This window comes from Platichthys flesus, chromosome 21, assembly GCF_949316205.1.
Source record: "Platichthys flesus chromosome 21, fPlaFle2.1, whole genome shotgun sequence".
Classification (NCBI taxonomy): domain Eukaryota; kingdom Metazoa; phylum Chordata; class Actinopteri; order Pleuronectiformes; family Pleuronectidae; genus Platichthys; species Platichthys flesus.
In genome coordinates, this window is record NC_084965.1 from 16,123,287 (window position 1) to 16,244,292 (window position 121,006).

The 121,006-nt window shown below is 42.6% G+C and overlaps 1 protein-coding gene across 3 annotated transcripts; it reads left to right on the forward strand.

The window, feature by feature from the left end:
* Positions 1-16,027: 16,027 nt before the first annotated feature.
* Positions 16,028-80,777, forward strand: svila (supervillin a). 3 transcript variants are annotated; one of them, XM_062379487.1, is made up of 43 exons: positions 16,028-16,088; positions 42,347-42,410; positions 43,508-43,599; positions 44,264-44,327; positions 44,420-44,559; positions 44,653-45,379; positions 49,587-50,378; positions 51,149-51,316; positions 51,948-51,982; positions 53,636-53,674; positions 54,302-54,366; positions 54,715-54,851; positions 55,495-55,590; positions 56,059-56,359; positions 56,970-57,035; positions 57,844-58,348; positions 59,404-59,569; positions 59,722-59,811; positions 62,365-62,497; positions 64,802-64,855; positions 66,964-67,020; positions 67,795-67,960; positions 68,658-68,741; positions 69,434-69,520; positions 70,426-70,603; positions 70,712-70,884; positions 72,016-72,171; positions 73,038-73,174; positions 73,654-73,801; positions 73,882-74,027; positions 74,178-74,353; positions 75,122-75,275; positions 75,379-75,658; positions 75,757-75,911; positions 76,004-76,109; positions 76,382-76,589; positions 76,724-76,857; positions 76,986-77,141; positions 77,677-77,820; positions 78,368-78,489; positions 78,692-78,847; positions 79,454-79,474; positions 79,898-80,777. In XM_062379487.1, exons 4-43 carry the CDS (start codon positions 44,320-44,322, stop codon positions 79,982-79,984), a joined length of 6,753 nt encoding a protein of 2,250 aa, XP_062235471.1. In that variant the 5' UTR covers positions 16,028-16,088; positions 42,347-42,410; positions 43,508-43,599; positions 44,264-44,319; the 3' UTR covers positions 79,985-80,777. The 3 variants fall into 3 exon arrangements, with proteins under 3 accessions (XP_062235471.1, XP_062235469.1, XP_062235470.1); XM_062379485.1 differs by lacking the exon at positions 16,028-16,088 and adding an exon at positions 36,384-36,896; XM_062379486.1 differs by lacking the exons at positions 16,028-16,088; positions 56,970-57,035 and adding an exon at positions 36,385-36,896.
* The last annotated feature ends 40,229 nt before the right edge of the window (positions 80,778-121,006 follow it).

The window sequence follows — 121,006 nt, forward strand, 5'->3', positions numbered from 1 at the left end:
ATAGTAGTGATGACACTCATTGATATAATTCAATCCCTAACCCCCAAAATGTCCACACAATGAGGGTAATTAACCAAAATGCAGCCCTATTAACTGTAGACTACACACACACACACACACACACACACACACACACACATGTACACATACCCACACATACAGACAGAGGAGACATTGAATGACTCACACTAAGCAACTGCTACACTAATAAACACAAAATCAGTTTCAAATCGATCCAAACAAACCTTCACATACTTGCAGAATAAGTTATTCATGCATGTACGACCTGAGTCTGGCTCCAGACCTTTTGAACTGCAGCCCACATCTTTGATTTGGTCAGTGATTTGAATAGGTATCCTGTTGTTTCTTTGGTCAGAAAAACACTTGAGCCAGTCACAGTTCCAGTACGCAAGATCCAGTTAATATTTTTATAGATTCAGCACTTTGTGTTACATACTGTCATGCACTCTCAAACTACACCGAGACATGTTAAATTTTATGATAAGTGCAGCTTTAAATTAACATCCCAGCATGCCAGGACTTACATTGTTTGCGTCTGATTGGGTTAGACCTAAATAAGAACTCCTCCCCAACAGCTAACATGAGCAGAATGTCAGAATGAATAACAGAAAGGATTGTCAGTCTGATACACACCCACTCGTTCTATTGTTGTATAACTCTTACCCCTGCATGCCCAAAAGTGAATTATCCTATCCCATGAAAATGTTACAAAAGAGAAAAGGCCTCACTTTACATGATTGTGTAATCTCAAGTTTGGTTCTCACAACTATAGGAACACCAGACAACCCACTTATACACACACTGATTGCATCATCGGCTCAGACAGCCGTCTCTCACTCGTGTTTCCACCCCTCTTTTCCTGTTCTAGTCCTGTTCCCCCCTCCATTCCTCCATGTTTTCTCTCATCCTCTGTCTCTTGCGTGCAAAGACTTCCATCAAACACAAGTCTGACTTGTGCCCAAAAAGCAGATTGTTTTCTCTTCTCTCCCTCTAATCTGCACAGCCCGCTGAGCTGCTGCATTATTTATATGGTTGTCATTATTCTTGTTTTGGGCTGCAGGAACTCGTGCTTTCCCAAATATTGTGCATTTCTCCATGTGACTTTGTGCTGGCAGGAGGAATCTGTGAGGTGTGGTTGGATGGATACTGATACACTGTGGCATGTCTGAAGTTCTGCAAAGGTTGTGTATGATGCAGAGTTAATTAATGCCATACACCCATTTGTATTAGATCAGACTTAGTCTATGTAGCTGCATCACATTAGGTCCCAAAAATGCTGTTAAAAGAAAAAAAGCAGCTCATTCTTTTGTTTGTTTGTTTGTTGTTTTCATCCACCCTGGTTTACTTGTGATTATATCTATTGTGGTTTTAAAATGTATTAACTGCTAAAAGATAAGGGTATGTTACCTGCAACAATCACTGCACAAAGGCCTATGATTAACCACGGTCCAAACTGTCTCATGTAATTGATGTTATTTTACAGTGATCAGCAGCAGATGTGAATATCTTATTATTTGGCCTCAGCACAGGTCCCGGTAATCTTAGTAAAACAACCTGGGGGGAAAAAACTGACATGTATTTTCTTTATTTCAATAGCACACGATGCTCTCACCTGTTTTCCATTTCTACACCCGCGAAAAGACAGCCGCCTTAGAACACCATGTGTGCGAGGTTACATGGTGTTGTTCATGACTATAGAACATTCTTCTGTTAGATAGATAGATAGATAGATAGATAGATAGATAGATAGATAGATAGATAGATAGATAGATAGATAGATAGATAGATAGATAGATAGATAGATAGATAGATAGATAGATAGATAGATAGATAGATAGATGTTTTGAATAAGCAAATAAATACGTTTAACAAAATATAGAGGCTCATTTATGCTCATGCTTGCAAATTGAAAAAGTGCTTAGGTCCAGCATAGACTTTGTCTTATCCTCTGCTGACACAATTAGCTTGAACTTTTTCCAGAGTGCACCACCCCCCACCGTCCCCCAGACAGACAGAGCTGTTACCCAAGGCTTCTGAAAGCATGCACTGGTAATTAGACAGGATTTTATATGTGGGAGAAATTTATGAGGTCAGTCTGGAATTAAATGTTACCAGCCAGGATCACATCCATTCTGTGATAGGTCAACACACTTACACGCGCACACAAACACACACACAGGCCCTTCCCCTTGAGCCACCCCTCAAAAAAAGCAATTGTCTTTACAACGTTCAAGAGGTCCGACATGTTTCAAATGATGTAGGACTTGTAATTCTTATTTATCTGATGCATATATGGCTTAATGCTTTAAGACTTTATTTATTCAGTTAACTACACATAGGGTACCTTTTTTAAGTACCAGAGGAGTTCCATATATCACCTCCATCACATGTTGTAATAGTTTAAAACACATTGATTTGACAAGAACTCAAATTATCTCATCAGCTTATCTCCAATAATTTCTTCTCGGGGTGCACAGACCCCCGGTGAGAGAATGGTAAATGACAGCTGTGGGAAAGTAATCTGAGAAAATGTAGTTTTCCTCTTCGCCTTCTAAAACCTCAGGCGGCCTTCACCCTGCGAGTGGGACAAAGTTCAGATCCGGGCAGAGTGCTGTGCAATCAAAGCGATTCTGATGTCCAAAATTATACTCATTAAAGTACCTTGTCGGCCCTGGATAACATCTAATTTAGTCATCTTGGCCCTCCACTGTAATTAAAACACAAGTAATAGATTGCAGTGGGTGAGGATTCTCAAGCACTTTAATGGTGCATTGTTGACAAGTCTGCAATTTTCTCTCATGTCTATTTCTCTCGGATGGCCATTATGAGCACTTACTGGCATGCACCGCATCATTCGCATCAACACAAACAAACAAGCTGCAACTCATAACTGCAAAATACAATTAAAGGTAAAGACAGGGAAAACATTTCCAGTCGTGCAGAAAAAAATTCAATTCAATCCTGTCTCGTCCAGCGATATACAGAACAATGGAATAAAAGAGGTCTTGTTAGTGGTGCCTTTGCTGCCAGAGTACACTGTTAGTTTGACCTCATTACTGGGGTTTCATACTCGCAACAGTCAACGAGGCGCACGGTTAAATGCCCTCTACAGTCACGACAACCCTGTACAAACAATGCACACTCATTTGCCAAGCAAAAATGAGACAGACCCCAAATGAGCTATTGCTCCCAAACATCGTTAAGTTCAAAATATCACTTCATTTGGGGAAGAAATAAAAAGTAGTGGGAGGAGTGTTGCATTTAAGAAAACTTTCATGCTGTAATCTTTACCTGCCACTTTGCTCCCCAGTATTGTTGTGTAGATAGATGATCATCCAGGCAAAGTTTTTACTTGATTGTTGTAACATTAGCAACAGGTAAAAATAACATTTGTGTTTTCAGGGTGAATTTCATATATATATATATAAATAGAGAGAGAGAGAGAGAGAGAGAGAGAGAGAGAGAGAGAGAGAGAGAGAGAGAGAGAGAGAGAGAGAGAGAGAGAGAGAGAGAGAGAGAGATTTACGAGATGTGTAGCTTTAAAAGAAAATAATAATAAACAAACACAGGCATGTTAAATGCATGGTCAAAAATGAAATGGGCAAAAACTATATTGGGCAGATTGCAGTTAAATTTAATGAGCTCAATTTTATGTTCATTGCATTCTATTTAGGAAACTTCATGAGCACTCCTCTAGCAAAAAAACTCACAGTATACACTATCACAAACACTATTTAGGCCCAAACAATGGCAAAATCTAGAAAAGTTCCCCTTCTCACTCAGGTTCTGTTCCAGGCTCTGGACATCTCACGCCTGGACTACTGCAACTCCCTCCTGGCTGGTCTACCTGCTAGTGTCATCCGACCTCCGCAGCTGATCCATAATGAAGCAGCTCGACTGGTCCTTAACCTACCTTAGTTCACTCACACATCTCCGCAGTTATGGTTACCAGTGGCTGCCCGCATCCATTTAAAAACATTAGTGCTTGCGTACCATGCTTCGAACGGATCGGGTTCAGTCTACATCCAGGACACAGTCAAACCTTACACCCCAGCCCGTCCACTCCGCTCTGCATCTGACAATCGGCTTGTTGCTCCCTCAGTGTGAGCTAAACACTCAGCAAAATCCCCACTGTGAGCTTTCCTGGCTCCTAAATGGTGGAACGAGCTCCCCAATGACATCAGGACAGCAGAAAGTCTACGCATTTTCCACCACCACTTATATAATGCTTACGTATAGCACTTTCTAGTTCCTATCCCAGGCTGTCGACTTCTAACTCTTCTGCTTTGACTCACTTGATGATGCTCTTCAGATGGCCTTCACTCAGCCTGTCTGTTTCACGTAATGTTCCAGAGCCTCTGGACTTGCCCCAGCTCCTCCATTAGATGTCAAACCCATGTGTGCAACGTCACAACCTCAAAGCCCGCTGCTGGAGCCAGATGTGCTTCTTGTGCATCCAGCTCCAAATGGAATTGTCATCAAGCCACTTCGGCAGCGCTGGAGAACCTGGTCCTGTTTAGAAAGCGCAGTGGACTGTATTTCTGTCAGAACGAAGGGGCGGCACTCAGAGAAACAACATGGATCTAATGATACGCTTTCCTAGAGACGAGAAAGTCTAATTAACATAACATTGGCTTTATGGTAATCAAAGAAACCATTATGGAATAGCTGACCAAATGTTGACAGTGTGGGTTAATGCATGCATATAGTGCAGTGCTCAGCACATACACACAAAGATCCAATGGCTTTAAATGTAATATGCCACAAGGGGAAAGAGAAGAAAAGTTAGTGTAATTGTATAAGAAGACTCCACAAGGTCCAGAACGTACTTGGACCATTTAGTCAAAGGGGGAAAGTGGAGGAGAGAGAAACTTAAAACTGCAATAATAATTGTTTGATATTAACAATAGATTCCTTAACTATGTGTAACGTGAAAGATGTAACATGAAACAATTCCGCTGTACCACTCAGCTCTAAGAAGGGTTCGTGTCTGTGAGCTCTGCAAAAAAGATTAACTCAACCCACTGGACATTATGCGTGCCCAGTAACAAACTACAGACAGACAAGGTTTGCTACGAGCTGGTGAACATAACATTTAACATTCAGCAACTGAGGAGCCAGATGTTTCCCTGAGGAGTCGACGCAGACTTGCATTCACATGGCCTGAGATGTCCAAGTTACTAAAGTCAAGGCTAATGCTGCTCCATCAGAGTCCTGCACGGGTCCATTTTTGCAAACCTGCACCCTCCTGCACCCGCACAGCTCAGAATTAGCGATGACACGTCAAAGGTGACTCCATAGGATTTCACAATGAAACCCATCCTTGCTGGTAACTAGGTTTCACTTAGGCTGATTTAGAGGATAAAAAAACAGTAAAATGACTCTAGTTCTCAGTCACTTCTCACCAGCATTTAGTCCATTTCTCCCATGCCCATGAATTTATATAAATGTATTATTTGCCCGTTACACAATGTGCTGGATGTTGGTGACAGAACCAACACTGACTGAGGGGAAGACAAAGATGTGGATCAGAAATATCTCAATGAAGCACAGACAGGAGGTAACTGATGCCAGGGGAGGTACTGCAGACAAGACGATGGCCCTCAATCAAGATTATGAGTAAAATGCAGGAATCGGTAAGCCTCAGCAGATGAATGTCTCCTCTCTTTCTTTCTTTCTTTCTTTCTTTCTTTCTTCCTCTGAGTGCAGCCTAATTTTTTTAATACTCTTTTAACAAACAACATTTTCATTACACAGAATGTGGAATATAACAAGCCGTCATGACAGGGTTCAACCCTGTTTCCTAGAATGTGTTTATTTTGCTTCTTTCCCAATTATAATTTGAAATGTCACATTCCTGGAGCCTCAAACGTATGGCAAACTATGACGGCATGGATTTCCTTCTCAAGGAAGGAAGTGGGTCATCAACTTACTGCGCTGCCCACAACATGTAAAGCGGTGGTTGGTTTGATGGTAGGCACAGAGCAGGATGTTCACATCAGAAATCAGAGTTTAACTCCTGCGTGTGGTAAGGTTTAGGTAATAAAAGCTCTTTGGTTAATGATTCAACGTTGTTTGTGTATAAAGTAAACATGTGTCTCGGGCTTTAAGTCATTGTTTAGAAACCGTTTCAATATTCAAAGACGATCAAAATGTTACTCTAACCTCAACCAAGTGCTGTGGGGCCCTGAGTTTAGATATAGCTTTAGTTATTATTTTGGTAGCTTTGAGCTGATACTGTATCAAAAGAAAATGATCATATGTTGCAAACTATTATATCTCATTATGTTGATTAAAATAATATTTCCTGATGCTATTTTCTGGGTGGCCCAGAAGTATGGTCTTTTTTTCCTATATTTACTCAAGAGCTTTGTCTTTCATTTTAATAGCAGGAAGTGATTGGTGTCACATTTAGATTTTGTAATGTTTTTACTCAAAACCATATGCTCCCACCCAAATATAACCCACTTTCCCTTATATTTATTCTGCTTGTGCTAAAACCATTCATGATTTTCACCCCTCCAGTGGACAATTTACTTTGGCACCACTACACCTCGCATTCTATTGGTTGGGGAAAAAGACAAAATGTGAAATCAATATGTCAAACTGAAATCGAACTGAAAGACCACTCTCTGGAACGAAGGAATATAAGAAAAAAATCGCCAAACGGTCAAACAGAAAGCAAAATTCACAAAACCAATGCTTTTGCATGCAGCTCTGAGCCACCATACATTGAGTGGAATACAGTTCTAATTTCTGGCAGATAAGGTTGTAAAGGTTGACCATTGCTGATGAAGCATAATCAAAACTCCACTTTGTGGAGATCAGTTTAAAATATATTGAGCCAGGTACAAGAAGACACAATAGATTCCTTGTTTCAAAGGGAACATACATTGATTTGTGACTAAAATAATGATGCAAAATTTGTATCTGATGTCTTACAGTTACGTGTCAGTCTGCACGGATACATTCAGTTCACTGATATAGCTGCTCAGTGTGGTGCTGTGTTTGTACTCATGTAAAAGTAAGAAATCACCTGATGTCAGCAGAAGCAGCAGAAGGTCACTTGGCCTGTCTGTGGTCTGCTTGTCTGCACTCCCTGTCTCTGATACACAACTTTCATATCTGAGCTATATACTGGCATTTATGGAACGTACTGTGTAGCAACACAACTGTCTTCCTCATTTGTAAACAAAGGCGGCTTTATCTTTCATGGTCAACATAGGATTGTGAAGAGTGGGAAACATTTGCAGCCAGAATGCTGCATAACTTAGAGCGTCATGACGGTGGAGGAAGGACGGAGTGAAACTTGTGGGCTCTGTTGCCGACCTACAGGTCCCCACTGCCCAAGTAAATCCTCCCTCTGTTTTCCATATGGGTGCTGCTGAGTTTCATGTTCACTACAGGCTCATCAGCCATTCCCTCTGTGGTTAGGGATCATTTGTTTGCCACTGGCCTCTTTCCCATGGCAACATGAAAACTCGCCACTGCAGAGACTATTCAAAGGAGCCAAAGTGAACAAAGAGAAGAGGTTACAGGTCCGTCAAACAGGCACATGGTTACCTTTCCTACGCAGCAACTCACATCTGATTGAAAGCTGCGCAAATGATGTATCCTCTTCTGTCTAAAGGGGTGTGACAGTGAGCGAGGCCGTACTGTTCACCACCAGTGTTTTGCATTTTACAAGCCAGTGAAGTGGCATTGGGAGCAGCTCCAACTGGGAATGTTTATATGGACTAGTTTTTAATGGACAGGATATGTGAGACTGGGAATTGATTGGCCATCGCTCTGAGGCTGCCCCATAAGTCACTGCAACAGAAACCCTTTGAATGTGTGTGTGTGTGTGTGTGTGTGTGTGTGTGTGTGTGTGTGTGTGTGTGTGTGTGTATCAGAGAGATGACTGTCAGGCTATAGAATAATAACAGACAGATGAGGAGAAAGTTGCTCTTTCCAAAAAGGGAAGAGGAAAGAGGACCATGCTATACACTTGGCTGATTTATTATAGAGATTAAATTACATGTTCATGTATTCTGAGCCTTTCGTCTGCCTACTGGTCAATACAATGTAGCTGACAGGAAAGTAATGAGTCCCAGAAGAGGAAAGAGCTGAGTCAAGCCAGACAAGATTTCATCAAGAATAGGAATATCAACGCTAACTTTAACGTGCCTTCAAAATAAAAGCCTGTAATAACTCACAGGAAAAAAAAACTAGGTGGAATCATTTGGACAACTGTGAATTGGTTCACTGTAAATCATACTCAAATACTATAAAATAAGGAAGTTAATTAAAGAAATTTAGGTTGAATCGAACATTATTTTCAACAATTTGGCCCCGCAGAAAAATAACAGCAAATATTAGCAATTAAAACCACAGTAAAGAACAGTAAATGCTCAATGTCCAATCTCTGACATGTAAATGCAGTTAAACAGACAAAAGTGGCATGAATAATATTAACCCATGCTTAACATGGAAAAATGTATTGTACTTGGGACAAAATGTTTATTGTACCCATTTAGAAACTTACATTTTGAGGAAAATACGTTTTTACGAAATTTGAATGATAATTCAGGCTCAGATAAGGGGTTCAAAAAGATTGTGGACCACTAATATGGACGAATTTGTAGAAATAGATAAGAACAACATCAAAACCACGAACTAGTTGACAAGCAGCTTTACAAACCTCGATGGACCAGCCCCTTTTACACCTTAGTGCTACTTCAACTAGACTTTTATTCTGAAAATCTCCAAAGCATATGTCATTGTTGTTGAGAGAAGTTGCATGAGGCTGTGTGGCATGCTTCAGCCGCTGCTTGAAAATTGATGCGCGTCTACATGAGATAGTACGGTACAAAGGCTTGCACATTAACAGGTATAAGGAAATTCAATGCAACATAGGATAAATGTGTTTTTAAGGGAATCAAATGTATAATCTGTTCCATTTCATTGATATGAAATATTATTAAAAGATCCCTAGGAAACTTTCTACAGTGAGATTTCTCACCTGAACAAGAGTTGAGTCTGTTACATTTTAAGGATTAAACAAAAATTTGATAGGAGCAAGCAATAAATGGCATAATGAAAACTTTGCTGACTTTTCCTTTACTATCCTCAACATTTATGCAATGAAATTACCTAAAAACTAAAAGACAGTGGGGTCATCCTGAGGGGCTGAAGTGGGACTGAAATTATTTTTGGGGCTGAAATTATTTGTCAGTAATATTTTGAAATTATTTTTTAAATAATATTTCATAAGAGCAAGATATGAATGTCATAATGAAAATGTAGCCTTGAATTTTCTTTAACACATATATTTGCCATTATACTTGTTAATGTGTTGTGTGGAAAGCGAAACCATTTTTACTTATTTTATAAATTTCAATAAAGAGGTGAAAATAAACTCTCAACCTTTTTTTTTCACTCCAAGCACATGTACCGTAACACCACAAATAGACACGTATCACTTTTTCAAGCTGCGGCTGGTGTGACGGGAGTTTTCTCAAACGAAAGACCACATGACCGCGGTGGGCTGCAGCGGGTCTTCGTGAATCGTGAGTAACAGTGCAGTTATGTGTGTCAGTGTGTGTGTCAGTGTCCGTGTGTACGCTGCGGGATCTTACAGGAGTGTGTTGGTTTAACAGCCATTAGGAGTCGTCTCCTGCAGAACAGCGTCGGTGAGTGAGTGCGACTGAATGTTTTTGTGCATGGAAAGTTAAGCCTCGCGCTGTTTTCCAACGTGCGGAGGACTTGCTACATTTTGTCAGTCTGGTGGATTTTGGTACCACTGCAGACAAAATAAGTTTGTATCAAGTTTGAAGACCGTGAATGCAACTTGCGACGTCTCAGTGGTGTTTACGGACGCTATATTTAAAACGGATTTGTTTTTTTAACGGAAAACTTTAGCCGGAGCCTGCGCGTCCAGGTGAGGACGTCATCCTTCGGCAGGTGGAGACTAATTCATCCGCTCCACACCGGCTCACATCACCTCAATTTCAGGAAAGTAAAGTAAGTGTGCAGCGATGAGTTTGCTTTTTTTTTTTAACTCGTGAAACCAAAGACTCGAGGCCACAATAGACTATTTTATTATCTCTCGGCGCCAGATATGTATAATTTACACGGTACATGACATCCAATACCACAGCAACGAGGACAGGGCAGTGGGCTGTCAGGGAGAGGACCCGCTGCCGAAGTTCTTTTAAATAATGTTATATTTGAGTGCCAAACTATTTAGGTGCAGATTGAATATCACCTATCTTTATACTTGTAATTCAATATGTTGTTTTTGACTTCCGCTTGTATCCCGCACACCATGCAGAGACTTTTATGATTGGTACTCATACCACACAGGGACTAGCGGTCATCCACTGCTGAGTAAATTATAAAGTTGATAGTATTTTTTTTCAATGTAGTGCCATAGTGGATTACTGGCCAGCCGAATTCACCAGAGGGTGCCGATGACTCCTGCATCATCTTAAGAGTCCCCGTTATATGTTCTCTAGCGGGGATAATTGGCAAAGCAACTTTTAAAAATGCGTTTTTTCTTAAGGGCTCTGGTGTGGTAGATTTAAAGGGGACATTATGAAAATTCCACTTTTGTAGTGCTTCTACACGTTAATTTGGGTATCTGGCATGTCTACTGTCCCCTAACCCTAACCCAACAACTCCCGTGATTTGTTGTGGTTCCTCTATGTCAGAAATGATAAACTAGAGTGCGTCGAATGGGATTACGGCCGTAATAAACGTCATAGTCACACCATGCCCAGGTAGGGAGTCTCGCTACACGGTCTTGGACGAGAGAGTTTACTTTAGCTGGGCTCCACCGGCCGATTAGCTCGTGAGCCGGGCTCGTGAGCCGGGCTCTCCCGGCTAGCTTTAACTCACGAGCTAACCGGGGCTCCCCCGCTAGCGTTAGCTCGCTGCTGCTACCCGTAGCTCTCTGGCTACTAGAGCTACCCGGCTCGTAGCCAGGCTCACCGGGGGTGAGGGGGGCGGGGCACTCAAAACAGGTCAATCTGAGGAGTGCTGTTGTAAATGATCCTTGTGGTATTTGACCAAAATATGTTACAGACATTTCATTAAAACCCCAATGAACCATATCAACTGTGGTAAAATGGGCATAATATGTCCCCTTTAAGAATACTGGCGCGATGCACGTTTAAAGATTGCGTTTCCTCATCTCTGAAAATCCCTTTATCTCACAATGATCTGCAGCAATGTATGAGTAGCACATCATTGCACTGCAAGTGTTTACAGTGCACCCAAAAATCTAGTGCATATTTAGTCCAATAATAGAAAATGGTTTATACAAACAACAACCCACATACAGAGTGCACTGCTCAAGTGTCGTCTCCTTCTTATTTGGCAGGTAGTCTGGGGTTTATGATAATCTGGTGTTTATGATCTGCCAAAATAAACAAGCCATGCTTAATTAATAATCCCTGGTTTCTCTCCACACTTGGAAGTGAACAAGGGAGCTAACTAGCAGCCCTTCCTCTCCACCAGGTTCAGGGACTGTGACATCACATCTGCTCTAGATCAATCAAGTCAGTTCACTTCACAATTTGTGCATTCCCACAGATTTTTGATTAAAACCTGTGACTCTTTACTGAATCAGGTCCGCAGGCCAACTTTTGTTACTGTTTACCAAAGTGTATCAGGTTGATAGAATCTGCGTTGGATAGACACTATTCAGATGTTCTCATGACTTTCGACAGGAATCTTTTCCCCCTTGTTCATGATGCTTTGCCGACTGTTGTCAAGCTACATCAACATCCGATCAAAATGTGGAGTTACTTTTAAGACTAACTGCAAATTTTTATTTATAATTTCCATTAATCCCTATTGATCCCTAAAGTGCATATTTTGTGCCATTTAAAGGAATAATTCACTGCTAGGATGATGCCCTTCTAATAACATTTAGGCGTCTTCAGACATGAACTACGGAGAATGTCCCCACATTTTGGTCCGGACCTTCTCTGGAGTTTCCCTTTCACACGTGAAAAGCACAGCTGGATATTCTCTACTCAGACAGAAATCCCTTATTTAGTTGAGGGTGGGAGCAGCATGCACGAGGCTTGACGTAATATTTTATCTCCACTGTGGAGATAACGTGTTTTTGTTTACAGCACATAGACACTAGCATTTGTCCTTATCACCAAAGGCTGTCTTAGCGTCTTGTACCTTGCATTTCGTTTTTCAATTTGTAGTCTGACGTGTGTTAGGGACATCTTAAACACGCTCACTCGCTCTCAGTGAATCTTTCCCAGCCCCTTCTGTATTCTCACATGGGCTCATTCGGGCATCCTCCACAGGGTTGGCTGGGGAAAGTCTGCAGCTTCTCACTTGTACATTTGCGTTCTCGCATTCAGCTGCTCTGGAAAACGTCAGGAGATTACCCAGAGTTCAGTGCATGTATAAAGCAACTCTTGAGCATTCATGCAGTAGAAAGGACTAGAAACACGACTGGAGAAAAAGGACCTGATCACAGTGAGAGACACCATTGATCGTCAATGTGAAGCTTTGCTGACCACGACAGTTTGCACTGTGCATCGTTAAGACTTAGCTATATTTGAAACCATGGCGAAAGCTTGGCATAGGCTATTTGACATATTTTTTCCAACTTTGACGTGTCTACACTTAAATATGATCCATCCACTATTCCATTGTATGTGTACCCAAGAGGAGTCCAGTGCAATTATTTGTTGTGAGTGTTCCCAGGGTCTCTTCCTTCTGTGTTTCAGAGGAAGAAACTGCCAGCAGAAGTTAGTTATATAAGCCTGTTGGGTGTTACATCATTGTTTTGGGGGCCCTGGTCCGGAGAGCTGGGGCTTGGTCTTCAGATGGGTCCAATGGGTCTACCTCCTCCCACAGACCCCCTCAGTGGACGAGGGAGGGGGGAGGTTAAGAAGCTATTGGAAGCAGATGCTCAGTAAATCTCTCCTGCTGGTGGTAATACGAAGCTTCACCTGAACATAGGTGGTGGTGGTGGTGGTGGGGGGAGAGCTCATGTCAGAGTTTTTGTGCTTTATGTCTATGATTGTTCAATGATTAGCTGACATATGATGGAAGTATGATTTGGGTGGGCTTGGTTGCCATGAGCTCAAACAAAAACATGCAAAACAGGGATGATTTATTGGTTTATAATCTTCAAAACAACCCCACCTCTTTTTGTTCCGGTAAGTCAATCCCCCAAAAACTTGTGGATCAGAGTTGATTTGTACATACAGACAGCATTGTTTGACAAACCAAAAACAAAATCCCCTAAATGTCACATGGAGAAGGATTTAGGAGTGGATGTTTTCTGCATTTTGGTATTTCTGTAACCTGTAACTTGAGAACAAAGGGCGCAGAAAAACATGAAGATATAAAGACCACTGGGGTGGAACAGCATGCGTTCGTTGAGATGTGCACCCACATAGGTTTGAGACCACAAGTTTTCTGAAGACAAGCTCTGAATTGTCCTTTGGTCTTCACGTCCACACATAGATCTGCAGACCTGCTCATTTAAAAGCATCTGTGAGACTCCTTGGTCTAAGGTGTGTTATCTTGTTAAACAACAGTCCCAAGCCAAATCTGCTGCATGTTCTTTGTTGGAACAGGTTGCACTTAATCTCACAATCTTGTTGGTTTCTCTTATTGTCTAATAAACTCACACAGAGGGGCTTGTTATCTAATCCCTTCATCAACCTCTATTGGCAGTAAGAAGTAACTGCAACAAGATGTGCAGTTTGCGTAACTCTTTTGTCTTATTGAGAAATGGTGACTTGTAAGAAACCAATGCAAAAGACATTGTTTCACAAAAGAGGAAAAGTCTGACTTTTTGTTTCTTGGATATCATTGAAAGGGCTGGGAAATAAAAATGAACAATAAAATCATGATATCCCAATATTTAATTTGATGTACAGCACTGTGTGCAAGTTTTAGGCAGTAAAGTTAATGTGAGGATCCTTTCAAAATTTCTACATTCAATATTTTTATGCAATAAACAAAGTGCAATAAACAGAAAACCCCACAATCAGATCTGTTTGCTGTGTCCGCCCTTTGCCTCAAAACTGGCACCAATTACAGAATGTCTTCCCAAAGTCTTACAGCACAGGCAAAGACACAACCGCTGCATCCAAGGCTTTGAAGGAGCAGAAATAAAGAAAGTCCACTGTGGCTTAAAAGTTGATAACCACCTCAACATTGAAATTATACATCACAGACATTTTAAGTAAATATGGGTCACCAGAAAAAAAAGGTTTTAAAATTAAACAAGAGGTGTTTCATCTGTAACTTCTGTTAATGGAAATATTGCCAGTTAAAGTCAGTGTTCCCCCAAAAGGATAGACATTGTTAGCCCGGATCCCTCTTAACTGCAAAACGAGACATGTGCAATATCAATTCCCTGTCTTATTTACTAAAGTCAGCATGCTTTCATTAAGACCTGTGACGGTGTGAGAAAGGGATATGATTTGACACAGAATGCCCCAATAGCCACTACACCCAGAAATATCGAACTGGATAGCTACTCTGGTATAGACTAGGGCTGAACGATTAATTGCATTTGCGATAAAATCGCGATTTGATAAAACGCGATTTTCTAATCGCAGCGTGCGCGATTAAAACGTGCGAAAGAGAGTAGGGCTCTGGGCTGCTGTCCGCACCCGCAGCAAGAGTGCCGCGGGACCACAAAACTCCTCTGATCCAGAAGATAGCGAAGCAAGCCTGCATCACCTACAGGGTTCTAAAGTCTTCGGCCGACGTGGCGGACTCATAGAGCGAGCTCATGCCGCTGCTGACCGCGGTCCGGGCGGCGGACCTGAAAATCACTCCGCGGAAAAGAAAGCCTTGAGGCGGGGCTCCAGAGCCCCCCGGTCACCTACATGCACATCTGCGAGACGGAGGTGTTCAGCATGGGGGTGTTCCTGCTGAGGCCCGGCGCCTCCATACCGCTGCACGACCACCCGGACATGAACGTGAATCTACGGAGCTGCTGATCCGCAGGCTGCCCTTCCAGCGCATCCAGCTGGCCCGCCGCATGCGCGGACACAGAGCTTAAACTGCTTCTGCTCCACTGACTATAACAACACCGCTTTCCAACACTTATAAAAATGAATTCAATGTGGAAGTAATCCAAGTATTCAGAATACGTTACTCAAATTGGTTGGGCATGTATTCTGTAACGGAATACGTTTTCAAAGTATCCTTCCAAACACTGGAAATGTTACTGACTTGGGAGCAGTAAGACACCTACAATAAAAAATTTTTTTCGCAATCCTTGTGTTTATACTTACAATGACTTTGATTAAATTACTTAAATGCACACTGATTTGTTTTTCTTGTTGCTGTAATGAGCAGTTAAATAAAAATGTGGGAAAGAATATTGTACAGTAAATGTATCTAATATTGTGTTGGTCATATTTAAATCATTCATTATGTTTTTTTGGGGAGAAAAAAATCGCATATTAGATTATTTCCCAAAATCGTTCAGCCCTAGGATAAACGGTGTTTAAACAGCAGAAATATGTGTAAATGTCAGGATATATATGGCCATATCACCTATCTCTAGTTCCTGAGGCCATTTGAGACACATTCTAGTCATTAATGAGCTGCAGAGCTACTGGGTTTTCTCACTGACCATAGTTATGTGTAGGCTGGGAAGGCCCATGTGGGTCACAGAAACAATGCTCTATTGTGGCAGATTAAGTGTTTTAGTTGCCTCACTTTGAATTGCTTAAATGGAATGTAATGAGCATCCAGCCCTGCAGTTTATATTTTGCATTAACCACATACTTTCACCTTTGATATTGGAAATAATTGAATATAGATTTATGTCAATTGCTGTCTAACAAACTCCTTGTTCAATGCAGGCAGTTCAATTATTGGTGATGTGTTAATTTCAAGCATTTAAGAAAATATACAAGTGGGCTGGTGTCAATTTAAGGAAAAGAAAACTAAAGCTGTGAATTATGTGAAACTTCCCAACACACTCTGGTGACTAAGTTAATGATTTGTTTTCAGGACCTGGTGAAGTTCAGGAGCTGGACACCGGAAGAAGAACGGACCTCTTCTGTTTCCATGGTCATTTTGTAAGTACATCATCTGAGTCAATTGGTTCCTCTGATAAACTCAGATTCCTCTGTTAGATTGTCCGAAGGTTTCACGAGACAGAAAGAATGACCCATCACCCGCAGCCAACATACTGTATGTCCTTGTGATCATAGGGGGAAAAGAGACACGTATACCTTGCATGGACGACGCACACACCCTATATCCTCCTTTCCTAGGGATGTGAGCTGGCCCTTCTCTGTTTTTCTTTGTCAATGACACTATGTGTAGCTATGATGAGGTGAATCAACAACAGACCCTGGCTCTGCAGAAAAAGCCAAACTTTACACTCATCACCATGGTAACCGCTTCTTGTTTGGTGTGTGTTAAAGACATTATAGTTTTACCTAGATTTTTATATGGCAACTTGACATTGATCTCTGTGTTTTTAATGGGTTTACAAGCCCAAAAGGTTGGGAACCACTAGTTTTTTGGGTTTTACAGGGATTATTTTCTACCCAGGGAACATAGATATGGGATATACATTTTTTTTTTCCCCATCAAACTCATGGTGAGAAAGCGCAACATTACGCAAGCTGCATCTCAACATCGTGGTTGCATATCTGTATTTCCACTGTTTTTCATGAACTGAAGGAAATGGACCCAGCAGCCTCTTTGTTTTTTATTGTTGGCTATTGGCTGGTCTCCTGTGTCCGTTTGTTCTCTCCCCACCTTACTTTGTGCTGAGGGGGAGCTCAGCCACACAAACAACCCTGCCCTCGGCCGAACTTGCATTCTTTCCTGTCTGCAGTGGTACCTGGGTGATGGAAAGCTCATTAGCCAGTTCAAATTTGTAATGGGACATCTGAGCCGGCAGCTGGTGCATCATAGGTAGAAGGAATATTTTTAAATGTATTGTATTTTGTAGATAATTCCTACTGATAACGCAAATTTATATTATTTATAATCAATCACCATCACTTGCATTTAAGGACAAACTTTCCTGTTTATGTTGTATGACTCAAGATGCTAGAAAGATTAGACCTCTGCAGCGGTTTTGCTGACACAATAGGCTGTGTGTTGCCAAGTACACACACACACACACGCCGACATCCACATGCACACAAACACACACACACACACACGCAAACAGGCTTGAGTGGCCTAATTGTGACAGCGATTGATTGAGAGTGCTTACATACAAACCCTAATGGACTTTGATCCACCCATTGACATATGTATTCCTACTTCACTAACTGCTACTCTTACAAATAGAAACAACATCATCAAACTAGATGATCAATACTTTTTTGCCTTTCTGTCCTGAGTTTGACTTTCAATTGCACTTGTAACAAATCCAACATCATAATTTGTATTAATATAGCCCCCTTTACATCCCAGTAGATCGATTAGGAAAACAAAGTAATCAATGTGATTCTGCTGTGTTTTGAAGTTATCTGTCAGTACAAGCAGTGTATAATAATATATAAAATCCAAATTTGAGTTGAGATACTTCTTCAAAATACCTTAGTGTAACCTTTTTCTTTGTAATAGTGATATATTATTTACCATTAATATAATAAAAAACATTGTCACTTTTGTTTGACTTCAGTTTGTCCCCCCTCTCCAATCTAAAACCTGTTTAAGTTAGTGAAACTTATCATAACTACGAAAGTTAATTCAGGAATTCTCTTTCAAGCTCTTTACACAATTAGCTGACATGTTTGTTACACGTTCTGATGGTTTGGTGAAACCATCATCATACTCCTTAACCCCCCTGACTCCATACATACTGTACACTGACACACCTCCAACAAAAATAAACACTGCGTCATCCAATCCACAGTGTGTTTCACTGACCCCTGCCTTGTTAGTGAGAGATTCATCGGGAGATATGAATGACTCATGTGGAAAACCGGTGACTCATAAAGACCGCAGCACTTACAGGCTGCATTTGTCAGTTGTTTCATTTCAGATATTTGAAATGCAAATCTCTCAGTCATGTCTGATTTGCAGTTTGATGCAGTTGGTCCTGTGTTAGAATCGGAAACGCTCTCATCTGGTTCTCCACATGGGCTTAATCATCCGATAAAAAAACGTTTGACCCATGTCTGATGGAACAGGAGAAGTTGATGTATCGGAGCGTGTGAGGTCACAATATTGGATGTTTTCAGATGATTCCAGGTTGTGTTTGTAAGCCCCGCTCGACAAGCCAGTTAGCACCGATCAGTCGTAGGTGATGACTTGAAGAGGAGTCATCATGAAGTGTTGAAGTTTGCCTGGCCGACGTGCTGAGGTGACTGACGAATGTGACATTCACCTGCACCTGGTGCTGCTCATCATAGTCTCTGGTCTATTGACACGTTGGAGCAGTTTGCCTTTTACAGGAAAGCATTTGCACAGGATGCCTGGGATGGGAGGAGGTTTGTACACATGTTTCTATGTGTACCTGTGTTAATCAACATTCATACATCATCACACAGCTTCTTAATACTCCTCATTACATCAGTGATACCAATTTTTCATCTTAATTAATCAGTTAAATATTTTCCTATCACAGGGACTCATAAAGCTGATAGTAAATAAATAGTTAAACTCTCCAAGCCAAAGAAAATGTATTTAAATGTGTTCTAATTAGTTGTTTTTCTTCGCGTTTATTGAGCCTGTTCCACATTGGCTTACCTCGAGTCTCTCCCCACTTGGGACCAGAGCTCAGCTTAATCTCGCTGAGGCTGTAAACTGCTCAGTTGCATTTTTTCCTTCACAATAAACACTTGACCTAAGTGCTCTAAACAGTTGGACTCATTTTGGTGTGTTTGGTTCCACATGTGGCCAGTAAGGGTTATTTAGGTTTCATATGTCATCCTGTGACTTTTTTTTACAGAGGATCACAAAGAAATCAGTGTAAGGGAAACACCTAACTAATGTTGGGTCATCTGACCAATCTTATTTAGTGGTCCCCAGCATGACTTTGCCTCCGTCCACCCCACGAAGATAAATATCACTGTTGGAGTACTGCAGCCTCGTAAAGACATCCAACAGTCTTATCAAGAATAGACCACATTTCACAAAAAAACATTATTTTTGTGGCATTAATTACATCCACAATCTCATGGACACAGCAATGGGGATTCCTACCCAGTTCATCTACTCTTGATATTTGGATAATATTTTAGATTAGTGTTAATGTGTTTTTCGTAAATTACTCCTCAATCTTTAAAAAGATGCAGTGAGTCGTGCTGCCTTCAGGAGCTACAAGTTTGAATTAGATTATTCAGCAGAGAGCTTCAGTTTCCTGGTGTCTAAATGCACTTTTATGAGTTCTCCCATGTTGATAAAACCCTGAACTCTGTTTAGTACAGAGGTTTAGCTTTCAAGATATTGATTACTGGCATAAAATCACCCTTCATATATGCATTTTAGTTGTAGTAAAGTTTAATACTTTACTGATTAATTTTCAAACATTTTTAAAGAAAGTCTTCTAATCATTGTACTTTCAAGTAAATTATGTCACAACACCAAATCAGTTAATGTAACATATGTCCTAATAATGCAAGGATTAGCTGCTGTTGTGAATGCTGATGTGCAGAACACCCCCGCTGCATTGCGCATGTTTTAAAGGCAAACTGAAAGGTCATGTCAGAAAACAGCTAAACTGTCAGAGACCGTGATGGAGGACACCGACTTATCTCCTGCAGGAACTGGAATCATGTTTGTCTCATTTGTTTTTGTCCGTTATGGCCGTTGGTCTTCAGCCATGTCCGAAAGATTTTTTTTCTGTTCTACTGTCCCTCTGTTCGACTCATCAGGGCCGCCGGAGGAAATAAAAAGGGATTCCTCCCATTTCTATCCCTGCTGGGTGACTCATTCCTCGCCGGACCTCATTAGGACAGCTTCCCATTTCTTTTCATCTCCATCACAATGTCCGTTGGTGCTGTCAGAAACAGTCCAGGTGCACGTCTGGTCTCTTGGCGACCCACTCCAACATGCCAAGCTGACTCTCTAACTGTGCCTGTTGCTGCCTCAATGGGCCAACACTGATGTTACCGCCAAGCCCACCCTGTGGTTTAGTGGCTAGTGATCCGTCAGTTGCTTAATGTGATAGTCCTTCCAAACCCTACCCTCTGGCAGTCTCACTCTTTCTGCCTGCTTCCTTGTTTTCTATGTCCATGCTATCTCTACTTTCTTCCTGCTTCTACTGGGGATAATCTGTTCTACAAATAACAACCGGAGTCAAGGGCGCAATGAAAGGTACAGACAACTGCTCACTTTAATTTTATTCCTTCATCTAATACTCAATCTCATTTGTCTTACTTCGGCTGTAGGGTTGCTCCCATTGCTGGACATATCTGCTCATTAATCCACTTTGAAAGCCGATCCATCTGCCGTGGGCCTGGGTGATTTGGTTAGAAAGGGGGTCTGCTTTGTGTAATGCCAATTTTCTTACGTTGAGTTGACATGTAGGTCATGGCAGGGGTTGGATGGTGGAGGGGGAATGGGATGGAGGGAGCAGAGAAGATGGAGCTGTCATCGCTGGGTGCTGTAAAGATAAGGTTCTTGCAATATAAGTGCAGCTTCAGTTTGGAGGAAGATGTATCTTTTGTCTTATTTCTTCTCATGTTCTCTCTTCACTCTTGATTTCTGAGACTGTGCTTTGATCACACTCATGCTCCGTTTGACCTCTGACCTCTTTCTTTGCCCGCTTTGAAGCTCTTATCTGCTCTTGCAGTGTCTATTTGTGGCAACTGACTGACACCTTGAAATCTTGTGCCGCTGCACTAAAAGGTTCTCATGGGCAAACTGTGCTGAGCTCCTGTCTCTTGTGTGTGTGGTCCAGATGTGCGCAGGATCAGAGGTGCACACCGGAGTTTGTAGAGCACTTAGCAAGAGGGAGTTTAGCTTTGATCAAAAGCAGTCTGCACATCTGGATGCTTACCCTGTAGTTGGCAGTAAACAGCTTGGTTGAATCAACTTTGGCACTGATGAGACTGAAAGAGTGGAAATAAGGTGAGGTTTTCACTTTTTGCTTCTTGATAATTGAATGAACACTTTATAGAGAGAAATTCCTAATTAGAAGGCCCACACAAATTTGAGGTTCTGGAACACAATTTAAAATACTAGTCCAGACTTGGTAGATATTAGTATGAAGCCAAACAAGTAGCTAAATACTTGGTTTTATTGCTTCTTATAAACAAAACATAGAGTTGTATTGTTTGACATTAATGAGCAGTTGACTTTTCACATCAGTGTCCATGTAATGAAGGTAAACACATTGCAAGTTGATGAAAACTAAGTTTCCTCATGTGGCAATGCGAAAATTGAGTGGCTACTATTCTACACTTTTACATTTTTTTTAAAAGCATGAAAAGCAACACAGCTTGAAGAATCTATTCCTGAGCACTAAGAAAACAAAATGGAACAGAAAGAACATAAAAGAGGGTATGCTCATAATTGATCAGCATTTTAGCTAAGTTGTTTAGCAGTTCTTTAATTTCCTATTGGGGGAAGTATAGATGATAGTAAATCTGCAATAGAAGATACTTTTTTAGTAATTTTCAGTGAGATTCAAGATTCAAGATTTTTATTGTCAAATGCACAACAATAACATTAAGCAGTCGCTGGCAGTGAAATGCTTGAGTCTCAGGCTCTCTTCTAGCAATGCTCAAGTAATTACAACCTATAAAATAAAATAGAAATAGTATAAAATAGAATATCAAAATTTAAAATAGAAAATAAAACAACAATAGTGCAATTATGCAAATATGTCACGGAGAGGGGTTTAAAGTCTTATGGCCTGGTGAGTCGGGTTGTACCAACCTGAATGAAACGCCCTCGGCTTGTTCCTCTGGATGCTTCCTTTTAAGGTGGTTGAATATGTTTGTTTTGTGACCTCTGAAAGTGTTAACTGTTGCCCGACTGAGAAATATCTTGTAGAAATATCGCAGCATGCATAGCCAAACCACTGCCACACTACTGACGTCCAGTTAGCCGCCATGCTGCCAGGGCACATTGGATTATTTTTATATTGGATAGACTGAGTATTAGTAGGTGGCAAAAAACATCACGATAAGTACGATTCATTTGAAAATCAGATTGTGGATGTTTTCAACACCCCTTTGTTTACTTATGGTGAATTGGATATTTTTCCAAAGCATAAACATTTGTATGAACATTATATACTTTAGTCGACTGTAACTATCAAACTTGTAAGACAACAATAGCAAAGATGACATGGATTTGTTTTAAATAAGCCATTCAGCCTGTTCTTTTTCCTTTTCCCTTGTGTAATCTCTTCTCACAGCATTTTAAATGTAGACTTTTCAACTTTTAAGACACTGACTTGTGTCTCACTTTAATTGGCAGTGGTGTTTCCTGATCTGTGTGAATGGTGTCCCATGCTGCTGGATGAGTTCAGGGCTGAACAGGCCCAGTCTGGCCCGGTCTGCCCTGCATGTGTCCGCAGTTACCCATGCATGTCTTTTTTGTTGTGGCCGCTCTGCATTGACAGAATACTCCTTTATCCAAAGCTGCTGACTGTGAGTTTGCCTGCACGTCTGACAATCTTCAAAGCGAGCCGGCCAAGGAGGGGGAGGGTTTTATAGTACACATATTTCCAGTTTTTCTGCATCCCAGGACATTGTTGTGGTCTCCCTGCAACTGTTTATGGAAAAACAGGAGGCAAGTTCTTTTGCCCTCAGTCGTCTGTGTTGTGCTGACGGTTCAGTGTGGTTGGGGCCTGCTGGCAATCAGCATTCAGCTCTTGCCTAACAAGGGGCTCAATTGAAATCACATTGGCTTTAAACAAAATTTCTGCTGGCCTTAGAATAACTAACCAACCTCTTCTCTTATTAGCTCTGGAATGGCTGAATTGCATCGTTTTCAATGCACAAAGTACAAAGCCCTGTTGAAGAGTCTCAAGGTTCGGCCTCAGACCCAGAGCTGCTTTCACATGCTGAAAAAAACCATCAGTCAGCTTTAGGGGTTCAGCTTTTCTTTCACTTTATTTTCCTCAAATCTGTCAAACACTGTGGTGATACCTTTTTGTCAACACTAGATGGTGCTCTTTGCCATGAAGCTCTAATGCAAAGTGAATGATAGTCCCTCATGATAGTAAGTACATGCTACAGTAGTTACTCCACGTATTCTGTAGCCCATAGATTCCATGTAGCCCATGGATTGCATAGATTCCATAGACCTGTCTTTAATGACTCCCCCACTCCCCTCTTTCATGAGACTGGCAGCGTCAGTGTGTCCTCTCCTTCGCCCAGTGTTTCCTTTCTTCATTGGCCAGCTGAATCAGAGCCCTGTCCTTATCGTTGGGTCTTTGTGTGTTAGATTCCCTTCCTTCCTCTCCATCTATCAAGTGTTGTCCGTCACTTTGCTTTTGAACCTCACATGTTGAATCAGCAGGATGAATAAGAGGTTTGTTTTGGCGTGAGAGGCTGAATGACGGTTTTACAACAGGTATGTTCACGTTATACCTGCTGAACTCTAACTCCAACCCCGACTCTGATAGCGAGATGATGCGTCGTTAGGATGGCGTCTTTGTCTGATGTCTGCGATGACATGGTACCCTCCTGCCACAGGCCTGACTGAGCCTGTCATCTGGTTTTCTTTTTCATGATGATGTCATTCGGTGGGTTGATCAGTCAGTCCACAAGGAAATGTCTCATCAACTGTTGTTGTGGATTGCCATGCAATTTTCTACAAGCATACATCGTGGGAAGAAGATGAAGTCTAATGACTCAAATGATGCCCCTCGCTTTTCTTGCTGTGCTGGGGGGGGGATTGGCCCCAGATGAAAATCTAATCTAACTTAATGCTTTTTAGGTTTCCATTTTTTTTATTTTGTAAGTACACAATTTGCTAGATAAAAGAACAGTTTTCAAGATAAATTAATTGATGTTGTGGCATTGCTTCAGGCTATAGAGTTAACAGTAATAACTTAAGTGTGCACCTTACGGAATTGTGCATAGATGTTAGACATATAACTGGCTCTTTTGTGTAATTTCTGGCCCCTTTATAGCCCCTGATATGAATAATATCCTGAATGTTTCATTGCTGTAGTGCCACCTGCATGTCAGAGTTGTCACTTATCCTGTGAAATAGTTCAACATCTAGTGGTTTGATTGACACAAAATAAGAAACCAAACAACTTTAATGCAAAGTTCTATCTCTGCAATTGGCTCAAAAGCTCTGTAGTTTTTGGAGGGATAATTGGCCTGACTGCTGATTTGAGACCAGACACCGGCAGAAATGATTTTTAAGGGAGATTCAGTGCTTTCAAAATCTTGTTGCCAGGATCCTTTAAAGGTTTCACCAGCTTGTCTCTTCAATGAAAAGCAGGTTGCATTTCAAGGATCCAGGTATGAACATACAATTGATTATCCTATCATCTGTGGGTCAACAGGAAGAAAAGCCTTTGTGACATTGCAAAACAGCAATGTCACAAAGGCATGCTTGGGCTTGGACGCTACAACTATTTAATGTAAAGCCTCTATTAACAGACCATGGGAATTAAGTTCGAATAATAAGGCCTTTAGGGTTTAAGTGTAATTAAATGTATTATTTTGTAAATGGGTAATTCTAAATCAATGTGACGCCTCTTAGTTTGGATGAATTTACAGTCAATGAAATTCAGCAAACACCTCTAATGTAGCATTTTTCTATATTTCTGGTCATTTAGGGCTCCAACTCATTTTCACAATTGCTATATCCCTAAATCCCCTTTTTTAGTTAATTGATGGATGATGGATTTTGAGATATAGTCAGAAGTAGTCTAGATTTTATCTGCAGTATGATTCATCACGTATATAATTTTTTTTATAAACTTTTCCAGTTTGGACAATATGTGTGTTTTAACTGTAACAATTGAATAAATATTAATTCACATCTGACCATATAATGCGAAAAGGCGCATGTGTTTTTCAATCAGAAGAATTTCTATGGCCCTATAGTTCAAATACAGTACTGCATTTTTGAGTGACTTTCTATAAATGTAACAATGTAATTATATGTTATGGTACATGTATCATAAACTCAGAATAACTTTTCCTGCTTCCATCTGGCCTCTTGACCCCCACTCATAACTTTTGTCATTTGATTGATCTTGCCTGGCGTTGACTGACTGGGAAAGCACCGTGCTAAATTTATCACCCACCCTTTTGGCTCATGCCTGCTGTGGATCTAGCCACAACATATGTGCTAAAGCGGGGTTGTAGATAGAAAGTGGGTGGGAGGTGTGGGGCCTGTGGACCCTGTCAGTCTCTAGTCTTTATGTCTCAGTAGTCATGTCCCACAACCCTCCAGAGCTCTGACCCTCTACAGGACTGTGGAACCAGCAGGGAACTTTTAACAAGCGCTCCACCTGGAAAACTTCAACCTAAAACTCATTGTCTCTCTGAGAAGATAACTTCCATTAGGAAGGTATGTGGCTTTTTGTTTTGGCTACCGACTACATATTTAGATATTGGGAAATGACTTTGGAGTTGGAATGTTGTTTTAACATTAACTTTATTATGGTTATATCAGTGAAATTAAATATTGGATGGTTTTCGATTGATGCCCATGGAATCCTAATGTTTTAAACACTTGAAGTATAAAATGTGCTTGTTGTATTTTGTTTCCGGATCCATTCATACCATTGTTATAAGGATTTCATTTCAGTCTGGTAAATTTTCTGCTGAGACTGTCCGGTCCAGGTTGGATTCTGACTTTTTTCCTAGAAGCAGCTCAGCGATAAATCCCAGCAAACTCACCTTGTGTCTGTAAATTATTGTATGATCAGTTGTTTGTTAAAGTTTGGTCCAATTCCATGACTGGCAGGGATTCACTTGATGTCCGTGCTTGTATTAGTATGTATTTATTTGTTTGTGTGTGAAATGAGGAAATGAATGGTCGAGGAGAGATTTGGATTTCGGTGCTGCTGAGCTCCTCCATGCGTGATTCATTCAGTGCTGAGTGACTGGCTGAGGAGACTACAGTTGTTCATTGTGCTGCACCTGCTCTCACTCTGTCAGGACACATAGACAGAAATAGAGCGCTGCCTAACAGGGCAACAACACACACAGTCCTGTCTCTATGACTTCAGAGGGCATTACATTGACCTCTCTTGGAGATGTGCTCTAATCTTAACCATGGTTACTACTTGTCGAACCTAAAAACATAATTAGAACTTAGCCTTTTGTCCCCATAAGGAAGAAAAGTCCCCATAATGTGACTTTGTAAACAATACAAGTAGTTCTTGAACCCCCCCTCCACACACACACACACACACACACACCAAAACAAGCCTTGTCTTTAATCTTAATGTCCATTATAGTTTTCACTCAAGAATTTAAATGCACATAATATTTTACCTGTCGTCTCCAGTTACTCCGATTTTTCCGATTTATTATTAAGACACAAATCGAATGTAATATTCATCTTGAAGAAGAGTTTAGAAAAGTGGGACTCCTGAGAGTTGTCTTTATTTTTACCCTCTGCTCCAAATATACTGTACACGAGCCCTAGTTCAGAGTTACCTAATTGGCTGAGGTCTGATCTGATTTCTTGTGTAGGACGAGGCTAAGTAGAGCGGGGATGTTGTGGCGCTCTTCTGTTACACACTGTTGGTGTCCGACTGCCACTCTGTGTGTCAATTTTCTCCCCTGCTCGTCCTGGTGTCACACTGCAGTGCGTCAGGGAAACGAACGCTGTGATTTGGTTGATTTAGATCCACAGCAACTAATCTCTTAGCAGGGTCGAGAGGAAGTGCACGGTGTATTGCCTTATTGATGCGTCTGTGTTGTGTCTGGGTCCAGCTAATCATTCAAAGAGCTTTGGTCGCTGTGTTTGATTTCCTTTCAGAGCTTTTCCTCTGGGGACTCATTCACCTGTAAAAACGGAGAGCAAGTACTTTTCAGGTGCTGCTGCTGAGGGAGACCCAGCTTGTCCGCAGCCCTCACAGCAAAAAAACATCACTTAAGCCTGTGTGTGGATTAAGGTCCCGCTGATAGAAGCACCTTGACTGAACATGTCTCATGCTTCTGTGCAACGCTTATTTTAGCCTGGACGTCCTATTGTCAACGCTCGGGTCGACCAAACACCAGGCCGACAAGTTAAATAGGGCTTACACTGACCTAAGACCTTTTATTTACTGTTCTGTTGCCATAGACGGGCATCCACAGCAACTCAGTTTCCCATTTGACTTTTGTTTAGGCCTCTAGGTTAAAGAGACAGTTTCATTGTTTCCCTTTAGGGACTGAGGTCCAAAGGGTATTGCCTGCATGGTAAGGAAAAGTGATAGATATTCTTCTTGCTTTATATCAATATATAGGCTTTGTCATTCATACCATGCATATCATGTTAACTTATTTGTGTCACTGTATTTCAGGTGATAGTGTGCTCACTGTGTCTGTTCCCATTCCTAAACACTGTTTTAAACTGTTTGGTCACTTGGGGGCCGCGGAACAATGTAAACACAATGTTGACCTGATATACATACAGGTTCAGTTGTTATGACTCAACCATAGACTGTATATAAAGAAGCATTACATGACTGCTACACAAAAGGGAAGCCAAAGCGTCTAGATCGCGATCTGGTGTCGAGCTGCAGAACAGCCACCTCCATGTTAGTGTCTCGTTTTAGCTCGGTTTTGTTCATTACCAACACCTGCGAGAAAGGTAAAGATATTCATATGCACACATAAAGGGAGTTAGGTGGAGGGAGACACAGGCTGAAACTTCATTGGGAATGTTGTCTGATGTCGTTTGCAAGGTATGATGGGATATCAGTAGGCAGCAGACAGATTATTCCATGTGCCCTTTGACCTTCTGAGAGAGGGTGTAGAAACTGCTAAATGCTCCATTTTATTCACTGGCATGTTGCTTAATGTACCTGCCTAATGTTTGGGGCTGGCACAGTGGGTTCGTCAGACCTTTTCATCTCAAACTATGTTGATAAGCGCTGTGGTTGAACAATATATAACAAATAATAAGAAGGGACCTGCTCCCGGCTTCATGGTCGCGCTCAAAGTCTTCCTGGAGGCTTATTCCTGATGGTCCGACGTGGTGGGTCTTAAGTGCATATTTACCCCTCCATGACAGCTTTTCCTTTATTTTAAACCCACTAGTCCCAGTTTAAAATCTAATTAGTGGTGATTAATGATGAGCCCCTAATGGCATGTAATACTTTGAGCTGGGGTCTCTGCCCTTGGCGTTGACCTCAGACTGGAGCTCTGACATGAGCTGCTGTGACTGAGATGCAGTGCAGTAGAACAGAAAGAGCAGCAAATGCGCCAATGGCACATATGCTTAAGGAAATGTTTCCAAATGCATATAAGCATTTGTTGTTATCTACTTAAAGACTGTTTATACCTTTACACTTAGATTAATATTTTTTTCCCAATGCCTTGGGTCTTTTGACTCATATGTGATGTACTTGCGCCATTATTACAATCAAAGTCTTCTCCAAACAGTGCTGGGGCTTTTAAAACCAGGATATAAAGTAACACGTCTTAGTTTTTGGATCTTCATTTAGATTTGTCTTTTTGTCTGGTTGGACTTTGAAGCCATTTTCTCTCAAGGACAGGTAATGAGAGAGGACAGACCAACTCTGGTGAGTGTGAGACTTTACTGACTGTTCACTGATGACTTGTTGACAGACTCTGGAGCAGCTATTACGATATTGAATGGGATGTTACTGTGGACAAAAGAAAATAGCATTTTTAATTGTCTTTTCCTTTGAGAGTCACAAGGGGTCTGGATCCAATCCCAGTTAATAATTGTTGTTGGTCACAAATTATTCTTTGCGGCAGTTGACAGTTATAATGGTGGCAGATGTAGCATTGAAATTCGTTGCACTCTCTCAATCAAGCTGCTAACCACTGCCTTTTCTAACTGCCAGATTTCATCATCAAACTAATTCAGCTAACCCGCAAGTTGGTTGAAGACGCCATTTCCATTCGACTTTTTAAAGATTCTAGCTGAGACACAGGCTAATGCTAAATGTTCCAGGGATCACCCACTCTACAAGTGGATGATTCGTGTAGCATTGTCTTTTGTTAGAGAGAGTTAATCCGATGAGTATCTATCATGAGTAAATTTAAGATGCAACATTTAATTGCTCTTTAACCCCATATGGTTTGGGATTCTTTTTATACAAGATTAACCAGAATTCAAGAAATTGAAAAGAAAATCCTGTTCCTAAACATTTGTCATCTCCGATCGTTTTGTAGCAATCCATTTTGTCACTTTTGCCAAATCCTGCTGACAAACAAACAAATTGACATGGTTGAAATCTTAACCATTGCAAGCAAATCTCAAGATTCAAGTATAAACATGCTATAGATAGACAGCCTACATTTTAGCCTCTATAAAAGTTTGTTATAAGCTTAACAAGCCTGCTGTGGTTGTGTAAAACAATTGCTGATATGGATGAATACATAACTTTTCCATTTTTTCTTTTAATGAGTTGTTTTCAACTCATTAAAAAGAAACATTGTATCAACTTTACCTGGTTCACTGTGTGCACTGCAGCCTGCTCAATCCTACCAGAATGCCCCCCCAATTGGGCTATGATGCTGTGAAAAATATACAGATGCTGCTTCTGAGTGTTATAAATTAGGTAGAAATCCTGATTGTAGCAGTAAATGTTGCTGTTGTTGGCAATTTAGCAAAAAGTCTTTCTCTTTATTCAAGTATTCAATTTCTCGGCTGGGTCAAATGATATTAACTTATCAACCATTGATAAGTGACTGTGTAATGAATTAATGAAGTAATGAATATCAGAGCTGCACTACGGATATCGTGTCTCACTCCCCAGCTCTTACTCTGGAAATAGGTGCATCCTGCCAGGCACTGATTATTGCATCTACATTTGGTTGAGCTCACCAATGGCAGCCTCCGCTCAGCTGGCTCCACTCACACTGCGTCTACTCCGGGAGGGAATGAGAGACACAAGCTTTCCACTCAGTGTCTCACCGGTAGTCCTGCAGGATGACAGTTGTTGGGAAAGTGTCCTGCTCCAGGGGATGGAGGCAAATACTCTGGCAAACGGGAGCCATGAAGAATGTTGGGTTGTGTAGCTTTCTCTACTGACCAGATGTGCTCTGTGTGTGTGTGCATCACACAGCTGTGGGCTCTATATGTGCGAATGTTAACTTAAGAATAGATCTTTCCCCCGGGTCCTTGTTTGAATCAGATAGTGTAGACGTGTTTCTGCATTTCAGGTGCATCACATGCCTCAAGGATCAGATCATCACAGAGGAACAGATGGTGCTATATTGGCTCATATGATTACAAATGAATCATGATTGCAGTTATGGTTTTGGAAAGTGTGCAGTCCACTTCCCATTCAGGGACTGGGAAAAAGAAAAGTCAGTGTGACAAATGGTTTCTGGCCTTGTATCCTGCATTTTTGGATCTGTTTTGTTGTTTGGTGTTCTTCTTATACCCATGGATAATGGGACAAAAGTGGACCGCGTGATTTCAGTTGTTCTCAGGAATTTTGAAGAGGTTTAACAGCAGAAAGAAAATGGTAATAGCAAGCAAATGTCAGCGCCAAGGTTTGTTTTTGTAGAGCCGCTATTTTTCACCATCCAGCATTTAAACAAGAACAAATGTGTTTTTAAGAACTGCCTCAGTAGAGGTTTTTTCTTTTTACACAAAGGATAGTGGCGATGATTGTTGATTAATCACCAGCTCTGTGATTGGCTGAGAGGCACACAGCGCTGAACCTCTTTGAGGAGTCCACTTGGAGTCTTTGAATCTCCTACTTAGCACCTTATCTGTTTTTGTTTTGGAAAACCACGCTGATCTGTGTACAAAGGCCAGAGAAGGTCAGCGTTGTCTTGCCGTGTCTATTTTCAGAGCGACTGGTACGTTCCAAAGACTTGAAGCAGCTACGGCAAGATGGTGATAATGAGGTTCAAATCTCTTGTGCAGGAGTGTGTGTGGAAGTTTGAGGTCTGTCATATCTGACCTAAGGGGCCCTGCAGGGATCAGGGGGCCACTGAAGGTAGATGCTCTGTGATATTTAGGTGTACACTTTATTGGAAGGAATATTGGCTCGAAGAAAATTGAAAATGGCCACTTGATATGTTTTGATTTAGCAAGCTTTATTCAATAAATTTCCACTTCTTATTTATATCCCTTCTCTTTTTCATTGGCAGTTGTAAGACAACAGAATATCCCGGAATTTGATACATTTGTTTGTCATTAAATCATTAAGCTGGACATAACTGTTGAAGCTGAAAAGAGTCATCCATGCTCCATAAATGCAGAGTATGGCTGTTATAGTAACAGTGAAGTCAGTTTTTTCCGAAGTTTCAAAGGGCACAGATGGGTTCTAGCTGCTAGCAGTTGTGTCAGAGCATTGTGTTATTCGAAACAATCACTATATATTCTCATTATTTAAATGGAAACAAATCTAAAATATCAGTAAAATAATATTCCTGGGTAAAGTTCAGAGAGAACACAGACATGAGTCAGTATCTGTCCTCTGTCCTCATCCCTCCCTCAATGCTGTGATTCACTGTCTGCAGGTGGAGAGGAGGAGGAGGGTGGAGATGGTCTGGTTGACTCATTAATTGGATAGTTTTGCGACTGACATGCATTATTCAAGATTCAATGTAAATATCATGGAATATAAGATTGTATGTTGAAATGGTGCATTCCCTTTAAACTGCTCATAAATGTGTAATATTAATGAATGGAATAGATAATCAAGTCATAAAAATAACAGCACTCCAGTGATGTATGGATGGCTGTGGGGAGATAAAACTCTCAAAGTTTACTGTCTCTCCTGTTAATATATCTTCTTTGGCAGTCGATTGTATAAGTCAAGGAAGTAGAGGAGGATAAAGACACCTACATGTCACTTAGTTAAGTATGGAGTTAATTTATCTTAGGCTGCAGTATATGCCACCTGCTTAAGTATTTATACAATCTTTAGTTTTTTTAGAAACTTCCCAATAAGTTTGGTTTGAATTAGTTATTTGATTCTATCACAACACGGTAATGTTATGATTGACAGTTGAGACTCACTGTATAAATGGAACCTCGCTTCTTCTCCAGATCGTTTTTGCACAAACTATGGCTCCAAATGTGCATAGATGGCAGAGATCTTATCTGGGATATTTAAGCTTCCTTCCTGGATAGTGGGAGAAAGTGAAGACGCGTCCTCCATCAGTCTATGGTTCAAAGCATTAACTCCATAGTCAAGTGACTGACTTGACTTGTTTTCTTCACCCTCTCTCAGAAGGTCAAAGGGCACAAAGAACAATATGTCTACTTCCTACTGATATCCCATCATACCTTGCAAAGGACATCAGACAACATTCCAAATTAATTTTCAGCCTGTGAATCCCTCCCCAACTCTATGTGTGCATATGAATATCCTTACCTTTCATACTCTGAATTTATGGTCACGCTGCAGAGGCTCAGGCTCTGCTATGCGTCTGCAGAGACGGAAAAGCTGTGCGCACTGTATCTCTCTGCCTCTCTCTCGCCAGGAAAGACAAATATCTTTCCTAGGGGACGCCATAAATCTGGACTCTATTTCTGAGAGAGCTGTGAAAGAGCCCCGAGCAGGAGACCAGCATTTGCTAAAACTTATTTCTCTCCCTCCTCGCTCAGCGTTTGCTCTCCTCTCAAAGATTGTCTGACCGTGAAGGTGAAGCAGCCATTAAGGACGTCTCCACGAGCAGACCTGTCAGGATGCCTCTGTGCGCTGGAGGTCATTTTAAGTGCAAACACGGATACGAATAGTTTATCTAATAATGACCCACTGACTGGATGCACATGTGAGCTTGTCCAGGCTGAAATAGCAGCCGCTCTGATTGTGTAGCTGAGCGAACATCTGGGAGGATGATTGGTGGAGAGGTGTGTCTCTGTTATTATGATGTTAAACACGATCTGCCTCACTCTTACTGTTGAATATCAACATCCTGAAGTTGCTTTCTCACCGTACACCTACCAGTAATGACATAGTGATTAACATTTTGATTATTACATGTTAATTCAATCAACATTTCAACTCATGTGATTGCATACACACCAACTGTAGATGTTTCCCTTCTGATTCTTTGAAGAAGGTGACGTGTCTAAATATAGAGTAACACCATTTAAGTCTTTTAATAGCTTTATCACGGACTCTCTTCAAGTGCACACTGTGCTGTTGTTCCCCATGGTTGATGTGTAGTTCATTTTACTCCAAATTAGCTTTAATAGTACATGTAATAATAAACATGCTCAGATGCCTCATATCTGCTGCAGAATGGTAACTTATTATCTCATAATGCGGAATAACTTGTGCATGCATGTTTGTTTAAATGGATTCTTCATGTCCCAGGGGATGAATCAGCGCAAAGATTAAAGGACAAGTGTAGTGTTGCATACTTACAGCGACTTGTGAGATCTTGCCCATTCTTGGCAGTAAAGACACCTCATTGCTAATAACAGGGTAGTAACTTTCTGGTGGTTGTGTAGGTGTGAGGTCATCCCTGTAGCAGAAGAGTCAAAGAAACATATTAAATGTATGCCGAGTGCCAGAGGTTGGATGTGGTAGGTTCAGAGGTGATAACAGCTTGGAGAGTAAAACCTGTTTTGGTTTGTGTTTAATCAAAATCCTCGGTTTGCTCGCTCACGCCAAGAGCAGTGGAAAGTCAGTTGAGGTGAACGCCCTCAATAGAATAGAAGTGTTGGTCCTGTTAAGTATTGTAAACAGGTCGCCTGTAAGCACTGTGGCACCCAACAGCTGAAATATTAGAGATACTTGAAACTAGTATGCAGACTGTAAATAGTCAGTTATGTACTTCCATCAGTAACACATATAGGGCCATATAACAAAGATTCATTACATAACAATTTAATGCTCATGCATTGTGCAAGTATAGTGAGGAGTGTTTGTAAATTTTTGCCCAGAAAGAAAAAGTATTTTGACGTGTACTTTAACTTTGTATCTAGGCCCACATCCTCTACACAAACATGGAGGAGACTGAGTTTATGACCAATACTCCAGGTGCGAGATGAAAGTTGAACGGAGAAAGCAAGTGAAATTCAAATGGTCTGGCTCTGTTATCTCACATATTTCCTCAGATTTTTTTAGTAAAGGTTTTTTATTTAAATACATTATGAATCATCAGCTGTCAGTCTGGAAGTAGTCTGTTAAACCCTCCAGGCTAGTGTTGGAAAAAACAGGTAAATGTTGGTTGCAGGTTCTGCTCTTCCCATTCCCTCATCCCCGGTGTGAATTGGCAGGTTTGTGATGTGTGTGTGTTTGTGTGTGTGTGTGAGTGTGTGCGCGCTTGCAGTTCCCACGCATGAGCCTGATGAGCTCATCTCCGAGAAGGATCCAAAGACATGCCACCTCTAAAGCTTACACACCCCAGTCTTTCAGCCGGGGCTGAGTCTTGACACACCTGTGCCGACCTGGATGGTGAGGCTGGACAGATTTATGTGATTTGACAACTGTTATGATGTGATAAGCCTGTTCTGTGTTGGTGCTTCTGAAACGGCTCAACAACCTGGCTTAGATTTAGAGAAAGTTTAGAAAAACTCCACTGAGAATCACATATTCTGGAAAAAGGCAGCAGGCTCCAATCGCTTCTCCTGCCAATCCACAGTCACCCAGTTGAGAAATTAGCATTTTCTACCACTTCCATCCATAGATCTGCTTTATGTTGACACCTGCGGGTTATAGGTGGCGACAGTTTAGCTCTGTGTGCTGCAGGGAGATAAGATACTGCTCAGTGTTTTCCCAGCAGAGGGTTGGGCTCTGCTCCAGCCTCTCTGCAGTGCCCTCTCACTACAATGATAAGCACGTCATCGTCACTTTGACGTATAGGTTAGGTGCGTGCATGCGTGTGCATGTGCCTTTGTTTCATTCTTGCCATTGGCCCATAGAACAATCAAGCACAAAGGGGTTTATACACACCATGACTCACAGGCAATATCGGTTTATCGGTGCTCTGAGACACACAAACACTTGATCGAGTGTGTTAAAAGGAAAATTATGGGATTGTTGAAAAAAAACACTATTTTAAACCTGTTATTGGGTTAGAAACCTCTCAGGTCATTTTTGATTTCCAATTGGCATTTTCAACAGTCGCAGACCAGAAGCCCTCTGGATGCAAATGGAAAGACAACCAATCAGAGCAAAGAAATGTTTGACAATGGGCAGATCATTGAAAAATTACTTGACAGACTTAACCTGCATTTTCTTTTATAACTCTTTTACACCATAATGAGTGAGTATACGCATTTTTCTTAAACAAGGGTAAACCCTATACAGAAAGACCAGTGACTCCTTTCCATTGCCATAAGAGGAGTTACCCTTTTGTGTTTCTGGTGAGTTTCGCTCGACGTTGCAGCCCAAAGACAAAACTCTATTATCTACACGCAAACGCCTGGAAGTTCTATGTGCGTTATAATGTTGTGTATCTGCCCATTGGACCTGAAGCCAATAAATACCTGTGTCCACTGCAGAGTCATTTTTAACCCATGAGTGGGATGCCAATTGAACCCATTCGCAGACAAAAAACAGATGTTGGTTTGTGTTCATGGGTTTTTGGTGACTAGCGGAAAAAGCATCCACCTCATCTAATAATGTCGCAATAGCAGATTGAACAAACGTCTCCATATCAGCAGCAGCCATCCTGGTTATTAACGAAAATGCTTCAGGGCCACTGCGCTGTCAGTCATCGAAGCAAACCCTGCCCTGTTTTAGATAAATGGCTGCGACTGGCCCGACCTGTTTCAGTCTGAATGAAGGGGGGGGGGGGGGCAGACCCATCTGCAAGAGCGAATAAACATGAGCTCTCTGATTGGGCAGGTTTCCAGGCGACCTATTTTACTCACCCTTGCGCCTCTTTTCAGCTGTTCATGGGAGAACCAAAGTGTTTTGCATTTCCCTTCTCAGCAGAATCCAAACCCGATTGGCCTCAGCGACGCTCACATTCTCCCTGTCCCCCCTTATTGACTGCATGGTCACTGATTTTGTTTGACTGTATCTTTCTTACCTTCGCCTTGTCCCTCCCCCTCCCTCCCTCCCTCCCTCCTCCCTTCTCTCTGCGCATGCTGATCCTTTTATTTTGTCCCTGCTGAGAGATGACTGGAATTTCTCATCTGGCTGAGAGAGGGATTTTAACTTTCTGTTCTGCCCTTGCTCCCTTTATTTCCCCTCCCATCCACTCAGCCTGCACGCTTTTCTCCCCCCACTTCTCTCTGACGCTCCACGACACTTTCTCTGGCTCCCCACTCGACTGTGTGAGCCAAGGGAAGGCAGCACTGTCCTGGGACACTAGAACTATTCTGTCTCCCTTCCCTCTTCTCTGTGCCTGGCAGGCTCATTCTGCAGCATGCAGCAGGACACTTTGCTCCAATCTGCATACTGAGGATGGGGCCTAATTTGCTTGCCTTGGCTAATGAGCTTAGTCAGAGCAGCTTTAAGCCCTGCAGGTTTGTTGTAGTGGCCGCTGGCTAAGGCTCAGTGGTTAGCGGGAGGAACCAGAGCGGAGGAGTGGACCGGAGAAGGGGGCAGAGCTGCAGCCACAGCTTCACCACTCTCCTGCTTGTCTACCAGGACCACCTCTACTTGTGCCGACACTGCGGCTGGGACTTCTCTTTCTCAATCCCTTCCTCTCTCCCTCCCTCCTCTGCCTCACTACCTGACTCCCTCCTCTCTCTCTGTCCTGAAGCAGTGACACAGTGTCTTTGTAGCTGCATCACCTTTTAAGCAGCTGCCCCTCTTTCTAGCCTCTTTTCATCCCTTTCTCTTTCTTACCCTCTTCTCCCTCACGCTGTTGCCAAAATGTATCGGAACCCGTGGATCTCGAATTACCTGACTCATGTCAAGTTTTGCGGCCAAGGTAAGGCAGCGACTCTCGGGCTCTGGGGCTCAGTGCAGAGCTGAGATTTGAAACAGGGACTGGAGGCTTGTGGACAGGTTACTGGGGGACTGGCTGTGGATGTGGGGAATCTGAGCTGTTGAAAGTTGGCAAGCAACAAACTGCAGACTCCCTTCCTCTGTGCTCACTGCCCTGCTCTCCACTCAGCTGTCCTTGCACTGCAGCTGTAGCCTCCAAGGACACTACGTAGCAGAGATAACGGACTCTTTAACATTGCGGGGGTCTGTTGTAGGGATGCAGCTATTTCTGTGCTGTTTCTATTTGCACAGCTACTTGGACTCAGAGTCTTTTATGTGATTTTATATATGTTTAGAGTTGCTGTCATTGATGATATATGTGCAGAGCAGCTTAACATAAAGAATCACTTAATTTAATCACAGCTTTCAATCAATGAATTGTTTTAATTTCATCTAGCCAAATCTCAGATTATATAAACCAGCCAGGCAGCCCAAAGTCTTACATATTTACAGCAGAGTTTTAAAGGGCAAAGTTCTGTAGAGAGATTCGTTCATTGAAATGGAATTACTATGATCAGCGAAATTGCTCACATTGGCGTATAACATTTCCCAGGGGTGAAAGCACAGAAAGTGGGTTGCGAGTTTAAGTCGAATGAGTTTAATACGCCAATTTGCACCTTGCATTACCCAATGGCAAACCAGGCAGTGCATCCTTGAGGAAATGGAGAGCTGGAGTCCAGAGAAAATAAAATCAACCCGTACAATCTAATTTGCTTGTACTTATTTTCCTCCTAGCAACAAACCTAATTACTTAAAAATTGATAAATGACGGTGAGCATAAACTTTCTGTTATAATGCCTTAAAGCGTATTATTTATTTTTGTCCTTGTTCTCTGTCCCCTTGAATGAAATGAAGCACAATCCTGATTATCCTATAAATGACTGAGATAACATCAATTAAAAACGATTGTCATTAGACATGTGATGAGCAGTGTATTCCAGATTACTAGTGTGATCACCAGCTCCATGGATTCATCCAGTTAGTCCACAAAGATGCATGGACTAAATTTGTTGTGTCATTGCCCACATTTTAAAGTCAAGTTGTACTGTGTTTAGTCAACAACACAACATTGAATCTAAATGAGCAAAGGAAACACTTGATATGATACCTATTTATGGTTAAATGGATTGTTAATTGGCCAATTCATAGATTATGTAATCCAGCCCTAGCGTGCACAGCTGTATGATTGTGCACCAGGTCCACGTAGGCTCCTCTATGAGTGGTTCTCATTCCCACCCTCCTTTGTAATAGTTTCTGAGTGAGAGCCGAGTGTTGAGAACTGGCTTCTCCACTTAACTGGCTTCTCCACCACAACAGGTGGCTCACAGTTTCTGGCTTTTATTTGAGCATTGAGTCTGGTTTTAAGGAAAGGTTTGTGCGTCTGTATTAGGGGTTGTTTCATGGGTTCGATGTAGCAGAGTTGCTGTCCTTGAGCTGCTTGTGTACTCATTAATGTCTGTGTTAAAAGCATAATTGCCTTGTCTGGTTCTCACCTAATTTCTCATGCTCCATCTGTTTTTTAATGCTTTACTTCCTAAGTCCCTCTCAGTGAGGCTTGGTTACAACTCGCAGCAGGCGGTGTGACGGCAGAGTAGGTGGGCGTCTGTTATTGGGGCTGGGGGGTGTTTAGACTCACACATGCGTGCTTACACATGCGTATGTGGTGTGATGTAATGTGGACAGTTAAAGAGTGACACGCTTCCTTTTGGGCATGCTGTAATCCCCGGAATCAAAGTTAATCTTGTGTCTCAACTTGGACACATGCTCATACCCTGATGCTACTTTGGTTACCACACACACACACACACACACACACACACACACACACACACACACACACACACACACACACACACACACACACACACACACACACACACACACACACACACCGGGTGCATTTGTGTGATGAGACATGATGTCAGCACTGCTGCTTGATTGACAGCCACTTCAAGTTTCCTCCGAGCCCGTTTTTTGTTTGTAATTTGTTAAAGCTGTGAGGTTTGACCTTAGCCTTCGGTTAAAGTCAGGTATACCAGAGTGGAGCGTTCCCGAAGGTTCTGCTTATTTTTGTGCATTCGGAGTTACACAGTCTTTCACTTCACACCTTTTGATACCTTCACATATAATGCTCTCCTCTCTTCAGAGCCTCAATGACACTCCACTGAATCATTAAAGCATTTTGTCCCCATGTTTTATAAGCATCGAGACACTTTTACAGCCCCAGCAACACACACGGTGCATGTTGCCGAGGAATTCCTGGCGCATGCCTTCGCGGCTATAGCTGCCGTAGCGTTTCTGTAGATTACAGCCAGCATCAAAGGCTCGGTGACACCTGGGATCATTGTGGAGGCTTTTATGCCTGTGTCTGGTGAGGGGAGGGGGGGGGGGAACATGCAACTATGTATAGGCTGTATGAGGTGTAAAAAGAGTCCAGGTCTGTGTTGTTGAGTACTCAATATATTGGAGCCAACAATAGCCTCAGACAGCTGCCCCCAGGGGATTGAAGCTTTTATTTCTTCATGCAAGCACTTGATATACCTTAACATTGGCATCTGGTTTTGTTTCACATTCTTACTTTAAGGTCAATTCTGGTATACGTCAACTTGGGTGTCACTATGTATCTTCCAATTCCAGGAATCTCTGCCTGTGTGTATGTATGTGGAACACATACCTCAAGAACCATTTTTCTTGTCGACTTCACACTTGGCATGTGTATTGATTGTTAAGGAGCCAAGGAAGTGAAGTGTCAAATTTGGTGTGTTTTGGAAAATGCAATATTTCCAATATTTCCAATATTAATAAACATTTGAAAAAAAGGGAACCAGTGTGCCGAGTCAGTGCTGTGATGTCATTTACAGAAATATCATGTTCATGACAAAAAAGGAATTTACAACTGATTCTCTTGTACCGCATGTGTCAAGCTTCACAGAACTTTGAATAAACAGGTGAACAGCTTTTTGTGCAGCAGTGGCTTTGTGGTTCTGCAGCAGTCAGCACAGTTACTGCAGGTCAATTTAAATTCAGGAAAAAGGAGAACGCTGTGACCATCATTACATATTGGACCTTTAATGACTAATGCTCAGGACAACATTTAACTCATCACCAGCATTGAAGAAATGTATAAATGAGGACTCTTGCAAAGATACATTGACTGGGGTCAGGAGCTTGCAAACTTTCCAAAACACCTGAGATTAAAGAAGAAGACACTTGTTTGGCCTAAAACACACATTATCTAGTTCACAGGAAAACCCTGTAACTATTATAGCCCACTGTAATAACATTCTACTACAACGACAACACCATAAGTGGACCCCTCATTTATCACGTAGTCATTCACTGAAAACTGGACCACTGTGCTATTTATCAGTTTATTTTTGCCAAGTGAAAACTTGCAGACATTAACCATTTTGTCACATTTGCTACTACTTCTATAGCACATAAGTCATACCTATGAAGATCACAGCCTGATAGGAAGAAAACAAAAATTTCCAGTAATTTTACAATGGATGCTTTGATTACCAAGTGGTGATGATTGATTGACAACTAGAGTATCATTGGCAATTAATGGTAAACATTGACCAGTAATATTAGAATAAGGCCGATGAATACCAGACCTTCTCTTGCAAGTCTGTTTTGAATATTTTTCTGCCCTTGGACCAGCTTGATACAATTTCCATCTAAATTTGCACCAATCAGAATCATGATCTCCTGAAATCTAAACACACCATAAACCAATTTTTGGAAACAGGATAACCTGCTTTTACAGTGAAAGTATCTGAGATCTCAGTCCTGGATTAATGTATAAATCTGCTTAGAAATAATACAAAAAATGTCAGATGTTATCATTAGTTTAATAGTCTTTTCAAAACCATTTAAATTTATCCGGAAGAGAAACACAATACTTGACACCAAACTTGAGTATAGGATGAGAAGCTGAAGGTGAAACGCATATGCTCATTTCTGTGGTGATGCATATTTAAATGAGGCTCAAACAAAACCAGTTTTAAAGTTGCCGATATGGATACAGTAGGTGTTGATGGCAAATTTAATATGCCAAGGTTTATAATAAATGATACCTTCACTTGTTCAGTTATTCAGGATCGCCATTGAAGGCTTGCGAGGATTGCGCTGTGTTTTCACGAGCTGTACTTCACCCAGCTGAAACAATATAGGACTATCCCCAAACACACGCAGGCACACTGCCCTCTGCAAATAAGCCTTCTTTCATCTCCAATGGTGTTTTGCTTAAGCAGAAGGGATTTAAAGCATCAACCCAAACATCCTTAATAAGGACTAACAAGTCTGGAAACTTGTGGGAGGTTATGGGTGGGTGACCTCAAGGGAGAGGTTAGGGATTTGGCTGGGGTGGGGCAGGGGGGTCTTTGGGTGTCACGTGGCCCTGAGGTGAACTCGCAGGGGCTGGAAGTGGGACCACATGTCCTGAAATCGCACAGCTCTGACCGTGGCTGAGGTCTGAGGGCAGCCAAAACCGCACATTTAAGGTTTGGAGTCAATAAGTGAAGCAGGCGTCAACATTCCTGAGAGGGATGCGCCACAGAACTGGAATTCCTCGTGAGACTGTTTATGATGCTTGATACCCACTAATGCCTCTTTTCTTGGTAATGAGGCTTTATTTCTCTGTAGGCAGGTGTTTATGTCACTTTTTTCCTGTTTAACGGTCTGGGGGCCATTTTCCTAATAGATACCAGACTTTATTAGACTTTAAAGCATTGTGTCTAATTGAGTTTTATCACATAGCTGCAGAAGAGTGTTTTTGTGAGGTTTTGGATATTGGAAAGTCTCTGTCTCTCTCCGTGCCGTCCCCCATCTGTATTCATGGTGGGTGTAAATGCTGCCCAGCGTCAATGATGTGGTTGGCTCCTCCTGGCGCCGTTCCAGCTTCTTTGCTTCTGCATCCTTGACGTGTGATCAGACTTTACCGCTTTCAGGCAGTAACACACAGGCTGTCCCCCCTCCATCAAGCAAGCTATGACCTCATGCGCAGCACACAGACATGACATTTAGGATAGAGACAGTCGGTGTCACTGGCTGTAAGTGTCGAGATGATTTCGGAGTCTGTTCCTGTTTGTGTGGGAGGGTGGGACGGAGGTTTGAGGTTGGAGGGGTACAAGCCCTTTAACTGCACAGATCAATTATGGTTTGATGTGATTTACTCAGGCAGGCGGATTATTGTTTTCCACATCATTTGTTTTCTCTGTGGAAGTCCACTTAATGAATGTGGGTCTGTGCCAAAGGCCTGCAGACATGCTGGCTGCTTCACCGTGAGATGCCTGGTTGCAATGTTTGTCTGGTCATTAAAAGGTTTTGCTGGATTTAATGAATGAACCGTGCAAAACATGACTGAATTTTACTCTTCTCTCCTGCCCACAGGACTTGGGAGTGAGTCCCCTATAAAACTAAAGAATCCCAGGTTGCTACAGAAGAGAGCTTTGAGGTAATGTAAACTAAAACACTTGTTTTAACACATTTTCATAGATTTCCATTACAATCATCTTAGATAATTTTCCTAAAGACTTGGCAGGTAAAAAACAACCTTGGTCTTTATAATAAAAAATATGAATGATGTCATGTGTACGATTTTGACATCAGATCAAAGGCACGGTGAAATGTGCATTTTAAAATTTAGCAGACTGAAAGACTACACTTCTGAGATTAACCATGATCTGGTCCAACAGGCGACACATTTCTTCCGACATGGTTGTCGTATTTTCTTTAAACAAAAATCGATAGCATCTGGGTGATTTTCAAGATGTTAATGTTTATGTCTCCTACATGCTCTACCAAGGCACCAACCTTCACCTGAATGTTCTGGATATTATCCAGTTGTTGTGAACTCGTCCGATTCTGACAATCTCCTGTTGCATTTTTTCTTTCCTAGTTAGTACCAGTCCGAGCAAGTGTAGCTTTGACTTAGAAACACTTTGTGTTTAGAGATCACATCTTGGTAGATATTTACTCCCAACAACCTATGCTGTTATGATAAAAAGGGATCTACTATGCCCTTGTGTATCAGTGTGTCCACAACACTGTGGGCGCTGGAATGGACAAAACCGTAATGTCATGTTTTCCCGATTCTTGAGCACTTCTACGTATCATTAATACGCTGCCAGGTCTTTTATCGCTGTGTTGCAACAAAGCGGTTTTAAATCAAATCCATAAATGACTCCAGCATGTTTCTGAGAGGGAGTGGTGTATGAAACTGAGGCAGCTGATGTGATTGCTCAAAACCTGCTCATCGCGTCTACACAAATATGAGAGATTTAAAACTTGATGAATCAAACGAGTCAAAATCTTGATGCATTGCTTGGATGATTGTTTGTGTATGTGTCATCCATAATCAACTGGTTGATGGACAAGACTTGATTGTCGTTCAAACCCAGCAGTGTTTTAATGATGTGAACAATTTTTTTGTTTTGATTAGATTCAGATTAATTCAGTGGGACCCATTCAACTGTCGGTCTGTAAACAAATGTAGTTTCCCACAGCCCAGTTCTGTTTCATAACAGTTGGTATTTTTCCTGCACCCCTCAGCTTTCAGAAAGAATTCTCCTTTGACGAAAAAGACGACCCTGCCAAAATAACCAAGGATATAGATGTTAGTCTCTTGGCCAATCTCCCCAAAGGTGAGCAAGTTTATTTTTATATGCCTGCCTGTAAATGACCCTCATCATGTCAGCCCCCACAAAAGCCGATTTTTTTCTGATATGTTGAACATTATGGATTATACTTTCTCTACCGGATCCATTTCATTTAAAATGTAGGACTTATAAAGAGATATAGTGCTATTGGGGTTTGTGAGTTGGTGAAGTCCTGCTGGGTGGTGGAGGCTGTTAAATAGTTTGATAAGGTGTTGAAACCCACTTTTGATCAGTGTGTGAAAAGTTATGAGTTTTTGCTGTGAGAAGGGATGATTGGATAAAATCATAAAATCAAAAGTCAAATCTTTTATTCTGTGTTTGGTTAACCTAGTAGAAAAGGTCTATTATTTCTGGTGATAACGTTTTGGATCATGAAACATATTTGCATGAATTTGAATGTTCCTATGCCAGGTCAGTGGTCAGACTTTTTATCAAAAGTGTTTGAAAAGTAAAACCTGTAGCTCACCAAATTGTTGGTTGCTTTGCGGGTAATGTAAGAAGCAGGTTTTGACAAAGAAGAAGAATGTGTGGAATAAAAAAAAAATATATCTGGTTCTTCTTCTTTTTAATTGTCTGTAGAAGCCACTAATAAGAACGATGTGTTGTTCTTATTAAGCTGTAACATCTTGTTTTTGTATTTCTCCTTTAGTCTCTGAATTGAGAAAACGATTTGAAGGCATAACCACAAGCTCAAGTGACTGGGACATGAACAGGTAAGAATGTGATGATATGTGTATTAAAAATGTGAGGAAGATAATAACATATTTAAGTTTGACACCTTCTTTCCTTCCGTACATGTGTGTAGAAAGGAGCGTATTGCTCGGCGGTTGGAGGGCATAGAGGGAGAGGTCAATCCGTCGCTGCCTAGCTTGGTGGCAAACCGGCTTTTAGAGGAAGATACACCAAGATACACCAGGGCCAATGACCCCTTTGAACCCTGTGGTGGTGAGACATGTTCAGACCTGCGTCATTATCTCTCTCCTTCTCTGTGCTTGTATGGGTATAACTCCCTCGTTGGCTTAACTCTCTGTCTTCTAGTTACAGTGCAGCGATATGGCATGGAGGGATTTGAAAGTCCAGAGATACAGCCGACGGCACCGGAGCGACAGTCCAGAGCTCGATGTCGGCCTGACCCTCAGTCCTCCATCCACACAGAGCCGATCTTCAGTTCAGGCCCCACCACCAGTGGTCCCGAGCTGGAGTCCAAGGCTGAACGCATCGCCCGTTACAAGGCGGAACGGCGTCGGCAACTGGCTGAGCGCTACGGTATCTCCTTGGATCAGGAGCCCGACTTGGACTATCCCTCCCGCCACACACGCACCCGGAAGGAGTCAGAAGGCTCGGATAGGAGAAACCGAGGGGAGTGTGACGGGGAAGAGGGGAGAGATATCACCCTGACCTCCTACACCGGCACATATGCCACCAGCCCGAGGTCTGGACGCACAGCGCCACACCACAGCCACGCCGAGCCGAGCTATGAGGTGGGTCGAACCAGGGTGGACTCTTTCTCAGAGAGGGAGAGGCTGATGAACCTGGAGAATCAACGGAGGGCTCCTCCTCCTGAGCCTCCATCCTCCTCATACATGGATGTGACACCATTATCCTCAGCTACCAGGGTACCCCCCAGGGACAATGCAGTCACAGGAATGCCACCCAGTTCACCCAAGCTGAGCAGGCACCCTTCCCTCTCCTCACCTAAACATGATGCATCTCCTGGAGACCTGTTCATTGAGCAGCAGGCCCACAACATCCTCAGCAGACAGGGGTGAGTGGGTTTAATGTTTATTTATGTCCACATTGTTTTATTTGCTTATTTATCCTCTATCTTGGATATTAAGAAACAGTAGATATGAGGTTGTTCTGTAAAAATCGGTCTGTTCTGTATTTGATTTCTCATTAGCAGGTCATACCCTGCTTGGGTCACAACCCCAGCTTACCTTCAAATCCATACACACAGGGTTTGAACATAGTGTCCGTGTGGGTCAGAACACTGCTGTATCATTCTCTTTAAGAGATGGATTCGCTGTGACAGCGTTATCCATCGTACTGACTCTCCCACCCTCTATCTCTGTCTCTATTCTCATCCCCACATGTCCTAGGTCGTCCTGTTACAAAAACTGTGGCAGGTCCAGCAACCTGAGCTTGTTCTGCAACAGTCTGTGAGCTCGCACACCAACTCCCTCTGAGACCCACAGCCGGGCTCGCACTCAAAACACACAGGCAGCATAATACCGTATGTTGGTCTGTTATGGTTAGATTTCTGAGGTTTCAGGTGGATCTGTCGAGAATAGTGAATCGCTGTATTGTTTTAAATTCTCAAAGGAAATTTGGTCAAGTTGTTTGTTGTTTTGTTAGGATGAGGGATTTCCAAGTGAAGTAAAGCCCCAGCTCTGTAGCTAACCCCACATTCTTAAAGAGGATTTGTATCTATTTAAGCAGTTCACTAATGACTGTTTTAACATGAGCTCTCATATCCTGGTTATTATCCGTTTTTTATGTATTCCGTTTTTGTGTTTAAGCATGTAAACGCCATATCCTGATTTCAGTATCCTGGATGAGCCCTTATCCCAGTTTTGAGAAACTTGATTTTACTGCCTGTGGTACTCCATAAGTAACCAGGATACTGACGCATATATATATACAATCCTGGTTTCTGAACCACTGCTGAGTACCTGTTCAGGAGTGGCTTCAGCCAAATGCCAGGACTGCCAGGCTCTTACTACATTATGGCAGCTTTCACACAAAATATTATGGCCACTCTCCTAAGAAGATTCAGGTCTACTTGATTGTCACACATAATGTTAAACAGACCCACGGTTCAACTGACGTGGATCCAAACCTGTAAGTGTCTCGGGTTTGGATGTGGACAGTACATTTGGACCCCTGAAGACCTCTCATTCAGGGTTCAACTCTATTGGTCAAAATGTCCTCATCCACATGTTTGCGAGGGCTCATGTGATGAGGATTTGTCTTCCCAGTGTGTGTGTATGTGCGTGCGCCGGTGCGCGCATTCGTTCTTTCACTGGTTACATGTGGCCATTTATGACCAGTATACACTGCTTCACTGTAGCTTTGGTATTCATTATCCAGATCGCAGTAGTTTCTTCACTTTGTGTGATGTGGCAAAACACGAAGAGGACCATATTTTTAATAACTGGAATTATCCTTGCATTAATCTAGTCAATACTAAGTAGCATGACTACATTAGTACTCAGTACATGATTGTAAACATGATGCATCTGTTTTATAGATCCTGAGATGCTTTTCTTTGAAAAGTATTAGTTGTTTCATCCAAAGCAGATTGACTCATTGCTTCTGCAGAGGGTTAGCACTTAGGAGTGTTTTGGCTCAACTACTGAAAGCGTAGATAGTATCAGCAGCACATGCACATCTTTATATCTCTGTTCCTTATGCCTGATGTACAAACCCAGCCCAGATTTCGACCCTGCTGTGGTAGTCTGCTATTACTACAGACCATATGAAGATGATTCTAGATCTGTCGTTCATTCTTCTCAATCTTTCTCTGCTCCTGTCTGCATTGCCCTCTCTCGTTGTTTTTCTGTCCCTCTCGGAGGTTTTTAAGACTTGGCCAGTGTTTGTGTGTCTCTGATGCAGGGAAGGTGTTGTGTTACCGGGCGGCTCAGTGTGACTCCACAGTCAGATCTCTGACCCACAGCTGGGCTTGATCAAGACCAGTGAGGCCTGAGAGGAGAGGAGAGAAGTAAATAGGAGAGCATGTGGCGTTATCTTTTCTCAGGCTATGAGTCCTCAGACAAGTATGACATGAGCTGGCAAATGTTAGGATTTAGTGCAGAGGCCAACCATTTTTTTTGAATGCCATTATATTAAAGATTTTATACGGAACAATTGTCTTTTTATGATTGGCTGTTGCCATTTATTTGATATTTTGAAGAGAACCAACAACTACACTTGCTGTTCAGTATTTAGATGGTCTAGGTCTATGAGCAGCTGTTTACATATCTCACTAAAGAGATTTGGTTCAAGTCAGGGCTCAGTCTGGGACATTCAAAGAATTGTCCCTAAGCCACTCCTGTGTTGTGCTTCAGGGTTACTGTCCTTTTGGAAGATGAACCTGATGCCCAGTCTGAGGTCCTTGGTGCTGTGGACCAGGTTTCCATTGAGGCTATATCTGTACTTTGCTCTGTTCAGCTTTCCTCATGTCATACGATCATACTTTTGGGCTATAGCATCCTGTTTAGATAAATATAGAGCTGGATAATATCTTCAAAACAACACGAGAACAGTTTCTCTGTTGAGGGAGATATGGCAGGTCAAAGTTATAGCCCCCCCCCAAAAAAAAGTTACAACTCAGTTAGCCCATATATTTTCTTCTGAGACACATGCAATATCTCTTCATGAAAAATTCCATCAAGATCTGTGACGTTGTGGTCCAAAAGTGGGATGCTTTGACACAGAATGGCCGATATTCCTCAAACCCTCTCCCTACCTGTCCCTGCTGGGGACCAGACTGTTCAATCGTGCATTCATCAGACCAGATAGGCTGGTTTCTTTCAGTCAAGTGCTGTCGTGTATTTCACTGAGGATAGGCTTCAAATACACTTGCAATACCTTTTTAGAATTATGTAGACCACTGTGCTCTTGGAACAGTTGACCTTGTGATCTCTGCCAAAGAAGCAGACTTACAGACCCAGTCTCCACACGACTGAATTGGACCAAAGCAGAAGGATCGTGGTAAAAGTTTGGATATGTTACGTTACGATAAACATTCGTGTTAGCACTGAATGAATTGTAAGTCACTTTGGATAAAAGCGTCAGGTAAATGACATGTAATGTAAAAACACACAAATCCCAGTACAACTCTTTACTCTTCTGTTCTCTCTGAGGCTGTGGAGCATTCTCCTTGATTGTGTTGAGCTCTGCTTTATGAAACAGTTCGGGCTGTTTGTGTTTATCCACCATCAGAGGTCAAGAATGACTAATTTGCCCCTAGACTCTAGTGGTGTGAGATGGCATTTCCTCTTAATATTTGCTGCAGTAAAGACCCTTATAAGACCTCAGTTAGACAGTCAGTTGCTCCAGATCCAGTGATGCATTGATAAACATAAATGAATAAACATGTAAATTTGGTTTTGTAGCAGTTGCTCTTCATCTCTGATGTTGTTTTTGGGTGTCCAAAAACCATAATAGCAATGAAAATGTGGCCAGGCCCATTCTCGCTGTGGTCAAGCTACATGTGAAGTCAGTGGTGTGTGTAATGTAGTGGTACGACTGTGTGAGCTCCAAGAAAAGAGCCGAAACACAGAATCTAGACTATTACCAACCCACTCAATCACTCACTCTCATGTCTCCTGCTGGGTTTTCCACTGGTGCAGTGCGAGGGCGTTACTGAGCACCGATTGGTTCCTGCAGACCGATGCTGAGGGCGACACGCACTCCCTCATCAACTGGCCATCGAGGTACACCCAGGCTGGTTGTGTCCCCTCCGCAATGTCACCCGCCATGTTGCCATTTCGCTCTACTTACCAAAACCCATCAACCTTTCCCTTTTTTTTTTTTATAATAATCTCTTAAGGTGAACTTACATTTGCTCAGTTTGGGTCCTGCATTGATTAGAAGTGTTTAAGATTTTAAGCTGACCTTGCATCATCTATCATTCTTCCTCCCCATGGTCACAAGCTAATTTCACCTTTGTTTTGGACCATAACCTAATTTGTCATGCACATATTGCTGTGTTCAATGTAATCCCCATTGTGAAAACAAATGTTCTGACCTTACATCAGGGACTTGGGTTTGGAGCCTGTGTTTAAAGTTTGCATCTTCCACCCTGCTTTTTCTTTATTTCTCTTCTTAGTTATAATATGTTTTTGATAATTTTTTAACTTGTGTTTAGTACAATTGATATGATTTCAATCATTACAAAGATTGTAACACACACAAGCTGTATCTATTATTGTAGTGTTAATGTTAACCAGCACTTTGTTTCCCTGAAGAATCAGAGTTAGGGACAGGCTTGCCAGGGAAGAGGGCCGCCAGAGGAGCCCAGAGCTGGGAAATGTTACAGAGGCCCCAGTGCACCGCAGACAATATCCGCACCAGACCCCATGTTACTACACAGATCCAACAGGCCTCCATCAGGTCCTTCAAACCCAGGCTCAGCCCTCCCGACCAGGGCAACAGGAAGTTGTTGGAAACCCAACTTACCTCTCCATGGCCTCTGGTCCCGCATCCAGAAGCGGCCAGCAGCAGCAGGCTCCTGAGGACGAGCCTGAGGAGACAGAGGATGTGAAGACAGAGGGCCTCTTGAAAAGTAGAAAAGCAGTTCTTCCTTCAGAAATCCGCCGCAGGGAGAGGAGCACCGAGGACCCACGGAGAGGAAGAGCAGAGGAGGACCTAGGGATGTCCAAGGTGCAGAGCCTCAGCCACGCAAGGGAGGCTGAGGCAGAGGATGTTCCAAGAGGCAGACGCAGAGGCAGGCGAGAGGAAATTGAGCACCTTTCCCGTCTGCATTCAGTCGAGAGCAGGCCCAGAGAGAGGGAGAGTTCCTTTCATACCCACAAAGGGGCGACCGCAACCAATATTCAGCCAAGATTGCTACATGCAGCCCCAGGAAGCTCCAGCACAGCCGTGAACCTGCAGCAACAGAACCACAACCTCCAGGTGGTCAAGCAGGGTGAAGGTTTCAGTAAAGGAGAGGGCCTCCAAGACACGCGGGTGTCTGTGTCCCAGCTCAGGCACTCCTACATGGAGAGCACCACTCCTCCAACCGGCCGCAGAAATGAGCTGTAGGTGGCAAAGTAAAATGTTGCAACGCCGCTACTCACTGGCTACCTGCTGTGAAACTCAATGATGCTTGTTACCTAACATCGGCTGGCTACTGACTGACTAACATCAAAGGTCCAGTGTGTAGGACTCGGGGAATTTGAGAGAATATCATATTCATAATAATGTTTTCATGAGTGTCACCTGAAACTGATAATCCTTGTGTGTCTTGCCTAAAACACTTTGGCAAGCACACTGGATAAACTGGGCATTGATCGTCAACACCGGCCTACAATTGCACTGCCATGTTTCTACAGTTGCCCAGAATTCATAAACTGCTCACTTTACATTACCTGATTGTGAGGAGTATTCACTTGGTTGCAAACGCCACCCTGGGATGCTAAACTAAACCTACACACTGAACTTTTGCATCAAAGTACAATGACGCTGCTGCAGCGTACAAAAGGAAATAAATGTATTAATCGCTCAGCTCTAAACCGCTTAGCCTCCTAACAGTGTTTTCTTTTTTGTGGCTCTGTGGCTTATTCAGTTATTAACTGGAGCCAATGAACATGTGCATGGTTCAACTGTTAATAAATCTGCATGGCCTTGCTCATGTATTTGGTTCAAAACCATGGTTGTGACTGAAGAGTCAAACCTCTGCCTCTGCTTTGAAACAATTAAATATTTGCTTCCTGTCCCCCCCCCCCCCCCCCCCCCCCTCTCTCTCTTACTCTGCTGTATTTTGTCTATATTTTGGGTGTTGGTCCCTTACCTTGGTTGGTTCCTCCAGTGAGGTTGAGCGGGGCCGGGCGCCCTCGGGCTATGAGGCCCCATGGAGAGGGGAAAGGGACAGGGGGCGCAGGCCCCGGCAGTATATCGATCCGGGGGAGAGTAGAAAGACCTCAGAGAGGTTTAGGACGCAGCCCATCACTTCTGCTGAGCGCCAGGAGACTTCTAGGTACTGCTCTGGACTCAAGAGTGCATGGCTGAGCGTGAGGAATGCTGGGAAATGACCACATGCTCATGCATGTCAAAGAAATCAGGAAATAATGTTAATCTTATAATACAGATGTTGTGCTTATAAAGTTTATTCTGTTTAGTCTTCAATGAATGAAGTCCTTGAGCATATTAATGTCATGAGGTGGATCATAGTTCATCGCACACACACACACGCGCAAAGTCCCGTTCTCCTTGATTTCCTCTCTGACTCTAACAACATTAACAAACAGTGAGGCTTAAAGGCCAAAGGTCCTCGACTGGGCCTTGGCATTGGACATCACATGTGACCAATTACAGAAGCATGAATTGCCCTTTGTTGGTAATCACTCACTGAGACCATGGAACTGAACAGACTTCTGTAATGCCGTCTAATACTCCAACTTAGTGTGCTTACTGTTTCCATTTCCATTTTCTTTCTCCTCTAACACTGGCTGTCACATTTCCAGCATACCAGTGACGACCGCCTCTGCCTGCATCCCCTCACCACCTAAGTGCCTGACTACTCACCAGCCTTCCATATTACTGTGTTATGCATGGCTGCAAGGATATCGGGACATTTTTCTGACTCTCTGTTTTCTGCCCTTTTGAAGGTCCTGTGTGAGTTCAGATCTTGCTTCCTCTGAAGGTAAGGAGTTCTTTTTTTTTATTTCCACAAGCTTTAATTGCTAAAGTAGATTTTGTGGATTATTACTACACATCCATCTGTCACAGCATTAAAACAAGTTACTGGTTTAATGTTGTGACTGATCAGTGTATATTATTCAGTATATTATTTTATAGTCTATAAGAAATCAAACTTATAAGTGAATGTAGACATTTAGGATTTATTCCATCCAACCTACAATCAAATGTCCTGTACCATACATCATATCTAAGTCAAGTTCAGGCTCGACTGTAGCCTCTGACTGAAGTGTTGGTGAAATATAATTGATTTAACATGGTTAGTGTAAGTGGAACTATCAGCGTGGAATTATCAGTATGTTTGACTAATGAGATTGCTGGGCTGGGACTTATGTTGCATAATGTTCATTAGATATAATGTTCAGATTTGCAATAGTACAAGTTAAGCAGTTTTTTTAGGGGATAATGGATTATTTGGGTGTTCCAACTTAAGGTTAGAGGCTTCATTTAGATTTATGAGCTATATACTGAAAGTCAACACACCTAAAATACTGCAGTAAGCGCTTATAAAGCAAAAGAATGTCACCAAACACTGACCTGCGTGTCACAGATACCAGCACAGCTCTCTGAGAAAATGTAATTTCTTCAGACTCTTTTCTTGGGATGGGCTGAGTCGAAGAGATCATGGTGACGTGTTAAAGGGGAAATACAGTACTTTTCATCCTAGGCACTATGTTTACAAATCTGGGTGTGGAAATGAACGGTACTATTGGAACTTTTGGAATCGGTCCAGTAGATCACTTTTATCGGAAGCTGCAACTAAAGCTACAATGTAATCTTATGTGGCAACTGCGACAGGCCCCTAAAAGTGCCAATAAAACCAATAAACCACCAATAAAAGGCTAAAATTGATGTCAACAGGGTCTGACAACATTACACTTGTCTCGCTCATCAACATGTCTGTTTAGTGGACATTTTGTGGACTGTTGCTGCTGCCCCTTTTGTGATTGCATTCTTACCACTGCTACAGTGTCACAGCGGCAGGCGGAGGCAATCTACTGGACCAATCCCAAATGTTTTTGTAGGTGCCATTAATTTGCACTCGCATATTTGTAAACATAGGGGCCAGGCTGAAAAATACTGGAATTCCCCTTTTAAGTTTATTTCTCAGTTGCGTGTTAGACAGATCCTCCTCAACTATATCAAGCAATATTGAATGGATGATGTAACACTTTCAAGTGAAACAAAACAACCAAGAAAATTATCTGCAGCTTCACAACTCTAGTCAGCAACAGATGATTGAAATGGGACTTCAAATCTAAAAATCTCCCTTTTAAGGTCTAATGATGCATTTTTTGAAAAGCACAACATTAAATTAGTCTATAGAGTATTTTTCCTACTGTAGCGCCTCTGAGGCCAGACCCCTCTCATCTGCTTCTTATAAGCACACAGTCAGTCGGGTTGATTTTTGCACTGACGTGACCTGGAGGCAGCAGATCTCAGCTGGGCAGCGTCAATCATAGCAAATAGTTGCTCGGTGATGTCATGTCAGGTGACTTGTAGGGCGAGAGCATGTGTGCATGAAAGCAATGTCTCTCACACCTGTCCACCACTGGTGATGCCGGTCAGATGTTGAGTTGTCTGTCTTTGCTCGCAGTGATCAAACCAGATGGAGCTGGTGGTGATAATAATGGAGGTAAATATATGAATGAATAAGTCGTCTTTTTTTGCAATAGATTATATATTATTTTATAGATACTAATATCTAATAGATGTATTATCTCCAACACCTCACAAAAGCTATTTGGTTGCATCTTGTTTTAAAAGAAGAGCAGTTTTGCCCTTTAACAGTATATTTGCTGGTCCCCTAAGGTGAAAGCAGCAATAATTGTAATAACAATAATTCTACACACTTTTCACCATTTTGGCGATATGTTCACTAAACCCGGCCTCCCATGTCTGTCCTTATACAGTACATATTTTTACTTTAAACTGATAATGGCAGTCACCTCTCATTAATTGTATTTTCAACGGGTCCTGGATTCCGGAAAGCTGTGGACTATAAAGTTTCATTTCTAACAATTATCTGAAATGACTGTTGCAGATTTCCTCACCTGCAGCCAGCCAGCTATCCAGTTTCACATTTGCTCCAAGAGTACATTTTTAAACTGTTTAAATGTTGCAATGAAGTCTTGTGAGTTAAAATCGCATCAGCATGAGTTTGTGCCGCTGCTTGTTGAGGGGCTTAAATCATCATAGAGAAGTCATCCAAAGTCTCTCCTCTTCAAATGTCATTTGTCTCTTTCTGTCCCTCCCTCTGCAGCTGATGAAGAGAAACTCGATGAAAGAGCCAAGCTGAGCGTAGCGGCCAAACGCACTCTTTTCAGGGTGAGCTTCAACTATCGCCTGTTTGTCCTCTCATGTTGACAGATTCTGAAGAAATGTGCTCTGAGTTAAATCAAATCTTCACTGTGACGGTTTAGAGCTGTGGATTTGATTCAGATTAATCTCTGGCAGAGATTTAATTGAGAACATTTCAATCCGCATTTGTGGAAATGACCCCTTACATGCTTTATAGTCTTGGTTGTCAATTGAGCGCTTTGTTATGATCCCAATGAGCTTATTCATCTGCATTTAGTCCCTGTTATGATGATTATCCCTCTGGTGTTGAGGTGAGGTGAAATATTCCCCTGATTTATAATAGTATTCCATTTTTATCTGTATGTTTCCATCCAGGAACTGGAGAAGAGCATTGATGGCGGAGCTCCTAAGGCTCGATCCAGGAATGCTGCTGTGGACAGGAGACTGAGACGGACACAAGACCGATCCAGAACTCAGCCCGTCACCACTGAGGAAGTCGTCATTGCTGCCACGTAAGTTACTTGATTTGATTAAAAAAATCTCAAGAACGCATTAACTTATTTAAACACATCGTATTATGCTATAAAGGGTCAGTTCACGTAAATCATAAAACATTTTTCTCACTAGTCTAAGCTGTATCTTTCCAGGCAAATCGTTAGTTTTACTTGTGCAGACTTTCAGAGATCTGTTAAACAGTAAAATTGTGGATCATAAATTCTGTAAAGAGAAGGTTTTTATAGTTGTTTTAAAAAAAAAGTATTTTAGAGTATTTTAAATATAATTCTGTTTATATATACTGCACTAGGGTGGATGCAGAAGTCTGACTCAGATTTCCCTATAAAACATCTGCGTGGTTACACATTACCAGTGGTGTGAGACCTAATGAATGGAAATATTGTATTTTTTTCTCAACCTAACATCTGAATCACGTTTTCTGTTCTGGATATGATTCAACATTTCATTTGATTGTAATATTCCCCCTGAATTCTGAACTAAAATCTTGGTTTCAGTCACCACCCATCCTCCTGGACATCATAATACTGATTCTCTGTCAACATGCTGCATAATCCTCTCCATTAGTTTGAATTACTTGTTTTCTTAATCACCTTCCCTCTGTCGAATGTGTGTCTTCATCTCTCTCCTTGACCTCTATAGCGTCCCCTCTCATGTGCCTCAAACATCAACTGTTCACACCGCTGTAGCTCGCATCCCTAGCCCCACCCTTGTTTGCAGCTCTATCCCACCATACAGGTACATGGTAAATGCAACACATGCGTGTGCACGGGCATGAATGCTCACGCCAGCCTCAAGTGTGTGACTAACATGTTTTATGGTCACTGTTCATTCACTGCGGCACAGTAAAAGTTCAGAGTGGTGTTCTCACAAGTAGGTCTAAACCCTAAGGATGTAAACAATCTGTCATGTGAAGGTGTTTTTGATGTTTTGGTGCCCTCCTGTGTGATTGGAGGAAACTACACAAGTCCATTCTTGAATGACTCAGGAGTCTAGAAAGGTTATGTCATGATTTTTGCTTGTATTGATTCACTCACTGCCTGTGTAACCTTCTTTTTTGCTCTTTTTAAAACTGTGGGTGTCCCACAGCTCCTCAATGTTGTCCGTCTTGCTGCATGTCACTTTGCACAAACTCTTACCACGCTTATGAGAAGTCTCCCTTTCTCCCACCTCTTTGTCTCTTTGGCGCCATCATCCTCCCCTCAGCCTGCAGGCGTCCTCACAGCAGAGCACCACTGCCCACAAGCAGGCAAGGGAGGCGCGGCTGGTGCAGGAGACAAAGGAGGCCTGTGTGTCCAAGCCGGTGTCCACGATGGATGGCAAAGCCCACAGTCACGGTCAGGAGGAGCCCGACCTCTGCACCCTCAGCCTGGCAGAAAAGATGGCACTGTTCAACCGGCTGGCTCAGCCTCCGTCCAGGGTTACCCGCACCAGAGGGGACACGCGCCAGCGCAGGGCCAATGCTCGCTACCAGACGCAACCCATCATGCTGGGAGATATGGAGCAGGTAGGGGCGGAGCAGTATAATGTATAATTCATTCAGTCAAATAAGAGTTACTAAAATGTTCTTATTTCTTCAGGGTTAGGTTCAGGTTCCAAAAATCTAATTCTGAAATTGGTCTCAGAAGGCTTTTTTTTTTCAACCAGAAAAGCATCTCATTAGAGGTCCTACCTTCCCCAAGGGCGTTATTACTTTTCATTTTATGTAATATCTTTAATCCAAAGTGACTTACAATAAGTGCATTTATCGATGAGGGTACAAACCAAGAACAACAAGAGTCGCAATGTTAAAGAAACTGTTTTTGTATTCATCATAATCAAGGATGTCTCTCTACAATTGATATTTCCATCTGTAGTCAAGGATACTATTGGATTACACTTTTTTATAGATTTTATTCTATTTATATTCTTTCACGTATTCTGACTATGCTGCAGTAATGAATAAATCTCCATGTGTGGGATCAAAAAAGTTTATCTTAAGGATGACAATTATTTATTAAGTAAATAAAGACCATACCCTATATTATTAATCAGACAATATTAGGTGCAATAAGCCAGAAGGCAGATGCAGTATCCTCTGTTAAATAGAAAATCCATGAACCATGTTTCTGCTCCAGGAGTCCTCAGACATAGACATGGGGGATGAACAGGAATTGTGCGACAGCCCAGTAGAGCATCTACAAGTAAGGCTCATCTGGACAGTCACTGTGCATCTGCCTGAGACACTGGCGGCTGACGCACTCTTCGGAGAAACTGCTCTACATTGCTGTGAACATCCCACTCTGTATGCCATCGCAGTTTGAGCCCATCTCCGTGCTGTGTGATTTCATTATGAATGTACAGTGCATGGCTTAGCTTCTGATAAAGTTCTGACTCAGCTCGGCGTCATCAGGCCGTGTCATTTAAAGAGGCTGCGGTGGGTGGATGGATTGTACCCCCGACCGTATTTCAGCAAGTGCAAGGGCCTGAAAGACTCCTCTGTGGTGCGAGAGAGGAGGACAATCGCAGTTTGCCACCACATGGACTGAAGCAGCCATTTGTCAGTGCCCGTTGGAAACAAGCTACTGTTTCAGGGGGATGTTATGTGGGAGAGAAAATTGGAAGTGGAAAGAAAAAGAGGTTTAAGGACGGGGACAAGATTACTCGACGTTTCCATGGAGTTGTACTGTTGTTTCTCACTTGTTACCCTGCAGAAGCATGAGGTCAGTTCTTCATGTTTGTAAAAACTTCACATGTGAAGTGACGTTTGTATGATTGTGTGTATTTTGGCTACAGCTGGTTGCATTGTGTGCAGGCGTGGTTGCCGGCATGGCTTTGTGATGTGGGCTGTAAGTGACCAGGGAGATAGAGGCTGCCCTTTGATGCGCAGGAAGTGCAGTGAGTCCGGCAGGCGGTGATTAGTCAGCTTGATTGTCTCCATTTAGTGTGCGTGTGCAATTTATCTGATCTCTCTCTCTGACCCACTTCTTTCTTTGTGTCTCTCTCGTGTAGCTTCAGAACGGTACAGGCTCTCGGTCAGATCACCTCCCCTCCTCATCGCCCTCCTCTGCTCTGAGAGCAGGAAGCACCGTCTCCACAGACCACGCCGGAGACATCCACATAACCAGAGCGCCAGACCGTCTCGAAAACCTCCCACCCAGCTCCGACAGGTCTCTGCCCCCTCACCAGGCGGACGGCCCGGCCCTGCGCCCCCAGGACTCCGGGGACCACCTGAACCACAGGAAACTGCCCCAGGGAGAAGTCCGGGTAGATTTGGGAGGAGGGAAAAGGAAGCTGCCCTCTCCCGAGCGAGCGGTCAGGCAGTTGGCTCTGCCCCAGCCTGGAAGGGAGAGGAGGAGGGAGGAAGAGGAGGAGGTGGAGCAGCAGCGGCTGACCAGAGCGAGGGCAGAGGGCGCTGTGCAGAGCCCAGAGAGCCACATGCTACTGGAGAGGCAGGAGCAGAGGGGGTATCTGAGGGAGGACAGACACTACCCCATACCCCGGACCGTCAGTGAAGGTGAGACTGAAAGTGTTTTTGAAACTTTTATTCTGCTTCCTATACTCATACGACTCTGTTGCTGGAGATGTATAACTTTTTTTCCTTCATGTTCTCTCATTTTCCTAATGTAAACTTTAAATTTTCCTTTTGGAAAAATTACAATTATGTTTTTCCATAGTATAATACTTTGCAAAAACCTTTAAACCATATCCAATTTTACAATACCAGACTGAAAAAGAACAACACTGGTCTGCTTTTTCTTCTGGGGTACATTCCCACACACATCTCAAATATATATTAACTACATGTTTTTATTCTTTATGCAAAAGTAGATTTCTTTTTTGCAAAAATCCCGTCATTCATGTATGGTATTCACAAAAGTGTGTGAGGAATAGTTTTGATGAGTGACTGTGACTTTAACGAAACAAACTCTAAAGCAAAGAAACATTGATGAAGATTGAAACCGACTCTAAATATTGAAAGAGCAGATTGTAAGATGTGGTGTCCATTTCAGTCAACAACCATTTCTCAGTCATACATATTTCTAACTTATGTGGTTTGTGAAAGTCTTCCATTAACGTCGTGTTTTGCCCAGCCATCATTTTTGCCTGACCCAAGGTAGATCTGTTCAGAGAGAGTAGAAAAGGGTTTCATGAAAAGCTGATAACATCTGCCTGTTTGTGTGTGGAGTGGGAACAGAGGGATGGAGCAGGAGGGATGCACGGAGAAAGATCAGAGTGTCACGGTATCGACAAGAGAGCTCCAGTGTTGTTTATTAGATTAGAACTATGACATGGACATTTAAAGTGTCTGCTCTGCTTCTCACCGCTCAGTTAATGAGCTGTGCCTGGGTTGTATGTTAACTCCTTTATCCCTGGACTTTTCAGAATAATGTGTTAATTAAAAGTGTGTATCTGAGAAAGTTTGATTGTTAGATCCATTTGCAGAATCTATATTAAAATGCTTTATATCTTACTTTAATCCACCATGAGATACTGGTTAACACCCATGTAGTTGCTGTCCACTTATTGACTCTCTCTCTTTTTTGTGCGCTCGACTGCTTGTGCTCACAGATAGGCTGGAGTCGACTGTGCTAACATCCAGAGCAACAGATTCCCTCAGGACTGCGTGTCAGCCTCCAGCCGCAGATACACACAACGACGACATCGAGTTTCTGTCCGAGCACGGGGACGAACTGAGCGACGCAATGTCCGCCAGAAAAATGTCCATCAGAGAGAGGTGAGCCTGCTCAGCCATGATTTAGGCTCGGAGTTTGTCGATTTTTTTTTTTTTATATATATATATATATACAACTACTGTCAAACTTTCAATATAATTTGCGTGCAATTTATATAATGTTAGCTTTTAATATGCTTCTTGTGCCACTTAAGCCACTTAAAGAAAAAGAAGATTCTTTTTCATTCTCTGCTCAAATGTGAGTTAGATGGAAACAGAAAATTGGATCATGAGGACAAGACAGGGTGAGTTATTAGATTTTTTTCATTTTTCAGCCACTGCTGCTGCTCTGCTAAGTTCTCAAAACTAGAGGAATAAAAGAGCAGCACTGTGCTGGATGTGGAATCAATTTACATTTAATTCACACTGATGCCCTTAAATGCCATTAAACTTCGGTGCATGAGGCTGCCAAAGCTTATTTAATGAGAAACGTAGATATCATCAAAATCAGTCCTGTACACCCGCACAAGCTTCTCATTGCAATCCACTTTGTTAACAACACAACAGGCTTCCAACTGTCTTTTTAGTATTTTTAGATCTAGACTTTGTTTTAAGTGGGAAAAAGTTATATTTCAGAAAATATTCATGCATTTCTGTTTGTATTAAGTTATTAAGGCTTCTGATGTCCAGGGTTTAATTTAATGTCCACAAATCTACTAATGAGCACAATCAACAAAATGTTGGATTGTCCACAGGTCCTTAACTTTTCTGTCATTTTCAACACAGAACCTGGTGGTTTCTTCTTGGCTTGACTTTTTTACTTGGATAATAAATGTATATTTATTAGTTTGGACATTGGAAACCTTATATAAACACTTTTCAAGCAGGAGGAAATAGCGCTTAGGGTTGGAACTACTTTCATCTGAGTATTAATACACATTCGTAGCATATTGGAGAGCACTTCCTGCAGCATGACTGCGTGTGAGTCAGAATAAATAATAGTGTGTGTGTGTGTTCATTTTAGAGTGGCTGCCAGTGAAACAGTGTCTCACACTGATGTCTATTGTAATGGAGCTCTATGGCACAGAGGAATAAGATCTATCAGCTTCTGGATGTACTCACAGTACTTACTGGCAGGATACATTAGTAGTTGGTATTGTCCTTAATGGAATTTATTCACTACATAAAATGTATGAAAAATCATCAGACTCATCAATTTAAGTAATGCAAACTACTGATGATAGGTAGTATAATCATAGCTGTGGCTCAGGAGTTGGAGCAGGTACAGCAAGTGGTGTGTCTTTGTGTGTGTGTGTGTTTGTGGTTGTGTATTGGCCCGGTATAATATGCATTGAGTTGGCATTAGGTTAAAAGCTCTATATGAATTTCTCTCTACCATTCACCGCCTGAAACAGAGTCAGTTTTCACCACGAGCCCAGTATTGGATTTCCCACCAATAACTGATTACATAAGTCTGGTTATGTCACACTGTGTTGGCTGTCACAGTCGTCTGGTGTGACTGGGAAACACTGGGCAGCGATCAGACAATTGACTGATGACATAATGGAATCAAATATAAACTGCTGTTAAAGGGTTGTGTTCCAGTCTGCTCGTCGCACTTTCTGTGACATCCAACCCCCCCCCCCCAACCCCCCAACCCCTCCACGACGTCTTTGAATCTGTTTCAGTTTCAAAGCATTTAACTGGAGGCATGGTCTGTATCCCAGTTACAGTTGCTGACTTGTGTTCAGTGTCACTCTGAGTGTTGTTGCCCCTGAGGCCGAACAGGAGGTCGCCTCACTGGGTCACAGAGGGGTGGTTGTCACAAGGGGCAGGGGGCACTGCCCAACACCCTGACCCCCCCCGTCTCCGCCCTGTTTGGAGATGAGAGCTCAATAATTGAACGTCTGTTCTCGTCAAACTATAGAGTACTTAAATTTGTGATACCATAATACTCCGTATCCTGGTGTCCCCTACTACAAAACGTGAACCCTTTTACATGATTTGTGGCCTGCCCAGCATCTAGCTCCTTTTTCTGCACTGCACTTTCTCCCAGCTCCTGTCACACGACCTGATGTCTCTAAGTGATGTTTATGTCTAATTGCACTCCAGCAGTCTCAAGTGTGTTTATCTGCGATCCAGACCTCTGTCTAACTGTGGCTGTGAAATGACACACCGCCTACCTCTGTTTAGTGTCGGCTATCTTTTCTGCGAACTGACCCAGGGATTAAAAGCCGCGTGGGAACATCCCTGTTTTGTGTTGGCCTCAGTGTTGTGACAGAGGGTCGGAAGTTTAGCTGAGCGCTTAACTTTAGCGCGAGCGTGTCTACATTTAACTGTTGAACAAGATTATTGCATAAAAATGAGTGGTGTCAAACTTCCCTCCACAATTTGGTTAATAAATCCTATCCCTGAAAGTGTCAAAGTGTTTAAAACCAGATCCATAACTTGAATTCTGTTTAACATCGGCAATATGTTTCAGTATAAAAAGGTATCACAATGTATTGTTGCTTTGCAGCGAAAAGATTAAATATTATCAAAACAAAATAAATGTTTATTATTATAATGTACAGTTTTAGATAAGCAACATTTTCCAAAGCTGTTACACCTTTTTTAAATCGTAGTTGTGCACAACCTTTGTAAATTAACATATTCCAATCTATTTATTGAATTTATTCATTTAACTTAAAGTGTTTTTTGGTAGCCATTACTGTTTTTGGTTGTAAGAATCTGTCCAACAATTTCTTTGTAGAGCACAGGCCGAATATTAGAGCCGGGTTTTTCCTTGTGAGATCCCCTATTTTTTTATTTATTATTTTAATGAACTGTTCCCCTCTATCTTCCCCCTCTCCCCGCAGAGTGGCCTTGTTGAAGAAGAGCGGCGAGGATGACTGGAGGAACAGGATCAATAGGAAGCAGGATTTGGCGAAGGTGGCCATGGACGAGCAGCAGGCTCAGCTCTGGGAGGTGGAGCAGAGCTTCAAGAAGAAGGTAACCACCTGACTTGCACACTCACTGCTGAACGAACACAACAGACGAGCCTGAGATGCTGTAATGCCGCCTGCATTCATGTCCTGTGAAAAGGACGATAGAGAGTCCCAACAAAAATGCTTCATATTCCCAAATTGACTTTAAACAAGTTTGAAGACACAATCTCCACCACTGATCAGCCTGTAACTGTCATTCCATTACTTTAATAATGGAATCAGCAACATGCCACTGAGGTTTCAGTGGCATGTTGAGAAGAGCGCTTTGTTTCTGATTTTCTTTTTCTGACACTGAAGTCAAAGTCTAGAGAGCCTTTCATAATCAGGTCTGCAGAGAGCCATGGTATCAGTTCAGGATATCTCTAAACAGAGAGGTTGTCTATTGTCCGTTTTTCTGTCGTCATCTTTTTGTCTCTTTCTTCTTCTCTGTGACATTAACATCTGTTGCATGTTTTTGGGGGCGTGAACGGCGTCAAGATCTAATCTGCAGTTGTTCCAGTCATGATAATATTATATTGACTTTAGGATCTAGATCATTTGGGGCATTCTTCATGGTGCAAACTAATTTAATTCTAAACGGGAATCCATGCCAATATTGAATGGAATTATTCAGTCAAATTTCATTTTCCACTTGTGTGCATACATGGCGACATTGAATACAAAATAATAGTAAATGGAAAACAAATGTAATTGACATTGTTAATATACTACCAAAATTATGAATACGAACTCCACTGGCAAACTATTTCCGGTGCTACAGAACGTAACACTGCCCTAAGGTTAAGGAAATTGAATTTGAAAGTTTTTTTTTTCATTTTTCTTATTGCAAATTTTACTCTGAATTCGGTTTTTCTAAAAGCACCTGTTGGTTTTAAGTGTGAGAGTCAGTGACACTAACAACTGTCCACTATAATGTGTTGTCTATGTTTTGTCATGTCTGGCTTCAGCCTTTCTCTCCACTGAACTGCATGTTGCATGTAACCTTTCATTCTTCTGTTTGCATTTGTCTCTACTTGCATGTCCTCTAACTTAAATAAATGTAATTTCATCCTCTGCATGTTGAGTGTGTCTATGTTTCGAGCTCCTCTGTGTGTTTTTGAAGGGAGGGCTGAGGTGGGACGCTGCATGTGCCTCTCTGTTTAGACATATCCACAACAGCTACCATGTTTCCAGCCGCTTATCAGTGTTTGTTCAGCTCCACTCAGCAGCTCTGTCTGTATCTGAATTCTGGCTTTCAGCTCATGTAATGTCAGGCAGATCCTTGCTTCGAAGGTTCTGATGCCTTTTTGAATTATGCCATGTGCTGAAGTTGAGTGGCTTTTTACGATACGACGATACGCTACGATAAATGTATTGATCCTAAACACATGCACAATCACACGACATGCAGAGTAGGGAAATTTGTCTTCTGCTTTTGTCCCATCTGGTGAACATAACAAGACACAAAGAGCAGTGGGCAGCCATGCACAGCGCCCGGGGAGCAGATGTTGGGGGAGTAAGGTGCCTTGCTCAGGGGCACTTAGGCAGTGGGGGTAGGGAGAGTGCTCTTTGGACTTTGGAACAGATCCGGTTGTTGTCCTGGCAGGTATGTTGTAATGTCACCGCAAGGAATCGAATCAGCGACCTTCCAGTCCGATGTCCGTAACTTTCTGCCTATAGTCCAATTATTCTGCCACTATAAAAACACGGAAAACAATTATTTCTGATTGAGTTGAAGAGATTTCCAAGTAGAGATCAGGAGTAAGGACAGGGGATGTTGTTTTATCATGCTTTCATTCTCCCATTTATCAGAGTCAGTGGACACAATTCAGTCAGGTTCCTGAGCAACATTATATGAAGGCATGAGTCCTCCTGCAGCAGCCACACGTTGGATTCCCACTTGGCCTGTCAGTTTTTTCAAAGATCAAGTTCAAATTAATTTGACATGACACACAGATTTATTATGCGGCAGTTGCATGGTACAAAGACGTTAAACAGCCTCCGGTGTGTCTTCTACAATGTAGAGCCCAAACCAAATGAATTCAACCCTTGGCCGCACCCTCATTACTCAATAAATTCAGATAAAAAAAATGAGCAGCCAAACAAATGCCAACAGCAGGGCAAATGGAAATCCATCACTGATTTCAACGGGAGTGCCACACATATCGTAGTCCTCATTTTCCACCTCTGAGAGGAGCATTTCAGAAAGTCCAAGTCTTCTGTCAGAAATGTTTTTTAAAGATTTTTATCTAGTGGGTCATGTGATTTGGCCGTGGTACACAACCTTCAGAAACCATGTCCCCTCTCACCTGCGGTTGCTTGTCTGTAGGACGATGAAGCGCTGATGATGATCGATGATCTTGCTGTGTCCGACCAGCTTTGGGTAAGGCCAGTGTGCGAGGCCAGAACCAAACACACACACACAAACAAACACACACACACACAAACTAGCGGTGGTATTTACAACTAAAATGCATTTAAATTGTATTAGTTATCTTAGCTGAAAATCTTAAAATGAATTTCCCCACTCCTTACACGCTCGATGAATACACCGTTGTTGTTGTGTGTGTGTGTGTTCATGTGTTCATGTGTTGGTATTAGTGATGGTGCGCTGTGCTACAGTCACGGTGATGGTGTTGTATAGTGATGGTGTGTGCTTCTCTAATTCCCCCCTGCCTGTGCTCAGTGGTTGTCCTGTGCTCAAGGATTTCTCTCACACTGGATGTTTTCTTGGTGCTTTGATTATTCATCTCTAATTACATTTGGTGCAGGACTCTAATCATTATCCCTGTACGGAAATATCAATGACGGGAACTGTTGTTGACATTTAATTCAAAACAGTTTGCCTCCCTTCTCTGCTCTGCCTCCTGTTTCCTCTCCACTTCCTCTGCTCAGTTCTGTTGTTACTGTTGAGGTCATGTCCCTGGTCATATTCCTGTGAATTCAGGGTAATAACAGGAAGAGAAAATATTGCACATAATCGTGTTTTAGAGCGGATTATAATCTTCAAGCATACTAAATATCTTCTCATTATACTTTTGGAACATGTAGCAGGCTGTTGCTGGAGAACAAAAAGGACTTAAGGACTGATTAATAGGCGAATACTCAACTAATGGTCAGATACATGACTCAAAATGAACTTTTACTGGATGTATAACTGAGTAAGTATTTACTCAAACGTTTGCCATAGCAACTTTATAAATGGATAATATTTGTATCTACAGTTTGGTTTGCTGCATAAAAGTGACCAAAATCAATCAAGTAACCTGATTAAATATAAATGTAGTAGTATCCGTCCAAGTTAGGTATAAGAATCGTGAAGTGTGATTTTATTTTGAAGGGGTACTTTAGTACTTAATGTCCTATTTCCATAATGTTGAGGAATATGTGATATTAATTTAAAAATAATTATTAAAATATAAATAGCCAAAGTAAGAGTATCTTCACTCACACTGTATGGGTCAGGTTCCAAAAACAATGAAGGCAACACTTTGAATACGGAAATTCAATAGTGTCTTTCAATGGGCCCTCACTACAATGTACACTTTGTATAACGTATAAATCCTAAAGATTGGTAAACAACCATGTTGCTCAAACTCCACAGCCCCAGTTAATGACGCAGCATTTCACCACCAACCATCATCACCAACCACAGACAGATTTAACCAAACTGACACACGTGTTTCTACCTAAACATTTCTGATAAAGTGAGCATTGTGATTAAAATCAATGCAGTGACCCTTTAAATTAGTTCTCTCTGGTATTTTTTTTTTTCCAGTGACCTCGGTATGAAATAATAAACTCCACCCTACAGCTCCACAATTGCTGTCCTCTTGATAATATCCTGTGTGTGTGTTTCCTCTATCTGTGGCCTCCATAGGAGCCAGCCTTTGCCTCGACTCTCTCTCTCCCGAGCCTCTTTTTCATAACCTTTCCCCTGCTGAATCAGCCAGTCAGGAACGAAGCTGCTCCAGATCTCTATGCCTGCCTCGCCACTGCCCTGCTCCCTTCAACTTGAAAAATCCAAACGCATAATCACAAACACCATCGTTTTAACAGGCAAATGTATTATAATAATGTAATAAATGTATTGCAAGAGAGAATCTATCAAATGTAATGTACAAGGAGCAAGGATTTTTTAAATTCCTTTTGTTATTTGGGAACAGTTTCACGACAAATACTACAAATTCTTGAACCTCTCCACTGCTTCAGTTGCTGCTCTTCCCGCAAAGCAATTTTGGCCAAAGCTCCTTTGGATTACTAATGCTCTGCAGTCCTTTACAGCCACACTGCCCCTGTTGTCTGCCATTCAATATCCATCCCTTCCCCAAAGCCTCATCACTGTGCCCATGAGGACAGCATGGCAGTCCCTGCACCTTCCAGCTTATGCAGAGAAACATTTCCGCCATATACACAGCTGCTTTCTTATTTTTTTCCATCTTCATCTCATGATCCTCATCCTGTTTTACGTCATCTCCACTGGTTGTGAAGGCCCCCAGTTCTCCCAGACCCATGCAGGTGGATGAGAGACACCCCTGGAGACGGAAGGTGACTCCCTTTGTCAATACTGTGTACAGTGCTCTGGCAAATATCTCACATCCCAACCACCCACTTCCGATTTGAACGAGTCACAACATAGTTTGTTCATCTTAAAAAAATTGTCTGCTACCCTCTGCTTCATTGTATTACCTAAAATCTTGTTCCTTTTAACTTTATGAGAGATACTAAAATATTTTAAAGTTCAATTACTTGGATTAATGTCTGCTCTCACATTCTCATGCAACCAGCAGAGGAGAATAAAAATGAATTATTGTCCTTTGGATAAAAAAAAAGGATTAATGGGCCTCATGGTTATTCGTTGTCCCCCCTTGGTGTCCTTGGTATCCTTGTTTTGCTTGTGTGTTTGTGAATGTGGCTCCTTGTTTGAGCAAAATACTACATTTAATTACCGTGGATAACACTTTAACACGATTGAACAGAGCCAATGACACAGTGAGATGCAGTCCTAGTTCCATTTTGATTTTGTTTAACTACAACAGGGCTTGAGTACTTGTATAATTAATCTAAAACAACTACGTGAATATTTTGGGACAAACTCAACATTCAGCAGTCCAGATTATTCCAGTCAGCCTCAGTTTTCTTATCAGGGTGACGGTTCTGTCTATTTGCTGCAGGGCTCACATTAAAGATAAATTGCACAAAGTGGTTTCTGGAATGCATCGGGCATCACTGTTTGAGGCTATATTACAGTGATCAAGCATCCTAAGGTAGATTAATCCTATAACTAAGTATTTATCATAACTTTTCTCCTCTCTTTCTCAGAGAATAGCCGAGGCTGAGATGGAGTGCCAGAGCATCGAGTCCCACATGTCCATCCATGAGAGGAAACAGCTGATAGTGGCCCAAGAGGAGGCCTGGAAGAGCAAAGGCCACGGAGCGGCCAATGACTCCACCCAGTTCACTGTGGCTGCACGTATGGTGAAGAAAGGTGAGAGGGCAAACTGAACCCACATGCTTTCTCTACCATTCTCTCTCTCTGTCTCATATATACATGCACACACATGCTGGACTCTCTGTAAGTACAGAGTCTTGGCTCCCTGCTCCGAATCATCACGAGCCTCGGTTTGCTGCTTGAGGAAAATGCGTCTCCTCCCGCCATCAGGCCCGGACACACCAGACCAGAGCTCAGAGGCCTCTGCTCAGGCAGAAATTGCTTTAATGGTTTTTCTCTGCAGTTGATGGAGGGTTTGATTTGTGTTTTTGGGGAATTGTGGGTTTAGCCAGATTATAGCTAATGGAGCCACATTAGAAACAGGGACCTTATCCAACTGTTCAGGCATCATAGACAGTGCTTCTGTGGAATAGCTCAGGCTGCATTTTAGATCCACGTTGTCCAATGTTACTGTAACAGATATAAATAAACCTTGCCCACCGCTGCATCTCATTACTCATTTCTGTGATGTTCAAAAGCTGCTCTAATCAGTAGTTTTACAACCATAGGTCAGTATTTCATTTTTTTGACACAATTTTGATTTCATTAACATTTCACATGAAGTCACATCATTGTCCTAATGACACAACTATGAAAAAAGAACGATTCATCAATTAAAAGAGAGTAACCAATGTAGCCATGTCATGCTCACTGGGTGGTTGGGTGCTTATGTCTGTCTATTTTCCTTCATCAGGGTTGGCCTCCCCCTCCGCCCTCAAGTCTCCAACGACGTCCAAACCTAAAAACAGCAGCCCTGCCATCTCCAAACCACAGGAAGGTGTGTCCCAGCTCTTGTTTTTGTGCCTTCACATTATTTTATTCCCAATACTCAATACTTTCATAAATACTCTGGTTAGCTGTTATATGACACTCTTGGGTTATTGAAAACTGGAGATTTCAGCAGCTGCTCAAATCTGATCACGACATAATGACCTGACTCTGTTACACCCTCAGGTGACTCCACGCACAAATCCCAAAAACGGATTACTGTAATCTTATTCTGAACAGAGTATTGTATGATTTCTGATTCTGAACTATTGAACTGTCAGTTTATCCACCGATGCTAAATTTAGTTTTTGAATGAATTCGGTGTCAGATCTGTAATGGATTTCCTTTGCTTCTCTTTCAAAAGACATGGAGGAGATGTCTGATACTGAAGGTTTATTCCTACTTTTGTTTTATGTTGCACTGAACTCACCGTTCATCATTATCACCAAAACCACAAATATCATCCACATGTGTTGCTGTGACACTTCTATTAGCTTACAAAGCCTAATAGAATTTACACCATCGGATAGTGTTAGCTGTGAATATGCATGAGTCCGACTAGCAGAGGATGTCATGTTACTGTTAGCTATGTTTGCATTGTGACTGTATGTATAATCATCATGCCCATATGTAACAGCATCAGTGTGACTCCCTAAAATATAACACGGCTATATGGCTCTAACACCTGTGTGTGTGTTGCAGAGATCAAGGCCATACCCGATCTGAACCTGGAGTCGGACAGGAAGCTGGATAATCTGGAGTCATTCCTGGGCAAGCTCAATAGTAAAGGTCAGTCCTGTTCGTCATACTGTCGACAAGTTCATCAACTCTCAGCTTGGGAAACCGATCGGTCACTCTGTTCAAATAATTGAAAAAGGAGGCCACATTCAGGAATCACATCTCCCTCTCAGCTCATCTGTAACTGAGACCAAACTCAATGCATTGAACAAAATACTCCCCAGTTCATTTAGAGATGAGGAAATCTATTCGTGTTGCATTTCTAGGCAGATATTGCATGACTTATGACCCAATGACATTTTCAGGTAAGAAATCTTGTTATGTAAATATATCAATCTCCTATCATTGTCCATTGGATAATATCCTAGCAGAGTTTAACTAATTAGAATTTCAACTGTTTCTTTTATGTTAGTGCGCTTTAACTAGAGGCTCCCTCTCTAACATCAGCTTCTAAATAGCATGTGATGATCTCACTCTTTCTTTAACGGCCCTGTCAGGTCTAAATAAAACCCCTTAAGTGCACTCTGTTACTAATTTGTAGAAGTAGCGAAGTCAACAACAGCTGGACTTCCATACAACCTCTCCATTACATGACATGCACCAGCTTTTGTCCTCCACATTGTGACCGGTACATGTAACTCTCATTTCCTGCAAATCCGGTGGTTGTTTGTTGATGATTTAAAGTCTGTGCAGAAAAAGCAGGGTTTCCACAGAGGACTCAACAAGTCTAACATATAATAATCCGAATTTAGTACTTGCAAAGTTAACATAAAGCATGCTAGGTCTTATAATGCATTAAGGTAAGTCTAAATGTTATTGTTTATTCAATGCTTCTTCTAAAATTAATTAAATGTTTTTTTTATTTTGTTTTAAAGAGAAATGTTTGCAGCAGCAGCAGCAGTATCTAAGGTGAATTGATGAATGGATAATTATGATCCTGTCTTGTCCCCTCCCAGTGTGTGGCCTGCCAGAAGCTACCCTCTCAGTGACACAGAAGAAGGTGAAGGAAGTGATGACCCTCGAGGATGAAACATTCTCCAAGTTCTACCGCCATGTGGAGGAGCTCCCCTCCGTCACCAGCAAGGTGGAGATAGACGACGACTTTGATGCCATCTTTGGTCCGCAGGTGCCAAAGTAAGCTCTCGCTGCCAGAGGTTGATTTTAAGTTGAAACCCTGACTAAGCCATGAGTGTGAGGTTCCTTCCTGTCAATCGTGACCCTTCGCCTCTGACCCCCTCCCAGGCTGACTTCGGAGATGGAGCAGCACAAGCGAGCGGTGCGCCCAACGCGTAACGTCCAGTCGTCCAGGAACCCTCTGAAGATGCTGGCTGCCCGGGAGGACATCCGACATGAGTACACGGAGCAGAGGCTCAACGTGGGTCTACTGGAGAGCAAGAGGATGAAGGCTGAGAAGAGTGAGTGAGAGTAGATGAAGAGCGGGAGGACACGTGAGAAAGAAGATGTTCAGGGATGCAAAATTTACACATTTGAACAAAAATCACAATTCTTGATGTTACTCCATTAAAATTAGATTGATTTGATTGTCTTTTATAGTCAGATCTGAACATTCTCTTGAATTTTATCACATTTTTCAAAGCATCAAATTTGTATTTATCACTATCCAATCAAAGCCTATGGAAATTGCATCTTTGAAATAGTGGTAAGGACACAGACCTTTCCCTCTTTCTCCCACCAAAAACCATGGTCATTAAATGGTTAATGGACTGTATTCTGACCACTCAAAGTGCTATACAGCACAGTTTTGGATATTCACCTATGCACACACATTGATACAGTGCATCTATCTGCACCACTATCTCGCCCAAGGGTGACATTCTGGAAGGGGAAGACTGGGATCACACCCCAGACCTTCGAGTTAGAGGACGACCGCTCTACCCTCTGGGCCACAGCCGCTATATATTAACATATATAGATAGAAAAGGGTGGAAACAGACAGGACAGACTATCAATCAGAAATATGGACGTTTGGTGAACAGTGATGATGGAGCGCAGTAAAGAAGATATAATTGTGGGTCAAGATGAGTTCCTCTAATGATGGAAAAGATGGGGGTAGTGGTGTTTTCAGAGCAAAATAAGAATGAGAAAATTTGATGTAGAAAAGTAAGTCAGACAAGAATAATAAAGTACGGAGAAAAGGAATAAAAATAATAATTAAAGGATAGAGATAAAAAAAAACTGATTGGTCTTTTTTATGCCTGACTGTATTATTCAATCTATAAATAGTCAGTCTGTGCTGTAAATGAATCCACTAAAACCTCTGTGGCTCTTAAACTGACCCACAGTCCGTTTCCTGTCATTGTGCAGAGCAGTCCTCATAGGATCGGGGTTGTTTTTGAGCTCAAACTATCACTGTATTATTGTTGCTTTCACATTTAGGCATTTACTGTCATCCCTGACAGAAAGTGTTGTTTTATTTTAGACTTAACTGTGTATGGGCTTAATATGAAGATTTAATGTTTTGTGTTATGACTTTTCTCTCTGTCTCATGTCCCCCCCTGTCCCTCCCTTTGTCTCGTTCCATTCAGTGAATAAAAACTCCGGTTTCTCTGAGGTGGCTCTGGCTGGTCTCGCCAGCAAGGAGAACTTCAGCAACGTCAACCTGCGCAGTGTCAGCATCTCCGAGCAGATGTCCAACAACAGCGCTGTGCCTTACAAGAAGCTCATGCTGCTGCAGGTCAAAGGTCAGTAGCATGGACAGCCTTCTTCTATAGTATGTAACCGGTGCATCTGCACCCACAACACGGTCTTTTAGAATCTGTAGTTTGGGGAGGGTCTATTTGAGATTAAAGGGAAGTTATTCTGTGCATTGACTAATAGAGAGAGATGTATTTCAATCAGGGGAGACTTGTAGAGAAACAAGTTAGAGTGAGTAAATTAGATTAGTCAGCAGAGTCAGTGTGATGCGGAGTCAGTGTGATGCAGGAGGCTTGATTGTGAGCCCCACTGCCACTCCTGAGGGCACCCACCATGAATAGACAGGTTTAAGGATGCAGCTCCTCTTCAGTACTAGCTTTTTTTGTTGACATATGCAGTATATTTGAACTGGTTTCTAGTGGTTCTATTCAGTTGCTCAAGTATACGGAAAACCAGACAGTGAGTGTTTTACCTAAATGGTGCTCGAAGGCCGTCCTATCCAGAGGATATCTAAAATAAGAAACAAGAGTGGCTCTATTTCTGTGTCTGTACGCCTCCTCTGCAAGTGTGGTGGTGACAGCTGTGGCTCTAAATCATTCCGCCTGGGTCACCTCACACCCTCCTGGACTGATCCTCTCCTCCCAAACACCACAGTGTGTAACCCAGAACAAATCCATGGTACACAGGGGGCTACATGTGTTAGGTGGTCGAATGTGGCACTTTGACTTCGGAGTAAATTTGAACATTTGCTAGTTTCATATTGAGATGTTTTTAACACAAACTGTTGGGTACATGATAAAGCAGATGCATGGACATTCATACACGGTGATGGCTTGCTCACACTACTATAATAACCATGATCGCCTGAGGTGTCACTAATGAGCCACCGGTCTGTGTGTTTGTGTAAAACCAGGCCGAAGACATGTCCAGACCCGGCTGGTGGAGCCCAGAGCTTCCTCCCTGAACAGCGGCGACTGTTTCCTGCTCATCACGCCACACCACTGCTTCATCTGGACCGGAGAATTTGCCAACGTCATCGAGAGGAACAAGGTTGGTCACATAACATTGGAAAAACAGGCTGCTTTGGTCACGCTCCATTAGAGTCACATCAATAAGTAAGTGGAGCGAGGCTGCTGGGATGTGGCGCAGCGTTCACGTGCAGGATGTAAACGCAGCTGTGGGAGGAAGAAGTGCGTCGGGGCAGAGCGTTAATATGTGTGTGTCTGTGTGCGTGTGTGTATCGTGGGGTTGTGGCAGGAAACTGACACAAGACAATTGTTTGTCCCAGACCGACTGATGACCTTGGCTGAGCAGAGCACTGACCTCGATCTGAAGGAGAGGAAAGCTTTTGTTTAGAGTTTAGTTCACATTAGGGACAAAAGTTTTATTCTTGAGAGAATTGAACCAATAGTTTCCTCTTCGTAAGAGTATCGGGCCATGTTGAAGATGTTATATTTGCTTCAACAGGAACCCATCCATAATAAACATGTGAAACACACTTATAATGTTTTTCTCTTTTCTCTTGTCAGGCTGCAGAATTGGCCAACTTCATCCAGAGCAAGAGAGATTTGGGTTGTCGTGCCAACCACGTGCAGTTCATCGAGGAGGCGCTCAACACTCAGAGCCACACCGCCAAGGAGTTCTGGAAGATTCTGGGAGGACAGTCGACTTATCAGTGTAAGTACTCATATCGGACGGGGGTTGAAACTGGACAAACTGTACATAATTACTGAAATGCAACATCCTTCTCCTTGCAGCTGCAGGAACACCAGATGAAGATGAGTTGTACGAGGGCGCCATCGTGGAGACAAACTGCATTTACCGCCTGATGGACGACAGACTGGTCCCAGACGATGACTTTTGGGCCAAGATGCCTCGATGTTCCCTGCTCGAATCCAAAGAGGTCAGACAACATAGATCACCCTAAATATATAAAAGAGGTGGACATGTAAAGCTGCAAATCAGAACTCTATTTAAAGTCAGTATGTGTGTTTTGAAAATGTTGAAATGCTTCCCCCCAGTGGTCATACAAATTAAATTGTTTCGTGTGCAGGTTTTGGTGTTTGACTTTGGCAGTGAGATGTACATATGGCACGGGAAGGAAGTGACGCTTGCACAGAGGAAGGTGGCGTTCCAGCTGGCCAAGCACCTGTGGAACGGCACCTTTGACTTCACCAACTGTGACATCAACCCGCTGGACCCGGGAGAGTGCAACCCACTCATACCCAAGTACGGAAACACACACCACACCTCCGAATCCTAGACTTTGACACAGAGTTTGACTGGATGTTTATTTGCACACTGTCATTGTTCCCTTTGCAGAACCATAACAACCCAAACTAGAATGATGCTAAATAGAGCGCATCTCTCCGCCAAGGCCCAGCAGTCCACATAAACCATATTTACTATCACTAGATTTAAATTTGCTATTTGAACTGTTTCAGTCCTTTTAAAATGCCAGATTTTTTTCATCAAGATCCAATGACCATTCTCTAAGAAATAAACAAAGTGGTCAAAGGGAAAATACTGAATCCGCCCCCTTATTCAGATCTGCAATAAATAGTTTCTGATCGATACCTCTTCCTTTTATCAAGTGGTTATCTATCCTGTTATTTTTGTGTATAACTGCTAACAAACCAACAAACAGAGATGAATACATAAGAACTTTTTAACATGTTTGTATCTAATGTTGAAATATCTGATATTAACAAGTCGTCTCCTCTTCGCCTTTTAATGTAATTCTTAAAATCTGTTAAGCCTGCAATGCAATTTGTCACAATTTGACATTTGGCAGTAAAGACAAAAAATGCACAAATGCAGTAGTTGAAGAAACTTATAATCCATCAATAAGAGGCTGACTGGTCTGAATTTATTTTCTAAACTCCCTCAATGCTCTGAATACTGTGAACATGTGTGAATAATGAATGAATACTGAGAACATTCTCGTTGATTGAAGCTCTGGTATTGTGTCATTGATTCACTCCTCCACTCCTGTAGGAAAGGTCAGGGCCGCCCTGACTGGGCAGTGTTCGGCAGACTGACTCAATTCAATGAAACCACTCTGTTCAAAGAAAAGTTTGTGGACTGGAGCGACTCCAGGAAAACACCCAGCCCCACAAGAAACACCAACAACCACGTCACTGATCAGAAGGTACCAAGAGTACTCTACTCTAAAGTGTGAATCATGTCTTTAATGTTACATAGAGGATGATACAAAATCTGTACCTCTGTCATCACTCCTCTCCTCGCCACAGGAGCCGTCTGCGGCCGATCATCGCCACGCGTATGACGCCTCCCTGATGCTGCACCCCCACGAGGCACCGGTCTGCTCCAAACTGGATGGCTTCAATGTGGGCCGGGGCTACGGCCTGGTGGAGGCAGAGGACTGGCGGAGCTACAAGATCAGCACTCAAGCGGTGGAGGTTTGGCATATCCTGGAGTTTGACTACAGCCGTCAGCCGCACCAGAGCATCGGCCAGTTCCACGAGGGCGACACCTACGTGGTGAAGTGGAAGTACATGGTCAGCGCTGCAGGTTAGTGTTGGGTTACAAAATGTAAAAAAAAATTGCAATATGTAATATTTAATAGTTTTCCAGGCTTTCTAACCATTTCTAAACCATTAATCCGTCAGTTGGGAAGAGACAGAACCCAGATCAGGTGAAGACGGCGGGGCCGGGGAAAGAGAAGTGCTGCTACTTCTTCTGGCAGGGCCGCAACTCCACCGTCAGCGAGAAAGGCACGTCAGCACTGATGACTGTGGAGCTGGATGAAGAGCGAGGAGCACAGGTACCGTACACGTGCATCTGTTTTCATGTAGTCAGCACTTTGGGTGGACAGAGAGAGCATGACTTCTCCTGTCTCACCTCGTCTCCCTCCAGGTTCAAGTCCAGCAGGGGAAGGAGCCTCCATGTTTCCTGCAGTGTTTTAAAGGAGGGATGGTCGTTCACTCAGGGAAGAGAGAAGAGGAGGAGGAAAACTCACAGAGTAAGTTTTCATTCAGTCATTATTCATGAAAAATAAATATGTCAAGTTTGCTTGTACAGCAGTCATGTCCTCCTATATATGACAAGAGCGATTGTAGCCTAGAGAAGATTTAGATGTTAAAAAGGGAGTCAGAGGATCAAACAACCAAAGCGTTTGTCGAAAGTCAGAAGTTTTTGTCTTTTGTAGTTTCAGTTAAATGCCTAAAAGGTAAAACCTTTCTTTCAACCTTGTGCATGTGCATCTCCTCCTCATTGTGCTTGGGTCCTTCTCAGATGACTGGCGTCTCTATTGCGTGCGGGGAGAGGTGGAGGTGGAGGGCCACCTGCTGGAGGTGGCCTGTCACTGCAGCAGCCTGCGCTCCAGAGTCTCCATGGTGATGCTCAGTGTCAGTCAAGCCGTCATCTACCTGTGGCACGGCTGCAAGTCTCAGACACACACACGGGAGGTGGCGCGCACCGCCGCCAACAGAATCAAAGAACAGTGAGGGGATACTTTTATTACTTAAAGATCACTTCCAATATCTGTTGAACACCTTGTGAAACAAATAGCCATTTCTGATTTGCTGTAATATTGGTGCTATCATCTGCCAGTGTGACACTGTTGTCTTTGTGCAGTTGTCCCCTGGAAGCAGGCCTCCACAGCAGCAGCAAGGTGAGCATCAGGGAGTGTGACGAGGGAGCAGAGCCCACAGGATTCTGGGAAGCCCTCAGGAGGAGGGACAGGAAAGCGTACGACTGTATGCTGCAAGGTGGGGGAACGTCAGAGCTCAGATCCTGACTCTCTGATTTTCTTTATAATAAACAGACGCAGGGTGTTTATATTGCATTAAACTGATGTCCTTGCTTGTGTGTGCTCTTTTTGACCTTTGACCCTCAGACCCTGGCAGGTTTAACTTCACGCCCCGTCTCTACCAGTTGAGCAGCAGCTCAGGGGAGTTTGCAGCTGTGGAGTTCCTCTACCCAGCCAGAGACCCCAAACAGGTCAACTCGATGCCCTTCCTACAGGAGGACCTTTATGCAGCTTCCCAGCCAGGTACACACACACACACACACACACACACACACACACACACACACACACACACACACACACACACACACACACTCACACTCACACACTAATGCTATTCAATTACATTTAGGAGGTCAATTATGAGATGAAACACTCCAGATGATATACAATATTGTACTATATTGCCTAATTATAGGCAATATGTGAAGTAAATGTGATAGTGGCAAATGACTGTACATTTCCAGTGATGTTTTATATTTCTTCAGCACTTTATTCTTACCATTGAAGGACGGGCTACGACTAAGATCATTTATTAGTATTTAATAACAAAGCCCAATAATTTTGAGGATAATAACTTAAAAATAGAAGCTACAAATGTCTTGATAGAGAAGCTTGAACAAAAGGATGGATTCTATTTTTGCCTGGTAATAAATAATAATAGACTGATTTCCTAATATCTAACATGTCCATAAAACCAAATACTAACTTTGCTTTCTGAAAAACAATTGAGAAGCGGCTTGACCTGTGTGTGTCCTGTATTGTCTCCTGTGTGCAGCCCTGTTCCTGGTGGACAACCACCACGAGGTGTATCTGTGGCAGGGATGGTGGCCTCAGGACAGTGAAAGCACCGGCTCAGCCCAGATCCGCTGGGACTCAGACAGGAAGTGTGCCATGGAGACTGTGCTGCAGTACTCCAGAGGTATCCCACTTCCTTCTTGTTATGTCTGCGCAAATCACAACATTTGTCTCTGTCCGTCACTGATTGACATAATATTTTTGAGTGGTCATAGAGAGGAATGAATCTATTTATATCGAGGCCATTTTTTTTGTTGGATTGTTGCTGGTAGGTATTTGGCTAAATGGATATTGAAAGCATGGATTATGTGAGAGCAAAATGCAACTTAAAAGAATGAAGAATTATAGGCTTTATTATTATAAGAATAAAATGGAATGATAAGATTAAGGTCATGGTACAGAATTATTTATTTGTGTAGTCATGGAGGACACACACTACAGACTCAATTTAGAGATACATATTGTAGTTGCCGTCCAGAAAAGAGTAGAATCCACAAACCAAAAGACTTATCATATACGTTTCCATGTATTTGGCATATACTTTGTGTAACACCTTATTTCGTTAACCATACATAGTTAATATCAAATATATTCTCTGTCTCTATTACCAAAATTGCAATAAATGCTTGTAACCTCATTTTCGGTGAGCCATTCTTTCTTTATATCCTCAGAAAAGAATGAGAAGAAGCCTCCCAAAGCGTATCTGATCCACGCTGGTCTGGAGCCGCTCACCTTCACCAACATGTTCCCCAGCTGGGAGCACAGAGAGGACATCGCTGAGATCACTGAGAGGGTGCGTGGATCGAATCACTTTATCTGATTACTGCCAGATGCATCATCTGATATGAAGCTCACAATGTAGACGTCATTGTCCTCTCATATACTAAAGTACATGCTCTTATTGTACAAAAAACACCATTATCCCGGTAAATTGATTATTTAATTTCCAGCTCTCTGGGTTGAAATGATACATCCAGTGTGTTGTGTGCTTTCAGGAGGCAGAGGTGTGTAACCAGATCATCCTGGTGGAGGACGTGTTGGCCAGGCTGTGTAAAACCACCTACACACTGGCAGACATTCTGGCCAGGCCGCTGCCTGAGGGGGTCGACCCTCTTCGGCTGGAGGTCTACCTGTCGGAGGAGGACTTTGAGGTAAGAACCCGCTGGCTACAGACTAATGTCCATGGAAAGATGCATAAAGCTTTTAGATATAAAGCTGCCAATAAAGTAAAATGCCACAATTAGAATTTTGTATATGTAGGTTTCACTTAAGATGTTAATGTGACGCAGTACACAATTCTCATAAAAAGACAAAAACATTGTCTTGGTCCATGTTTCACAAACTCTCAAACTTTTTGACTTTCCTGCTGAGTCTGGGGCTCTCAGCCTCAAGCCCACTGGTTCCTATTACAGATTTAAAATATTTTGACACGGATCATGAAAATAAAATTTCAGGTTTTGCAGGTAGGGTAAGATTGGGTTATGTTTGGGTAATGTTCACACTACGAGCCTTTTTGCCCTATTTTCGCATTACCAACAAAATTTGGACCCAGATCTGAGCCTTATCGTCTTTCGAAATTATAATTTATCACAGTCACAAATTTTGTATATGTTTGCTGTTAGTTGATTATTGAGCCTATTAAGATTCCTCTCTTCGTTCATGCCTCTCCTTTGCTTTTTCTATCTATGTTCTGTCATCTTCTCTCCATCCGCTTGTCTCTTTGTGAACTTTGCTTTTTCATTCATTCCACTCTTCAGGGAGTAGGGGCTTATGGGAAGGTGAGTGGTCTGAGTTGAGCATGGAACGGCCCGGAGCCTCCTCACTTCTAAATCCGCTCTTTCACTCTTAATCCATTTTTCTCCCAACTCTGCTTCACTACTGTTTTTCTTATTTTCTTTAAGTTTTTATTTGATCAGCATGTTGTTCACTCACAATCTACAAGTTGGCGTGGACACCTGCAAAACATGCGATGTTACTCAAACGTGACACAGATGATATTTTACTGGAATAGAAGAATGTTGTTTGCTCTTAATCTCACTGATGCATGAGTGTGTTGAGAGGTGGCCCAGTCCTTACTAAGCTGCAGGATGTTTGTGGTTTGAAACCCTGAACAATGTGTAAACTACAGTGTGACTGCTGGTACAGTGTTGTGTGCTTCACCCTGATAGTGTGTGTGTGTGTGTGTGTGGCTCGTCCCACAGAAAGGCTTGGAGATGACCAGAGAGGATTATGGGAGTTTGCCCGTCTGGAAACAGGTGAAATTGAAGAAAGCCAAAGGACTTTTCTAGATCGCTGAAACAGAGGGGGTGAGCTGAAGACGTCACGAAAAACCACCTAGATGTCGTTTTGTCTCTTTTATTTGTTTGCATCTGCGCACAACCGAGTCTCGGAGTGTGTGTGTGTGGGGGGGGGGGGGGGGTTCGAAAGCCGTGCAGCAGATTTCCCTCTCATCTGCTTCTTGTGTTGTTTATTTCGTTTGTCATATGTAGGCAGATGCACGTATGTAGTGAATGTGTCGATAGATATTGTTTAGATGTATTCTTTGTTAATGTTTGTACATATGTACAATACGCAGGACAACCAGTGCCCTTACATTATCAGCAATGCAGCCATGTGCTGGAGTGGGAGCAGGTCTGTCAGCCTGTTCAACACACTTCACATCAACCTCTGTATGTATGTTAATGCATTACAAATAATTTATATTTATATCAAATCTAAAAAGGATTTTTAAAGCCTTCATGAATATTTACTGAACTAAAGTGTATAATGAACGTGTTGGGGGGATGTTTGTGTCATATGTTAATAAATACTGGATATTTGAGAAACTTGCTGTACAGTTCACCGTTTGCCATTTACAGATCAAATGATGCAGCTTCATCTGGATGCATTTAGTGTCATTGTTGTCTCACTTATAGTAAAAAGGATACAGGCTTGAGTTAATGAAGAAGGTGATATTTGATTTTAAAGTCTCACAGTGTATAGTGCCTTGCTTTGTGTACAGTTTATATACAGGTAATAGTCTGCATTTTGAAGACTCTTTGTGATATAAAGATCTATTAGAGAAATAAACCCTGAAAGTTGGATATGTGAAAAGCTCGTTTGGTCTTTATTTAACACAGTTTGCTGTTTCATAGTGGTGTTGTGGCATCAGCATCATCAGCTTTAACCCAGAAGAGGGCGCTATAGGTCTAATTTTTACCAACTGAATACATGACAGTTGCAAAACTTCAGACAGTGGGTTACATGTCATGTTTAAGTTGCATGCATAACCATCCATAACCCGGAGCACATGTTTACATATGTTTTCTAAAGACACATTTAGACATGGAGTTTGTTTTTCAATTTCGACAGTTACATTTTTAACTAAGTTTTCCAGTTGGAGTTCAACTGTGAGGAAATGGTGATGAATAGAATAGGAAAAGAGGACAAAAAAATCCCGGTGCATCAATTATGTTTCATGTTCCAACTTTCCTCTCCATTTTCTTTTAGAGTACTGAGTGATTTTATCTGAATTACTTCAGTCTACGATGAATTTATTCCTCTTAAATAGAATTTAAACCGGAAAAAAAAAACGCTCTTTGGGCCAGAAGCCAAAAAAGTAGGTTACAAGAAGTCTTGGCCTCTTAGGGATGATGTTGATGTCATTTATCTGAAGGAACCAGAGATCCTCAGCAAAAAACCCTTGACCATGACATTCTGCAAGGTAAAGTGTTATTTTCTGTCAACCTCTTTTGGACATAAAATACCGATTTGATCATGGTTCCCAAACTGGGGGGCAGGAATCACCACCAGACTCACCTGATCATGGAGGAAAAGCCTGGAGCAGAATGAGAGTAGAATTCATTAGATTTATAGGGCTTTCCAAATCAGACAGTTTGACTTTATATTATTATCAATATTATTATAATGTGTTCTGTTCCAGTGTCTGTAAGTTATGACAATGCACTATACCAGCCTCCTTAAGCTGCTACACGGAATCCAGCTGCGCAGGTGCCATAAATTCACTTTGTCAAAAAGGAAAACAATAAAGAAACAAAATTGCTCTGATGCTAGCGAGGCTGTCACACCAGTGGGATTTATTTAGAAGATACATTATTGAGAAGAACAAATATGAAGTATGTCTGATCCTGACAGTGTAGTGGCAGAGCCTTGTTATTTGAACACAAGTTTAAATATAACTAAGTAGATTTACTTGAGTATGAAATTGAAGTTCTTGTTCTTGAGTAGTTCCATTTATTGCTATACTGAATACTTTCACATCTCTCCAAATTGGGAAATCTATAACGAATTGCATACTACTATAAAACTTAAAGTGGACTTTTACTTATAACTACTACTTCTGAAAACTGACTGCCTCTTCTTCTTTATTTGCACATCGAACCTTATCAGAGAGATGTTGGGACAAAAGCAATAATTTGAACCCTGCTATCTGTCTATACTATTGTTAGCAGTTGATAAAATGTAAGTAGTTTACACAGCATGTCAGGGAGTGGAGCATATGTTCAGCTTTCACAGAAGAAAGTGACTGAGGGGGGTTTGGGAGCTGCTGGTTGAGGCAGTGAACCCCAGGGAAACTGACTGGGTGTAAATTTAGTGACTTTGGCACACAAGGACATGGAATCATGCATTAATACTGGAAACTGTAATTAAAAAGTCACTACGTGTTGATGTTACACTCTTATTACCTCCTCTGACAGTGGCTGTGATCACCGGCGCTCCTTCGGGTTTTGATATGTAGTTAACAACCTACATTTAGCGCGTGTGTGTGTGTGTGTGTTCTCTCCCCATATGGCAGCTTTATGAATTCTGGTAAAAGCTCAGTTACCTACGTGAAGTCGTACACACACACACACACTCACAGGTGAAAGCTGCAATCAGCCATTACACCTCACGGCCTCATTTTTCCAGGCCGTCCTCCAACTCTGCACACACACACACACACACACACACACGTACACACACATCTACACGCACACACGCACACACACACACACACACTTGCACTGAAACCTCTCAGATGTTCTCAATATCAGCCGTTGGCCTGTGTTGAGGAACAAGAGCAATTAGAGGGGAGTTTCATGCAATCACAGTAGAACAATATACACAGCGGGTTCCTGTCCATCCAACTGTTGCTCGAGTGTTGCTCAATATTTTCACAACCTTGCTGACAGCCTGCACTGAAACAGCAACAAGCGAGAGAGAAGAAGCTGCTGCTGCCTTTTCCAGAGGAGGAGGTTGGCAAGCAGCCGCGTGGTGCTCGCTGTTTCTCATCTGCTCGCCCTCTCTTTCGTGCTAACTTGTTGGATGCCGAGCCTGTGCTTGGATTACTCCGTTACACATGGCTCCTCTGAACCCCTCCTCCGGCCTGCGAGGAGTTTTGATGTGCGACACAGTGCGTTTCCGCTCCCACCCACTCGTCCACACCCGCACACCGGTGCAACAAGCTCCAAGCCTCCCTCCATCCACCCCTCCACCCCCCCACCCCTCCCTCCCATACACTCTCCATCCCTGCGCTCTCTGTCTCCAGGAAGACAGTAGGATGTACAGTTGCGTTGCTCAACACACACGCACACACACACTGCCAGGTGTTGTGTAGTATCTCTGAACCCGTTTTTTGACTCGGAGCCCAGTTTCCATGCTGAGCTCCAACCAGCTTTTCTTTTGATACAATCCCTTTTACCGGATGCAAAGACATGGATGCAAAACACAGTGACACACACACATTCCTGTACACAACAATCTGTTTATACACACACACACACACACACACACAGTAGCTGCTTTTATATCCCTATGTTTACAGTAGATGTAATGAAAGCAATAAAAGAATAGAAAGGAAAGTCGAGGTCAGCCAAATCTATTTGCATTTGTCTGACGGACAGTTATTTTTTGTATTTTTCTCAGTCCTCTTCTGACTGAGTCAATGTTAAATTCCAAACAGCAATTCTCTTAATGCCTCATTTTAAAAAGATTGAGAAGTACATAAAAAATCTGTATCTACTGTTTGCAAAGGGATACCTCCTTGACTTTAGCATTTCCATTTTGCCATTAATTCCCCCTGAGACAGGAAATTTTATTACTAGGTTCAAATAATTTCAATAATCCCCTTGTAAACTTTTATGTGTCACATAAAGCCGAGTAAAACACTGCTGCAGTTAATTTCACCGCTCACAGGCACCTTTTGCGAAATGTTTCGAAGGAGTTTGTCTCCCGGTGGAGGGACGCATGTCTTTACATACCAGCTCTTTAAAGATGCCGGGTCTACCTTTATGCTACCGCGACGACGTTAGCATCAAGGGCTGTTCACTCTGATCATAGTGGCATTCACCAAAGAAGAGGTTGATGTAGGCCCTCATCCTCTCCTGTTAGATTGGTGGTATTACAAGAGGAGATGGGCCAGGGGGTTAGCTGGTTAGCATGCTAACTTCAGCAGAACATATTAACACTGACGTTGCCTTCAAATCATAGACTGAATATTAAGATGGACGACGCGTCTCCACTTTTCCTACGATCCAAAAATTATACCAAATTATTCCAGATATCAGCCACAATCTGTGCAGTAGCAATCAGGGGACGGAGTCCTTTAACCATTGTCCCAGGCTTTCGACCAATAGCAAGTCAGGACCGCTGTCAATAATGATGTTTCACTGTTTTTATAACAGCAAAGGACTGATTAAAGCCAAGCTGACCAGAAAGATGTATTCTTCGACTACCTTAAAATTACAGAAACTGTCTTTGATAAAAAAAATGTTGACATCTACTTTGACTTAGATCGGACCAAATTGCATCCATAGGACATCGGAGAGTTCTGGCTTCACTTTTTGGGCGCAGTCATGTCGTCCATCTAAATACCATCTGTTTCAAATTCTGGAGGCAGCTTTGATGAGAAAACAAGTGAAGTTTGATGTTAAACTTGCAAAGTTTTTACTGGATTATTACGGAAGTGTTTTCAGATATGTACACATTTGCTTTGCATGCTATGTTCTATTCTTCCACATTTCAGAGGGAAATTCTGTCTTTGTTGTTTTTATATTTCTATTATTGAGGCAGCTATAGGCAAAACAATTTCATATAGGGCATTAAGTTACAAGTAAAATACATGTGCTTGAATGGAAAAGCATATGGAAACACCTACCTAACCCACATCCATCCCGAAGAAATAAACCACAACCAGACGTGATTTTAACTTTGTGAAAACAGTTTACAGTTTGATTTTGAACGTGAACACACTTGTGACAGAGCTCAGGTTATCAGCCACTTTCTTCCAGGAGCAAAGTGATGAAAACCATCCCCGGCAGATTTGGATGATATTCAAGGTACGGATAGAAAACCACCACCTGATGACATGAGAGCTCAGACAGGACTGTAATCAGTGACCAGGTATTTCTACAGCAGCTGCGACCGCACGACTGGTGCTGTTTTCACCTTGTGAGTCTGTGTGTGTGTGTTGTCGTGACAGAATGTGGTCTTGGAGACAGGGGAACTTTCACTGAGGTGGTTTTAAGTACTTTGACAGGTGTTTATACTGTTTGTCTGTCTGCCACCACAATAGTATCACATCCATGCGAGATACAGTCACTAAAACTTACCGAAGTGTACTTGAGTTCAAAATGAAGGCCAAACTCAAATTTGGGCATGGATACCATAACTAGGGGGTTTATACAGGAAGAGGACCCACACTTTAAACCCACAGTCATTTGAAGTCATGGATCAATGTTTCCCAGTTGCTGAATAGGGTCTTGCTGGTTTTGGCACATTGATGGGTAGGCTGCCACATTACTGCCACTAACGGCTGATCAGTGAAATAACGGCAAACTGATGACAGGATGTGGACGGCGCTGTCCTTGTTCCATATTGCTACAACTGGTTGGAAACATCGGAGGAAACCTTTAGGAGTTACTCTAGATTTAGCATTGCACTTCTACAAAGTCCGGGGAGTTGACTTAGAGACTGAGTCAAGGAAATACTGACCGTCAGTCCCTGGGAACCAATCACAATATGTGTTGACCCTCCACAAACGCCCATGTAAAGTACATTCTACAAAATACATTTATTGGTCCCACACACATGCACAGACACACTATATGCAAATGGGGTAAAATTGTCCTCTGCTTTTGACCCATCTGGTGAACACAGCAGGACACGCAGCAGTGGGCAGCCATGCACGGCGCCCAGGTAGCAGATGTTGGGGAGTAAGGTGCCTTGCTCAGGGGCACTAAGCACATGGGGGAGGGAGAGTCCTCTTGGACTCTTGAACAGTTATTTTGATACTCCGTGGAGTCGAATCAGAGATCTTCCAGTCTGATGACACTCTAGTCCACCGCCTCTCCAAAAACCTGGAGATGCCGGGGATTGAACATAGGGCCTCATACATGCAAAGCATGCGCCCTACCACTGAGCTACATCCTCACACTAAGTCTGCCACTGTGATGATATAATCAGAGCTTAATAAAGCTCCCTCCACCACCAAAACATAAAACATTTTTAAAAATAGTAGGGTGTGCAAATGGATCTACTTTGGATTTTTGTGGATTTTACAGTCAACATTTAAGCTCATCTCGTAAAATATAATATGACGTACCAACCCAACAGTATATAAAGGAGTAAAAAAGGTGAAGTACACTCCCGAACGATATAAAATAACGATATAACACCATAAAAGAGGTTTTCCACCTGATGACTAATAATACAGCAGTTCATTCCTCATTGTTCAAACAAGTATCTGAGATCTTCTTCTATTGTGCCATGAAGATGAATGAAAGGTGGAGAGAAACATAAAAACACAGAGAATAGAAACACACTTGTGATCAGGTTAGTGCTTCATCCTGAGCGTCCACAGAGTGCGGGCCAAAGGGGAAACTGTGGTGTTTGTGATTAATTATTAGATTATGCGAGGGGTAATTATAATATCTGTCAATATTTACCGGGCCATATGCCACGGGTGCTTTCGAAGCCATGACTCTCTGTGACTTCTAATAGCTCGCACAGGGGTGAGGAGAGGCCTTTGGCAGGTATCTCCCTAATGCTCTTAACCATCTGCCCGCGTGCAGCCCACTAACATAATGTTTTGTTTATGATAACAGTGTTAATTCAACACAGGCTTAGGTGCAAAGTGGCACAGTTGAGCTTCACCACCGTTTATTCCACAATATTTGCATTTGGCGGCATGCCTGCTCAGCAGCGTTCCTCCCCTCGCCTCCCCCTCTCCTCAATCCACAGAAGATGACAAGCAGCGAACAATGAGAGTCCAAATAAGGCTTAGCACATATTCTTCTGCATGCTGTGTTTCCTTTTTGTTCACAGTTTCTATTTATGTGTGGATTATCATTCGCTCCCGGCTTCACAATAGAGCTATGGGTCCCTCTCCTCTCCTCTCCTCTCCTCTCCTCTTCTCCTCCTCTCCTCTCCTAACCTCTCCTCTCCTCTCCTCCTCTCCTCCCCTCCTCTCTTATCTTCCTCTCCTCCTCATTTCCCCATTTCCTCCTATTCTCCTCTCCTCCTATTATTCTCTTCTCCCCTCCTCTCCTCCTCCTCTCCTCCTCCTATCCTCCTTTCCTCCTCTCCTCACCTCACCTCTCCTCCCCTCAACTCTCCTCCTCTCCTCTCCTCTCCTCCTTTCTCCCCAGGTTGGAAAAAAGCTCTAAGCCCAACACTTCCTGTCCAAGGTCTAAGCCACTTCAAAGACTCGGGGCTGAGATGATTTATGGGAAATGAATTTCAGAAAGAAAAGTTTTTTTTCTCTTCTCTGGTGCCCTGGGCTTTTAGTGGTAAGCTACGCTTGTTAACCCAGATTTAGATCTGTACCCTGATGGAGCCCGTAAAAGTGGTGTGGATTTATATAATGTGGAGCGCAGCCACGTGCCTCAGGTCCCCCTCACTGGCTGTGTCTTTCCTGATCCCAGTCCAGCTGCGACCTGGATGGAGGCTCTGCACCACCCGAAGCTGGAGGGAGACGGGGACCACACACTTCAGTTTGAACTGGAACTGGAGTTTAGACTTTATTCCACAGGTTTATGATGGAATTAACCTTCTTCCTCTGCAGCCACTTAGACTTTTTGATGGGAAGATATAAAGAAGGGAGTAAGATGAGGGTGGGCCTAATGATTCTTTTATGAGAAAATAATCTTAACTCAAGGTCCACTCACACGCCCTGCATTAGAAACTGAACCTGCTCCATCTGAATGTGCATGAACACATTCAGATGTCAGCTTGAACTGAACAGAACCATTGGGGAGTTTCCTGAAAACTGCTTTTTTTTACACAGATGTTCATTTATAAAGAAAGAATGCAAACACACACATCTTAAGTATATTTTGTGAGCAGCCATCAGGACAATGAATGGATGAAAGTTTCTTCCCAAATAAGGACAATACCAAGAGAAAAATGTAATGTCTCTACTGTCCTGACAGATTTTACTTATTTATAAGGACCTCACAAATTTTTTAGATGTTTAGAACCGTGTAAAATTGAGAAATTATTTTTAAATATTCAACCTCTTTTCATCCGAAGTTCAAATTCATTCATGACTAATTTATTGTTGGAAACAATTCTTCTGTTTGTGTACATATGTGTTTGTATGCTGTCTCTCAGACAAATATTTGTTCGGTTGACCCGGTGTGCTCTGACAAAAGACTTTTAGGTTTAGGTAATGCTGCCAATTAATTAAAAGTAATTTACATGAACTGTCCTGACTGAGATCTGGTTCTCTTTTTCTTATAATTACAAACATGTTGAGTTTTACTATCCAGGAAGCTTGACTGGAAATTGTCAGGAAATTACAGACCTGTAAAATCAGGCTTTACCAAAACTACAGAAGACCATAAAGAAAACCTTGTAAAGCACTGAAGACTTATTTTGCAATGAACCTTCACATTGAGTAAGTATTTTCATTATTAATTATAAAACCAAAACCAAAATAAAACTTCTTTGTTGCTTGAAAGTCCTCATGTTAAAAGTTGGAATCACCAACTTTTACAACCCAAAAACTGATTCTCAACAATAATTGATTTATCTCCCTATGAGTAATTAAGTAGATTTATTACTAAGCAAGCAGGTAGCTTAAAGGTTCAGCGTGTATAATTTAGTGATATCTAGTGGTGAAGTGTAATTTTGCAGCTGAATACCCTTCACCTCACCCTCCCCTTCCAAACATGAAAGAGAACCTGTGGTAGCCTTAAATTGTCGTGAAAACTCAAAAGGTGTTTAGTTTGTCCAGTTTGGGCTACTGTAAAAAACATGGTGGCCTCCATAGAGAGGACCTGCTCCTGATGTAAATAATAAGTATTTAAATATAAATGGTCCATTCCAGGGTAAAAAAAAGTCATAAAATTAGGTTGAAACACAATAGTGAAAACATCACTAGGATTATTTTATATTCAATTTCTGCCAATAGATCCCTTCACTCAAATCTTACACACTGAACCTTAAAGTAATTGGCCAAGATATCGCGTGCCAAACTTTGGTCTTTATATTATTAAATGGCCAGATCGCCCTCATTTTAACTCAAAAGCTGTGTCTTGGATGTGGAATTGTTCAGGGTTCGGGTTAAGTTCTACACACTCACCAAGTACAATGAGAATTTACTGTGAAACTCAGATGAGTGTTCAAAGCAGCAGCTTGGGGTCACATTATTTCCTCCATTCAGCCTGAAGAAGGAAACTGCTGCTTCAAGAATCTGCCAATCACCGAATCAATCAAAACTATCTTAGCCTTTTAGAGGAGCTCCCCTGCCAAGCAGTGTGTGTGTGTGTATATGTGTGTGTGTACGAGGCCTTTTGGACAGGAGTCGAGCGACTGCCCTCCTACTGCCACCTGGCATCATTAGAAGCTCTGATCCTCTAATCAACACCAACAAACACACTCACCTCCCTCCCTCCCTCCGTCCTCCTCTCCTCCCTCCATCCTCCCCTCCATCCCTCCATCCTGTGGCACAACCCTGGGCCCGGCAGCCTGCTGCGGAGAGCAGACTACTGGGTGTTTTTTCGGTGGGGGGTATGGGGGAGGGTGCTGCTAACCAGGTGGGTGACGATGAGAGCAGACACGACCACTCCTCCGCAGACAGCACGCTGGGTGGTGGCGGAGGATTTGGAGGTTTAGTGAAGAGGGGGCTGGGGCACTTTGCTGAAATTACAGCGGAGTTCCACTGACATGGTCCATGTGATGCTTGTGGTTGTTTTTCCGTTCACCAGCTCGCTGCTTAAGTTATTTTCTGCTAGACTAGTAAGCCATAGGTGGATTTTTGGATTTGCAAAGCAGGAAGAGGTTTCCTGTGTCATGTAGAAAACATGTGCTGGTCAAACCTTAAATGAGCTTCACATCAAACACTGGTGTGCGTTCGCAGGGGAAAAGGAGGCGGGTCAGGTGTATAATTTGAGACGCACGAGGATCCAAACAAAAACACAAAAAGTGGCGTAACCAAGAGGAGAGAGTGACTCAGGCTCGGGAGTCGCTCGCTGGCTGTTGTGCTCCAAAAACCCAAAGCGGGGGAAACAAAAACACTGCTTCTCTCTTTAGTTCAGCTCCAGTTGGGACGTGTGTCCTGATCTAACTGCTCGCTCTGAGTGATGGGCCGACAAGCTGAAAGTTCCCGGGCCCTAAACCTCACATTTACAGCTATGGCACAGGTATCTTACACACGCACACACACACACAAACAAACACAGACACGCACACACACACACACGCACACACACTCACACACAGACATAAGCACACCACCAGGAGGGAGAGCTGCAGTCTTCAAACAGTTGGCTGCTGTCTCAGGCATAATTAGAGTCTAATAAAAGAGGCTAATAAGGACCTACTTTCACAAGTCAATAGCTAAATTAATTGAGTCAGAGAGGATCGGCAGCGTCTGATCACACTGATAAAATGTGTGACCTACACCTGTCCTCCAAAAGTTGTGTAAACTTTATATTCAGAGCTGTTAGGACGAGGAGGTTGTATTGATATTTACTGATTCTGATTCAGATTTTTTTTGGGATGTAAAAGTATAATCTAGGTCCTCCCGGTCGAGAAAGACGTCCGGCCACACAGACTCTGGTTATGCTGCAGGTTTATTCAAGTTAAAGAGGCCATCTTTTCTGGCAAAGTATTTGCTCATTGTGGGAGCTGCTGGGTTTCTCTTTATAGGGTCTCAACCTAACAATGTAGAGAGGGATAATGGAGGTTGGGATTCGCTGCTATACAAATACAATTTAATAGAATTTTGATGTCCATACACATGGCTCTTGTAAACAATTCCCTGCAAAAAATAAAGCCTCACTCTCAGCTTCCCACACATTTCAACTCAAGAGCTGGTCTGAAGCTTTGTTACTCTCAGTGCTCGTCAAATGAAGTCATCATGTCCCTGAACGCTCCACAGTGTTTGTCACATCATGTTCTGATTACAGTATCATGCACTTCTCATTGTCACAGCATTGACTGTCTATAAAAACAACATCCACTGTATTGACAGTTAAGCAATCGAATGACGTTTCGTCTTTCACTTTCCGCACCCGCTGCAGTTCTGTGAAATAAATACACTGACTCCGGCCTAAACCCGATCCTGTCCACTCCCTCTCTGTCCTCACTGACCTCCTGTCTGCTCCGTGTGTCCTGCTACCTGGCCTGTTGTGCTAACCGTATCTGTGGCCTGTGGCTGATCACCGCTGTGATTTATCCACAGACCCTCTGAGCCAGAACACATAAATATATGTTTAAAACCTGTAAACTCCTACCATCCCAAAAAAAAAAAGATTTATGTGCCTATTTTGTTTCACTCCGTGCCCTCCCACCACAACTGGGTTTGATTTTTCAGTGCAAACCAGAAGCAGGTGATGTTCTGTGCTCTCTTCCAGGATGCAGTAAATTAAAACCAGGACAGGTCTGAATCTGACGAACATAATACCCTGTCAGGCCTTGGCCCGGACCTGTGAACATGCCTATGGGCTCGTTCTGCAGAGGTCTACACTGTGCCGTCTTCACCCTGAACTCCACAGAGCTGCTCGTGGTTGTTTTATTACCACCTAGTAAGCACTAATTCAGCCAAGGATGCGAAGTGATGCAAGCCAAAGCAATCCACTGAGTGTGGGTAGCTTTCATCGCATTTCCATTTAACAGATAGCTGTGATCCTGCGCTGTCAGCTTGAAAAAGCTTATCAGCAGGGCAGACACAGGAGCAGGGCTGCACTGAGACACAAAAATTAAGATATTACTCATTTTAACATCATTTAAAGTTCTCACCGGAAGCAGTAAATTGGTTCCCTGAAATTGAGGATTACATCCTTGTATCTTTTCAAATTCAAGACAGGTTGAGGCTTTCATTTTGGGAAATTGCAGGAGCTCTTTTACTCAGAGGAGAGGATCTCTGGATCTATGAATATGTTCTTGTCAATACTTTTGAATTTATAGGGTCAAATAATCTTGTGCAATGTACGATGGGTCAGTCATAGTGAAAAAGCCACAGAGAATTAATAGTTGCATATTAACAGAATCGTTATTTGGGGAGCAACATTATGATACATTTGAGACATTTCCAGCTCATTGCTCTCAAAAATATTACAAGTGACTGGTCATTAAAGATTCATGTTTAAAAGATGTATCTTTAATGACAGAGATAGAACAAATAAACCCAGTGAACCCTTTTCTAAAATGCATGATGACTGGGCACAAACAGCATTTCAGCCAAATCCAATACAATTGCAGTAACTGGCGACCACTTCTTCAAACGTAAAGAAGCAATGGAAAAAAAACTGAAAATGCCTTCATACTGCTGCTGTGGTGTATCCACATTCAACGGCATCATTTACACCAGGTTCTTATCCTCTGTGAACCACACATGAATGCGGCTCCAGAGGAGGATAACAGAGGACTTCTAGGCTATAATCGGTCACCATTTACTTCAATTGTATCGGAATTGGCTGAAATGCTGTTTATAGCTGAAACTCCAAAGGACTCTCTCTCAGAACCACCCCCCCCCCCCTCCCCTCCCCTCCCCTCCATCGGCACAGTGGTGAGTAGATACTGAGTTTTCATAAACAGAGCTACACTTGAGGAACGGAATGATCTTAGCTCAAAATGCCCCCTTAGCTTCGAATGTGTGTCGTCCTTTTTTACTTCACAAGAATGTTCGACGTAAGAAAACTGTTTCCACGTTCACTTAAAAAGGGAGAAAGTTTCCCTGTGCTCCCCTCAAATCTGAAAATGAGACGTTCGCACATGCAGGCAGGATTTTATGACATAACAACCAGAGTGGAAGCCAATCATACTCTGTTATGCGACTCATATAAATCTGATGTGAAACGTCCAGCACATATACATATAGCGAAACCATGCTAGAGAAAGACATATGAAAACAGACTATTTTTATGTGACTTAAAAGGTGTTTGCTTCGGTCCAAATGAAGATATCTCATTTCACAGGAAGGTTTCATCACTAAATCCTGCAGAAATCAGGAATCTACCTATATACAGATTAGTTTTTTTTTTTTACATCTTTTGTGTAGTTCTACAGGAAACCACAACAGTTTGTGTGCTTTCTTGACACATTTGATAAATTTATGCTCTTGTTATTATAACTATTCATCGGTGTGTAATGACATGTTTGCCCTGAGAAAGATCTGATGATACATCATACAATGTAAATAGTATGCTGTCATGTTATGAAGGGAATGAGTCACGGGGATACATTTCCACAAACATGTCAGTCAGTAGAAAAACTGTTAAATGAAAAATGACAGCGAGTTCCTCAGGCGATAGAAGCGAACGGAGGACCCAAATTAACATAGCATCATTCCAGTTGTCAAGCCCGCTCTCGACTCTATTGGTATTTTTAAGTCGGGATAAACCTGAGGAATGGAACAACCATTAAAACAAACAATGATTCTGTTTGCTCTGGCAGAGGGGCTGCAGCTCGGTGGGGAAAGAGAAGAAAACGAGAGAAAAAAGAGGGGAAAGAAAACAACGGCGGCTGCGTTTCTGGCAGAGGCGTGAGATGCAGTGGTGGGGAGCCGAGTGCAGCGTCCCGTGCCAGCACATCCACATGTCATCTCTGTTTAGACACACCTTGGAGAATGTGACCTGTTTCCAAGCCTGGCCTGGCAAGGGGTCCGCGGCGGAGGGAGGAAAAGTCCCGGATTGCGGCGAACCTGTGCCAGAACGCCGCCTCCCACCGTGTGCACGCATGCACATGTGTGTTCATGACTCACTACACGGACGGTATGTGTGCATCTGCATGCAACTTTGCTATTTAATGATGTGGGCGCTGGCATGCCAAGCACCTACTGGATCCACTTCTTCTTCATTGTGAATCACTGGTGGGCTTTTGTCGCAGCATCACCACCGCCGTCTTGCTTCCAAAGAAAACTCCCTTCTGCTAACGCACTTTTGGCTTTTGGGACGCCTGTTTGTAAGAAGAGGTGGCTTGAGTGAGGGGAAAACGTGTCAGAAATGGCCCCTCACAATGTTGGATTCAAGTAGGCAGCTTTAGCAGCGAGCGGGCACCCACGTGTCCTGATGTTGTGGGAAGACAAGGGGGAATGGGGGGGGGGGGGGGGGGTAGACAGGCCGGAAAAAAGGCATTCACCTGTGTATGGGAGGGATAAGCAGGCCGCCAGCCACACAAAGTACAGACACAGCAGAAAACTACTCCCTGTCCGCCGTTTGGCCCCCCGGCAGCGGGGGATGACTGAATTACAGTAGCAGCAAAAAGCTAATCTCACTTCCTCTGTGGGGGTTGTGTGTGTGCGTGTGTGCGTGTGTGTGTGTGTGTGTGTGTGTGTGTGTGTGTGTTTGTGCACTTGAATGTCTGTCTGTGGGGTGCTCGTTTGTTTGGCTGTGTGCCTTCGTTCAGGCTCAGCGTGGACTTTTGGAAAGCGTGTTATCCTGACAGTGAGTGTGTACATTTACTAGATGAAGATGAAGGCTCCCATCCAACTGTCCTGCAGAGACCAGAAGGTGACGAGTAACAGAGTGTACAAGGGTGTGTGTTCCTGTTTTCATATCTTTGTTAGGACCATTTTAAGCATAGACCCTGCACAGAGTGAGGACACTTTGACCGGTCCTCTCTTTTTCAATAGGTTGTTTTAGGGTTAACACTTGGTTATAGGTTTAATGTTATAATTAGGTTTAGGTAAGTGTAAGGGTTAGACTTAGGCATTTAATTTGGTTGGTTAAGCTAATGAGTGTCCTCACTTCAGCATAATTACTGACCTTGTCTAATTGGGACCAGAGCCTGGTCCGAGTAATAATAAAAATCCTTTCTAAAGTTCTGGTTAAGGTCGGGGGTCAGATGGGCATTGTGGTCCCCTGAGATCCCCCACACCTTGTCTCATTCTGATGTTTGCTGTGATGTTGAACAGGTTTGTTTGCATGTTTAGTCTTGATTGGGATTTACTTGTTTGTGATCAAAGTGACAGAACAACTGCTGCAACTCTCTCTCCTATAATATATACGTTCATGTCACTAGAAAGTTACTGTCCAGTAAATGTGTCACCTGACAGTCTATGACTTTATATTTACTGCCTTTGGCTCGTTTGTGATAAATTGTAATGATGAACAAAGGATCCAGAAATGAACTAAAGCGGTGATGTAACTCGACTTTTTTAACAAAGACCACAGTTGTTTCCTTTACCGAGTTGCGTAACAGCACATTTTGAAGAAGTTCTTTGTTGCCTGAACAGTTTTCATATACAATCAAAATAATTCACTTTAATCTAAGCAGTTTGACATTTCGAACACAGAGTTTATTTAGTATATGTATGATCTGCTTAACTTAAAATCAAATTCATTTAGGAAAAACAGTATCAAAGGATGTGTGTTTGCCTTTGGCTCATCAGAGGGGCACCTCAGTCACTCAGGAGCACTCTATCAGGGCAAAATGGATGACTACTAGGGCAGATGCAAACAATGTTTGGAAAAAGCTTCAAGAAGTGCAACTTTAAACCTAATTATATAGCGCTGGTTCATTTAAATCCAGTGATTTGGAAAAGTTGCATATTGGTGCTGTAACGAACAGACATGTGTTTCATCAGCCTTCTTGTGCTCCCAGTCTCACACTGGTGATGTGTGATGGTGTTTCCCTATCTAGTGCTGCACCTTTCATCAGCCTTCCTGGGCTCACTGGGTCAGGCTGGAGACCAGGTTCTCGACCAAACTTCTGAGAAGCATAGCATGAGTGTGAGCGTGTCGCTCCGCCACAGTCTTGCTGTAGTTATTATCACAGGCTGAGCATGTGGCGTGCCTGTGATATGGAGATAGACCTTGTCTGCTTTCTCCCACAAAAGATTTGAAAGTGTACATGTGAATGAGCGCCTGAGTGTGTTTAAATCTGTGTGAACTCCGTAAGCTGTGATGTTCGCTGCTAAATGTCAGCAGCTTGGAGATCATGGATGTGAGTGAATGGAGGTGAGCAGCCTCCTGCCTTCAAAAGCATTTCCTTGGCAAAGATCCATTTGTGCGATGATGAGAGCATCTGACTTCTGGAAAGTTCAGATATGGGGAGATAAGGATGAACCACTGGAAACGACAATGTTCCAAAAGAAGGTTTGGCTGTAGCTTCAAGTGTGTCTGGTTGTAGCCAGGCCCGGTATCAGAGCTAAATGACTGAGGGTGCATCGGAAATGAATTAAGGTGCACGAGTGAGGACACTGAAATGTGATCATTGTCCTGCAGGAACTGATGACCCAGTTCCCTATATATCTGCAGACGCTAATCCAATCCAGTAATTACTTGAACATAGTAGGACCTCAGTCCTTAAGTCTTTAATAATCAAAGACAAAATAATGCACTTTACAGCAGAAAAAGTTGCAGTATGTGAAAAAATAGCGAGAAATAGTTTCAAACACCAGTCCCAAGAGCAAAACAGGACTTAACATTGAAAACCTGAACAATATTACCGTCCTGTGTGACTGTAAATGTGAGTTGGGTATATATTTAGACACTCTTTCTTTACCGAGGTTGGCTGGCACTTGTTATAGCTGCGTGTCAAGGGCTGGGGGGAGTAAACCAGCAGCAATGAGCTGGTGGTAAAGCAGGCAGTAAAGTTGAGAAGCCCTACTCTGCTACTGGTAATGTTCTTGTTGTCTCCATGATTTGCCAAGGTGTCTGCAGCTGTGGATATACTTTTTTTAAATATCCATAAAATAATATTTGGAGAATTACCAAACATTCATAGACTGAAGTTTCCCAGCTGTGGTTATGGGAATCCAAGTGTAGCTGCGGGGACAGACATAACATAGTCGGGCATAGTCAGACTTTTGTCACAAACAAGTTCTCACATGGCATCCCAGTTTTGGAGGTAGCATTTTACTTACATTACATTACATTAATTACAAATACACTTAAATAGAGATACATGAAAATGTACTGTACAGTAGTATATATTTATATATATATGTATACAGTAATGAAGTAAAGGTACTTTGTTACATCCCACTTCTGAGTTTGGGATCGGAATCAGCAACTTTTTAAGACTAAGCCAAGGAAACAAACCAAAAGGACAATGAAACTAACAATCTGAAGTACTCTGACTCTCATTTGCTTTTGATGGATCCAGGAACCATGTAAATGTCTCCAGTTTAATAAATAACAGTGACAAATGACAAATATCGTCAGCTGGTATGTTAGAGGTCAATAGACAAACTTAGAATCTAGTGATTAAAGTGTGTGATGCTATTTATTGACCATGGGAACATATAGTTATGTTTCGATAATGCAGTACCAGTCTAGACACTTGATTCCTCAGCAGATTGCTGTTGCATCGGGCTAGAATGCTAACGTGGCGTCAGCACTGTGAACCTGTAATGGGATTCAAAAGAGTCACACGCGTTCACTTCCTGCAGACATGACACTTTCTGTCCCTGTGCGTTGAAAATGAAAATATTCCCTTACACAGCTTTTCAAGCATATCACACACATGCATGCACACGCATGCACGTACTTACACACACACACACACACAAACACACACACTTGACCACTTTTCTCATCAGTGGGATTAGACTGTTTATCAGTTCTCTGTGACTCACACGTGTTTTTGCTCTTGGTCTGTTCAGTCTGTTCTTGGGCCAGGAGGTAAAAGAAAATATTGCTTGGTCTGTGTTTCACTAAAATAGGTTGAAGTGTTGAGAGGCTTTGATATGATGACATATTTCCCATAAGCCAATATGGGGCTGACATTTTTGAGAGAAAATTAACTAAGAATTAACTGTAAAAAGTAAAGGTTTAGTATTTTCATGAAGCAATATCCCTTTGTATTATAAAAAGCAGGAGGGGCTCTTGGTCTTCTGCACTGGTTGTGTCTGCATAGGACAGTTACATCTGCAACTTTACAAAATAATGATAAATTGTACATGTAATATTTGAGTTGTTGTGTTTCTATTCATCTACCACACCACCAATTACAACTAAAGGCAGATACACCCGCTTGCCTTCACATCATAGAGAAGAAAGAGGGAAGGGGCCCTCTTCTTTTTCTTTGATTTCTAATTTTATTCATTTATTTCTCTTCAGATAAAACACTTTTTTACGTTCACAGCTCCCGTCTCACAGGTTGATAGGGAGCACCGGGCACAAAGTGCTGCTCAGAGGAGCCTTCTGTGTATTTCAAACAGCACAGATTGAAGGCAGTGGAATCAGCAGCGGGGACGAGTTAAACCCTGCGCGATAAAAAGGTCCTCTTAATCTTACCTTGAAAGCTACGACAGAGGGGAGCCTCCCCTCGCAAAGAAAAACAGGCGGATTATTTCCATTTGAAAGAACATGCCAAATTACACAAATGTGTTTTCAGGCACTCTTTTCAAAAGTGGCAACAGATGGAGGCCGCTCGGCGTTGTGAGCAGGTTTGAGTTGACGGTCCACTGCCGCTGTGTTCCCTGTGTCTGCTGGTGTTTATCAGCACACGCAGGTAGCCCCGAGAATCCATTATACACACACACGCACACAAGTGTACTCACAGAGGGACCAGGTGTGTGCTGCCTTTCACCACAGTTGTATTCTTTCCTGTGTTGAATACTGACTGTGGACTTAAAAGCGCAGAAGCTGCTGAATAACTTATCTCTGCAGGAGTTTGGAACACGGAGTGGACGTGATTAGAAGAAGCTGCATTGAGGTGAGTGTTGGTGGAGATAAGTAAAAGCAGGAGGTTTAGTTTAGCTGCTGTTGGATGGCCAGAGCATGGATACTGACCTAGAACAGTGAAGAGCTCATTTATCCACCTGATTTTCCTTTAGTTTTGAATTCACCTTCAGTGTTTTGATAAAATAATAACACATTTTATCTATATTTTAGGTTATTCAAGTGAAAGAAGTCTCATTCATGCATTTGTTTGCGTCATTTTATTTTGCAGTCTTAGATCAATAGGTACTGTGAACACTGCACTGTCTTTGTGTACCTCACACACATGGTAAATGCTTGTTGTCCCTGATTACAGACATGTGTAGTGGTAAAACTCAGTGGGTTCCTCTCCACTACATCTACCTTCACCTCCAGTAGGTTTGAAAAATCTGATCACTAGGCGCCGATTAGGGGCTCTTGTCTGCAACTGGCAAATCAGGCTGAAAGTCATGAAGTGTGAACTAGGCTTTAAGCCTCGTGCTGGGTTCACACTGGGTTTCTGTTGCCACAGGTCTGGGCAACAGCTCCTCGCATGGAGATTCCTCCCTGGCTTGGGTTGCAACATGACGGCAAGGGTATGACCAGTCTACTGGTTTTCTCTAAAACTAGGGCAGTGCAGAGTTTACTGATCATTGGTGCTTCTGCAGTGAGAGCTCTGTATTTATCACCTTTCAGACTTGACAGTTCTTAAGATGGAACCAGCTCATACTTGTGCAGCAGTACAAAGCACAGCTCTAACAGACCAGACCAGGATAGAGCAGTTTTTTATCTTCAAAGCACAAGGCTGATGACATTATGCCCAATATATCTCTTGCTTTCCGCATACTGAAGGTGGAAAGGTCCATGAATAAAATACAAGCTCTCACTCAGCCTTCACTGAGGATCTTGGAGTCATCCATCAGCTGGTTTACAATGCACACATGACCAGGTAGAGGCAAGTGTCTGTTTAATGCTAATGCATGAATGCTAATGAATTCAGGGTGTGAGATAAAGATGTGATGGGTTCTCCTTCTGGAGAGTTGTTGATTCAACCTTATGGAAATGTTGGGGGAAGTGGTGCTGCTGAAATCGTATTCCTTACATTAAGTGTTGTTTTGTATACCTTTAAAGCAACACTAGGTCGATTTTATACCTTAAAATAAAATCCTATAAGAAGGAGGATGACGTGTGACTTTGCCACAGCGCTACTCTAGAGTATTGTGCTGGAACATCACACACCAACAAACAGAGCAGGCGCAAGCAGATTGCTACAATAAGAGACATCCAGCTCATCCTTCTCAGTGTGGACATCATGGCAGCAACCACCAGAGAAACCGAAGAGGACAGTGTCGGAGGATACACATAAGAGGAAAAGAGAAAGTGAAAGGAACCGAACAAGAGCGTATATGGAAGCATATTCAACTCACTTCTTTGCCCTGCATTCATTCTCCTCAGCAGCTCACATGAAGAGTAGTAATCAAGAGCTTGCGGCAGACAAGAGGCCATTTACTCAGGTGAGGAGCAGAGAGATGGGGCCACTTCATTGGATGCAGAGCACAACCCCAAAGGTGCCACTCAATCACCTCCAATCAGGAGAACATCCGAGAGGCCCCACAGCGACATAATAGATCCCTGCTTGGGCTTTGTGTGTCATATCATTCCTTTATTATCGCCCATAAAGAAAGGACGTGGGTGAGGGGAATCCCAAGCTTTCTGATTCCAAGAATCTTATTCACCAAATTTGTTTTTAATACTCACTGGTCCCACACAAAGAGAGTGAGGGGAAAAAGCAGGAAGGGCAACTGAGCTGCCCCCAGGCGACATCATACGCTGATGAAGATACAATCCAGAAGTGCCTCTTCTCCTCTTCTTCCTCCGCCTCCCGCTACCTCTCTCCCCCTCCATTTCTCCTCTCACTGTGGCATTTGATGGAAGAGGAAAAAAGAAGAAGGTGAAAAAAAAAACATGCAGGCATTGAAGTCAATTCCTCTGTGAAAAAAGCAGCCTCTGAATCCAATTTTGGTGAAAAGAAACAGAGTCAGCACGAGGGTGGCGCCGTAAAGAGGCAGGTACAAGTAGATGAATCAGGGACGGGAGAAGCCTTGGGTTGGAGAGATCAAAGATATTGTGGAAAGGAGAAGAAGAAGAAGGAGGAGGAGAGACTGTTGAATTATTTTGGAGGTGTTTGAGGGGTATTTTCCATCCAGCATTTCTAACCTCAGTGGGGCATGTCCTGCCAGCTCGCTCTGCATCCAAGCCGCACTCACAAACGTAAACTCTAACACAAACCCACACACACGCCACACACACACACACACACACACACACACACACACACACACACACACACAAACACATGAACAGGGCTTTAGCGTTGGCTTTCTTATTTGCATTGCTCCTCTGCAGCAAGTCAAATTTCCTTGACTCGTCCATCCTCTTCAAAAGCTCTTTTGACATGCACTCTTTCTGGCAACGTCACAGAGTGTTACAATAAATACTCCCATCAAATCAAAGCAGGCGGCCGTGTACTGGATGTGGTGTATAGGAGCAGGGTGGGCAGCGCCTGCTTAAATCCTGTTTAATGTGTCTAATCTAATGTCAATGAGAATCGAGGCACCTCTGAACCCTGCGTGGAGGTGGTGACCTAGAACAACCATATGGCTCCACACAGCACCCCTGGCCCTGGAGAGGATCCAACCAGCCTTCATTACATCTTCTGTGTAGATGTGTGTGTGTGTGTGTGTCCGTGTGTGTCCGTGTGTTTGTGTGTGTGTGTGTGTGCCTGCATGTATGTGTGTGTGTGTGTGTGTGTGTGTGTGTGTGTGTGTGGACAGACTAGCTGTAACAGCTGTCTCCTGCAGAGCTCTCTGGGGAACAACTGACCTTAGGCCTCTCAGGTGATCTCTATGGAAGCAGATGGAAATGAAACGTGTCGTGTGTGAGACAGGAATTTTATGATTTGATTCAGAGATTTCACTTGTGAGCTTTTCTTTTGTCCTGTTTAACCAGAACCAAGAGGAGAGAACACATTGGTTGACTTAAAGATTCTCCTCCTCACATACAGGGCTCTGAGTGGCCTCGCACCGGGTTACATAGCTGACTCTCTAGGTAACTATGTTCCCTCTCTAGACCACTGAGATCTATAGCAGCATCTGCAGCAAGTCTATCAGAGGTTCCCGACAACAGCTGAAAGAAAATCAGGGATACATCATTTACACTCTGAAGCCCTGGAACAGGCTGCCGCTAGATATCAGAGAAGTTAGTTCAGTGAATGTCTTCAAAAGAAAACTTTAAACATTTATCTTTGCCTCAGCCTTCAACTAGATCTTAACTCCGGCGCTGTTATATATTTTATCGTTTTCTTCCTTTTCTGTTTTTATGCATGTACTTTTTTTTTGATTTGTTATTTTTTATTTCCATTTCATTTAAATTTCATTCACTCTTTCATTTAACATGTTCTACTGTTTCTTAAACTTTGTTCACATAATATATAAGATAATTATAAAATTAATAAGAGTCAGAAATGTGGCTTCCAGTACAATTATATACATTTTATTGTAACAATTAATATTTAAAAGTAACAGTAACACAGTTAAAGTAGATTAATTTATATAGCCAGAGATAATACAAAATAAAAAAGCCACTTCATTTACAAAAAACACAATCTGCAGACCAGTAACAACGCCAAATTAGTGGATGTTCACACTATCACACAATAAATCCTAAAGCTGGGTAAGTTACACAGGCAGACCTACTGCAAAGGACAAGCCTGAGCTCTGTTCTGCACCAACATGTGATCCTTTTCTGTCATACACACACACACACACACACTCACACACACACACTATATCACGGCACACTTAACCACTTGTGGGGTTAAATACTTATCTGCATGCAATTAAACCACAACTCGACTGGCCCAAAGTCCTAATCCGTACAGCCCGGCGACTAAATGAAGGAGAGAGCTAGAGGCAGCTTTAAAGCAGTCTAATGCACGAGGCAGCAGGGTTGTCTCACAAAGGATTATTAAAAAGACAAAATATAAAAACTCAACCAGTTCGCCCACAGGCTGAGAAGAGTGGATAGATTTTTGCAGCCGATTTAATCAGAATATACAGAAAAATATTATAAAACAGTAGCAGACTATCCTACAAAAGAAAAGAAAAGCTTTTAAAATACAGCATTTCCTCAATTGGTTTTTAAAATGGATGGAACACTAAATGTCTTGGTCTACCTTCATTGTTGTTACTTATCTGATTCCAGAACGAAGGCATGTTGTGGAAAATCACACGTGGGGGTGGAAATACTTTTGTTTGGATCAGTGAAAACAAGTCTTCTAAACAAGAACAGGATTGTTGTATTAAAGGGACTCAAGTTAAATGTCTTTTGTTTATGAAAAACCAGGACCTGGTTTAATACAGAAAAAGTTTACTGTGATTTAGGATTCAAAATGTTTTATATTTAAACTAAATATAATTCAGCTGCTGTAAACAAATGTTGAGCTAATGTTGAAATATACTAGTTTGAAAGCTATTCCGACTAAATGCTATGTATATATAAAGTTATATACATAAGTATATATAAAGTTAAATATCTGTATGCTGTTACAATATGTTATGAAGGTAAAAAAAGGCAAACATTCACACATACCGACACAAGTTTATATTTGTTGAAGTGAAACTTTTTCAGACCTGACAACTTGCCTCAGTTCTGTGTTTTCTGGCCGAACCTTTCCTCTGTGTAAGATCCAACCATGGAGGTAACCACCCACTCACATTACATGAGGGGTATTCAAATTAACAAGCAGCTTTTATTTCCTGTTGGCAGACCTGTGTGATACACTCATTAAATCTACAGAAGCTACAGCCAAGAATCAACATTTAGAAGTCGGGAAATTGGAAGATGAGAAATAATCGTGCTAAAAAAATATTTGATATAGTTGTGCTAGTTTCTAAATCATATATTTTTCCATAACCTGTTTCAAAAACATCCCTATTTAAAAGGGAGCATTCTTTACAATATGGAGACACTGACATAGCATGATGAATTGAATATGCTCTTCAAATGTGTTTTTAATGCGCCACTTGATGAGCTTTCTCATGTCTATGGTATTTTGTTGGGACGTGTATGGTGTTTGCAGTCGTGCTGGGATGCTGTGGTTTGTGATCTGCCACCACACGGTGTCTCTGTGGTGCAGCCCAGAATGTGTGACGCTCATCTGTCAGAATGGAAACTGTCACCTCGTCCATTATTACTCACAGGTTGTATTCAAACAGGACATGAGGGGGTTAAACTGGAGGAGAACAGTACTGACGCTTCTCCTCTGCTGTGATAAAAAAGAAAAAGTCGGACTCTCACGTGTGATTTTCGGGGGAAACAGGATCCAGTTTCCCAGCCGGGTGGAGAACAGGTGCCCGTGCCAGTTGTTCCTTTGTCCCATTACGCTTCTCGCAGATTGAAAGCGGAGCCAGCACCTGTTAACATTCCTCAGTGGTTGTGAAAGAGACAGAAAAGCTGTGGTGAGATACAAATGTTTAAAACACAGGGAGCGAGAGAAAATGACATGAGGTTCAGCAAATTCACTAGAGAAATTCGATTGAAGGATTTAGTTTTCCCCCATGATGGTTAAACGTGACATGTACGCAGTTAATGTAATGTTTTTAAATTCCTACCAACAGTACTAAGATATTTCGTTCTGCTGCATCACAAACAGACTTGGATGTGTTTGGGTTCTCCTCAATAAATAACCTCAGTCCTCTCACTTAGGACAGTGCTGCATTTTCACAGGAAAGCATCGACTCAGCAGATTCACCAGCGAGCGAAGCTGCTGTTGTCCAATCAGAATTCACTATTCAGACTCTTTATCGCATTTGAACTTTCTCTGAAATCAGATTCATTTGTTGCCCTTTGTCTTTCTACATGTTTTCACATAAGAAAATGAATCAGCGTGAATGATCCCAGTTGCCTGACGTGGATATTAAAGGTGGGGATGAGGGCCGTGGGTGTTGCTCAGCTCCGCTCGGGCCACAGCTGTGCACGGCTGTCGAAAGGCTCTGATGTCATGCATAATGGCCGTCCTCCGGGATGCAGGAATGGAGGGATGGAGGGAAGAGTGAGGGGCTGAAACCAGATCCCTCCCCTGCGCCGTGCTCTCTGCCGAACCGTGCTGCTCTGGCTGTGGGCGAAGGTTAATGTGGAGCCACCTGCTGCATGCACGCTGCACATCTGATACGATCACACAAACACACACAAATATCAGTATCACTCATGAGGTGTTATTTTTCTTTTTCTTTGGTGTTGTTGATTTCTTTTACATTTTGCAAACAAGAAAATGACACCTAGATAGAAATACATGGGTGTTAGGACTCGTGCATGAGCAGGAGGAAGCGTGAGGAGTAAAGGAGGCTGACAGTTACAGTGACTTAATACCATTTGATATTTCATGGCTGGGGGAATGTGGCGGCACTCCCTACTTTATGGGGCTGGCCTGGATTATTTAGCTGGATGGAGTCCTGAGGAACAGCTGAATGATGTCATGCAGCACACACACACAAGCACACAAGCACACACACACACACACACACACACACACACACCTACACACACACATTGCGTTGTTGTACAGTGTTTTTCTATCGAACAACACAACCGAGCTCTGGCCTCGGAATTTAAATGTTGCTCTGCTCTGCAGCTTTTTGAATCATGTTTTTCTTTTACAGAGTGGGTTGCTGGGTAATTGGGAAGGTGTGCGGAGAAAAGAGTGGGTGAGGTTTACTAATAAGAGCCTAAAGGGGAGTTGGGGGACGCAGATGTGTGTTTGAGAGTGAGATGAGAGAGCGAGGTGGGTGTTTTCAGGGGGCTCTCAGTTTGCCGGTAAGCTGACCTCACGGGGCATATGGCTGTGCAGATGTGTGGGTATATGTTCCCGTGTTCCTGTTTGTTTGTTCATGTGCGTTCTGTCTGCACAAATCAGCGTCTCCCTCCCTCTTAATGGATAGACCCAGGTTCTCCTCTCCTCGCGAGCGTGTTAACATGTGAGGGCCTCTCGTCACTCCTCCGTAGACGAACCTAAATATGGAAACAATGATTGGAAATTGTTTAGACAATCTGAAATGGTTTATCCCGGGGCTGTGCACAGCTCTCAGATCAAAGCGGAGGAAACATGAATCATAGAGAGTTTCTGTACGGAAACAAACCCTGCGCCTTTCTTCCTTTTGACATACACACTGGCACAAAGAAGAGCGTTAAGGAAAACAAAGAGGCTGCCTTCTCTGCTTGCTCATACTGTACTTGACATTGTGTTTGGGACTTCACTCCCACTGCTAAATTGTGGCGCCTTAATAAAGGGTGCAGCAAGAGGGACAGGCAACCAGCGGAGATCAGGGTTTCTCTCATCTCCTCACCTTTCAGCTCCACCGCTCTCCTGGGGGAGCAGCATCTGTCACAGACTCGGCCTCCTCTGCTCAGCGACAACCGATACACCGTCCAGAGAGCACCACGCTCCTCCGGCCATCTCCGCTTACCCTCCCGCAGGACAGGCCGGGAGAAACGGTGCACGATGCAGATTGGACACTGCCACAAGATAGCACAGTGCTCCTGCAGCCGGTCCTCACTGACCAAACCTGAAACGTTTCTTTTTCTGTCTAACAAATGACCCGAGTGCTTTATATCCCTCTCTGCTGCTCTTTAGGTCATCAGATGAAGATTTCAGAGCAGACGTAACCTTCCTTTCCTCTCTTGTGTCTGGTGTATTTACCTCAGATCTCTCGCAGAGACCCCGAGGTCCATTTTTGGAAGGACAGGAAACGGAGGATTAAAGTAACAATATTCACATTTGTTTTACTTTATTTTGATGCTACACTGACTTGTCATATGGAGAATGGAGACAGCCAGATGTTCTGGATGCCTGTTCTTGTATTATGCAACTTGGGTTGATCAGTACGATCAAATAGCTGGATCCTCAGTTACCCATAGAGAGTCGAGCTCCTTATTCTCTGTTTGGACATTAACGCAGCGGCCAAGAGACTTGGAGCTATATTTTAGCAAAAAACTGCCGTGGATTCAGATGATTTTGGTCAATCAGATTAGTTGAATGTTGACTTGACATGAGTGGAGATTCCTGGTTTGTACAGAAATGATGATGTTTCCTGTGCATGAGCTCTTTAGAATTTACTCACCAGCTTCCTGTAATAACCACAGCTATTGACTCTGCTCAGCAAAAATAACATAGTCTTTCTTTAATGATATAAAGACTCTGTCTCTGTATGTGTTTACATCCATTGATGTACACATTCAATTTGAGCAATACAAATGAAAGTGGAAACGTCAGAAGTGAAAAAAAGGATTACATTTTACCAAATGTCTTAAAAGCAAAATTCAACAATGCAATGCATACGGAAAATAATATTCCTCAAGTGACAAAATTATACATAAGAAATATTATATTACAGAATATATTTTTTCACATCATAATTGATTATTTGGATAACCAAATCCAAGATGCACATTAGTAGTGGGTGTGGTCGCTCATTCATTTGCATTTTCTTCAGAAAAATACAGAACCTCTGATTTGGATGGAGACTTCACAAGTGTTTGAATTAAAATATTGGCACAACATGCTGAGTTTGAGGATAAGGTGAAGTCTTTTCTTAAGGAAAACCGCTTTCATCCTTATCATTTCTATATGTTTGTGTCCTCCCCTCTCCTCTACCTCTCTCCTCCCCTCCTCTCATCTCCTCCCCTCCATCTGTCAAACGGACAGGAGCGGCTGACTCCCTTGTTTCAGGGAAGTGAAGCTGCGTTGATGTCATCTTGACAGACAGAGCGCTCCAGTAAAAAGAGCAGGGATGGCGTCAGGCCTCTGACGCATCACTCTGGGCTGACAGAGGTGCAAGGTGATGTCAGCGTGTGGTGAAATCATAATGTGGGCACATCTTCCAGCGTGTGATGTCAGCCTGGCACTGCCATGACTGGGCATTGTGGAACTATTTTCCCCCATTACTTTAAATGAAGGGTGAGGTTTACACATACAGTGCCTCTAGAAATGATTCCCCTTCACCTTTTTTTTTTACATTTTGTTACGTTGCAGTCTATTGGAAAAAAAATAAAAGTAATTTCCTCTCATCAATCTACATTCAAACCTCCATAATTACAAAGGTAAAATGAGAAAAAGTGACATATCACATTGAAATAGGTATTCAGACACTTTACAGTGAAATTTTTAGCTCTGATTAAATGTTCTCTTGATCCTCTTTGTCATGTTTCTACACCTTGACTCCACTTTATGTAAATTAACCACTGTAATTCAATGTGATGTAAAAGTAACACCTGTCTATATAAGGAATCCAACCTGAAAATGCTTAAGAGTGTTTTCTCTTTACAGTTGCTAAGTGTTTGCTCATTGTGGGAGCAGTTAGTTCTCTTAAATATTGTAATAATTCGATCCCAGCCTCATTATCTTAAGGGCTTTGAAAAAATGTATGTTATGAATTGAATTGAATATCAGAGCCAAACAGCCAGGAGCTGCCTGCAGAGGTCGGGGACGGGACCGTGTTGAGGCCCACACGTTTTGAGAACTACAAAAGCGGCCCTGCTTCATCGAAGGTTGACGAGAGCCACAGTGGCCTTCATGATTCTTAGATGAAGGGGGGTTGGAACAGCAAGTTTAACAGGGCAGACCCAGAACCTGATGGGCAAATCCATTTCACTTTACTGTTTTGGTTCAATGTCACAGCTCTCATCAACCTGGTTGATTACATTCAGCAGGAAAAAAGTGTCCTAAACCTAACAGCTAGTTTACAAATAACTGGTGCACAAAGCATTTCTGTGGCTGTGTGTGTTGACTTGTTAACATCTTGTTAACAAAAAGGTGATGACACAACAGTGTTTTGTTTTCAACTTGATGCAATGCTCCCCAATGGCAAAAACAATTGAATTGATGTAGCTTTAATGTCACTAGTCCGAGGAGGCGGGGCTGGGCCCAAAGCATCGTTCATTCATTTTAATTATCACACAGATTAAAACAGAATACATTTGTTATTCACTCCAATGCAGAGCATTGGAGTGAATAACAAGTCAATGAACTTCAGCCTTCGACAGAGCTGTAATCAAAAACTTCCCCTCGATGTGACTCACAGCAGAAACTTTGTGCCAGGATAAAAATCACTGGAACTAAGGGGAGGATTAGCCGAGCAGCTAACATCTGCTAAAACCAGTAATGTGGGAGACATTTACAGGAGGCCTGATTGTGAAATTCTCACACACTGCTGCAGAGACCTACTGTTGACCTACTGCTGGTAACAGCACTTTTCTTTTGCTCGTGTGTCCCAGCAAACACAATTGATGACAAAAAGCCTGTCACTGGACTCGTGATTGTTGCTGGTAAAACTGGGTTCTCCGGATTAAAAGAAAACATATAAATATATAATAAATATATCAGGATGAATATTCGATGCCTCCATCAAATAGTCGATGGAGGCATCGACTATTTGACACTGCCTCTTCCAACAAAGGTGAAATAAATCACTAATGGTTTCTGTGTGACTCGGCTCTGTATGGTGAAGAGCACAGTCTCTCTCTGTGTTTACTGCCAAAATCAGGTTGCACCTCGTAGACAAGGCCGCTCTGTGATCTGCACCTCGGACCATATCATGTGTCACTTTAAATATACCTCTGCGGATGGTTCATTTCATGGTCACTTGAACATACAAGGCATGCAGGATTTAGCGCCTGATTGTGTCACTTCCCGTGTTGCTCAAGTGAAGCAGGTTGAGCTCTCACCGGCTTAGCGTGGAGAAGAATTTCTCCTTTGTGTCCCAGCGGCCGGCTGCTCGGTGAGGCTGAGCCTCGCGGAGTCTTGGCCCTGACCCTGGGCAGGTGTGCAGACCGCCCCCGCCCCATTTCTCCCCCTGCACTCCAACACACTTATTCACACACTTCCTACACACACACACACACTTCCTACACACACACACACACACACACACACATACTGTATATAGTCATAGAGCTTCTCAGGTTCCCCTGAAATGAGAGACTGGCAAGAGATCTATCAACAGAGAAATCACAAGGTAATGACATACTTAACTCCCTGGTGTGTGTGCATGTGTGTTCACATGTGTGTGTGCTGGCACACTTACATGTGTGTGCTCCTTCATGTTCGCATGAGCACAAAATGCAGCCCCCACCCTCCCTCTTTCTCCCACCTCTCCCGAGCCACTCGGCAACTTTTGCCTCGCCTCATTTGCTTCGCGGTGAAGGGGCTGATTAAATATTTAAAGTACGGAGTACTTTCCCTTGGCATCAGGTGTAACTCACTCCTGTAATCTCAGACAGCCCGGTGCACGGCACTGTAATTATAGTTGGGTTAAGCGTGTGAAGCGGAGGGGGGCTATGTCAGGCTTTGTTGTTTATGTCTACTTACAAGTTTTTAGGCCTTTATCGTCTCCCGTGTGCAGGCACATATTCCATTTTGCATCTATCCTTGTAAGAATGATGTTTATTGGTTTTAAGGTGCAACACAGCATAATGATTGTGTCACCATTACGAAAGATTTTAGTAAATGTATGTTTTGTTTCACCTGATATCATTTTCTAATGCTTTATTGAGCAGTTATAAGCTAATTCGGTTTATGTAGCTTCATTAAGAAATGCCTTCTATTGTACATTTTTTTGCCAAAACATATTGGAGATGCCTAGTTGGCTATACCTAAATGATACACAAAGTTTATTGGGTAAGTATTGTGAGAAGGGCTGTTGGAGTCAAAACCAGTAAAGCACAAATTGGGCAGTTGCGGTAAAGTGGGTAATCTACTGACCAAAAGCTTGGTGGTTTAATCCTAGGCTCCTCCAGTCTGCGTGCCAAAATGTCCCTGGGCAAGATACTGAACCCCAAACTGCCCCGATGTGCTGTGCCAAAAGCATGTGATCGGTGTGAATGTGGCTTGTAGTGTGAAGTACGGTGAGTGGTCGCTGAGAGGAGAATATCACTATTTTCACCATTTACAAATCGTGGAATGAAGCAAGGCAGCTCACTGATTTCAGTTAATCACTAAACTGAAGAAGCAGCATCAGCAGGAATGAACAGAACCCTAACTTTACAATGTCATCCAACGCTGAGAGAGTTGAGTTCAAATTAATTTTAACAAGTTAGTTTACCTTTGTTCCAACTCGATTTTTTATAGTTACAGTTACATTAATACATGTTCAGATTTCTCCCTTTCTAATCATCCTCGTGTCTGCAGTTTGGCGAGGTTTCAAAGCACCTATAACGTCGATTGGATGACCTTCTCTCAGGTCTGCACTCGTAAACGTTAAGTTGTTAATACTGTAAATGGATTTTGGCTGAGACTCTCTGCAGGATGATTAGTAATTAACTGAAGAGCGAGTTGAAGAAAGTGTGTCCGATCAGGAGAAGAATATGAGAAGAGATTTGTCACTACAAACTCTTGAAACCCAGAAGTTGCACTTTGTAATGGTCAATAACTGATCTATGAACATCTGTGAATTCTTTTCTTATCATTAATTAACTGTTTTCCCTCTCTTTTATAATGGTGGTTTGTAAGGTTGTCTGTTATTTCTTTCTTTGGGGTTCAAACTCTGCTATGAATTTCATAGCATAGATAATCTTGTACTTTGAAAGTAAATTCTTGGCTTTTTGAGCTACCTTAATACTTTCATCACATAAAATTGCTCAATGTTATGTTTTGTGTAAGAAAAATAGAATGAATAAATCGTGAGCAAGATAAATCCATTAGTAACAGTTTGTAAACCATTTATAAAGGGCCCTAAATTTGAAGATTAATGGCTATGAAACCCTTTTCAAACCATAAATATGAAACAGGCATCATTATGGAGGCTCAAAGCAAATCTGTTTTTCTTGGAAACCATGCATTTAAGATTCACGGAAATTTCCCTTCCAATTCACAAGATACTGATTATTTATTTTCTTGTGAAAATGAACTAATTTAAATTGATAAAATCCTATGATCCAACACAAAAACTAGGAAAGAAACAACAACTCCCAGGTGAGATGCACTGCAACATGAAAGTACTTTTACAAAAGTTAGACTCTGTGCAGTGAACCCCGGTGACAGCCTCCTTTAATCTCTGAAAACAATACACTTCCAACTGTGCAGCACAACCTAAGAGCCTTTAGGAGAAGAACAATAGATGGCAGTGTTAGGCACCTCCAAACGTCTCAGCCTAAGCTCTGCTGAACAGACAATTCAGCAGCTGTAAGAAAGTCACAGTGGGCGGCTGGTTGAACATCAAAGCACAGTCACAAAGATACAGTGAACAGGATATATGCCTAAATGTCTGTTTTGTATGAGGAGTGAATTGTGACTTTAATCCATTTAGGTGCGTTCCTACTCAAAAAAGAAAGATCCCTTGAATGTACGAGATGAGTAATAAAGCAAAAGGAGCCACATCCATGCTTTACCTTAATCCCACACACTCTCATTTCTGTCGTTAATCTGACAGATTTACACCCTTTTATTACCTGAATACGCCGCCCTCTACATTTTCTCACCTCGTGGTGAATCCTATTTGAAAATGTTTTAAGTTGTGGGGACATTTCTTCATGGTCTCTGAGAACACGTTATCTCAGACAACAGCTGAATAGACTTTGTGGAAAAAGGTGAAACTCTACCTCAACTAACAGCAAAGGTTTTTTTTTTACTTTTAAGTCTTGCCAGCTGTTGAGCCGCAATCCCAAATAAAGTTTCTTCAGGAAAGGTATTATTCTAAAAGCTCTTGAAATGCAAGTTGCGCAATTGTCCTTCAGAGGAGCTGAGTTTATAGGAAGCAAGTTTAGAGAAAAAGTTATAACCTAATGCATAATATTATATGTGTCAGGTGAGCTGTGGCGCAGCTTGCCGACGCAGGACCTAATATATATATATATATTTGTTTACAGCACATCGACACAGGTATTGGCCCTTATCACAAAAAGCTCTCTTGACTTGTTATGTGTGTTCTACCTGTATGGCTGTATGGCATTCTGAGATAACTGTATTCTTTATTTTTTTTTGCATCGGTTGTATTGGTGAATCCTCCGAGGATCTCCTGCTGTGTTCTCACATCGGCTCATTCGAATATTATGCATAAACTTTATTTGGGGACTGACCGGGTATACTCCAGAGAAACTCCGGAGCCTCTCACTCGTACATTTGTGTTCTCACATCCAGCCACACTGGAGAATATGAGGAGATTATGAGTTCAGTGCCTGTCTAAAAGCAGCTTAAGGGTGAGTGACAAATTGCGGTTTCTGACGTGGTGTTCTGGCATTAAGGTTCACATATTGCTCTATTTCTGTTACAAAACATGGAAGGTCCCTCTCTGTGTCTCAGCGGATCTTGTTCTGCAAACAGCTTTCTTAATCTGTAACATTGCCAGGGATATTTATGAGTTTTTGGCTGGTGATGCGTTCAAATAAACAAACTCCTTCACCGTTTCCACAGCAGGGAGAGAGCGTCGCTCCGCAGTGTACTGTAATGATCAGTGAGGGTTTCAGCGTCTGAACGTACCTGCGGCCTCGTCATGTCGAGCCGCGCTAAGAGGCCCCTCGGTAACACGGCTCACATTGTCACATTTGGAAGCACTCTAATTTCTTACATGTGTCTGGAGGCAGTGTGCATCCGAAAACTGTGATTCTGGCTGATTTGTTTGCCGTAGCTTTTTTTTAAATTGTGGATTAATGGACTGATTTTGAAGGAGCGAATCTGCTGCGCTGAATTGCCCCGGTGATGTAAGCGCTGACTCCGGTTCTTTCCGATGGGAACAACCCGAGAATGTCTCCTCCGACGATTTTACTTTCACCATGACTCTCCGCATCGCCTCAAATGCACTCTGAGGGTTGTTTTTTTTTACATGTGTTTCGGAAGATGATAGAAAATCAGTCAGGCTGGGCTGAGTGGGCGGAGGTGAGTTTTCGTGACACAGCTCTGTGAGAGGTGCTTGTTTTCCCGCAAGTCTTCGGGGGATTCCCCTCTCCTCCCTCTCTCCGCTGTAAACCAGCATCACCGCACCGCTGATGGACGTCTCTGTTTGGCAGGTGCTCACATATTTGGCGCCTACTGTTGCCCACAGCAGCGAGGCTGTCAGGGCAGAATGCCTTCCAAGAGTGCAGGGGAACATTATATTTCACATTATCTCAGAACAATAGGTCATTTCCTGCTCGCTGCGGGCCAGAGAGGCTGATCGGGGGCTGCCAAGCTCCAGGAAGGGAGCGCAGACTGCAGGAGAGGTTGGCGTCTAAAGGGGGGGAACTGTATGAAGTTGATGAATTGTTAGGTAGGTGGTTCCAGAGTGGGTGCAAGCCGAACCAAATCTGCCAATTGGTGTGAGCGAGAACAGTAACAGAGTGTGTGCTTTGAACAGAAACATGTGTCCCTTACTTAAGAGCACATGTGATGTTTTTGTGTCCAACCTTGGGGAAGGATAGGGTGGGGACGGTTCGATGGAGAGCGAGTCTGTCAGTCAGTAAATCAGTTCAACACTCAGGTCCAGAGTTGTTTTTGAAACCACTGAATACATTGTTTGATACAGTCATTCATGGTACCCGGAGGACAACTCCTACGGCTTTGGTGATCCCCTTGATTTTCCCTCTGACGACACCGTGCTGTCGACACTTGTGGTTTTGAGTTAAACATGTTCATAAGTGTTGGATGGAACACATGACAATTGTTCAGATGATCATGTTCCAGTTTGGTTTACCTGAAATAACTTTCTTCGACTCTAGTCTAATCCATGACGTTCATCAGCTCAAAACTTTCATTTGTCTTGCTTTAATAAAAAAAAAGAGAGACTATAACAGTGGCCCACGTTCAGAACGGCTCTGCTTCTGGAAATAGATTTCCCATAATTTGTTTCCATTTAAAGTTTCAGAGAATGCCTATTAGAAGAGTTTTAATTCTGGAAACAGGCCGACCAGCTTTGTGATGAATTGTGATGAATTTGATTCTGAGGAAAACAATTCGAAAACAGCCAAAAGTAAAAAACTGCGCACTGTTTAAGTGTAAGTACTGTTCGGTTCAATAATTGCACTTAAAAATAAATTCTTCTGACATTTTCATTTAGTTTTTGCTGCCATCACCACTTTGTTTGACGCAGAAGAACAATGAATCATGGGATATATTTGGCTAGGAAGGGTCCACCCGGATGAGCCTTTATTACTCTGGGGTGAAAGGACGGATTTGCAGGAACCTTCGATTTGGGACAGTCTAGTCTCAACGCTGTGATGTAGATGGTGTTTTCTATTTATGTGAATAGCTTATCATATTGTGAGCATTACACTAACCAACTGGAGTAACGCTGAACGATCCGATCATAGAAGACATTCGTTTTTAGGTAAATGGTCAACATTTTCATGGTAACAGCGATCGCCACCAATCAGAGACATTGCTAGTACCCCTGAGGATTGTGGGTAGTGTAGTGTCTTTAACATTGCAACTAAAACACATTTTTCTTAAAACGCAGTTGATATCATACAGACTTGTGTTATACATTTTTCTTTAATTATGGAAATGCTTTTAAGATCTATACCTGCAAAACCATTGGTATTTTCATCAACCTCACTTTGGAGTTAATTATCCAAAGATATAATTTTGAACATAAAATATATGTCCTTCTTAACACCAACATGTTATAATCATCTTTAAGGGCATTTTCCCATGTGGATCCCATAGCATTTAGCTCAAAGTGCCACAAAGCAGAAGCTCAGCCTCACAGATTCACCAACGTTTTCTCCTTGTTTCACCCCGAATTGTTTGGCCGTTAAACAACTGCAATCATTTTTTGCCGCGGCTGAGCAAGTCGCTCAATCTCACTGATTTCCAAACACTGTGGTTACACGAAATACAAGGGGGAGATCATTCGGGGTCACTGCCTCACGCTCTCTACCCCACCCGGATCCATCCAACTGTTTAGCGCAGGAGCCAAATGCTTCGCAACCCCTGGAAATACCTTCTAACTGAGCGCTCGTTTTCTCTCACTCACCCTTTACTTTGGGTTGCGTAACCGCTCTTGTGTTGTATTATTGAAACGTTTGGCTCTGATTAGTGCAGCAGATGAAACGGCTAAATGCTAATGTGTGATTTCCCAGGGGGCCGCCCATAGCTTCGTGGGCTGCAGGTGTTTGCAGGGGAGGAGGAGGGTGTTTAAAGTGCATCAATGCCAATTACGCCCTGCATTGTTTGAATTTTCTATTGCTCACCGGGGCAGGTAAACTCCCCAGGTTTGCTTCGGAAGAAGATTTGAGGTGCATGCAGAGCTGGAAAGGGACCCCTCCTCGCCTCTTACCCATGAGGTGTGCGAGCTGTTAAAATCATTCAGGCGTTAAATATGAGAAATGTTGGGAGCACCAGCACTTGGCTCAGCTGCAGTGAATAACATGGTATTGATTATCTTGATGGACACAAACCCTCCCACGTATCAGCCCTAGGTCACGGATCTATTGTTTTCTCCTCAGCAATATCTGTGATACCTGAGCATTTACTTCAACAGATGAGAATAACAGGTCTAAGGTTGTTTTGTTTTGCATTTATGGTGAGAGATGTTTCCGCAGCTCTGGCTCAGGAGGAGCGCTGAAGGCATCCAGCCGCATGAAACCCTGTGAGCAATCTCGGCTGCCTTCAGGATCATGTGTTCAGGGTCCAAGGTGAGTTACCCTCTTCCACTGTCCCGTTTCCCTCTGCTACTCTTCTTTTCCAATCCCCCCATCTCCATCTTTCTTGGGCGGACTTTTTTTTCTGCTGTGCTGAGGAGGCAGGCAGCGCTGCCGAGCCTCCCGGCTTCCCTTCCCTTCGCCTTCATTTAATTTTTTTCTACAGTACATCACCGCAGATTAATCACCTCACGCCGTTTTCTCCCAAAAGCGTCGGGGAAAAGGAGGGGAATTATTCCTGGGTCCTGACAGGGGGGGGCCCTCGGGTGGTGGGGTGTTGCGATGAAAGGAGGGAAAGGAGGAAGGAAGGAGAGTAGATGCTTGAGACAGAGGCCTGAAAAATGTGACTCATGTAAGTGCTGCCGAGGAGAAAAAGGAGGGGGGTAGAGTATAATTGATTCTGACGACCCGAGTCGGATGGCAGTCTTCCCCAGGGGGGAGACAGTGAGCGGATCCCAGCCAGAGTCACCGGTGTGGGGGGAAGGAACAGGGGGACGAGACAGAGGTGGAGGTGTGGAGAATATATCTCTCTCTCACACACACACACACGCACAGTTGTGTCTCCGTGAGGACTTTACATTGACTTACATTGACTGAACCATAGTTTCTACTTGCCGAACCATAACCCTAATCTTACGCTGCAGAGCAGTGTGGACACTGGGCGTATCTATAGCTGAGTTGATGCCTTCACCTGGACCTAACTTTAACCAAACGTCTTCACCTTAAATTGTACCTTATGGGGACTTGCATTTTGTCCCCATTGGAAAGGCAAGTCCCCATATTATAAATGTGTAAACTAGTTTAAATCCCCACTGTATAAATAATCCCTGGAGCACACACACACACGAATGCACAAACGCACGCACGCACACACACAAACACACCTCACCCTCCATGTCATTCAACACCTCTTCCCAGCATGCTTTGGGCAAAGCACAGTGAGTCCACAGCAGCCCTTCTTTAGCTATTCAACCTGTAGTTAACTGTATGATACATTACATATGCATGATCTAATTAAGCTATCAAATCAATTTTTCCAGAGCTTTCTCTTTGTCTTAATTGAAGGTGGGAGAGAGGAGCAAGATGGATTAAGACGGGCCTCAGCTCCTCACACAGCTCAGTGCAGACGTACTCTCCTCCTCTTATTAGTCCACGCCCACGGCTCCTTGGAGCCAGACAAAATAAATAAATTACTGATTCAGATGGAGGCTTTTTTTGTTAACCTTGTTAGCTTTTGCGCCACAGCAAACAGAGCCCCCCTTGTTTGTGTGTTACCGTGTCTGGAATGATTGTATTCATGATTGCTGTATCTGTGTGTATTATACGAGGGGTCCGGTGTTCTCCGGGAGGCCTGATTCATTAACCGTATATGGAAGACGGCTCAGTAAATGTAGGTTACCGCTCAGGCAGACGTAATTCCCCAAAGGCCAAGGACGGCATTAGCATCCCGTTATCTCGTCACATTCCCTGGAGCTAACATGACTCTAGAAAGACGCTCTCTATCTTGTTTGAATTCTGCAGGACACCCATAAACACTCACACTCCACCACACACACACACACACACGCCCACAGGTAGCAGAAATGGAAGCTGATGTGAGAGTAAAGGAATGAGGACAGGACAGAAGTAAAATAGGTCCACCGTGACAGAATAAAGTTTTTAATTCTGTGCTTTTTATCTGCTCCTGGAAGCTCTGTGCAGATGTTTCGAGCTGCACTTGATGTTATTTACTCATCGGTCAAGGAGAAACAGGGGATCAGACAGAATCAGACCTTTATGCAAAGCCTTTACACTGAGCGTATCGAGGCTCTTACTTATACGGGAGGAGAGGAGAGGATCAGAACAGATGGCAGGAGTCCCCCTGGGCGAACGACGCATACCCCACTGAACACTGGGAGCTCTTGACCATCTGGACCAAAAGCAATGAGCAGCCTCCCCTCAGCGGATTCCCCTCTGAAAAGACATAGAAAAGGAGACGCAATCGAAGCAAAGTCACCCACATGCTTTGCTTCCGTCTGAGGTGTCCCACATATACACCGCAGGGTCTGGTGATCAGATCTGTTGCTCATGCTCTGCAATGAAGTAAACGCTGGTTTGGAGGCTGGAAAACAGAATGCATTCTTCGAGACCTTCCACCCATCATCTGAGTCTGACATTTCAAATAAGGTTTTCAGACATGAACTTTGGAGAATGGCCGCAGAGGTGGGGTCCGAACATTCTGTGAAAGTTTGCCTTTCACATTTGATGAAAGCAGCAGGAGATTCCCCGAGTCAGGTGCATTCACAACAACACATATCTGCGTTCAGGTGAGGGGGGGAGCTGGAGGCAGCAAGATGCCTCCAGCAGGCACGAGGCAGGAGGGAATATATCAAATCCACCGCGGAGATCACAGGTTTTTGTCGGCCCTTATCACCAACAGCCCTCAGCCCTTGATAACTCTGTTTTATTTGTATGGCACATCATTTTCACTCAGAGATATTTGTATTCTTTTTTTTTTTCATTAGTTTTACAGGTGCTGCATTTTAGACACCCTTGTGGTGAATCCTTCAGAGGCTCTCCTGCTGTTTTCTCACGTGGACTCATAAGTACATAATTTCTTTACTGGGGGCCTGTCAGGAGAAAATCTGGAACCTCCAATTTGGAAATTTGCGTTCTCACATATAGCCCCTCTGGATAATTTCCATAGTTTATCGGGAGTTCAGTGCATGTCTGAAAGCAGCTGTACCGAATAGTTCCCGTTTCAAAGATGCAGGAAGGGTTGGGATCTGTTTGATACTCTCTGAGCCAACCATCGTTCCACACACGCACTTGTTGGAATGTGTGAAGTCGGAGTGGTTGGTTACACTTGCTGCTCTGGAAGAAATAATATCTCCCCCTACAAATCAAAAGCATATTTTTGATTTGGCTCGATCGGCCGCGAAGTCTTCCTCTCAATGCTGAGGAGCATGTGACTGTTGGAATCAGACTGGAAACAGAACAGAGGATAGGTCTATGTGAGGGATGTGAACCAGTTGCTGAGCTCTCAACACACACCATCTGATCTTCATCTGAGGGGTTTAGACGTAAGAGTTATTTCACCATCCATCCATTCATGTTATCCAGGTTGAATTGAATTCCTACAGCTGTCAAGGCAACATCAGGATACATCTGTTTCATCTATACTGTCCATTGTCTGAGGATCATCACGTGTTTGCTTTTGTGTCCACATGTTCATGATGGATGGTGGCAGGAACATGCACAGCCGGACAAATGTTAGTTTTTTTTGTTTTTCAGATATAACTAACATATCTTCCCATATGGACCCACCTCCTACATGAAAGGCAATTCAACCAATCAGCTTGTGCAATACACTGAGCTTTTTAGAGCTATGCCAATCGACTCCTCTGCCACAAATGTACACTTTATATCCAAGTCACAATTAAGCATTTAACTTTGGGCACAAAAGAAATGGTTTATGATTTAAACAGAAAATATAGCTTTTTATGTCATGTCAGTGAGGATTCGGCCTCATCAGTCATTTAGTGGATACACCTTTCAAAATCACAGTCAATGTGTCAGAGTAGATTTTATATTTAAATGTGTAAGATGGAGAGCGATGTGGAGCTGTGGGCGACTGATGACCTCCACCCACATCTCCTACTGCCATGTTGTTAGGTTAAGAGGAGGAGAGAGAGGAATAGACCTTGATATAATGGACTATTACTATCTATATTACTACTATTATTAAATCTTTCACCACACTAATATCTATGTATGGACATTCAAAATAATTTAACACTAATATCCTGTAAATTGAAAAAAGCTTTTCTATATTTATTTACATTTTTTATAGAAGTTCCATGTCCTTCAGCACTGGCACTTTGTCCCCTTCATTAAACCGATAAAAGCTTTGGGTTTGAAATTTTTCGGAATCACACCATACAGGACTCAGTGTTGCAGTAATGTACCTGCACAAGCTTATCCTCCTGAGGTGTCTCCTTCTTTCGTTCCATTTAGAGCCACAGACCGGCTCGGATCGATGCCTTTCTCCACCCGGCCATCATCAATTATTAACCTGATCAGCCCGTCTGCTCATTAGATGACTAATCTGGGAGGGTGAGGAGAGTCGGGGCGCTTTGAAATCTGAGACCGAGAGGCAGAAGGCAAGGGAGATCACATCTCCAGATCCAGAGAGAGATGGAAGGTGAGTTCATAGATGTGGGATTACCGATTTGTACATCCAAGTCCTGACTTCTAGGAGGGTTTATAAATCCTTGATGAAACCGTAGAATCACTTTGATGAATGTGCTCACGTATCCCTGACGTGCATGTGCCAACAGAGGCGTCACAGATGTTAGCGTATTAAGATAGACGGGCAACAGAGCACGCATCAACAGTGAGAAGTAAGAAGGGGGGGGGGGGTTACATGTTGCTCTCTCGTTACACCCTGGCTCAGTTGGTCTCAGGAGCATCTTTGGTCAGTGTGGGTCATGTTTTTACTGTCTTATAAATCTCACTCTGCTTTCTCCTAGTGACGCCAGTTCTGTTATTTCAAGTCTCCCTGCGTGTTGTTTTGTCGTCTAGCTTTTCACCCTA

Bases quoted from the DNA above. Each gene is read 5' to 3' on its own strand.
- svila (XM_062379485.1), top strand. From the start codon at position 36,839: ATGTATCGGAACCCGTGGATCTCGAATTACCTGACTCATGTCAAGTTT. The intron at 45,380-49,586 runs GTGAGTGGGTTT...GTTTCCCTGAAG, and splicing joins AACATCCTCAGCAGACAGGG to AATCAGAGTTAGGGACAGGC. The intron at 55,591-56,058 runs GTACATGGTAAA...TCCTCCCCTCAG, and splicing joins AGCTCTATCCCACCATACAG to CCTGCAGGCGTCCTCACAGC.